The sequence below is a fragment of the Anomaloglossus baeobatrachus genome, chromosome 6 (genome assembly GCF_048569485.1).
Source record: "Anomaloglossus baeobatrachus isolate aAnoBae1 chromosome 6, aAnoBae1.hap1, whole genome shotgun sequence".
Lineage (NCBI taxonomy): Eukaryota > Metazoa > Chordata > Amphibia > Anura > Aromobatidae > Anomaloglossus > Anomaloglossus baeobatrachus.
Window position 1 is genome coordinate 566,362,934 of NC_134358.1, and position 144,179 is coordinate 566,507,112.

Here is a 144,179-nt window from a genome sequence, read left to right on the forward strand (position 1 = left end):
AGCCTGGAGGGCACAGGAGAATCTGGAGGAAGGCAGAGGAGCCTGGAGGGCACAGGGGAATCTGGAGGAAGGCAGAGGAGCCTGGAGGGCACAGGGGAATCTGGAGGAAGGCAGAGGAGCCTGGAGGGCACAGGGGAATCTGGAGGAAGGCGGAACAGCCTGCAGGGCACAGGGGAATCTGGAAGAAGGCAGAGGAGCCTGGCGGGCACAGGGGAATCTGCCTAGAGGGCACAGGTAATCTGGAGGAAGGCGGAGAAGCCTGGAGGGCACAGGGAATCTGGAGGAAGGCGGAGAAGCCTGGAGGACACAGGGGAATCTGGAGGAAGGCGGAGGAACCTGGAGGGCACAGGGGAATCTGAAGGAAGGCGGAGGAGCCTGGAGGGCACAAGGGAATCTGGAATTCATCCTAACATAAGGAAACTTGCAGGATTTTCTGCTTATTTCATAAATTGAATTTATTGTAAAGCATAAAATAAAAATGTAAATGAGATAAATGTAACAGAACACAGATCACAATTAGAAAACACTTTCAGCTTCCTCCAAGTTATTGGTGTTAATCTGCACCTGGTGCTAAATTCCTTCATTATGTGACAAACCCTATGTAATTGGCAGCCTAACTTTCCAGTTTGCACTGACTTTGCCGTACCAAAGTGACTGAAACCCTCCGGCAGCAGGTTGTTAGGATCAACCCTTTGGCCTTCATCCAATCAGCCATAGCAAGAGAAGTTGGTCGTTTCAAGTCTGTGATTTCTAGAATATTGCGTCTTTACAACATCACAAACTCTTTCTAGTCCCCCCCCAAGAAGGCCGGTCGCCCTCGAGAGACAAATGCAAGAGAGGACAGGATAATGCGGAGAATCTCCATGTTTAATCCTTTCACCACTGCAGCTGGAATTGCCGCCAGTTCAGCACTGAACAGGGTAAGGATCTGTCTCGTCATACAGTGTCACAACATAAAAGAGCATTTTGACTGAAAGCCCACTCTGCAGTGACCAAACCTCTCTTTAGCAGAAAGAATCAGAGGGCTAGACTCCCCTTTGGTGAGGAGCATATTGTATAGACAATGGAGAAGTGTCCACAGGTGATTTTAGTGATTAAAGCAAGTGTAATTTATTTGGGTCTGATGGGAAACATTATGTTCATCGACAAACTGGGGAAAGACTGAACCCAAAGTGTGTTAAGAAGTCAGTGAATGGTGTACCCCTTACCTTGTTCTAGTGGCATGGTGCACCCCTTACCTTGTTCTAGTGGCATGGTGCACCCCTTACCCTGCTCTAGTGGCACGGTGCACCCCTTACCCTGTTCTAGTGGCATGGTGCGCCCCTTACCTTGTTCTAGTGGCATGGTGCACCCCTTACCTTGTTCTAGTGGCATGGTGCGCCCCTTACCTTGTTCTAGTGGCATGGTGCACCCCTTACCTTGTTCTAGTGGCATGGTGCTCCCCTTACCTTGTTCTAGTGGCACGGTGCACCCCTTACCTTGTTCTAGTGGCATGGTGCACCCCTTACCCTGCTCTAGTGGCACGGTGCACCCCTTACCCTGTTCTAGTGGCATGGTGCGCCCCTTACCTTGTTCTAGTGGCATGGTGCACCCCTTACCTTGTTCTAGTGGCATGGTGCGCCCCTTACCTTGTTCTAGTGGCATGGTGCGCCCCTTACCTTGTTCTAGTGGCATGGTGCACCCCTTACCTTGTTCTAGTGGCACGGTGCTCCCCTTACCTTGTTCTAGTGGCACGGTGCACCCCTTACCTTGTTTTAATGGCACGATGCGCCCCTTACCCTGTTGTAGTGGCATGATACACCCCTTACCCTATTCTAGTGGCATGGTGCGCCCCTTACCCTGGTCTAGTGCCATGGTGCGCCCCTTACCCTGCTCTAGTGGCATGGTGCGCCCCTTACCCTATTCTAGTGGCATGGTGCGCCCCTTACCCTGCTCTAGTGGCATGGTGCGCCCCTTACCGTGTTCTAGTGGCATGGTGCGCCCCTTGTCCTGCTCTAGTGGCACGGTGCGCCCCTTACCCTGTTCTAGTGGCATGGTGCGCCCCTTACCCTGTTCTAGTGGCATGGTGCGCCCCTTACCCTGCTCTAGTGGCATGATGCGCCCCTTACCCTGTTCTAGTGGTATGAAAACGGAGCATGGTCATCAATGTAGATTATATTATTTAAGAAAAAAGCAAGTGTCCCCCAAGCCTCAGAGAGAAGCTGGCCGTACTCACAGCTGAGGGTTTGCTGCACTTGCAGCTATTCCACACAATCCTCTCTGGCAGCTGAACAGCCGGGATTCCAGACTGGTATATCAGGACCGTAAAGAGAACTGTGCCGCTGACACAAATGTGACGAACCCTCAGCAGTGACAGCTACTTGTGTAGAATAGTCTCTGACTATGAACAAGGATGTTTCCATTCATTGACAGCAAACCGATCTTCATACAGGATACGAAAAAAATGTCTTACAAAGTTTCAGAACTTATTATTATTATTAATAATAATAATAATAATAATATCTTCATATGATGACTCCCATCATCCTCTGTTGTGCGGAAGGCAATGGTGCATGCTGGGGGTTCTGGTAGTGGTTTCCCAGGACTAGTGCTGGGCCCCGCGTGGCCCGGCGGCCGCTCAGCGTATTGTAGTAGCCTCATTGTGGTCCTGCCGTGCAGATGGATCTGTTTCCTTCTCTGTTGGACGCTGGCCATAGTCAGCTGCTGTTTCTTATCAATGTCTCTCTGAGACCGGGGGCGGCCGCCACAGCTGTGAGATCCGCCGGATCCTCGTGCACGGGACAATGCACATTTATATTCTTATTTTCTGATCACCGCCATAGATGCAGGACATGCGGGCCACATTCACCGGAGCAGCACAGAGGATGTCAGCATTGTTCGGTCCAGTAATGATGGTGGCAACCGCCGGAAGGATAATGGTGATGTGACTGCAGATATCAGCGCTGGATACAGGCAGAGACATCTGTTATCTGGAACCCGCCACCGCTCACTGCCTGGAAATTCAACAGCGTGAAGAAGATAAGTGGTGCCAGATACACTCGGTTCTGCTTATCTCCAGAGAAAGAAAGCTCAGATCTATAGGACCCTAAAGAGGATCCATAGACACATGTACTACTGCGTATGACTTATACAATATGACGTAATTCTCACAGTCTATAGTCACCACTAGAGGGAGCTCACTACATACAGATATATACAGCCACCACTAGGGGGAGCTCACTACATACAGATATATACAGCCACCACTAGGGGGAGCTCACTACATACAGATTTATACAGCCACCACTAGAGAGAGCTCACTACATACAGATATATACAGTCACCTTTAGAGGGAGCTCACTACATACAGATTTATACAGCCACCACTAGAGGGAGCTCACTACATACAGATTTATACAGCCACCACTAGAGGGAGCTCACTACATACAGATTTATACAGCCACCACTAGAGGGAGCTCACTACATACAGATTTATACAGCCACCACTAGGGGGAGCTCAGTGCATACAGATTTATACAGCCACCACTAGGGGGAGCTCACTACATACAGATATATGCTGACACCACTAGGGGGAGCTCACTACATACAGATTTATACAGCCACCACTAGAGAGAGCTCACTACATATAGATATATACAGTCACCTTTAGAGGGAGCTCACTACATACAGATTTATACAGCCACCACTAGAGGGAGCTCACTACATACAGATTTATACAGCCACGACTAGAGGGAGCTCACTACATACAGATTTATACAGTCACCACTAGAGGGAGCTCACTACATACAGATTTATACAGCCACCACTAGGGGGAGCTCAGTGCATACAGATTTATACAGCCACCACTAGGGGGAGCTCACTACATACAGATATATGCTGACACCACTAGGGGGAGCTCACTACATACAGATTTATACAGCCACCACTAGAGGGAGCTCACTACATACAGATTTATACAGCCACGACTAGAGGGAGCTCACTACATACAGATTTATACAGTCACCACTAGAGGGAGCTCACTACATACAGATTTATACAGCCACCACTAGGGGGAGCTCAGTGCATACAGATTTATACAGCCACCACTAGGGGGAGCTCACTACATACAGATATATGCTGACACCACTAGGGGGAGCTCACTACATACAGATTTATACAGCCACCACTAGAGAGAGCTCACTACATACAGATATATACAGTCACCTTTAGAGGGAGCTCACTACATACAGATTTATACAGCCACCACTAGAGGGAGCTCACTACATACAGATTTATACAGCCACGACTAGAGGGAGCTCACTACATACAGATTTATACAGTCACCACTAGAGGGAGCTCTCTACATACAGATTTATACAGTCACCACTATGAGGAACATACAAGCATAAGCTAATATGAAACTAAGATACCCAGGTTATACCGGCTTTATATATATAATTATATACAGGAGATGCCCAGGTTATACCGGCTGCACATATATAATTATATACAGGAGATGCCCAGGTTATAGCGGCTGTATATATATAATTATATACAGGAGATGTCCAGGTTATACCAGCTGTACATATATAATTATATACAGGAGATGCCCAGGTTATACCGGCTGCACATATATAATTATATACAGGAGATGCCCAGGTTATAGCGGCTGCAGATATATAATTATATACAGGAGATGCCCAGGTTATAGCGGCTGTACATATATAATTATATACAGGAGCTGCCCAGGTTTTACCGGCTGTACATATATCATTTATATACAGGAGATGCTCAGGTTATAGCGGCTGTACATATATAATTATATACAGGAGATGCCCGGGTTATAGCGGCTGTACATATATAATTATATACAGGAGATGCCCAGGTTATAGCGGCTGTCGATATATAATTATATACAGGAGATGCCCAGGTTATACCGGCTGCACATATATAATTATATAGAGGAGATGCCCAGGTTATAGCGGCTGTAGATATATAATTATATACAGGAGATGTCCAGGTTATACCAGCTGTACATATATAATTATATACAGGAGATGCCCAGGTTATACCGGCTGTACATATATAATTATATACAGGAGATATCTAGGTAATACCAGCTGTACATATATAATTACATACAGGAGATGCCCAGGTTATACCGGCTGTACATATATAATTATATACAGGAGATGCCCAGGTTATACCGGCTGTACATATATAATTATATACAGGAGATATCCAGGTTATACCAGCTGTACATATATAATTATATACAGGAGATGCCCAGGTTATACCGGCTGTACATATATAATTATATACAGGAGATGCCCAGGTTATACCGGCTACACATATATAATTATATACAGGAGATGCCCAGGTTATAGCGGCTGCAGATATATAATTATATACAGGAGATGCCCAGGTTATAGCGGCTGTACATATATAATTATATACAGGAGATGCCCAGGTTTTACCGGCTGTACATATATCATTTATATACAGGAGATGCTCAGGTTATAGCGGCTGTACATATATAATTATATACAGGAGATGCCCAGGTTATACCAGCTGTACATATATAATTATATACAGGAGATACCCAGGTTATACCAGCTGTACATATATAAGTATATACAGGAGATGCCCAGGTTATACCGGCTGTACATATATAATTATATACAGGAGATGCCCAGGTTATAGCAGCTGTACATATATATTTATACTAGCTGTACTACCCGGCTTCGCCCGGGTTAAAAACTGTTGTTAACAAAATAGAATGTATTAACATTCCCGGGATAGAATGTATAAATAGAATGTATTAACGCCCGGGATAGTAACTGTCTCTCTGTTTCTCTCCCATTCTCTGTCTGTCTCCCCCTGTATATATCTCTCTGTCTCTCTCTCTATCTCTTTGTCTGTCTGTCTTTCCCTGTCTGTCTCTGTCTCTTTCTCCGTCTGTCTCAATCTCTTTCCCTGTCTGTCTATCTCTTTCCCTGTCTGTCTATCTCTGTCACTTTCCCTGTCTGTCTCTTTCCCTGTCTGTCTCTTTCCCTCTCTTTCCCTGTCTGTCTCTTTCCCTCTCTTTCACTGTCTGTCTCTTTCCCTGTCTCTCTCTTTCCCTTTCTTTCCCTGTCTGTCTCTTTCCCTGTCAGTCTGTCTCTTTGTGTCTGTCTCTTACCCTGTCTATGTCTGTTTCTTACCCTGTCTGTGTTTGCCTCTTTCCCTGTCTGTGTCTGTCTCTTTCCCTGGCTGCATTGTGACACGCCAACATTCCATATAATGCATTCTTCTGAAGTTCTGGCTGCACTGTGGCTCCCAGCTCCATTCGCTTTAATGAAGGCAGGTTTTTTGGTGAATAACTGTAAAGCGCGGGGTTAAAATTTCCCCTCAAAACATAGCCTATGACGCTCTCGGGGTCCAGAAGTGTGAGTGTGCAAAATTTTGTGGCTGTAGCTGCGACGGTGCAGATGCCAATCCCGGACACACACACACACACACACACACACTCAGCTTTATATATTAGACTAGCTGTACTACCCGGGTTAATAACTGCTGTTAGCAAAAGAGAATGTATTAACAAAAATGTATTCTACACACAAAAAAACCACAAAACAAATAGATAGAAATGTAATTATAATGTCTGTCTCCCCCTCTGTATATATCTCTGTCTCTCTCTCTATCCCTTTGTCTGTCTGTCTCTTTCCCTGACTGTCTCTATCTCTTTCTCCGTCTGTCTATCTCTCTGTCACTTTCCTTGTCTGTCTCTTTCCCTGTCTGTCTCTTTCCTTCTCTTTCCCTGTCTGTCTCTTTCCCTCTGTCTCTTTCCCTGTGTCTGTCTCTTTGTCTTTGTCTGTGTCTGTCTCTTTACCTGTCTGTGTCTAACTCTTAATCTGTCTCTTAACCTGTCTCTCTCTTTCCCTTTCTTTCCCTGTCTGTCTCTTTCCCTGTCAGTCTGTCTCTTTGTGTCTGTCTCTTACCCTGTCTATGTCTGTTTCTTATCCTGTCTGTGTTTGCCTCTTTCCCTGTCTGTGTCTGTCTCTTTCCCTGGCTCCATTGTGACATGCCAACATTCCATTTAAGGGCGTGGCCGTGCATTCTTCTGAAGTTCTGGCTGCACTGTGGCTCCCAGCTCCATTCGCTTTAATGAAGGCAGGTTTTTTGGTGAATAACTGTAAAGCGCGGGGTTAAAATTTCCCCTCAAAACATAGCCTATGACGCTCTCGGGGTCCAGAAGTGTGAGTGTGCAAAATTTTGTGGCTGTAGCTGCGACAGTGCAGATGCCAATCCCGGATATACATGCATACATGCACACATTCAGCTTTATATATTAGATATACAGGAGATGTCCAGGTTATACCGGCTGTACATATAATAATCACATATTGGTGGGATGTATTACATTGATAGATGTGTATTAAGTTACTATTTTGCAGGCTCCATTATTGTGCTACTCCCCAGGATACACAGTAACAGTATCTGGCAGCCACATATTATCTTACCTGCTGTGCTGTGTAATTACTAGAGCTGAGTGTTCTCAGTTTCTGCTTATGTTCCCAATTATAATCCCTCCCCCACCATTGTGCCTGTGACCGAATCATCCACTAATGAAAACACTATTACTTTACACTTCATATTGGATGAAATATAGAAAACAAGTTATGTACACAGTGACTGCACCAGCAGAATAGTGAGTGCAGCTCTGGAGTATAATACAGGAGGTAACTGAGGATCAGTAATGTAATGTATGTACACAGTGACTGCACCAGCAGAATAGTGAGTACAGCTCTGGAGGATAATACAGGATGTAACTCAGGATCAGTAATGTAATGTATGTAGACAGTGACTGCACCAGCAGAATAGTGAGTGCAGCTCTGAAGTATAATGCAGGAGGTCACTCAGGATCAGTAATGTATGTACACAGTGACTGCACCAGCAGAATAGTGAGTGCAGCTCTGGAGTATAATACTCCGGATCAGTTCTGAAAATAAAAGCATAAAAGCAATGGGGGAAAAAAAAACGCACTAAAAACTCCCTATGTTAACATAGCCTAATTAATGTAATGCACAGTGATGTATAAAGTCTTCACACCCCTGTTTAAGTGCCAAGATTTTACTCATTTGAAAAAAATTCCACCAAGAAGAAGAAACATTTCAGAACTTTCTCCACCTTTAATGTCGCCCATAATTTGCACAGATCAATAGAAAAATAAACTGAAATCTTCTCGGGTGGAAGAAGAGAAATAAGGAACTGAAAAGGACGTGATTGTATAGAATAAGATTTCCCTGAGATAATGATCCCCGGCCCTGATTCTATTTATTATCTTCCTATTCATGTGATACTCGTCCTCCCCTCCCCCTCCTCCTTCCTTTTGTGGATGAAATGATCATTTTTTGTTATTTTTTTCTGCACTATGTCATGCTTGTTTATATATTTTTCTTCTCCTTTTGTGTTTTGTGAACAGTAAAATTCTATGTATTAAATCATTTTTTGGTTATTTATTTTCTTCATGATCTTGATGAGTTATTTATAGGATTATATCTGTTTTTGGAACTTTATCAAGTACCGTATGTCACTCTTTGTTCAATTTAATATGGATTTTTTATTATCCAGTTTTGGTTAATCATGATAGTATTGTGGGAATAGCCCTGTAAGTGCTGTGAGTCCATAGATACATAAGCGAGAGAGGGGAGGGGTGCAGGCGGCGTCCTGTGAACACGCAGGACAGGTTTCGTTACATTGTAATATCTCAGGTATTTCAGGAATTGTATTCATTTCCGGAACAGACGGGTGACAGTTTTCATTCCATGTGCATCTTATAAAGTTTGTGTTTTCAGAGCTGAGCACCGTCCTATGGAATGAATGGGAACAATAATAATATATAGACCTGGTCAATGACTATTTTCATACCCTATTACACGGTGCAAAGTAGAATCTGGTCACAATCCTGCACCCCTTGTTGCCCCCCTTGCTGCACCCCTTGCTGCACCTCTTGCAGCAACCCTTGCAGCACCCCTTGCTGCACCCATTACTGCACCACTTGCTGCACCCATTGCTGCACCCCTTAATGCATCCATTACTGCACCCGTTGATGCACCCATTACTGCACCCCTTGCTGCACCTCTTGCTGCATCCCTTACTGCACCTATTGCTGCATCTATTGCTGCACCCCTTGTTGCCCCTCTTGCTGCACCCCTTGCTGCATCCCTTGCTGCACCCCTTGCTGCATTCCTTTTCTGCCCCCCTTGTTGCCCCCCTTGTTGCCCCCCTTGCTGCACCCCTTGCTGCACCCATTACTGCACCCCTTGCTGCACCCATTACTGCACCCCTTGCTGCACCCATTACTGCACCCCTTGCTGCACCCATTACTGCACCCTTTGCTGCACCCCTACTGCATTCATTACTGCACTCGTTGATGCGCCCCTTAATATCTCTGGTATAGAGGATGTGTTGTCCTCAGTAGGGACCCCCCTCTCCTCTATTGCTCTTACTTCTCTCCTATTTGGGATCCATCCCTGGATCTCAGTTTAGTCCCCCCTGTATATTACAGGCCCTCGTCATTGTTGGGAGTTGCACGCTGTTCACATTTGGCACGTTAGGCTGTTTCATCATCGATTCTGCCACATCAGCGGCTGCATCACCAGACAAAGCTGGAGACAAAACATGATTCATTCCACTGATCTATACACAGGAGCCGCCTGCTCCTAGGATGGGTGTGCGCCGTGATGTCACTTCCTGCACATATGGTGACATCTGACTACATCTACATCTGTGGCTCTACAGCTGGTGAAGAACTATAACTCCCAGCATGCGTTGACATCAGTAGGGGTGAAACAAAAATCAAAAACCCAGAAATGCTCATCACTGTACAATATTTACATCAATAAAGTGCATGCATATATACAGTGCTCCAGCTAGAGAGCATGCCTATATACAGTGCTCCAGCTAGAAAGTATGTATATGTACAGTGCCCCAGCTAGAGAGCATGCCTATATACAGTGCTCCAGCTAGAGAGCATGCCTATATACAGTGCTCCAGCTAGAAAGTATGTATATGTACAGTGTCCCAGCTAGAGAGCATGCCTATATACAGTGCTCCAGCTAGAAAGTATGTATATGTACAGTGCCCCAGCTAGAGAGCATGCCTATATACAGTGCTCCAGCTAGAAAGTATGTATATGTACAGTGCCCCAGCTAGAGAGCATGCATATATACAGTGCCCCAGCTAGAAAGTATGTATATATACAGTGCTCCAGCTAGAGAGCATGCCTATATACAGTGCCCCAGCTAGAGAGCATGCATATATACAGTGCTCCAGCTAGCGAGCATGCATACAGTACCCCAGCTAAAGAGCATGCCTATATACAATGCCCAAGCTAGAGAGCATGCCCATATACAGTAGAATTCCCCATATACTGTGCCATGATTTATAGTTCTTTCCAGATAGATACAAAATGCCCTCTACATTCAGTGCCACAGTTTGTGAGTTGACAAATAATGATAAATGCAGAGGAGGTCCAATATAATGAGTTCCTGCCCACAATACTCATAATGACAGAATTTTCTATATCCAGTTTTGCAGCCAGAGTTTCCATATTTAAAATGGCGCGGATACAAAATCCCATCATCCTACAGTATTTTGGGAATGTCACAGAAGCAAAAGACGCAGAATATAAGGTCATAGGAAATATGATTCTTTCTAAATACAGGTATTTATTGACATTTTTTTTCTGGTAATATTGAATTGGGTTCACGAAAATTGGTTATAACAACATATGAAATAATTTGTTAGTGGGACCACCATGGGCACGGCAGCAACCCCACTACATGCAGCTTTATTTTTTAGGAAACCTGAATGAACATGGCTGAAATCACAAAGATAAATTGTAGCTGCTTAGTGATTTGTCTATGAAGTAAATAGAAAGTATGGAGAACCTACAGTAACCCTAGAGAAGGGAAGCGTATATTATACTGATTATAAGTCACATTAAGCTTCCAGAAACTCCGAAGAGGCTTCTACTTTTGCCTTATGGTTTACTTCAAGAAATATCATTTGTCCTTGTGTGTGGCTCTCACACCAGGGTGCTGGAACGTCCGTCTGTGCAACATATCGAGGGAAAATAAGGTAAATGTAGAGGAAGGCCCTGGTGATAGGGAGAGGGTAGAGGGGTCACCACCTCTCATCTGTGACTGATCTCTGAGCTCCCTACTGTCACTACATGGGTCCTTCCCCCGTGTGCCGTCACACGCCTAAGCCCTCACTGATATTGAACTTAAGCGGGCTTTACACGCTACGATATCGTTAATGAATTATCATCGGGGTCATGGTGTTTGTGACGCACATCCGGCGTCATTAACGATATCGCAGTGTGTGACACTTATGAGCGACCTTAAACGCAAAAGCGGTCAAAATCGTTTGCCGCGGAGAGGTCGTCCTGAAACAAAAAATCGTTTTCTGCTTATTAGCGATGTTGTTCCTCGTTCCTGCGGCAGCACACATCGCTATATGTGACACCGCAGGAGCGACGGACATCTCCTTACCTGCCTCCACCGGCAATGCGGAAGGAAGGAGGTGGGCGGGATGTTACGTCCTACTCATCTCCACCCCTCCGCTTCTATTGGATGCCTGCCATGTGACGTCGCTGTGACGCCGCACGAACCGCCCCCTTAGAAAGGAGGCGGTTCGCCGGCCAGAGCGATGTCGCAGGGCAGGTAAGTGCGTGTGACGGGGTTAAGCGAGGTTGTGCGGCACGGGTAGCGATTTGCCCGTGTCGCACAACCGACGGGGGCGGGTACGATCGCTTGCGATCTCGCTAGCAAGATCGCAGTGTGTAAAGCCCGCTTTACACCGACTAGTGAGTAGCTCAGCGAGACACTAATCTCACTAATAGAATAAAACAACACCAGGAAAGTAAGACAAACAGGGTGGGGAAACTCACATATAATAACACTCATAGGTTTCTTCAGCAGGAACTTCACAGCTGCAACTGAAATGACACCTCAGCTACTCCAGAGATAGGCTCCTAAAAAGTGGTCAGTATAGAGATTCTATCACCGGCATGGAGTAAAACCAGGATTAGGTAAATATAGCAGGAGGGCGTGATGACAACATTTTGCAGCTGTAATTAAGGCCAAATAGGAAAGAGTCCTTAACCTATTCAGCGTCAAATAAAAGTAAATCCTCTCCAACACAAAATGCAGTCTACTTGCTCCATTGATCACATGTTGTGAGGAGGCCTATCACATCTGCTCCCTTCCTATTTATTCTGGTTGAAACCTTCCACCCATGCCAGCTATAGTTTATCCTATATTGGTTTGTGAGATGTAATGTCCAAGACTTACTGGTGAAAGTTGTGCTTTTTGTTGTGGCAGTTGTGGAGTTTAACCATGTTGTTTTGTAGCTTCCTTCTTGCTTTTATTTTTCCTCCTGAATCTCTTATTGTCTTTATCTTTGTGTGCACACTGTGTGGCAGAGTTTTAGTTTTCCCTTTTCTGTCTTTATCTGTGGTTTTCATCACACTCCTGTTCTGTCCTTCCTGAGAGGGGAATCACATCAGGACTGGTCAGGAGTAGGGCGAGGAAGGAGAATCAAGCATTTCTACATTAAGGAGTATCCCTGAGATTAGGGATAGCATAGTTCCCCCTAGCTTGAGAGACAGCTAAGTTGCAGGAAGTGTTGTAGATGGAGGATCTCACAGCTTCTTTGAGAAGGACCCACGAAAATGATCTCAAAACCTGGCATTACCGTGTACCCTCAATTATTCCTTCTCTGGATATTTTAAGGATCATATTTTGACACTGTTTATTCATTAGCTTAAAGGAGCACTCCTACAAAAAAATGTTTCCACTAATGTAATGTGGTGCAATGGTGACATTGTGACAAGAACTTCCAGCTCACACATAAACCACTATGTGATCCGGCAAGTCGGATTTGCAATCGCGATTGAAAGGAGAACCGGAGCGGCTTGGAAACTGGAGAAGGTGTCAATCAGCTACGAGATTATTGCACCTACATTACATACATACACTGATGAGCAAAAGGGTAACAATGTTTTGCACTTTTGACCTTCAGGCTCCATATCTCGCCATCCACTACAGTGTTGAGTGTGACACGACCTTCATTTTATAGACAATCATATTGTCTCATACATAAACGATTGTCTATAAAATAAAGGTCGTCTCACGCTCAAAGCTGCGGTGGATGGTGAGATATGGAGCCTTAAAGTCAAAAGATCAAAACATTGTTGTCCTTTTCCTCGACAGTGTATTTACACTGCTTTAGGGAATAAAAAAAAAAAATATGGGAGTGCTTCTTTAAACAAAACCAATGTTTTTCTTCTTTTTATATTGTATCCTTTCTAAAATTTCACATAAAGAATTAAAAAAAATGTATGGCCTCTTTTTCTTTCTATGATGTGTTTGCCTCTGGTATACCAATTTTATCGCTAGTGTGTAACCTTCCATAATGCACTTCTACCTAGCCATAGGACATCAATTTCCCTGTAATTTTATATTAACAGAGGAATTGAGTCAATAATACTTCATTTTTGCAACATATGAAACATGTTCCTAGGGAACCGTCATGGACACGGCAGCAGCTCCAGAAGCAGTAAAACATCACCAGTACAGTGCATTAGATTGCAATGAACAGAATTGTTTTAAGGAACTGGAATAAGTGATTAGCATTTCTAATTGTGCAGTAACTCCAGAGCAGGGAAGTTTATATTGTCCAGATCACAAGCCAAACATGATTCCCGGCCACATACGGCAGCTGCAGAATCTCATTTCATCCTCCCTCTGGTGAGTAACTTACCACAATATTTTGCAATGTGGTAATTTGAATCTTTATAAATGCAGCTTTGAATGTGACTAGAGAAAATATTTGTAGTAGGATCCCTCCAACAAAAGTTAAGCAAAGCATTTTGGTACATGTTTACTATAATATTAACGGAGCAGGGGTGTATCACTATATAACTAATGGTAGGTACGAAAGGACTCATAGGACCCAGTCCATCGGTCAATGTCAGTAACTTGTAGCTACTGTATGGGAGAATCACCTGTTACTTGCTGGCTTCCATGGTTCTTTTTTTGATATTTCATCCAGTTGCAATGTCATTGTTGCGGTATGATGCAAATGTAACATCGCGCTAATCAAAAGAAGAATCATGGATGTCTTCACATAACTGGTGATTCTCAGAACTCCCATTCATTGGCCACTGATTACTGATGTTGCCAATTCAACCATAACCGTAATAACTATTTAAATTTGGAGTCTAGGAAAGCTGGGTGATGACCCTTGTGGCGGCTATAATTATAGAAGTATTGACTGGGACTCAGCTTTCCCAGAAGTAGATATAATTAAAGAACAGCTAAAAAGAACTTGACAGCTGTTGAAGAAGTCCACTCAATGTATTGGATTTTGGGATGTCATGGTGGAAAATTATTATACACAATATCTTTTACTGGAAGTTAACAGGACCGAGGAAACAGAACAGTATTGATGGCGGCATTCCTCACCAGCAGTGAAGACTGGGTACAATACTTAGGCGAGGCTAAGACATTAGTTTGAGAGCAAAGCAGCTGTCGCACAACATCACTGTCCCCAAAGGTCACTTGTAAGCAGGAATGTAGCACAGAGTAGGAGACATATGCGGGATTCCACATAATCCATCCCGGGAGTTCAGGCTTTAGCTATGCTGCGGCAGGGGAATTTCCACAACCGGATATCAGCCAGGACACCACTTCATTAGACACCAACTCCTGGGCAATGGCCTACTTCAGATGAGTCTTGTTAACAATTTGGACTTGATTTTCTGTCAATTAATAAGTACTTTACTAGGGAATTACCAGGAACATGAATGCTTAAGCTGTATAGGGCATTGTATTGAGAAAGATAGCATTACTTTTAGGGAACCGCCATGGACTCGACAGGTACCCCAAAGAAGGAAAGCTTCAGTTTTATAGTATATTGAAAGGCTGTGAATTGTGTTTTATGGCAGAAACCTTGGAACAGTAGAACATTAGCTGCATAGTGTATTAGGATACAATGAACAGTGTTTATAAGAAACATTCATGGCCAAATGAAATCTTCAACCGCATAGTGCATTAGAATGCAGTGTATAGCGTTTATAGGAAAATAAAAGAAATATGCTCACCAATACAAGTTCAATATATGGGCTGAGCAGTCTTTGAAATCCGCAGACGACCGATTTCAGATTCTGCAGGTGAATATGAAAATAGAAAACGCTGCTGGATTTATATAAAAAAAAATTATGAATCCTTTATTTAATCTTCATTAACATTCTATATGCATGTCAGGGAAAAGCGGCAACAAATAAAGTGTTTCGACCATTAAACGGTCTTAGTGATATCACATTGATATGTCTAAGATCATATAACAGGTGAAATAAGTAATTTGTTGCTGCTTTTCCCTGACATGCATATGGAATTTTAATGAAGGATAAAGGATTCATATTTTTTTCTTTATAAATTCAACACCACTTTTTCTGTTTTCTAAAAAAGTGTATGAACATTACCATAACCCCAGAGCAGAAACACTAACTGTATAATACATTAGGATGCAGTAGACATGGTTTCTATAGACTTTTAATAATATGGCAGGTACCCCAGAGCAGGAAAGAGTATTAATATTCAACAAATGGCATTTCTAGGGAACCGCTATGGACTCTGCAGCAACCCCAAAGAAGGAAAGCCTCAGCTGCATTGTGCATTGGGATACAGTAATTAGCATTTCTAGAAAATGCTATGGACTACATAGAGACTTGATTACAAAATATATAGTATTTTTACCAAACCCAATGAACTCTTTAGTAACCCCAGAACAGAAAAGTTTTTGCTGGATAAAACATTAGAATGCAGTAGATATGGTTTATATGCACTTTTATTAACATGACAGGTACCCCAGAGCAGGAAAGCCTCAGCGGCACTGTATATTAATTTTCAACAAATAGCATTTCTAGGGAACCGCTATGGACTCTACAGTAACCCCGAGAAAGGAAGCTGCATATTGCATCGGGATATAGTCTTTTGATTGTTTGCGTGGAATTGTCAAAAGTCATGTGCTCAGTTCTGCAGTTAGTAGGCTAAACTTCACTGACTTTAAGAAAGCCTCAGCAATACACTAAATATAACTATGTCCCATCTTCACAGCCATGAGTAATCTAATAGAAAAAAGTTATCTGTTCACTGATTCCACGTGATCACAGCAAAGTGAGGATTGTTGGGTAATGACCCACCACGATAAGCATGAAAGGTTAATATAAGGTAACTTTTATGGGTACTGCCATGGTGGGACAGTTGTTGTAGGCTGTTGACAAAGGAAGGTAGGTCAGTCTTATTCTAAGACCATGAGGCACAATGAGAGCATAGAGGTATAATTGTAGTGCCACGTGGAGGGGTTATTAGACGAATGTGATACTGCTAGTTGGGCTGTATGAGGCAGGTTATTGAACACCATGTGGCACTGTTGTTTAGGCAGTATTATTGTAAGACCACCTGGTAATGTTATTTGGGCTATGTAGGGCAGTTTTATGGGAAGACCTTGTGGTAGTATAATTTGTGCATTGTATCACAGGACAATGTGGTAATGATACTTAGGTTGTGTAGGGCAGTATTTTTGTATGACCATGTGGCAGTGCTATTTGAACTGTGTGTGATATTATTTTTTTTAGACAATTTGGTAGTTATAGTTGGGCCATTATGTGTATATGTATGTATGTATGGTATTTGTGTTATGTAGGACAGTGTTATTCAGAAACTATGTAGCACTGTTATTTGTACAGTGTTATTAAAGGATCACATGGTAGTGTTATGTGGGCTGTATAGGGCAGTGCTATTGGAAGACAATTTGTTAATGTTATTCAGAATGTGTAGGGCAGTATTATTGGAGAACCATGTGGTAGTAGTATTTGGGCTATATAGGGCAGTATTATATGAAGACCATGTGGTAGTAGTAATTGGGCTATGTAGGGCAGTATTATATGAGGACCGTGTGGTAGTGTTATTTGTTCTGTCTAGGGCGGTATTATATGAGGACCATGTGGTAGTGTTATTTGAGCTATCTAGGGCGGTATTATATGAGGGCTATGTCGTAGTAGTTTTGTGCTATATAGGGCGGTATTATATGAGAACCATGTGGTAGTGGTATTTAGGCCATGTAGGGCAGTATTATATGAGGACATGTGGTAGTGGTATTTGGGCCATCTAGGGCAGTATTATATGAGGACCATGTGGTAGTATTATTTGGCTATTGTAAGGCCATGTGTTGGTTGGTGGACTTTCTGCAGGCACCTGTCCGCACCTCCCTCCGTCTCACGTTGTGGCAGCACACTCCTCGCACACACAGGTCCTCCTCCTCCTGCTGCTGCTGCTGTCAGATTGTATTTTGGGCTTCAGACCTCATCAGGCAGTGACTGTGCAGACAGATCCTCCTTCCAGAAGTGTCTAGTGAATCACGACCATAGATCCAGCGTCTGTCTGCAGGCGCTAATGAGTGTCAGAGCCCGGCCAGTCTGTGCACGCTCCGCAAATACCGGAGCCTGCCCCAATTCCTGTGTGTACTGGGGTCTACCAGACTGGGGGGGTCCAGGACGGTCAGGAGGCGCTGAGGCCCCTACACTGAGGCACCATTGATAAATCTCCCTGCTGGGATCCTTGATTTGGGGGAGCTGCTGCACCTCAGTCCCTGCTGGGATCCTTGAGTTGGGGGAACTGCTGCACCCCAGTCCCTGCGTGGATCATTGATTTGGGGGAGCTGCTGCACCCCAGTCCCTGCTGGGATCCTTGATTTGGGGGAGCTGCTGCACCCCCAATCCCTGTTGGGATCCTTTATTTGGAGGAGTTGCTGCACCCCTGTCCCTGCTGGGATCCTTGATTTGGGGGAGTTGCTGCACCCCAGTCCCTATTGGGATCCTTTATTTGGGGGAGCTGCTGCACCCCAGTCCCTGTTGGGATCCTTGATTTGGGGGAGCTGCTGCACCCCAGTCCCTGTTGGGATCCTTGATTTGAGGGAGCTGCTGCACCCCAGTCCCTGTTGGGATCCTTTATTTGTAGGAGTTGCTGCACCCCAGTCCCTGTTGGGATCCTTTATTTGGGGGAGCTGCTGCACCCCAGTCCCTGCTGGGATCCTTGATTTGGGGGAGCTGCTGCACCCCAGTCCCTGCTGGGATCCTTGATTTGGGGGAGCTGCTGCACCCCAGTCCCTGTTGGGATCCTTTATTTGGGGGAGCTGCTGCACCCCAGTCCCTGTTGGGATACTTGATTTGGAGGAGTTGCTGCACCCCAGTCCCTGCTGGGATCCTTTATTTTTTATTTGGGGGAGCTGCTGCACCCCCAGTCCCTGCTGGGATCCTTGATTTGGGGGAGCAGCTGCACCCCCAGTCCCTGCTGGGATCCTTGATTTGGGGGAGCTGCTGCACCACAGTCCCTGCTGGGATCCTTTATTTTTTATTTGGGGGAGCTGCTGCACCCCAGTCCCTGCTGGGATCCTTGATTTGGGGGAGCTGCTGCACCCCAGTCCCTGCTGGGATCATTGATTTGGGGGAGCTGCTGCACCCCAGTCCCTGCTGGGATCCTTGATTTGGGGGAGCTGCTGCACCCCAGTCCCTGCTGGGATCCTTGATTTGGGGGAGCTGCTGCACCCCGGTCATTGTGGTCTCAGGCTTAGTAGATACAACCATGATAATGACAATAATGAGTGTTACTTTGAGCTCGTTCTAATGGATCACACTCCAGTAATACACATGATGGCTGATTGATCGTCCGGTTCCGCTGCCGATCACCAGGAGCCATCGATCGGAGGACGTGAACTTTGTATGAACTACGAAAAGTTGTGCAGCACTGAGTAACACTCCACCTGACCCAAAGCTGCTCTCCCTGTATATTCTCCCACATTTCCACTCTATATTATATGTTCTAACTCTATGACCCTCATTCATGTATGACCTCGCTGCTGACAATCCTGTAGCCACAAGTGGCTGCCGACAATCAGAAGTGGCCACTTGTCTGCAGCCAGATCCTGGATATAGAGGCGGCAGCGCCATCTAGTGGCAGACTACAGAACTGTCGCCAAAGCAAAAGAGACTTCTCCATACCGGTGATATATGGACATATCCTCAGCACAGATCGGGGCCGGCTCCTGATTTATGAGGGTCTTTTATCCCAGCGGGACCCTCTTCACCTTCACTTTTTCCTTCTCACGTTCCTAGGCTATGACTGCCTTATTTTTACGTTGTGCCTGAGCCCTATGTTACTGTGACGCCCCTGGACTAGTCAGGGTGTCACAGGGAACTGCACTCTCCTTTCTCTTATGGTGCAGAACTCACCCCCCATGGTTCTGGGATCCTAACCTTTGGTATTGCTCCATCAGCATTCAAATCCTAACTACACCACACCCTGTCAGGCACACCAGTGGGTGGTCTAGCTGGAGAAGGGCCCACCGCCTAGGTGTCAGGCAGACTGGTGGGAGGGCGATAGTGAGTCGTGTAGTAGCCCTCAGAGAGTGAGGAGCTGGGAGTTGTAGATCCATTGGAGACTTTGGTTAGGTCACAGACGGTGGTCTGGAACCGGAGGAGTCGAAGACCCGGTCGCAGGGTATTGGAGAAGGGTGTCCAGACTTAGTTTTAGAGAACGGTCGGCACCGGAAAATCCAGTAACCGGACCGGTACCGAGCACGGCGGGGTACTGGACCCTAGATCAGGGAGTAGCTTCACACAGGCTGATAATTAACCTGTGGAGGATAGTCTCTTTATGAACTTTCCCCAAGAGCTCAGAGATCGAAGGCACCAACACAACGAGGGGGATAGGGCTTTCCAGCTTATGCGGCCAACTGAAATCCCAAGTGTCAGCCATCGAGAGCACAGCTCCTCTAACTAACTGTAGGGAGCGAGACCCCGGAAGCTCCAGGCTGAGGGGTCACTCAGAAACGTCTAAACATAGTGCATGGAGGCAGGTCCAGAACCATCAGCAATACCAACGGGAGCAGATTCCCGGACGAGCTCCCCCGAGTGGCAGCGGCACCCAGAGACTTGGTTTACTCCTGTGTCAGAGTCTGCTTAATGGTCGCACCAACATCCACACGGCCTGAGTGAGTACACTGCTCCATCCCTGCACCACGCTCCCCTACACCTCCACCATCCTGAGTCGCGGGGTCTCCCCTACCCATGGAGGGAACGTCATATGGCTGCCCCCGCTCCATCTCCCCCGGGTACTTCCATCAGCAGCGGCGGTACTCCCCTTACCGCAAACCACAGGTGGCGTCATGAACACTAAACCCCTGTAAATAGTCCCCCTTTTATTTTCGAGTGGCTGTAAGCCCCCGAGTCCGGAGACCCTCGAGCCACAGCAACCCCGGATCCGAGCAGTCAGACTGCTGCAGGGGCGGTGCATTAGTCTACACTCAGACATGAGACATTGGTAAAAATGTTCATTTTTTATAATTTATTTACAGTTTGGGAAAGATGAGTGATAGGAACTTATATTTTATTTATTCTCCATTTTTCCAAATACTGTAAACCTCCTATGAAGAAGACGCGGTGTGCAGAGACCGGTGACGGCACTTGAGGAGGCGGCGCTGACCTCTGCACTCAGGGTACCCTGACACTGCTCTGACAGAGCGCTCTGCGCTGTGCCTGGCTCGTTACTGCTGATATGAGATGACAAAAGAGAGTGCACTGTCATTGTGCACAGAGTACAGGGACGGAGGAGGGGCAGAGCAGGGACAGAGCAGCGACAGAGCAGGGACAGAGCAGGGACAGAGCAGCGACAGAGCAGGGACAGAGCAGGGACAGAGCAGGGACAGAGCAGGGACAGAGCAGGGACACAGCAAGGACGGAGCAGGGACGGAGCAGGGACAGAGCAGGGACAGAGCAGGGACAGAGCAGCGACAGAGCAGGGACAGTATAGGGACACAGCAAAGACAGAGCAAGGACATATTATGGATAAAGGAGGGACAGATTAGGAACGGAGCAAGGACAGAGCAGGGACAGAGCAAGGACAGAGCAGGGACAGTATAGGGACACAGCAAAGACAGAGCAAGGACATATTAGGGATAGAGCAGGGACAGCTTAGGGACAGAGCAAGGACAGAATAAGAACACAGCAAAGGCAGAGCAAGGACAGATTAGGGACAGAGCAGGGACAAAGCCGGGCAGAGCAGGGACGGAGCAGCCCCTGAAATGAAGGCCACTGATGACGCTTTGTTTCAGAGAGGGGGCAGGAGCTATGTAAGAATGGTGGACTGCTGTGGTCGCGTTCCTAACCCTGAAGACACCAATCGCGTCATTGTGTTGTCATGTACTGTCATGTAAATAACATCTTGCATCTTTTGTAAATTTTGCGTAATGTGAATTGTGATGTAGAGTCTAATAATGTCTTCCGGTGTCATGTATAATGTAAGGTAAAGTAATGTATAGTATTATATGTGATAATGTATGGCACAGCTTGTGTAGGAAGTAACCAGGCTATAAAATAAGCAATAGTTAAGTGTTGGGACTAGCCCACAATGGGAGGGGTCAGTTGAGAGGGTGAGAGACAGTTCATTCTAGAAGAGTCAGTTGAGTTGAGGATGGGTGAAGATCTAGTGAGTGAAAGTAACGAATGGATGGTCTGTAGGTTGTGAGGTCCCATACGGGGGAGGGGGCTTGTGACAGCAAAGGAAAGAATCACAGAATGTTGGAATTGGAAGGGATCTCCAGGGTCATCGTGTCTGAACTTGCTCCAGTTTTTCTGTCTTTTTTTTTAAGATGAGCTGCCCAGAACTGGATCCAGTATTCCAGATGAGGTCTAACCACAAAGAAGTAGAGGGGGTAATTACTTCACATGATCTGGACTCCATGCTTCGCTTCACACATCCCAGAATTGTGTTTGCCTTTTTTGCTGCTGCATCACCCTGCTAACTCCTGTGCAGTCTGTGATCTATTATTATAACCAAGTCTTTTCACAAGTTCTGTTGCTTAGTTCTATTCTTCCCATTCTATTCTTCTTCCATTCTTGCCCAAATGTAGTATTTTGCATTTCTCTCTCTTAAATACTATTCTATTATGCGCTGCCCATTGTTCCAGCTTATCTAGATCCTTCTGAATAGAAAGGAGACTGGAGACGAGATAATATGAACCCTGAGAGGTGTTCACTGATACATGGAGTGAAAACAAAGGAGAGACCAATCCTTAAAATGGCACCAAACATTAGGAGCCAGAGGACAGGACTCTAGTGGCCAGACTCCATAACGGTCAAGGTCCTACTGGTGCAGGACTTTAGTGGCCAGGCCCCTTAACCACCAAGATAATGGGTTATCTTTATTGGTGTGTGATTGTAGTGTCGACTACCCAAGCAGCTTTCCCCCCAAGTGTCCAGGTGTGCAAGGCTATATTCTGGTCATACTAGGGACCCTTATAGAGACTGGACATGGAACCGCTGAAAGAGAAGGGGTCACCGTTGCAAACTGTACTGTAGCATTGGGCTGGGACTCAACAGTAAAGACTTCAACCAACCGATTGGGAACTGAGACGGTGTCTGAACATGCCTTGTACAATTGAAACTTCCTGGAAGATATGTGTCCACTATCTGATGTGGAAAGTTGTTGCTGATAACGGACCATTCAGTAAAGTACTGTTGCTTGTAAAGGACTGTTGTCGTCCGGTCCTGTCCAACCAACATCAGCGGCAGTATGCTGCCGGCACGGGTTCACATCCTACACAACCCATGTCCACACACCCAGCCAGCCCATATAGTGTACTGGGGCATCTGGAGTCAATACAGTATTCACAACTTCCCTCCGTCACACTCTACAGCTGCACAGTGATCACAGTCTCTGCCTTCTTATGACGCTTAGTTTGTGTCTCCCAGGATGCACTGAGGTTCTCAAATAAAGCGTCATCAAAAAGGAGGTAGGGATAAAAAAAAAAAATTGTGTAGCAGTTAGATTGTATAGTGAGTGAAAGAGGGGGGATTTTTTTATGCATGTATATTAGAAAATAGTTTAGATTATGGTGCTAAATAGATATGAATGTAGATTAAAAATAACTTTGCCTTTGGACCATCCCTTTAAGCACTAAAGCATGCCCAACCCTAACAGCGTGAAATATACTCACTGTCAGGATTCAGCTCTGCTTGCTGTTTGCAGCAGTCATCACATGGTCACTCATGTGTGATTTTTATACTTATGCTCACATGACATCTAGCTTTTCTTCCTGCTGCTGCCAGTAAAGCAGGAGTGTAGTTTTCCACTGAATATTGAGCGAATTAGAAAGAGCTGCTCATCGACACGTGACTAAGTGTGCAAATCACATATGAGTGATCGGTCACATGATGACTACTCAAACTGCTTGAGTAAGGATGTGGGGGTGCAAAACTTAATTATTGCCCTTGGTTCCCTGACCTTATCCCTTCCTGTAATAATACCCCCTTCATGATTCCATCCTGTTATAATGTTCCATGTCCTGACCTTTCCTGTAATACTATCATTCTTACTGCCCCCTTCCGGTAATAATATGTCCCTTCCTGGCCCTTTCCTGTAATAATTTCCCTCTTCCTCTCCTGATCTTATATTGGAATAATGAGAGATATGTATATATTATTTTATAAATATTTTTGTTGTTTCATTCATAACTTTAATGGCTCCGGTCAGCAAGTTTTTTCCATTGAGCGAGGGAATACTAAAGTATTAACTTACTAGGCTTGCTTGATCCCCGCTTCTAAATTTGAAACTTGACATTTCTACTCCTGAGCTTGCTTTTCTTAATACTAGCAGTCTGAACATCGGCATAATCTTTAAATTTTTGAAGTTTTGAATAAGAATACGTTCTTTGCCTATATTCTCTGAATTTCAATTCTGGTACTGCAAATCCACGAACTTGTTGTGTTCATCATTACATACGCTTCAAAGGTTTTGAAAATGCCTAAGAATCGATATGCTGCTTGTACGGGACACCGGCAGGCTGCTCTCTGCAGATTGCTTTCTTTGCATAACTTGTTATATGACTCTATGTTGGTTTTTTTTTGTAATCCTGATAACTTCCAATAAAAATAGATTGAACATAATTTCCCTCTTCCTGACTCCTTCCTGTAACAATGTCCCACATCCTGACCCCTTCCTACAATAATATATAGTGTGTTCAGTTTATCCTCCTTCTTGAGTTCTTAGTGTGATACCGTAATATTATCCCCCGTCCTGACCCCTTTCTGTAATAGCATCCCCTGTCCTGACCCCTTCCTATAATATTATCCCCCTTCCTGAAATATTGACCCACATTCTGACCCCATCCTGTAATACCATCTCCCATCCTGCCCCTTACTGTAATATCTCCCATCCTGAACCGTTTCTGTAATAATATCCCCCATCCTGACCCCTTGCAATAAAAACATCCCCTGTCCTGATCCCTTCTGGTAATAGCATCCTGCATGTTGACCACTTCCTGTAATAATATCCCACATCCTGACCCCTTCCTGTAATAATATCCCACATCCTGACCCCTTCCTGTAATAATATCCCACATCCTGACCCCTCCTGTAATAATATCCCACATCCTGACCCCTTCCTGTAATAATATCACTCTACCTAACTCCTTCCTGTAATAATGCCCCACGTCCTGATCCCTTCCTGTAATAAGATCTCCCCTCCTGACCCCTTCCTGTAATAATATCCCACATCCTGACCCCTTCCTGTAATAATATCCCACATCCTGACCCCTTCCTGATATAATATCCCACATCCTGACCCCTTCCTGTAATAATATCCCATGTCCTGACCCCTTGCTATAATAATATCACTCTACCTAACTCCTTCCTGTAATAATGCCCCACGTCCTGATGCCTTCTTGTAATAAGATCTCCCCTCCTGACCCCTTCCTGTAATAATATCCCCCTTTCGTACCCCTTCTTGTAAAACTATCCTCCATTCTGACCACTTCCAATAAAAACATTCCCTATCCCGACCCCTTCCTGTAATAGCATCCTCCGTCTTCACCCCTTCCTGTAACAATATGCCACGTCCTGACTCCTGAACCCCTTCCTGTAATAATATCAGTCTTCCAATAATAATATCCCCATCCTGACCCCTTCCATAAAAACATCCCCTACCCTGATCCCTTTCAGTAATGGTGCACTCCATCTTGACCCCTTCCTGTAATAATATCCCATGTCCTAACCTCTTCCTATAATAATATCCCCCTGCCTGTAATAATATTCCGTGTCCTGACCCCTTCCTGTAATAATATCCAAAGTCCTGACCTCTTCCTATAAAAATAATCCCTTCCTGTAATAATAACCCACGTCCTGACCCCTCCTTGTAATAGTATCACACATCCTGACGTCTTCTTATAATAAAATCCCCCTTCCTGTAATAATATCCCATGTCTTGCCCCTTTCCTGTAATAACCCCACCCTTCCTGACCCCTTCCAATTAAAACATCCCCTGTCCTGATCCCTTCCTGTAATAATATCCCCTCTATCATGACCCCTACACATAAAAAAAAGTCTTCTTACCTCTCTCCACTTCCACAATGAGCAGCGTCCTCTCTTCCATAGTTGGCACAGGGAGGTGGAACGGTACATAGCAGTGATCAACGTGATCAAAGGGGCCCAATCATTGCCTTAGCAACCCGAGGTCATCAATATGACTTCAGAATCAGCCATCTATAACAAGCCTGTTAGAGCATGCCAGCAGCATAGTCTAAGAGGCTTCTGTCACTGACCGGTATAATGCATTGCAATATATTGTACCAGTATTCAGAGTAATAAAAGTTAATTTCCCATGTAGGGACTAAGTAAGAAAAAGTTAAAAAAATAAATCTTAGAAATAATAAAAAATAAACCCCAGAAGCTAAGGAACAAAAAAATAAAAAAAAATAGCACCAATAAAGATTTGTTTTTTGAACCAGTCATCTGCGCCAAGCCTGTTAGACCATGCCAGCAGTATAGTCAAAGAGGCTTCTGTAACTGACAATGCATTGCAGTATATTGTACCAGCACTCGGAGTAATGAAAGTTACTTTCCCATATAGGGACTAAACAATAAAAAAAAAAATATGTGGTCCAAAATGGTGCCAATAAAAGCTCCAACTCATCTTGTAAAATAATAAACCCTCACATGACTTGGTTGGCACAAAAAAAAAAAATCTATATCCTTCAAAATTCGATGATGAAAAAAAAAAGGATTTTAGTGTGAAAGTTGCCAAACCTTAAAAAAAACCTCACTGTAATCGTACTGACGGGAGGAATAAAGCCGCCTAATCACTTATACCGCAAGATGAATGGGGGGAAAAATAAAGACTATTATTTAACTGCTGTTGATTTGTTCATTCTGCTCCCAAATATCACAGTACGGAGCGGCTCACGTTTATCCTGTGCTCTACACTGAGCGCTTACACTGGGGATTATGTGTAAATCTCTGAAAAATGTGATCCAGACAAAATTCCCAAAGGAAAATTCACTATAATGAAGCAGAGGGGGTCACTTTGAGCTCACATCTGGTGTGGGTCGGCGGTGGTCATATTTTTAGACATGAACAAAAGTGCAGTCATCAACAGTTTTGTTCACCTTTGAAAAGACAGACACTGCTAAACAGAGGCTAAACAGAGTCTGGAGTAACTCTGCTGTCTCATTATAGTGAATGGATCCATCAGGGGTTAACATCTGAATCATGTATTTCAGATATGTAGATGGAAACAGTGATGTAAGTTCTCAGCATAGAGCACAGGATAAATGTGACCTGATCCAAAATGTTCTGTACACAAATTGCCATCAATAGCATTCAACTCAGACCACCAACAGAACACAAGTCCCCACTCAGCCCCGTCATCTGTTTATTAGAAAGCTAGGCGGCTTCCACGTTACTGGCAGCACAAAGGCTCTGGAAAAACACCCCCCACCCAAAAATAAATGCAGCAAAATCTACGCTCTTAACTCCAAACACCTCTCCCTATTGGGCCCCACAATGTGTCTAAACCACAGTTAATGAGGTAGGTGAAGAAAGAAAGTCCAGCCAAAAGGCAGAGAATGCCAAAAGTGCCGAAACGTGTAGTCTATGACTGCTAAACTACGATGCCGATTTACTGTGCCTTGGAATTTTTTACGAAAGGACTAAAAGTAATTTTTTTATGGAAATCTCTGCCCTTTCTTCCTTCACCTACCTCACTTTCTCTGTGTGGTGACCTCCCACCCTTGTCCAGGCGAAACACCACAGATGGGAGGCTACACACTCCAAGGGCACCACAAATGGTAAGCCGGCTATTTTTCTAGGTTGGAAACCACAGTTCACATCCACATATTTGCAAGTATTCTAGTGAGAAAAGGCAGTTTAATTTATGGGGTGTGCATCTCCAGAAGCACAAGCTGCGCACAATGTACGGGCACTGCAATGTACTGTGCACTACAAGGGTTTATTTGCAATATTTAATTCTGCAACATCCACTACGTTTGACACCATGGGTGTGTGGCACCCCTGAGGCTTCAGTCGCCACAGAGTATTGCACCCAACATTGGGTGTAATGCTAAACCCGGTTCCTGAGGTGGTAAGTCCCGGTTTCACCACATTACACATTCAATACACATCAGGTTGCCCTGTCCCCGCTGGGGACTGGGTTAGGGTCGGGTAATCAAGGGGCCGCAAACAGAGGAAGCATTTACAGGATGCCCTCAACAGGGGCCCCAGTCCCACGCTTAGGACCTGGAAGGGGGGAGGTGCAGCCAGCAGGGGGAGTCAGGAGTCACACAACAGTTAACAAAACTAGTGAGCCAGCCACACTCAGGCAGGCAGTTTAGAGAGTTCTCCAGCAGGAAAGCAGCGGAGCAGTCGCATCTACAGGTGCTCCGGTGGGAAGGAGACGTTCACCATGGTTGCCGCGGGGAGAGGGATCTCTGCTCCCCATGGAACCAACGCCACACAGGGCGGCAGGACCCTACGGAAGATCATACTTCACGTTTGTTTTCCAGAATCTGCCTGAACGGGGATTGTTTCAAGCCTCCCTGACCACACAGCACCCAACAGCACAGTGCCATATAGGATCCGGGGCCTCGCATCAAGCCGGACCCCACATCGGAACCACGGCACCTGCATATAGGGACAAGACTACATCTCGTGAAACCCAGGGTCCCCTCCTAGCTTCAAGCCAGGGGATCCACAGACAGGCGTTACAAGGAGGGAACCCCCCGAATACCAAACCGGGCTGACCTCTAAAGGGATTCGGGTTCAACGGAGCCCATCACATCAAGTGACCGGTATTACCTGAGTGAGCGGCACCGTACAAAAGTGAGTAAAACAACCTGGAACTGCAGCTATAGACTCTGACTATTACCGGTACGGACCCTCTCCGCCGCCATTACTACTCCCCTCATCATCCTCCCCTGGGCCCGCTGTACCACTCATAGCTGCTACCATCTACCCCGGAGGACAGCGACAGCCCATTCCCTGGCCGCATACCACAGGTGGCGTCACAACAAACACCTCACCACTACCCCCCCATCATCTATCCCCTGCCATTTTCTGTACGCCTCGGGGCAACGGAGACGAGCTAGGCCACCCGTGACCACGACAGTCCGGCAATGAGTATGGTAAATTTGCCTGCCCCGTGGGGTTACAGGTCTTTAACAGATATTAAATGGTCACTATATCCGTAGGATTCATTCTTAGAAGGGCTTAATTTATAAAATCCCTGCTGGTGTGGCATGTCAGGGGCTCTTCCAATGTGACATGCTGTCCACTTACTATTCTAGCCAATTTTGTGCTACAAAATCCTAACAACGCTCCTTCCCTACCAAGCCCTGCCATGCGCCCAAACAGTAGTTTTCCACCACATATGGGATATTGGCAAACTCAGGAGAAATTGCAGAACAAAATTGTATGGTCCAAATTTTCTTTTTCTGTTCTCCTTTTGAAATAGAAAAATTTAACGCGAAAACATTTCTGGATTTGTTTTAACCTTCATGGTTATAAGCAGGTTATAAAATTCTGTGAAGCACCCGAGGGTTCAAGGTGCTCAAAACACATCCTTGAGGAGGTCTTGTTTGCAAAATAGGGTCACTTGTGGGGGAGCTCCACTGTTTAGGCACATCAGGGGCTCTCCAAACACAACATGGCATCCGCTAACAATTCCAAACAAAATGGCAATCCAAAATTCAAACATCACTCCTTCCCTTCTGAGCCCTGCCGTGTGCCCAAACAGTAATTTTCCACGACATATGGGGTATCGTATCTGCGTACTCAGGAGAAATTGCACAACGAATTGTATGGTGCATTTTCTCTTATTATACTTGTGAAAATGCTAAATTTAGGGCTAAAATAACATTGTGGGAAAAGTTATTTATTTACTTTTCTCCATCCACATTGCTTTAATTCTTGTGACACCTGAAGGGTGAATAAACTTTTTTGATGTGGTTTTGGGCAGTTTGAGGGGGTGCAGCTTTCAATACTGTCACTTTTGGATATTTGTCAGCTAAGATCCCCGACCCTCCAAAGGATAGAATCTTTTATCTTTCAAATGGAGGATAGGACATAAAGCATGGGGGAGAGGACGTCTTCCCGCCCTGTTTCAAAATAAGATGGAGGATTTCAACTCCGACTTTGAGGGATTCCCACCAGGTACAGGTTATTTCTGGAAGATCAATTTTCTAAGTCATTAACTTTATTAATTGGTAGGGATGAGTGAGCACTCATGCTCAGTGCTCCTAACTAGAGACAAGTGAACCTGCAGATATTCAGATGGGAGGGTCCAGTCAGACGTGAACATCTGCCCGAACTCTGAACCCCATTTAAGTCTATGGAGACCTTAACATGGTGCCGTAAAATAGTAGCAGAAAAGGCTAGGTGCATTACAGCAGGACAGTTACCAAAATTGCAGAAATATAGTGCAGACATTTCAGCACCATATTTGCATCTCCTTGCAGAAATCGGCACCAACAGTTTGTGTTTTTTACCAATAGATGCAGATTTGATGTTGGAATTTATAAACCATATTCCTGCACCAAATCAGCGTCTCCTGGCAAACATTATCACTATCGCATCAAAATTGCATTGTGTTTAGTCAGAAGATGTTGATTTGGTGCATAAATTTCAGCACCAAATCCACATTACTTAGAAAAAAGGAAAAAAAAAAAAACAACCCTGCAGTTTCTCTTGGTAGATGCAAGTATGATTTAAATACGTTCATCTGAGGTGAGGTCAGCAGGTTCAGTTCATCTAAGGTGAGGTCAGCAGGTTCAATCCGTTCATCTGAGGTGAGGTCACCAGGTTCAATCCGTTCATCTAAGGTGAGTTTGTCTGTGCTCACAGGTGAGGTACTGTGCGATACTCAGTGATGTCACCGCAGATACTCAGTGATGTCACCGCAGATACTCAGTGATGTCACCGCTCACAACTGCAACAGTCTGCCTGAGCTGCAGCGGGTGGTAATGTTCAGTAATGTACCCTCGTGCTGTGACTTCAGAATGTAGCAGAGCAGTGATAGTCGTGGGTTGTGTGGATTATGTCAAACCTGGGTGTTTATTGGAGAAAGTCTTTTTTTTTTTGGGGGTATTTTATTTTAAACAAAGGATTACTGCATTTGTGTTATTTTCACTTACAGGCCCTACCCATTACTAACCTAGGGCTTAGTGGCAGCTGTGAGCCATTATTATCCCCTTATATTACCTCAATTGTCACCATACCATGGCAAGTGGGATGAGCTGGGTAAAGTGCTGGGATTGTCACATATAATGGATGTGACAATTCTAGGCAGCTGTAGGCTGCTATTTTAGGCTGAGGGGGCCCAATAAATAACCAGAGATTGTGTTAACTTGAATCCATAAAAGAAACCAAGTGAGGCAGAGTTGAAACTGGCCCCAATCTTTAAAGAGACAGACACCTACTGCTATTGGGGAGGAGGCCTCACCACAGCGGGTGGGTGAGGTCAGACATAGTATAATGCACCTGGTAAATAGAAGGCAAAGATCAACAATTATGGAAAAAAGAGAATTTTGTTTACTTACCGTAAATTTTTTCTTATAGTTCCGACATGGGAGACCCAAACCATGGGTGTATAGCTACTGCCTCCGGAGGACACACAAAGTACTACACTAAAAGTGTAGCTCCTCCCTCCGAGCATATACACTCCCCGGATGACAATCCAACCCAGTTTAGTGCCAAAGCTGAAGGAGGACATCCACCCATAAGTAGAGATAGAGTAAAACCCGGAATAACCGGAACTTCTGTCTACAACAACAGCCGGTGAAAACACACGGAACAAGAAAACTGCCAACAGGCAACAGGGAGGGTGCTGGGTCTCCCATGTCGGAACTATAAGAAAAAGAATTTACGGTAAGTAAACAAAATTCTCTTTTTCTTTATCGTTCCTTATGGGAGACCCAAACCATGGGACGTCTCAAAGCAGTCCATGGGTGGGAAATAAATAGAAACCGAGAAGTAGGCAAAACCTAACTTCACAAATGGGCGACAGCCGTCCGAAGGATGCGTCTGCCCAAGCTCGCATCTGCCGAAGCATGAGCATGCACTTGGTAGTGCTTCGAAAGAGAGTGCAGACCAGACCAAGTGGCAGCCTGACAGACCTGCTGAGCCGTAGCCTAAGAGGCACCGACGGCTCTGGTCGAGTGCGCCTTAATCCCCGGCGGGGGAGGCATCTGAGAACATTGGTAGGCATCGGATATGGCCAACCTATTCAATGAGCTGGGGTCGGTTTAGAAGCCGAGAGACCCTTGCGCTGACGTGTGGTCAGCACACAAGAGAGGTGCACCGCCTAAGAAACAGCGGTGCGTGACACATAGATCCGGAGCGTCCGCACCAAATCTAAAGCATGCAACGCTTTCTCTAAGCGATGCATAGGGGCCGAACAAAGGGAAGACAATGAAATGTCCTGGTTAAGGTGGAAAGGAGACACCACCTTAGGGAGAAGGCCCGGAGTTGGACGGAGAACCACCTTGTCTTGGTGACTCCGAAGAGAGCACAGCCAAATAAGAGACTCTCCTGAGAGAAATTATGGCCACCAGAAAGACCACTTTCTGTGAAAGACTAAACAACGAAACCTCCCCAAGAGGCTCAAAGGGGGGTTTCTGTAAGGCCATGAGAACCAGAGTAAGGTCTCAGGGATCCAGAGACCGCCGGTAAGGCGGAATGATGTGAGATGCGCCCTGCATGAAGGTGCGCACCTGGGCCAGTTGGGCGATATGCCGCTGGACCAATGCTGACAGAGCCGAGACCTGTCCCTTGAGAGAATTGAGGGACAGTCCTGGCTGCAGGTCGGACTGTAGAAGGACAGGATGGTCGGCAAGGAAAAAACGGCCAAGGAGCATGGCCGGAAGAACGACACCAGGACAGGAAAATTCTCCAAGTCCTGAGGTAAATCCTGGCCGAGGAAGACTTCTGAGCCTGAGTCATAATGAAGATGACCTCGGAAGGAATGCCTGAAACGTAAGGATTCAGGGCTCAAGAGCCACGCCGTCAATCTGAGAGCCGCAGAATTGTTGTGGAAAACGGACCCTCTGAGAGAACGTCTGGCCGGTCCGGGAGATGCCACAGCACCTCTACGAACAGACGGAGCAGGTCTGGGAACCAAGCTCGCCTGGGCCTGGGGCGATGAGTACGACCCGACGGCCCTCCATTTTGATCTTGCGCAGGACTCTGGGCAAGAGAGCTAGAGGGGGGAAACACGTAGGCCAGACGGAACTGGGACCAATCTGGAACCAGCGCGTCTGCTGCCAAGGCCTGAGGATCGTGGGAGCGAGCCACGTAAACCGGGACCTTGATGTTGTGCCGGGATGCCATTAGATCCACTTCCGGAGTGCCCTGCCTGCTAAATTGACCGGAACACTGCCGGATGCAGGGCTCACCCGCCGCTGTCCACGGATTCGCCTGGGATGTGGACTGCGGATATGGTGGACTTTGAGTCCTCCGTCCACTGAAGGGTATGTTGAACTTCCAGCATTGCTAGGCGGCTGCGAGTCCAAGGACTACAGCCCTGATTTCTAGCACATTGATCGAGAGGGCTGATTCGGACGGAATCAGAGTGCCCTGTGCTCGGTGGTGGAGAAACTGCTCCCCAGCCGGATAGACTGGCATCCGTGGTGAGAATCACCCAGGACGGGGCCAGAAAGGAGCGTCCCTGGTACAGAGAGAGGGGCCGAAGCCACCACTTAAAGAGAGCTCCTGGTCTGTGGCGACAGAGCCACCAGCCCGTGCAAGGAAGAAGTCCCTTGCTCCAACAGCGGAAAATGTCCAGCTGCAGGGGACGCAGATGGAACTGGCAAGGGGAACCGCTTCGATTGACGCCACCATCTGACCCAGCATCTGCATGAGGTGCCTGATGGAATGACGGCGGAGCCTCAGCAGAGAGCGAACCGCCAGATGGAGACTGCTGTTTGATTAAGGGCAGCTTCACAAGTGCCAGCAGAGTCTCGAATTGCATCCCCAGGTACGTAAGTTCCTGGGTCGGGGTCAGAGTGGACAGAGCGAGCGAGACACTCCGCTGAGAGCGAGCGAGACACTCCGCTGAGAGCGAGCGAGACACTCCGCTGAGAGCGAGCGAGACACTCCGCTGAGAGCGAGCGAGACACTCCGCTGAGAGCGAGCGAGACACTCCGCTGAGAGCGAGCGAGACACTCCGCTGAGAGCGAGCGAGACACTCCGCTGAGAGCGAGCGAGACACTCCGCTGAGAGCGAGCGAGACACTCCGCTGAGAGCGAGCGAGACACTCCGCTGAGAGCGAGCGAGACACTCCGCTGAGAGCGAGCGAGACACTCCGCTGAGAGCGAGCGAGACACTCCGCTGAGAGCGAGCGAGACACTCCGCTGAGAGCGAGCGAGACACTCCGCTGAGAGCGAGCGAGACACTCCGCTGAGAGCGAGCGAGACACTCCGCTGAGAGCGAGCGAGACACTCCGCTGAGAGCGAGCGAGACACTCCGCTGAGAGCGAGCGAGACACTCCGCTGAGAGCGAGCGAGACACTCCGCTGAGAGCGAGCGAGACACTCCGCTGAGAGCGAGCGAGACACTCCGCTGAGAGCGAGCGAGACACTCCGCTGAGAGCGAGCGAGACACTCCGCTGAGAGCGAGCGAGACACTCCGCTGAGAGCGAGCGAGACACTCCGCTGAGAGCGAGCGAGACACTCCGCTGAGAGCGAGCGAGACACTCCGCTGAGAGCGAGCGAGACACTCCGCTGAGAGCGAGCGAGACACTCCGCTGAGAGCGAGCGAGACACTCCGCTGAGAGCGAGCGAGACACTCCGCTGAGAGCGAGCGAGACACTCCGCTGAGAGCGAGCGAGACACTCCGCTGAGAGCGAGCGAGACACTCCGCTGAGAGCGAGCGAGACACTCCGCTGAGAGCGAGCGAGACACTCCGCTGAGAGCGAGCGAGACACTCCGCTGAGAGCGAGCGAGACACTCCGCTGAGAGCGAGCGAGACACTCCGCTGAGAGCGAGCGAGACACTCCGCTGAGAGCGAGCGAGACACTCCGCTGAGAGCGAGCGAGACACTCCGCTGAGAGCGAGCGAGACACTCCGCTGAGAGCGAGCGAGACACTCCGCTGAGAGCGAGCGAGACACTCCGCTGAGAGCGAGCGAGACACTCCGCTGAGAGCGAGCGAGACACTCCGCTGAGAGCGAGCGAGACACTCCGCTGAGAGCGAGCGAGACACTCCGCTGAGAGCGAGCGAGACACTCCGCTGAGAGCGAGCGAGACACTCCGCTGAGAGCGAGCGAGACACTCCGCTGAGAGCGAGCGAGACACTCCGCTGAGAGCGAGCGAGACACTCCGCTGAGAGCGAGCGAGACACTCCGCTGAGAGCGAGCGAGACACTCCGCTGAGAGCGAGCGAGACACTCCGCTGAGAGCGAGCGAGACACTCCGCTGAGAGCGAGCGAGACACTCCGCTGAGAGCGAGCGAGACACTCCGCTGAGAGCGAGCGAGACACTCCGCTGAGAGCGAGCGAGACACTCCGCTGAGAGCGAGCGAGACACTCCGCTGAGAGCGAGCGAGACACTCCGCTGAGAGCGAGCGAGACACTCCGCTGAGAGCGAGCGAGACACTCCGCTGAGAGCGAGCGAGACACTCCGCTGAGAGCGAGCGAGACACTCCGCTGAGAGCGAGCGAGACACTCCGCTGAGAGCGAGCGAGACACTCCGCTGAGAGCGAGCGAGACACTCCGCTGAGAGCGAGCGAGACACTCCGCTGAGAGCGAGCGAGACACTCCGCTGAGAGTGAGCGAGACACTCCGCTGAGAGTGAGCGAGACACTCCGCTGAGAGTGAGCGAGACACTCCGCTGAGAGTGAGCGAGACACTCCGCTGAGAGTGAGCGCTGACAGTCTGCACTGGATGAAGCCCTGACTAGAAGGGCGTCCAGGTAAGGAATCACTACCAACCCCTGGAGGAGCAGAACCGCAACTGGTGAATACACGAGGGGCCGTGGCTAACCCAAGGGGAGAGCCACGATTGGAAATGTTCCTCTCTGATTACAAAACGTAGCCAACGCTGGTGGAAAAATCAAAAGGGGATGCATGTGTGTGTGTGACCTCCTGAACACAAAGCATGAAACTGGGTTGGATTGTCATCCAGGGAGTGTATATGCTCGGAGGGAGGAGCTACACTTTTAGTGTAGTACTTTGTGTGTCCTCCGGAGGCAGTAGCTATACACCCATGGTTTGGGTCTCCCATAAGGAACGATAAAAAAAAAGTCTAATTATACCATCCCCAGATATTATATAGAGACACGAACAAAGGGAAGAGGTTTTATGTAATTTATTTTCCTGTAAGAAAAAGAATATATATGCAGAGATACAAGATTGCATATTCCCTACAGGACACTGCAGACCTTGACCAGTCACAGGAATATTGCTGCACGGCCGACATGGAGATGAGCGCCGTGACAGGTGTCACATACAGAAGACGTACGCAGTTCAGCGGAACCTTTGATAGACCCCCTGGTAAAAAGGCATCTTTAAAAATTTACACTAAGTAACTGGAAAGCGACTTGATTGGCTACAAGAGGTGGGGGGGGGGCTTTAGTATCATTACCAACACCCAGCTAGTGGCAGTTACCAGGCCTCGCAACAGGACAAATGCAAGCACTGGCAAAGAGCCATGGACGAATGTACACTCCAGTTAAGAGGGGTTGCTCCGGATTAGAGAGAAAAAAAAAAAAAAACAAAACAAAAACACACAACCATGGGTGCTTCTTCCAAGAGGGATTAAAAAAAAAACAAAAACTAAGAACCGTGCTGCTCCTGTCCACAGGTTCCACCATTTAAGTGAATAGCGTTGAAGGCAAGGTCTGCACAGATTGCACCAACATTTATCAGATTGTTCAGACCGAGCGCCTGCACTCTGCGTGATCATTCTGTGCAGACACTCGCCACTCACTTTAAGATGCAAAACTGCACACAACTCAGTCTATGAACAGGTTACCCCTTTCTGGAAGAGCCGCCATGGTTTTTTTCCCTGGACTAAACTCTTTATAGAGAATCTTGCCATTTTCTGCAATGTGATAACCCTTAAAAATAAAGTTAAACCTCATTTAAAAGCTTAAAACTATTGAATGGGTGCACACAAGGGTCACCATGTGTAGTTTTACTTATCCTGTACTGCTCCAGAGTTACATCTTGTATTATACTCCAGAGCTGCACTCACTATTCTGCTGGTGCAGTCACAGTGTACATACATTACATTACTGATCCTGAGTTACATCCTGTATTATACTCCAGAGCTGCACTCATTACGCTACTGGTGCAGTCACTCTACAAGTGACGTTTTTGTACCCGCTTGTCATCATCAAGTATGCTTTTTAGGTGAATCAATAAGACCTGTGTTAGGTGGTTCTAGTACTACAGTCAGAATAGTGAGTGCAGCTCTAGAGTATAACACAGGATAAGTAATGTATGTTGTAATGTCTGCTGGTGTAGTAGTGACTGCACCAGCAGAATAGTGAGTGCAGCTCTGGAGTATAATACAGGATGTAACTCAGGATCAGTAATTTATGTACACAGTGACTGCACCAGCAGAATAGTGAGTGCAGCTCTGGGCTATAGCACAGTAACTCAGGATCAGTAATGTATGCACAGTAACTGCACCAGCAGAATAGCGAGTGCAGCTCTGGAGTAGAATATACAATGTAACCCAGGATCAGTAATGTATTACACAGAATAGTGAGCGCAGCTCTGGAGTAGAATATACGATGTAACCCAGGATCAGTAATGTATTACACAGAATAGTGAGCGCAGCTCTGGAAGATGTAACTCCGGATCAGTACAGGATGACTAAGCACAGCAGTACTGTGTATGTAGATTATATATAAAGTGAAAGAGACCCAAAAGATAAGTGCCGAAAGTAAAAAGAAAAGCTGCCAATTAAGAAACCCATACTTGGAGATAGTTGCCTCCTTCTGGGTCACACACTGATTAAACATCCCATTGCTAGATAAAAGCAGGACTTCAGCTTCATACCCCCCCTCCACCCTAATAAAATGGGCACAGGTGAAAAGCTAAATCTTGCCTATACTGTGAATCTTTGATTCAATAAGAACTCTCAAACTGAGAAAGGGTTAAAAGAAAGTGGTATTAAAACATGTACAGGATAAAACAAGCAAGACCGCCGTGTGTTCCTTTGGGGGTCTCCACACTGTTCACTGCTAGAATAAAAACAGTGGATCCCCGAAGATCCTGCTGTGGGTCACATGATTGGCAGGATTCATGGGACCAAAAGTCACCAGGAAAGGAGTCAGCGACAGGCTCATTAGCAAAAGGCGCAGACCGATAAGCCCAGAGATAAAGGGTTTACATGAGGCTGCACCAGGAAGTCCCAAGTAAACGCCCATTTCCAGCTCTGTGCGTTCCAGGCACACAGTCTGCTCCACCTGCTGGGGTCCATTCAAGTCTAGCACGTTTCTGAAGGATCCCATCAGATGGTGCATTCAGAGCTTCTTCAGACGGCTGTACAGCTCCCGCTTACTCTTCTCTCCGGCCCACGTCCGGCTCTTCAGGCGACAGCTCCGCAGATCTTCTTTAAAGTCTTCGTGGTGCATGGGACGGTAATATTCCGGATCACAGAAAGACTGGGGAGGAAAGAAACAGCAGCGTCAGGACAGAGCACACTAGCACAATAGGCCAGGAGAGCCGAATATGATGGCGACTATATAGGGGAGGGCTGGAAGCTCTAGAGCAGGCAATCCCCGCCGGGCAGGGTCTGCTGACAACTTCCTCAACTGCATTTACAGGAGATCCGAAGATTTTAGAGAAGTCCCTATAGACAAAGCAGACGTCTGCCTTCAATGGACCAGGGAACTGCAGTGCATGTTGACTAGATGGATTTTTCAAAGGCGTTTGATACGGGCTGCCAAAAAGGTAAGTACATAAGAGATTAATGGGACTAGGGGAAAATGTAACTGGGTTAAGAACTGGCTCGGTGATCGGAAACAAAAGGGTAATTATTAATGGAACACAGTGACTGGGTCAGTTAACAGTGGGGTGCCAACAGGGGTCAGTATTGGGCCCTCTTAATATTAATGAATGTTCTTGTGAGGGGGCATACAAAATTCAATATGTGTAGATTATACTAAACTCTGCAGGGTAATCATTACAGAGGAGGATAATTTAATATTACAGAAGGATTTAGATAAGCTGGAGGCTTGGGCTGAGAAATGGCAATTGACATTTAATGTCGATAAATGTAAGGTTGTGCACATGGGCAGAGGAAATAAAATGTATAATTGGATACTAAATAGTAAAACACTGGGTAAAATTGTCACTGAAAAAGGCTTGGGTGGATGGGAAATTCCACTTTACTGACCAATAGCTGCTGCCAAGGGTAATAAAATAATGGGAGGCATTAAAAGAGGGAGAGATGCTCATGAGAATAGTTCTCTTTAGTGGAGACTATGGCCACAGTTTTGTAATTGTTCTCTCTCTCTCTCCTGTGATGAGAGATTTTTATCCGGGGAGCTTGTCTGATTGCACTATGTGAAGTCTGGAAGGAATCTTTTCCCCCAGTATTACGCTTTACTGTCTGCCCCTTTTTTTGCCTTCCTCTGGATCAACATGTTAGGTTACGGGTTGAAATCTATAGACTTATTCTACCTTTAAGGCTATGTGCCCACAGCAGGACATTATACCCACAGATTTTGCTGCAGAAAACCAGATTTATCTGGATTTTCTAGATTAATCCACAGGTTTTAGCAAGTACAGACACTCCCCATGTTATCCTATGGGACATGGGGGTGCTGTGTCCATGCTGCTGTATGTGCAGCTGTGGAATATGCCACAGATATCCCGCAGCCACACATAACTGCATGTCAATTATTCATGTGGAAGTATCTGCGGAATTCCTGACCCTTTTTTAGAGATGGAGGCCGGGACTTCCGCAGGTAAGTCGCACGAATGTCCGCAGGTATACCCCAGATATATTTTGCTGGAATCCCACAGCAATGTATAGCTGCGGATTCCGGGGAGCATCTGTGGGAAACATGCGGAGGTACCTGCGGATATAGCTGCGGGTACAGAGTCCCGTTGGCACATAGCCCAACACTATGAAAATCTAAAATATTCACAATGTCCATGGTACAAGTTCACTAGTTCCGTTTTCCACTTTTGGTGCAGGATTTTCAGATGAGAGTGACGTTACCTTGCACTTCTGGAAGAAATCCTTGTAGCCTCCTTGGAGGATGTACAGCTCGGGGTAGTGCAGTCGGGGGTACTCGTTCAGGTCTCGATCCTTCTCTCGCACAAACTTGCACCTATGAAAAGAAGGGAATTTTGTTACTTACCGTAAATTCCTTTTCTTCTAGCTCCAATTGGGAGACCCAGACAATTGGGTGTATAGCTACTGCCTCCGGAGGCCACACAAAGCATTACACTTAAAAGTGTAAGGCCCCTCCCCTTCTGCCTATACACCCCCCGTGGGATCACGGTTCCTCAGTTTTAGTGCCAAAGCAAGAAGGAGGAAAGCCAATAACTGGTTTAAGAACAAATTCAATCTGAAGGAACATCGGAGAACCGAAACCATTCAACATGAACAACATGTGTACCCGAAAAAACAAAAATCCCTAAGCAAACAGGGCGGGTGCTGGGTCTCCCAATTGGAGCTAGAAGAAAAGGAATTTACGGTAAGTAAACAAAATTCCCTTCTTCTTTGGCGCTCCATTGGGAGACCCAGACAATTGGGACGTCCAAAAGCAGTCCCTGGGTGGGTATAATAACCCCTCGTGATAGGACCGTAAAAACAGCCCTACCCTACAGGTGGGCAGTCGCCGCCTGAAGGACTTGTCTACCTAGGCTGGCGTCCGCCGAAGCGTAGGTATGCACTTGATAGTGTTTGGTAAAAGTGTGCAGACTCGACCATGTAGCCGCCTGGCACACCTGCTGAGCCGTAGCCTGGTGTCGTAATGCCCAGGACGCACCCACGGCTCTGGTAGAATGGGCCTTCAGCCCTGAGGGAACCGGAAGCCCAGCAGAACGGTAGGCTTCAAGAATTGGTTCCTTGATCCACCGAGCCAGGGTGGATTTGGAAGCTTGCGACCCTTTGCGCTGACCAGCGACAAGGACAAAGAGTGCATCCGAGCGGCGCAGGGGCGCCGTGCGGGAAATGTAGATCCTGAGCGCTCTCACGAGATCCAACAAATGCAAATCCTTTTCACATTGATGAACTGGATGAGGGCACAAGGAAGGCAAGGAGATATCCTGATTAAGATGAAACGGGGATACCACCTTAGGGAGAAACTCCGGAATAGGGCGCAAAACCACCTTGTCCTGGTGAATCACCAGGAAGGGAGATTTGCATGACAGCGCTGCTAGCTCGGACACTCGTCGAAGAGACGTGACCGCTACTAGAAAGGCCACTTTCTGTGAAAGGCGAGAAAGGGAAACATCCCTCATAGGCTCGAAAGGCGGCTTCTGGAGAGCAATTAGAACCCTGTTCAGATCCCAGGGCTCTAACGGCCGCTTGTAAGGAGGGACGATATGACAGACCCCTTGCAGGAACGTGCGTACCTGAGGAAGTCGTGCTAGGCGCTTCTGAAAAAATACAGATAGCGCTGAGACTTGCCCCTTGATGGAGCTGAGCGACAAACCTTTTTCCAACCCGGATTGCAGGAAGGAAAGAAAAGTAGGCAATCTAAATGGCCAGGGAGAGACTCCCTGAGCAGAGCACCAAGACAAGAATATTTTCCACGTCCTGTGGTATATCTTGGCGGAGGTAGGTTTTCTGGCCTGTCTCATGGTGGCAATGACCTCTTGAGACAATCCTGAACCCGCTAGGATCCAGGACTCAATGGCCACACAGTCAGGTTCAGGGCCGCAGAATTCTGATGGAAAAACGGCCCTTGAGACAGCAAGTCTGGTCGGTCTGGTAGTGCCCACGGTTGGCCTACCGCGAGGTGCCACAGATCCGGGTACCACGACCTCCTTGGCCAGTCTGGAGCGACGAGGATGGCGCGGCGTCAGTCGGACCTGATCTTGCGCAGCACTCTGGGCAACAGAGCCAGAGGTGGAAACACATAAGGAAGCTGGAACTGCGACCAATCTTGAACTAAGGCGTCTGCCGCCAGAGCTCGGCGATCGTGAGACCGTGCCATGAAAACTGGGACCTTGTTGTTGTGCCGAGACGCCATTAGGTCGACGTCCGGCATCCCCCAGCGGCGACAGATCTCCTGAAACACGTCCGGGTGAAGAGACCATTCCCCTGCGTCCATACCCTGGCGACTGAGGAAGTCTGCTTCCCAGTTGTCCACGCCTGGGATGTGAACTGCGGATATGGTGGAAGCCGTGTCTTCCACCCACGTCAGAATCCGCTGGACTTCCTGGAAGGCTTGCCGACTGAGAGTTCCTCCTTGGTGGTTGATGTATGCCACCGCTGTGGAGTTGTCCGACTGAATACGGATCTGCTTGCCTTCCAGCCACTGCTGGAAGGCTTGAAGGGCAAGATACACTGCTCTGATCTCCAGAACGTTGATCTGAAGAGTGGACTCTTGCTGAGTCCACGTACCTTGAGCCCTGTGGTGGAGAAAGACTGCTCCCCACCCTGACAGACTCGCATCTGTCGTCACTACCGCCCAAGATGGGGGTAGGAAGGATTTCCCTTTCGACAATGAGGTGGGAAGCAGCCACCATCGAAGAGATTCCTTGGCCGCCTGAGAAAGGGAGACGTTCCTGTCAAGGACTTCGACCTCCCGTCCCATTGGCGGAGAATGTCCCATTGTAGTGGACGCAGATGAAACTGCGCGAAAGGGACTGCCTCTATTGCTGCCACCATCTTCCCTAGGAAGTGCATGAGGCGTCTCAAGGGGTGCGACTGGCCCTGAAGGAGAGATTGCACCCCTGTCTGTAGTGAACGCTGTTTGTCCAGCGGAAGCTTCACTATCGCTGAGAGAGTATGAAACTCCATGCCAAGATATGTTATCGACTGGGTCGGGGTTAGATTTGACTTTGAAAAGTTGATGATCCACCCGAAACCCTGGAGGGTCTCCAGCGCCACGTTCAGGCTGTGTTGGCATGCCTCTTGAGAAGGCGCCTTGACCAGCAGATCGTCTAAGTAAGGGATCACGGAGTGTCCCTGAGAGTGTAGGACTGCAACTACAGCTGCCATGACTTTGGTGAAGACCCGTGGGGCTGTCGCCAGACCAAAGGGCAGGGCTACGAACTGAAGGTGTTCGTCTCCTATAACGAAGCGTAGAAAACGCTGATGTTCTGGTGCAATCGGTACGTGGAGATAAGCAGCCTTGATGTCTATTGATGCTAGGAAATCTCCTTGAGACATTGCGGCGATGACGGATCGGAGGGATTCCATCCGGAACCGTCTGGTTCTCACGTGGTTGTTGAGAAGTTTTAGGTCCAGAACGGGACGGAAGGATCCGTCCTTTTTTGGTACCACAAACAAATTGGAGTAAAAACCGTGACCTTGCTCTTGAAGAGGAACAGGGATCACCACTCCTTCCGCCTTTAGAGAGCACACCGCCTGCAGGAGAGCATCGGCTCGGTCGGGAGGCGGAGACGTTCTGAAGAATCGAGTTGGAGGACGAGAACTGAACTCTATCCTGTACCCGTGAGACAGAATGTCTCGCACCCAACGGTCTTGGACCTGTGGCAGCCAAATGTCGCCAAAGCGGGAGAGCCTGCCACCGACTGAGGATGTGGAGGGAGGAGGCCGGAAGTCATGAGGAAGCCGCCTTGGTAGCGGGTCTTCCGGCTGTCTTTTTTGGGCGTGACTGAGCCCGCCAAGAATCTGAACTCCTCTGATCCTTTTGAGTCCTTTTGGACGAGGAGAATTGGGACCTGCCCGAGCCTCGAAAGGACCGAAACCCCGACTGTCCCCTCCTCTGTTGGGGTTTGTTTTGTCTGGGCTGAGGTAAGGATGAATCCTTACCCTTGGACTGTTTAATGATTTCATCCAAGCGCTCACCAAACAGCCGGTCACCAGAAAATGGCAAACTGGTTAAACATTTTTTGGAAGCAGAATCTGCTTTCCATTCCCTTAACCACAAGGCTCTGCGTAAAACCATGGAGTTGGCAGATGCCACTGCCGTACGGCTCGTAGAGTCCAGGACAGCATTAATCGCGTAAGACGCAAATGCAGACATTTGAGAGGTTAAGGATGCCACCTGCGGAACAGATGTACGTGTGACCGTGTCAATCTGTGCAAGACCAGCTGAAATAGCTTGGAGTGCCCATACGGCTGCGAATGCAGGAGCAAACGACGCGCCGATAGCTTCATAGATGGATTTCAACCAGAGCTCCATCTGTCTGTCAGTGGCATCTTTAAGTGCAGCCCCATCCTCCACTGCAACTATGGATCTAGCCGCAAGTCTGGAGATAGGGGGATCCACCTTGGGACACTGGGTCCAGCTCTTGACCACGTCAGGAGGAAAGGGTAACGTGTATCCTTAAGCCGTTTGGAGAAACGCTTATCTGGATAAGCGTGGTGTTTCTGGACTGACTCTCTAAAGTCAGAATGGTCCAGAAAAGTACTTAATTAACGCTTGGGATACCTGAAATGGAATTTCTCCTGCTGTGAAGCTGACTCCTCCACTTGAGGAGCTGGGGGAGAAATATCCAACATTTTATTGATGGACGCGATAAGATCATTCACTATGGCGTCACCATCAGGAGTATCCAGATTGAGAGCGGTCTCAGGATCAGAATCCTGATCAGCTACCTCCGGCTCATCACCCAGAGAATCCTCCTGCTGAGACCCTGACCAGTGAGATGAAGTTGAGGGTCCCTCATAGCGAGCTCGCTTAGGCTGTCTGGGACTGTCGTCCGTGTCAGAGCCATCACCCTGGGATGCGTGGGACACCCCCGGAGCCCAGAGCTGTTCCAACTGAGGGGGGCCAGGGAGCAATGAATCAACAGTGCCCATGGTCTGAGTTACTGGTATAGACTGCAAAGTCTCTAGAATCTGAGACATAGTCACAGATAATCTATCCGCAAAAATTGCAAACTCTGTCCCCGTCACCTGGACAGTATTCACAGGTGGATCTCTCTGGGACACCTCCAGCAGAGGCCCCGGCCGAGCAGGGGGCACAGGGACCGAACACTGCACACAATGGGGGTCAGTGGAACCTGCCAGAAGAACAGCCTCACAAGCGGTGCAAGCAGCATAAAAAGCCTGTGCCTTGGCACCCCTGTTTTTTGCGGACGACATGCTGTATTCTCCACAGAGCAATCCAGGAGGGTATATAGCCAAGAATCACCAGCGACCGTTTAGTGCAATGTATAGCATGCAAGCATAAAGAAGGGAATTTTGTTACTTACCGTAAATTCCTTTTCTTCTAGCTCCTATTGGGAGACCCAGACGATTGGGTGTATAGCTACTGCCTCCGGAGGCCACACAAAGCATTACACTAAAAAGTGTAAGGCCCCTCCCCTTCTGGCTATACACCCCCAGTGGGATCACTGGCTCACCAGTTTTAGTGCAAAAGCAAGAAGGAGGAAAGCCAAGAACTGGTTTAAACAAATTCACTCCGAAGTAACGTCGGAGAACTGAAAACCGTTCAACATGAACAACATGTGTACCCGAAAAACAACCAAAAATCCCGAAGGACAACAGGGCGGGTGCTGGGTCTCCCAATAGGAGCTAGAAGAAAAGGAATTTACGGTAAGTAACAAAATTCCCTTCTTCTTCGGCGCTCCATTGGGAGACCCAGACGATTGGGACGTCCAAAAGCTGTCCCTGGGTGGGTAAACAATACCTCATGTAAGAGCTGCGAAGACAGCCCTCCCCTACGGGGAGGCAACTGCCGCCTGCAGGACTTTTCTACCTAGGCTGGCGTCCGCCGAAGCATAGGTATGCACCTGATAATGCTTGGTGAAAGTGTGCAGACTCGACCAGGTAGCTGCCTGGCACACCTGTTGAGCCGTAGCCTGGTGTCGTAATGCCCAGGACGCACCCACGGCTCTGGTAGAATGGGCCTTCAGCCCTGATGGAACCGGAAGCCCAGCAGAACGGTAGGCTTCAAGAATTGGTTCCTTGATCCATCGAGCCAGGGTGGCCTTAGAAGCCTGCGACCCTTTGCGCTTACCAGCGACAAGGACAAAGAGTGCATCCGAACGGCGCAGGGGCGCCGTGCGGGAAATGTAGATTCTGAGTGCTCTCACCAGATCTAACAAATGTAAATCCTTCTCATACCGATGAACTGCATGAGGACAAAAAGAAGGCAAAGAGATATCCTGATTAAGATGAAAAGAGGATACCACCTTCGGGAGAAACTCCTGAATGGGGCGCAGCACTACCTTGTCCTGGTGGAAAACCAGGAAGGGAGCCTTGGATGACAGCGCTGCTAGCTCAGACACTCTCCGAAGAGATGTGATCGCTACCAGAAAAGCCACTTTCTGTGATAGTCTAGAAAGTGAAACCTCCCTCAGAGGCTCGAAGGGCGGCTTCTGGAGGGCAACTAGTACCCTGTTCAGATCCCATGGATCTAACGGCCGCTTGTACGGGGGTACGATATGACAAACCCCCTGCAGGAACGTGCGCACCTTAGGAAGTCGTGCTAGACGCTTCTGAAAAAAGACGGATAGCGCCGAGACTTGCCCTTTAAGGGAACCGAGCGACAAACCTTTTTCTAACCCAGATTGCAGGAAAGAAAGAAAGGTAGGCAAAGCAAATGGCCAGGGAGACACTCCCTGAGCAGAGCACCAGGATAAGAATATCTTCCACGTTCTGTGGTAGATCTTAGCGGACGTGGGCTTCCTAGCCTGTCTCATGGTGGCAACGACCCCTTGGGATAATCCTGAAGACGCTAGGATCCAGGACTCAATGGCCACACAGTCAGGTTCAGGGCCGCAGAATTCCGATGGAAAAACGGCCCTTGGGACAGTAAGTCTGGTCGGTCTGGTAGTGCCCACGGTTGGCCGACCGTGAGATGCCACAGATCCGGATACCACGCCCTCCTTGGCCAGTCTGGGGCGACGAGTATGACGCGGCTGCAGTCGGATCTGATCTTGCGTAGCACTCTGGGCAAGAGTGCCAGAGGTGGAAACACATAAGGGAGCCGGAACTGCGACCAATCTTGCACTAAGGCGTCTGCCGCCAGAGCTCTGTGATCGCGAGACCGTGCCATGAAGGTTGGGACCTTGTTGTTGTGCCGGGACGCCATTAGGTCGACGTCCGGCCTTCCCCAGCGGCGACAGATTTCCTGAAACACGTCCGGGTGAAGGGACCATTCCCCTGCGTCCATGCCCTGGCGACTGAGGAAGTCTGCTTCCCAGTTTTCTACGCCGGGGATGTGAACTGCGGATATGGTGGAGGCCGTGGCTTCCACCCACATCAGAATCCGCCGGACTTCCTGGAAGGCTTGCCGACTGCGTGTCCCCCCTTGGTGGTTGATGTATGCCACCGCTGTGGAGTTGTCCGACTGAATTCGGATCTGCCTCCCTTCCAGCCACTGCTGGAAGGCTAGTAGGGCAAGATACACTGCCCTGATCTCCAGAACATTGATCTGAAGGGTGGACTCCTGCTGAGTCCACGTACCCTGAGCCCTGTGGTGGAGAAAAACTGCTCCCCACCCTGACAGGCTCGCGTCTGTCGTGACCACCGCCCAGGACGGTGGTAGGAAGGATCTTCCCTGTGATAATGAGTTGGGAAGAAGCCACCACTGCAGAGAGTCTTTGGCCGTCTGGGAAAGGGAGACTTTCCTGTCTAGGGATGTTGACTTCCCGTCCCATTGGCGGAGAATGTCCCATTGAAGTGGGCGCAGATGAAACTGCGCAAACGGAACCGCCTCCATTGCCGCCACCATCTTCCCGAGGAAGTGCATGAGGCGTCTTAAGAAGTGCGACTGACCTTGAAGGAGAGTCTGCACCCCAGTCTGTAGTGACCGCTGCTTGTCCAGCGGAAGCTTCACTATCGCTGAGAGAGTATGAAACTCCATGCCAAGATACGTTAGTGATTGTGTCGGTGACAGATTTGACTTTGAGAAGTTGATGATCCACCCGAACGTCTGGAGAGTCTCCAGCGCAACATTCAGGCTGAGTTGGCATGCCTCTTGAGAGGGTGCCTTGACAAGTAGATCGTCCAAGTAAGGGATCACCGAGTGTCCCTGAGAATGCAAGACTGCTACCACTGCCACCATGACCTTGGTGAACACCCGTGGGGCTGTCGCCAGACCAAATGGCAGAGCTACGAACTGAAGATGGTCGTCTCCTATCACGAAGCGCAGAAAGCGTTGGTGCTCTGTAGCAATCGGCACGTGGAGATAAGCATCTTTGATGTCTATTGATGCTAGGAAATCTCCTTGAGACATTGAGGCAATGACTGAGCGGAGGGATTCCATCCGGAACCGCCTGGCGTTCACATGCTTGTTGAGCAGCTTTAGGTCCAGAACAGGACGGAATGAGCCGTCCTTTTTTGGCACCACAAAGAGATTGGAGTAAAAACCTTGTCCTTGTTCCCGAAGAGGAACAGGGACCACCACTCCGTCCGCTCTTAGAGAATTCACCGCCTGCAGAAGGGCATCTGCTCGGTCGGGATGTGGGGAAGTTCTGAAGAACCGAGGCGGAGGACGAGAACTGAACTCTATCCTGTACCCGTGAGACAAAATGTCTGTTACCCACCGGTCTTTGACCTGTGGCAGCCAAATGTCGCAAAAGCGGAAGAGCCTGCCACCGACCGAGGATGCGGAGGGAGGAGGCCGAAAGTCATGAGGCCGCCGCCTTGGAAGCGGTACCTCCGGCTGCTTTCTTGGGGCGTGAGTGAGCCCGCCAGGAATCAGAGCTCCTTTGCTCTTTCTGAGTCCCTTTGGACGAGGAGAATTGGGGCTTGCCCGAGCCTCGAAAGGACCGAAACTTCGACTGCCACTTCCTCTGTTGAGGTTTGTTTGATCTGGGCTGGGGTAAGGAAGAGTCCTTCCCTTTGGACTGTTTAATGATTTCCGCCAATTGCTCACCAAACAGTCTGTCTCCAGATAATGGCAAGCTGGTTAAACTTTTAGAAGCAGAATCTGCTTTCCATTCTTTTAACCACAAGACCCTGCGCAAAACTACAGAGTTGGCGGATGCCATTGAGGTACGGCTCGTAGAGTCCAGTACCGCATTGATAGCGTAGGTCGCAAACGCAGTCATTTGCGTAGTTAAGGACGCTACTTGCGGCACTGCCGGACGTATGAGAGAGTCCACCTGTGCCAGACCAGCTGAAATAGCTTGGAGTGCCCACACGGCCGCGAATGCTGGAGCAAACGACGCGCCGATAGCTTCATAGACAGATTTCAACCAAAGGTCCATTTGTCTGTCATTGGCATCTTTAAGTGAAGCCCCATCCTCCACTGCAACTATGGATCTAGCTGCAAGCCTGGATATTGGAGGGTCCACTTTTGGACACTGGGTCCAGCGTTTGACCACGTCAGGGGGAAAGGGATAACGTGCATCCTTAAGACGTTTGGAAAACCGCTTGTCCGGATAAGCATGGTGTTTCTGGATTGATTCTCTGAAGTCAGAGTGGTCCAGAAAAGTACTCAGTTTACGCTTGGGATACAGGAAATGGAATTTCTCCTGCTGGGCAGCTGCCTCCTCTGCTGAAGGGGCTGGGGGAGAAATATCCAACAGCCTATTGATGGCCGCTATAAGGTCATTTACCATGGCGTCACCATCTGGCGTATCCAGATTGAGTGCGGCGTCAGGACAAGACTCCTGATCACCCACCTCTGTCTCACCATGCAGAGACAATTCTCGCTGAGACCCTGACCCGCGTGATGACGTGGAGGGTCTTTCCCAGCGAGCTCGCTTAGGGTGACTGGGACCGTCATCCGAGTCAGAGTCTTCAGCCTGTGATGCCTGGGACCCCCTTGAAGTACGAATTAGTTCCAACTGAGGGGGACCGGGGAGCATAGACACAGCAGTGTCCATGGTCTGCGCAACTGGCCTGGACTGCAAGGTCTCCAGGATTTTTGTCATAGTCACAGACATTTTATCAGCAAAGACTGCAAATTCTGTCCCCGTCACCGGGGCAGGGTTCACAGGCGACTCTGCCTGGGCTACTACCATCATAGGCTCTGGCTGACGAAGTGCCACTGGGACTGAACATTGCACACAATGGGAGTCGTTGGAGCCTGCCGGTAGATCAGCCCCACATGTTGTACAAGCAGTGTATACAGCCCGTGCCTTGGCACCCTTGCGTTTTGTGGATGACATGTTGTTGTCTCCTCAGAGCAATACAGGGTATACAGCCAAGAAGCGACCGTCCAGTGCAGTGTATATATATATATATCTGGTACAGGAAAAAGTACACCAATACAACACTGTGGCACAAGTGGGGCCAGCACTAATGTGCTGCTTACCGCCCGCTAAACGCGGGTGTGTGGTCGCCAGAAATCCCTAGTCTGAGTCTCCCAGAGCCTGTGTCCTTCCTCCAGCCAGACTGCATGCAGGAATGGCTGCCGGCGTCCTGTGGAGGGGGGGGGCGGGCCCTGGGCGTATACAGACAAAGAGCAGGAAGCCTGCGTCCCACTGTACCTAGTGAGAGGGCTGGAGCATGTAAATAAGGCTCCAGCCCTCGGCGCTGACGATTGTACAGCGTCTCTCTCTTACCCTGATTGACAGGGTGGGGGCGGGAACGAAGCGGAGCTAGGCCGCAAAAGCCGGGGACTAGAGTTAGAAACGCCGCCGCCGTAAAAGCGCGGTCGGCGCGTCCCCGGCGCACTACAAGTCTCAGCTGCGCCGCCGCTCCAGGGGCGGTCGGCGCGGCAGTCCCCCAACACAACAAAATCCCCCAGTAATCTGTAGGGACTATAACCCTAGCGCGCAGCGCTTCAGTCCCCGGCGCACTAGCACACCCAGCAAGCCTGGAGTGTGCGTGCCTGCCATACGGGGACACAGAGTACCTTAATGTTGCAGGGCCTTGTCCCTGAACGGTACCTCGCTCGTCATCCAGCAGGTTCTATGGGTCTGTGGATGGAGCCCGGCCTCAGGGCTTGGTGGCCGGTAAGATCCCACTTCCTCAGAGCCCCTCAGGGGGATGGGGAAGGAAAACAGCATGTGGGCTCCAGCCTCCGTACCAGCAATAGGTACCTCAACCTTACAAACCGCAAGTGGGGTGAGAAGGGAGCATGCTGGGGGCCCTATATGGGCCCTCTTTTCTTCCATCCGATATAGTCAGCAGCTACTGCTGACTAAACAGTGGAGCTATGCGTGGATGTCTGACCTCCTTCGCACAAAGCAGAAAACTGGTGAGCCAGTGATCCCACTGGGGGTGTATAGCCAGAAGGGGAGGGGCCTTACACTTTTTAGTGTAATGCTTTGTGTGGCCTCCGGAGGCAGTAGCTATACACCCAATCGTCTGGGTCTCCCAATGGAGCGCAGAAGAAAATACAATTGAACACTTCGTCACTAGTGGGGTCAGCACCGGAGGTGCCGCTTACCGCCCGCTAAAAGCGGGTTGTAGTCGCCAGAATCCCGTGCCTGGGTCTCCCAGAACTTGTCTCCCCTTTCCAGCTCAGCCTGCACATCAGGAATGGCTGCCGGCGTTCTGTGAAGAGGGGCGGACCGTGGGCGTGCCTCAGACAAAGTGCGGGAAACTGGCTTCCCACTGTGCTCAATGTGAGGGCTGGAGTATGTAAAGCAGATTCCAGCCCTCAGCGCTGACGTTCTGCATAGCGTCCCGCCCTTCCCCTGACTGGCAGGCCTGGGGGCGGGAACGAAACGGAACTAGGCCGCAAAAGCCGGGGACTCTAGTAAAAAGCGCGGCCGACAAATATGCACTGCCAGCGCGGAAGTCCCCGGCGCACCACAAGTCCCAGCCGCTTCGCAGTAAAAACTGCCAGCAGGGGCCGGCGCGGCAGTTCCCCACACACAAACTCCCTTAGCAAGCTGTGAAAGTGTGGCACAAGCGCAGCAGCGCTATTGTCCCCGGCGCACTAACACACCCAGCAATGCTGCAGTGTGTGCGCGGTCTGTGCGGGGACACAGAGTACCTTGGTGTAGCAGGGCCCTGTCCCTGACGATACTCCGCTCCATATCCAGCAGATTCCCCAGGGGCTGTGGACGGAGCACGGTCTCTGTGCCTGGAGACCGGTAAATCCCACTTCACCCAGAGCCCGAAGGGGGATGGGGAAGGATGCAGCATGTGGGCTCCAGCCTCTGTACCCGCAATGGGTACCTCAACCTTAACAAACACCGCCGACACAAAGTGGGGTGAGAAGGGAGCATGCTGGGGGCCCTAGTATGGGCCCTCTTTTCTTCCATCCGACATAGTCAGCAGCTGCTGCTGACTAAACAGTGGAGCTATGCGTGGATGTCTGACCTCCTTCGCACAAAGCTTGAAAACTGAGGAACCGTGATCCCACGGGGGGTGTATAGGCAGAAGGGGAGGGGCTTTACACTTTTAAGTGTAATGCTTTGTGTGGCCTCCGGAGGCAGTAGCTATACACCCAATTGTCTGGGTCTCCCAATGGAGCGCCAAAGAAAGGCAAGATGTTCAGATTAACTAAATTTTATTTCCAGTCCTGGAGAAACACTGCAGAGCCGACGCAACGCACAGGACTGTCCACATCTGGAATCATCACTACCACACGTAGATGACCCCCAATCTAGACATTGCTCCAAACACAGAAAGCAACCCCTCCCCAGCAGAAGGCAACCCCTGAATGTACACTGGCGTTCACATTCACTGACAGCAAGCAGATCCTGAAAATACTCAGGAATTGGAAAAGCCGTCATTAATTATTCCCATGAAACAGTCTCCCCCCCCCATAAAGCCACAACTCACATTCTGGGTCCCCGCTCGGAGGAGAACTCGCAGTGGAAGATGATGATCACTCGCTTGGATCCTTGGGGCAGGATGGGGTTCCTTAGGAGAAAGTCATCCACTTCTTGTTCCATGTACAGATTGATGGCTCCCTGTGAAGAAATATTTTTTAGCCCAGAGATGCCTGTCATTTGGCAAAAAAAAGGAGACTATGCAGCACAATGAAGAGGCCAAAGCCTCCCTGTGGAGGCAGCGTGACAGATGGGAAAGGGATGGGGGACTCTGATCTAAGGAATTAAAGACCCAAACACTCCACAGCAGAAGAATGGCTGGAAAACTCACCCGTATGTGTCCCCCGTCATACTCGTACGGGTATCTGCAGTCTATGATTACACACCGCTCGATGAAAGACTCGTACCGCCCGCCCAGGATCATCGCCATCTGCAAGAGAGGAAACGTCAGTACAGGAGACAACCCAACTCACAGGTACGCACCGCCAAACCCTGCACTCACCATCTCCGGAGTGATGTACTTCAGCTCCTGATGTCTGCCGCTCACCGTTGGGAATAAAAAGGCCTAAAGTGAAAATTATAAATAAAAAAAATGCTCAATTCCTGTTTCACAAAATTCACACGTACATTAGCAGCCATTTAAGAAATTGGCTATCCTTGGTAGTGAAGCATCTAATGAGCGTGTGCAAGTCATTGTACAGGAGGAGGCGCACTGTGATACTTATTGCAAATGGTGGATGCTATGTTCTTTACTGTATATAGATGTGTTATCAGTCATTGCACAGGAGAAGGTGAGCTGTGATAACACATGATTCACAGTAGGTGGCATCTACCGTATATAGAGGCATCTCTGCACAGGAGGTGGAGGTGAGCTGTGACATTACCTAGTGGATCCTGTGTTCTATATTTGCAATACATTACATTGTATCCCTGCCTTTGATAAATTACTGCGTGCTACATGACAGGATAGGGAGACTGTGCAAAGCGTTAACATAATAATTTGCTTTAAGCAATTTCCTTATTTATTCCTTTTACGAAACTGGCCGAACCTGTGGCTTTTATTACTCAAGCAACTTGCTGTGCAGTTACTGAATAAAAATGGGGTTTTGCAACAATGGCCAGATTTAAAGGATGAACTGTCCTTTAGGAGACTTGAAGCTGCGATCATCTAATCTCTTGTGCCATACACAGCAGTGCTGATGCACTGCTGTGTATAGCACAAAGGACAATCTTTTAAGAAAGCCGGCCCTGTGCACATTGTTCCTTTACCTTTGAGAAGTCTCCAATAAGATCCCTTTGGTCATCGTCTAATATACTTTCGATAGTTTCTTTAGAGAAGGACTTGGAGCGCATCAGACACGAACCCTGCAAGACAGAGGAGGTCGGTCACCACGGTTACCAGAAGACAGCGGGCCCACGTACCCCCATCTTTCGGGCGCTCACCTTTTCAACCTCACTATCTTCCGTCACCTCAAACATGCTGCGCCGCCTCTTGATTTTCTCCGGCATATCTCCGTGAAATATCTCCGGCCTCTTTGTAGCAAGTCTACCAGAGGGACAAGACGCAGAGTCGTGACACTGGAGGAGACAAGAGCAAAAATTTATATTCATTCACTTACAGCGCTTTACACAGGAGCAACACTGTCCCCATCGGGGCTCATAATCTAAGGTCTATCAGCATGTCTTTGGAGTGTGGGAGGAAACCCCCGCAAACACGGGGAGACCGTACAAACTCTTTGCAGATGTCGTCCTTTGTGAAATGTGAATAGAAGCCGTACATAGAAAAGTATTTACCAGTTTGGGGCGATTCAAGACCAAGGGAGCGGTCCAGAGACTAGCAACACCACAAGGGATCTCCGCATCGTTCTAGGAGAAAAGACAAACTATGGGTAAGAAGCAGCTGCAGATCCATGCGAGAGCTCACAAGTTCCATCCTTCCAGGAGGCTTCTCGCACCAATAGCCAACACGAGTCACTCTGTACTTCCAGCCACCATGTACACACACGCTCATACAACTGCCTGCATATACGCCATTCTTTAGGGATATTTGGCTTTCAGGATGACCCTATAACGCCCTCTAACTTAATGTGACCTTCCCTATTCTTCTGGATGCACATGTCCAACTGTTCAATGTCTCAGGACTTTTTGCACAACTTCCTGTTCTCTAACAAGGAGCCTAATGACAATTCCCACCAGGTGTTTGATCCATGAATTGCTCAACAAATTTTGGGGTTCAAATATAATTGGTATTAAACCATTGTCCTCATGCTGTTCACATTTCGACATCATGAGACCAAGACAACACCTAACAATTGATCAGCGGCACCGCACATTGCAAGGATCAAGCAGGAAAGTCTCAGACAGAAGTAGCCACTGGGTTTAGAGCATCACAGAGTGTCACCAGCAGGTTGTACAGAGACACACAGACTGGAAGTCACAAGAAGGCAGAGAAGTGGACATCCTTTGGCCACATCCCACACTTATGAACAATGCCCTTCGGAGCCGGATGATGAATGCCCCAACTCCAGGCACGTTTAAAAAGGAGGTCAGAGACACTAAGGGGCACTTTGTACACTACGACATCGCAAGCCGATGGTAGAGATATCGAGCGCGATAGTCCCCCCCCATCGCAGCAGCGATATCTTGTGATAGCTGCCGTAGTGAACATTATCGCTACGGAAGCTTCACATACCTGCCCTGCGACGCCGCTCTGGCCGGCGAACCGCCTCCTTCCTAAGGGGGCGGGTCATGCAGCGTCCCAGCAACGTCACACGGCAGGCGGCCAATAGAAGCGGAGGGGGCGGAGATTAGCGGGACGTAAACATCCCGCCCACCTCAGTCCTTCCACATAGCCGGCGTGAGCCGCAGGTAAGGAGATGTTACTCGCTCCTGCGGCTTCATACAAAGCGATGTGTGCTGCCGCAAGAACGAGGAACATCGTACCGTCGCTGCAGCGAAATTATGAAAAAGTTGGACACTACACCAATAATACCATTAAGACACTTTTGCACTCGTTAAATCGTATCAAAAAGGATTTACACACTAAGATATCGACACCGGATGTGCGTCACTTTCGATTTGACCCCACCGACATCGCACCTGCGATGTCGTAGTGTGCAAAGTACTTTTAGGTGTCACAGCAGACCATTTGCATCAGTGTGGTATGCATGCTAGATGACCTGCAAGGGTGCCTGACTGCACTAACAGGCACAGGCATCATCCACGCTGGACAAAAGACCAGTGGCCTCAGTGCTGGGTCACAGATGGACGTTGATTCAGACTAAGCAGAAATGATGGAGAGAGTGCTACACATCAGCCACTGCTGTCACCAGACGAGCCTTTGGTGGTGGAGTTAGTATGGGCTGGTGTGTCTAGTCAGTACAGAACGGCCCTGCAGACTGGTAGTGACAGCCCCGACTACTGGAATGACATTAATCCAGTCATTGTGCCTCTGCATGAACACCACCAGCCTAATATCTTCATGGAGGACAATGCTCTGGATTGAGGTTGCATCATTATGGGAACCTCAAACGGAGCAGCTGCACTTTCTCCAGACCTGAATCTAAGAAAACCTATGGGCTCAGCTGAGTTGCAGTGTAGAGACCGTAACCCTGTAGCCCAGAACCTCGACCTGAGGTCCACCCTTCAAGAACGGGTTGCCGGCCTCCGCAGACAACGCCACTGGTGACCAGTAGGAGGCGTTGTCCGCTGGAATTGATGCTCAAGGCCACATGACAAGTTATTGAGACTTTTTCTGGGGAAAAGGTGGGCACTTATGGCTTTTGTTTTAAATTGTTTGACGTGTGGAAACCACGATTACGGCTCCTACCTAAATGCCCCACTTTCATGAAAAAATATCACTGTGGCGTGCAATTTGTATCCAAGTTTCACCTGAAAGCCAAATATCCTGAACTCTTGATTAGTGTATGTGCAGCTCACCTCCTGATCATCTCCATCCAACATGTCCAGGAAGCCATCGTCACTGCTCTCCGTCGTGGTTGATGTACAGGACGATTTCCTCCTCAAGGCCAGATCACGCCTTCTGGATTCAGATTCCTTCCCAGGAGACGAAAACTGAGGAGAGAAATAAAGTTGTCAGAGGTTTAGGAAAAGCCAACAAGCGCTGAACTTAATGAACCAACTACCGCCACAGCGTATAGAGGTGGCGCCATATGCTGCGGAGTGCTCATCTGCATGGTGGACAGGCGTGAAGCTGCCATTTACATGCGTCGTAGCCTGTAAATTGCAGCACATGCAGCAATTTTCTACCATATGTGCAAAAAGAAATAGCACAGAGCTTACAGCAAATTCACCTATGTGAACTTAGTATACAACCCCCCCCCCCCAGTGTGATTACGAGGAAGCGTTGCCGGCAGCGTACCATACATCCTGGAGCAGATTTCTGCCTTTGCACAAGCACTTCTTTGCCTTCTCTCTGGCACCGCGGTCGTGTGAAGCTTTGGAAACTTGGCCTGGCTGGGATTTTGAACTGAAAGGGTTCCTGGAAGAGAAAAAAAACAAAAAAAAAAAAACAACAAAACTTAAGTGACCATGTAATGGCTTCTGCAATAACAAAAACCCCCAAGGGTGCAGCATCTGACCCAGTATGGAGCTGTACTGTCATATCATACCTCCTAAAACTTGGAGTATTACAAAATTATAGAGGACTAAAGTACATAGGATTATCAATTCATTCTGTCAGTGAATGAAGTTATATCCACAAAGCTGAGGGATTGCACCAGCACATTGGTAAGAAATGAAATCCTGGAGTACAGGACAGACGGCATTAGGTAACCAGGGCTAAACTGAAGACATTCACTGACCACAAGCAGAGATCTTAACAATGGAGAGGAACTGCGGCCGGTGGCTTCTACTGTATTGTACCTTGCTACTTACATTTTCTTTGTTTTCATCACCAAAATGAAAAACTTCAGAATCCAGAGAGTCGGACAGATTCCTCTTAAAGGCTGGGCTGGAACCAATAAATTTTTGCTGGAGAATGAAAGGAACAAAAAACAGATCAACAAGCGGCAGATAGTGCCCGACCTCACCCCAGGAATGTGCAGTCACAGACATCAATGACTGCTCGGATGTAAACACTCCACATCATTTCATTATAGAAGAGCTGTTTGTTTCTTGCATTACAAAGGAGAGCAGGCTTTACACATGGAAAATCAGGGGCATCTGCAAAAAGCATTTAGTGATATGCAAGAGAGACTTGTTACACAAAAAAAAAAAAAAAATGAATGTTAAAACCAGTTACTTACCGGCAGGGATCGTCTCCTCCCCAGAGGTAAATTTGCACTGAAAGGAATAAAAAGAATACATATAACAATACAGTATGTTTATAGTAAAATAAGGCCCCTCAGGCCAGAGTCACACATTTGTGTTTTGCTGTTGAGTGTGCAGAACATTGATGTGTGAATCTGGCCCAAGGCTATGTGCACCGGACGGAGGTGCTGCAGAGACGTCAGCGCTTACAAGCTAGTGAGCGGCGACTGAAGATGCTCCGACATCTGTGAACAATTTTTTAGCACAAAAAAAAAAAAAAATAAAGTGTAAAAAAAACAAAAACTTACTTTGTAACTTGGCCAGATTCGATGAGAGCTTTTTGGAAGCTGAAACCAGAGAAAACTAGAATTAGTCACAATTGATGTAAATAAAGAGTCGATTTACACCTCGCAACCACCAGTCAGCAACATGCAAACTGCTCTGCCAACATTTGCACAGAACGACTGCACGTCAGTCATAGGTGGGCAAGTGCACACGGGACAGTGGTCCTCAGCTGGTCACACAGGACAACCACACGTCACATGTGCACAGAATGATCAGTCATAGGTGGGCAAGTGCACACAGGACAGTGGCCCTAAGCAGTACACGCTGGTCACACAGGACGACCACACGTCACATGTGCACAGAATGATCAGTCATAGGTGTCGCAGTGCAGTCGCTGTCCGGCTCTCTGAATGGCTGCAGCAATGCACAGGCCCCCCATTTATGCTGCCTGCAGTTAGGACGGCATGAAAACGGGATGGGTTCCTCTTAATACAAGAAACGTTTGAAGGTTCAGCCATATGTATAGGGTGGATATCACAAAAGGAGTTAACGGGGGAACAGTCAGTGTGTGCACAGATAGGCACCACTGCTGGAAGCACTTACGTCTCATCTAGGTCCTTAAAGTTTTTTGCATTGGGAGATTCAAGACCAAGACCTGAAAGAAAATAAAGAATCATATATGTAGATGGCAGGTAAAGTCCACGCAGCTCAGCAGGGACCCCCATAGGGCCTGATAACAGCCATACTGGCCACCAGATAGAAGTCATTTACAGCCTGAAGGTTTGTTTTTTACAACGCAGAGATACACTGACTGCAGATACGATAAAAGTCTCATTCTGCTGAAACATTACACCCTTATCTAAGGTCAGAGCTGCAGAGTCTCCTAGCTGTGGTCATGGCGGCAGAGCAAGAAGTGACTGATAAGCTTTGGGGTCCATATAGCTGCACGTCTGCCATGTAATACACTGTACGCCTGCAGCTGTGTCCGAGCCCCTGGCAGGAGGCTTACAAGACAAACCCTTAGATATAAAATAAGGTACTAATTCATACCGGCATCCACAGATTCACAGGAGTCTGTTCTTTGAAGAGAAAAGCGGTCGAAGAGCTTCCTTTTTGGGGTCTCACATTGACTGAAAGGAAAAAATAAAATAAAATATATATATTACATTGCATGAGTAATTACAGTTATAAAGTCACAAAAACCCCAACAACACAGGACCAGCAGAATAGTGAGTGCAGCTCTGGAGTATAATACAGAAGGTAACTCAGGATCTATTATACAGGGACATCTGCCCAGACCCACTGGCACACTGGAGATGCAGATACAGTTGAAAGCAACGATGAAAGATCCGGTGACGCTCCCTCTTGAATCATTCCCTTGCTGGGTCTGACTTTTTTTACAATTTGCCTAAAGCAATAAGAACCCCTAAACTAAAGACTACCTATTAAAATATAACCTTTATTAATCATTTATAAATTCCATACGCACTGAACTTTGGATTGTAGAAGCCATTATACTGCATGGAGAGCTGTGTGGGGCCATTATACTGCATGGAGGGCTGTATTGGGGGCATTATACTGTATGTAGGCCCATTATACTACATTGAGGGCTGTGTGGGGGCCATTATACTGCATGGAGGGATTGTAGGAGAAATACTGCATGGAGGCCCATTATGCTGCATGGAGGGCTGTGTGGGGCCATTATACTGCATGGAGAGATTGTAGAGGCCATTATATTGTATGTAGGCCCATTATACTGCATGGAGGGATTGTAGAGGTCATTATACTGCATGGAGGTCCATTATACTGCATGGAGGGCTGTGTGGGGCCATTATACTGTATGTAGGCCCATTATACTGCATGGAGGGATTGTAGAGGTCATTATACTGCATGGAGGTCCATTATACTGCATGGAGAGCTGTGTGGGGCCATTATACTGCATGGAGGGCTGTATTGGGGCCATTATACTGTATGTAGGCCCATTATACTACATTGAGGGCTGTGTGGGGGCCATTATACTGCATGGAGGGATTGTAGGAGAAATACTGCATGGAGGCCCATTATGCTGCATGGAGGTCTGTGTGGGGCCATTATACTGCATGGAGAGATTGTAGAGGCCATTATATTGTATGTAGGCCCATTATACTGCATGGAGGGATTGTAGAGGTCATTATACTGCATGGAGGTCCATTATACTGCATGGAGGGCTGTGTGGGGCCATTATACTGTATGTAGGCCCATTATACTGCATGGAGGGATTGTAGGGGCCATTATACTGTATGTAGGCCCATTATACTGCATGGAGGGATTGTAGGGGCCATTATACTGTATGTAGGCCCATTATACTGCATGGAGGGATTGTAGAGGTCATTATACTGCATGGAGGTCCATTATACTGCATGGAGAGCTGTGTGGGGGGCCATTATACTGTATGTAGGCCCATTATACTGCATGGAGGGATTGTAGGAGAAATTATACTGCATGGAGGCCCATTATGCTGCATGGAGGTCTGTGTGGGGCCATTATACTGCATGGGGCCCATTATACTGTATGGAGGGATTGTAGGGGCCATTATACTGTATGTAGGCCCATTATACTGCATGGGGGATTGTAGGGGCCATTATACTGTATGTAGGCCCATTATACTGCATGGAGGCCCATTATGCTGTATGGAGGGCTGTGTGAGGCCCATTATACTGCATGGAGGGATTGTAGGAGAAATTATACTGCATGGAGGCCCATTATACTGCATGGAGGGCTGTGTGGGGGACATACTGCATGGGGGGCTGTGTGGGGCCATTATACTGTATGGAGGGATTGTAGGGGCCATTATACTGTATGTAGGCCCATTATACTGCATGGGGGATTGTAGGGGCCATTATACTGTATGTAGGCCCATTATACTGCATGGAGGCCCATTATACTGCATGGAGGCCCATTATGCTGTATAAAGGGCTGTGTGAGGCCCATTATGCTGTATGGAGGGCTGTGTGAGGCCCATTATACTGCATGGGGGGCTGTTCTGGGGTCATCATTCTGTGTGTGGGGGAGGGGATCATACAGGGTTTGGAGCCCTTTAGATGCCGTCGTACTTTATGGCCGCAGTGTGAGGGGAATGTAGGGGCTTCAATAGGGGTAACATTGTTTTGTTACAGCTGTAAAGTGGAGCTCTGTGCCCCATACCTGCCCCCTCCCCCCATGGTCTCTATGGACCCCCCTGCCCAGACTGTGTTGCACGTTACCTCCCGAGTCCCGCCAGCCGGTCCATGTTGAGCGCCAGGTTGGAGACCGGAGACGTCGCGGTGTCCGCCTCGCAGGAGAACAGGGCCTTCACCACCGGTAACCCGGACAGGCGGCTGCCCTCCCTGACGTGAGCTGGGGCCGAGCGGTACATGTCCATCCTTCCACAGAGACCTCTGCGCGCGGGCGCAATAACTGGAAAACAAAGTATCCGCAGATCAGAGACTCCGCACCTTTCTCCATAGACATAAAGCAGAGCAGCGATAAATCTTCTGCATCACATCCAAGCGGTCGGTCAGAACGGACTATTAAATATTTAGTATCACTATATTAAAACCGCCCATCTCATCATGCGGCCGGTCACCCCGGAAAATAAAGCGAGGACGGGCCCGTGACACGCGGTACCTTTTTGGCGCTAAGTGTAACCTGCGTGGTCTCAGATGCGTGCAGGACTCCGCGGACACCGTCACGGCCGGACGTAAGATGACTCTACCGGGCTCGGCCCGCAGCTCCCCTCTTAACCCTCGTCGACCACCATTTCCACCGCCCCAGCCCGCCTTGGATTTGGCGCCATTAACACGTAACCAATCAGAGCTCAGAACGAAAAAAGTCTCCGACCAATCAAATTCTTACGTGAAAAAAACATCCCTGTATCCAGGGTCTAATCGATGGCGCCACATATTCTAATCATTGATTGGCCAATTACGGGGAAAAACTTGAGTGGCAGTTCTGGGAACCAATAAAAGAGTACACAGTCTGTCACGTGATCTATGAGTGACATAATTTTTATCCAATAATGAATAGCGTAACAACGAGAACCTGACAGGGGAGAAGTCCAATCACCGCACACGCCGCTGTGTGACTGCGCGCGTACACGGAGGTAATGCGAAGCTCGTTCGGCCAATAACGTCGCAGATGTTAGGATGATTGACAGGAAGGCGGGAAGTCAGGGAAACAGCCGTGAGATAAGCCAAGGAGAGCTGCGCGTCTGTCAACCCCCAGGTAATGATTGACAAGCAGCCAGGAAGCCGGACAACCAATCAGATTTCTGCTCTCATTTATCAACCCGTGATGTGAAAATGAAAGCAGCCACCTGATTGGTTAAGAAAAGGAACACTGATTTCCTTTGTCCCGGTGGTCACTCACTCCCCGCTCATGGCCGCCCCCTTGTGGCTTCAGCAATTAATGCCACGTTCTACCATATGGAAAATATAAGCTAAGGCTGTAAATGATGTAACGTAACCATGGAGACGTCACTCTCCCGTTCACAGTTTTGCTAATGAATCTTTCTTTTCTATGTTTTGCAGAATAACGCAGCGAATTCCGCTGACAGGAGGAGTAGAGGTGCGTAATGGTGAGAATGGCGCTCCTGGACCCCTAGGAAGGCAGCGGGGGCGAGTCCCGGGGCCCCCAGACACCGGAGGGACCGCACAGCACGGATATCCGCCCGGTCGCAGCAGTTTAACACCTTAGATGCCGCAGTTAATAGTCACTGCAGCTTTTAAGGGGTTAGAAAAGCTGGAGGACGGGGGATTTGTCCCTTGAAAAGCGCGGTGACCCCCGAATACCATTCTGTAGGATGCCGATGGTGTTGTCATGGCAGCGGGGCGCGGCCGAGGACCCCGGTGTCCGCCATGTTTGTATGAGATCGGTCATTTTACAATACATGCAACATTACAATGCGGCGGCGTCTTCTACAAGTGAAAAACATGTAAACGTTCCCATCGACTATTTTTTGGAACGAAAATAAAGGTACTCGGCCTCTCCGCCGGCGTCACTGTCCACAGCCACAGTATGGCAGGATACGTGTGCCGTACGGTGAGCGCCAAAACGAAAAAATAACCAAAACAGTAGAAACGTTTATTCTCCTGCAGACGCCAATGGGTATAAATAAAAACCGCAGCTCACCCTGCAAAAAAAAATGTCGTGATTTCATGGGGGTCAGTTTTTGCCATTCAGGACCCCAAGTCGGCAGAAGTATTGGGGTCTCCTCTCGACCTGTGATCATTCAAAGATTCCAGTTTTACCACTTTATTTTTTGCTTTTAGCCCCTTTGTGGCCTCTGATCAGAATATGAATGAGATTATTTTACATAGGAGGGGTCCGACATTCAATTGGAAATACCTGGGCCCTGGTGTCTTGTGGGGGCCGGGGAGGGGGAGGGGGCTGCCAGTGGCAATAGTACAAGGATTTATGTACAAATCTCATTAAAGGTAACCGGCTCCCTGCTGATCCCATCAGATGCAGGAATTCTCCAAACAGCACAAACATTCGCTCCCTGGTGTTAACTGTTCACAGGCCGACAACCAGCAAGGCCGCCATTACTCTCCTGCAGTCATGGGGTTACTGGGCAGTTGTGGGGTCTGATCACAGCTGGGGGTCTGAAGCTGTAGCATCAGCCACAATTATAAATCTCTGCTTGCTGTCAGTGAATAGGAGCTGTAATCCTGCACAGACCTAACACTTCTCTGTGCTAAGGGTTCGTTACAGTTCCATCCTTCCTAAGGGTATGTGCGCACGTTGCTTTTTACCTGCTTTTTACCTGCTTTTTTGCTGCTTTTTCTTCTGCGCTGTTTAATGCCAAAATGGATGTGTTCTTCTATTCAAGCAAAGTCTATGGGAATTTGGGTTTCTTGTTCACACTATGTTGTTCAAAATGCTGCCTTTTTGAGGCAGAACTTTGGTCAAAAACTCAGCTTTTCAAAGAAGCAACATGTCAATTGTTTTTGCCATTTGGGTTTTGCACTGCAAAGCTGAGTTTTTGACCAAAGTTCTGCCTCAAAAAGGCAGCATTTTGAACAACATAGTGTGAACAAGAAACCCAAATTCCCATAGACTTTGCTTGAATAGAAGAACACATCCATTTTGGCATTAAACAGCGCAGAAGAAAAAGCAGCAAAAAAGCAGGTAAAAAGCAGGTAAAAAGCAACGTGCGCACATACCCTAAACCTGTGGGATCCGAGCAAATCATTAGCATAAACCTCTCCTGTGCTGAGGGTTTGTTACAGTGTAGAGGATTTTGTAGACTGGATGCAATTGTAGCAAAGCTTCAGCTGATGAGCAAAAAGTTTGTGATAAATCTGAGTCCAAATAAAACCCCAAATATTTAAAGCTAAAAACTTTGTCTGTGTCGTCCGCAGGTGTCCCGAGGACGGATCCGGCAGACGGGCAGGTACGATCCACGCCTCTTATCTCTGTAGGTTTCTACTAATTTTCCGTTATCCATGAATTAACAGCAGAGACGCACGGAGCTGCGGGACCGACCCATCGCTCGACGCCGCGTCACCGACTGCTACAAAAAAGAGGGTGGATAGTCAGAAAATTGGGAAAAATTGTGCAGTCCTATTAATTACACATATAGGCAGATAAATAAGCAACGAATACAATGGTGTCAGGCGGAGGAGACGCGGCGGGGACGGAAAGATAAAAAAAAGGGCAGAATGTGCAGGGGGCTGCTCCACTGCCGGCTTTTCCCTCCATTGTTTCTGTCTTTTTATCCCTCTCCGAATCATTAATTGAGTCACACAATTTTCTACTAATTCACATTTAGACGGTCGGACGTCATAGGTGGCAGGAGACTTTATTAAGTATTGCGGCCAATATATACCATTCATTCAATGGCCAAAACCCATTCATGTGGCGTCATTTTCTGCAGATCTGTGCATTGCGCATGACCCCAGCAGTAAGCACAAAGGTGACCACACAGCACATGCCAGATATACCACCCTGCACATGGCAGATATACCACCCTGCACACTGCAGATATACCACCCTGCACACTGCAGATATACCACCTTGCACACTGCAGATATACCACCCTTGCACACTGCAGATATATCATCCTGTACATGCACCTCCCTGTACACTGCAGATATACCACCTTGCACACGGCCCATGCACCTCCCTACACTGCATCCGCTCCATGCTCTACAAGGGGCCGGGCCCTTCCTCCGCTTTCCTCCTTACCAAACATGTAAGAAAATAAAGGCCATGTTCCCATCACACCAAACATATCAGGTCGTCTATCTGCAGTGTTCAGGTGCACTCCGCTCACGTCAGTGGGTTTGTTGGTTTTGGGCTTTTTTGTGGGTTGAAAAAAAATGGAGATTTTATTATTTAACTTACAGATCAAACTCCCTCATACAACTTAATGGGTCAGTAAAAACAAAACAAAAAAAAAATACAGCAAGCTGAAGGTTAAAACGTGATAAATTGGATCCAGCGCAGCGGTGAAAATAGGTCCCTTTTTTTTCGTCAATACAAACAGATCCGTAGTCTGCAGATTTTTAATGGTTTCCATGAAGGTCCGGCCTCTGAGCACGAGCCGTGTCTGACAGCCAGAGGCTGAAGCCGGAAGCGCTGCCCCTGAACAGACATGGAGCGAATAATACTGCTGCAAGGAAACCATCAACAATCTGCTGTTTACGGATCTCAGCCCCCTACTAGATGATGGTCTCCAGGTATCAGCCACTAGCCTGCTTGTTGGTGGTCTCCAGGTATCAGCCGCTAGCCTGCTTGTTGGTGGTCTCCAGGTATCAGCCGCTAGCCTGCGTGTTGGTGGTCTCCAGGTATCAGCCGCTAGCCTGCTTGTTGGTGGTCTCCAGGTATCAGCCGCTAGCCTGCTTGTTGGTGGTCTCCAGGTATCAGCCGCTAGCCTGCTTGTTGGTGGTCTCCAGGTATCAGCCGCTAGCCTGCTTGTTGGTGGTCTCCAGGTATCAGCCGCTAGCCTGCTTGTTGGTGGTCTCCAGGTATCAGCCGCTAGCCTGCTTGTTGGTGGTCTCCAGGTATCAGCCGCTAGCCTGCTTGTTGGTGGTCTCCAGGTATCAGCCGCTAGCCTGCTTGTTGGTGGTCTCCAGGTATCAGCCACTAGCCTACTAGATGATGGTCTCCAGGTATCAGCCGCTAGCCTGCTTGTTGGTGGTCTCCAGGTATCAGCCGCTAGCCTGCTTGTTGGTGGTCTCCAGGTATCAGCCGCTAGCCTGCTTGTTGGTGGTCTCCAGGTATCAGCCACTAGCCTACTAGATGATGGTCTCCAGGTATCAGCCACTAGCCTACTAGATGATGGTCTCCAGGTATCAGCCACTAGCCTACTAGATGATGGTCTCCAGGTATCAGCACTGCGCTTGTGGTATTTGGGCCTAAAAGAAAACCAAAGCTAATGGATGAAAGGAGCGCAAAGCGCAGACGATGCAGCAGATGTGAACTGTGGTCACTGGACACGACTTATCGTGAAAAAAAAGATGAAGACCACAGAGGAGTCACTGGGAGGCGCGAGGGCGAGCCAGAGGAGCAGGGCCCGAATAAAGTGGTCATGCATTGTACATGGCAATGGGTACGGGGAGCATGTGCCATCACTGGCAGGGAGTAAACCCACGCCAAGCTCAACTATCCCAAAAAACAGAGTCCCCCTCACACTGACTGGAGCCGTGCCATCAAAGGCTTCTCGCAGGACGTAGCAATTATTAGAGACCCAAATAACGTTCCTCATAGAGAAAGGAAGGGCTTTGCGTGGTCTGGTTTTTGTGGTGGGGGATAAAAAAAATTCTAATCATGGGGGAATCGGCAGCGCGTCCCGACCACTGGCGCTGCGATCACAAGTCACCGCAACGGCACCTCCTGTAGCTGGAGAGGCTTTATATAAAGCCATGAGCTGCCGGTATCCACGCCTCACACAGACCCATCCTGCTGTCTGCGAATATATGTAATATACACACATATCCTCCCGCTCAGGCCGCTGTGACTGATGATGACCCCTCCAACCTCTCGTTAAGGGGCAGCTGACAGCAGCGGCTGCCGGTAATTGAGGCTGATTATATAAGAGACTCCCTCCACTGCTCTGTAACCCGAGGTAGTCGGCAGATCCTGTGCACCATGGCGAGAACTCTGCCGAAGCAGGTGAGGCGGACACTGCCGATGTGTGTACATCACGGAAAAAAGGGGGTCTCATCTGCCCCCATTAATATCAGCCGAAGCAGGTGAGGTGGACACTGCCGATGTGTGTACATCACAGAAAAAAGGGGGTCTCATCTGCCCCCATTAATATCAGCCGAAGCAGGGGAGGCGCACACTGCCGATGTGTGTACATCACAGAAAAAAGGGGGTCTCATCTGCCCCCATTAATATCAGGTGAGGCGGACACTGCCGATGTGTGTACATCACAGAAAAAGGGGGTCTCGTCCTCCCCCATTAATATCAGCCGAAGCAGGTGAGGCGGACACTTCCGATGTCTGTATGTCACAGGGAAAAAAAAGGGGTTTCATCTGCCCCCATTAATCGAAGCCGGTGCAGGTGAGGCGGACACTTCTGATGTCTGTAGGTCACACAAAAAAGGGGTCTCGTCCTCCCCCATTTATACAAACCAGTGCAGGTAAGGCGGACACTTCCGATGTATGTACATTACTGGGAAAAAAGGGGTCTCATCTGCCCCCAATTAATATAAGCCGAAGCAGGTAAGGTGGACACTTCCGATGTCTGTATGTCACGGGGGCAAAAAGGGGGTCTCATCTGCCCCATTAATACAAACCAGTGCAGGTAAGGCGGACACTTCTGATATCTGTACGTCATGGGAAAAAAAGGGGTCTCATCTGCCCCCATTAATACAAACCAGACACTTCCGATGTCTGTAGGTCACGGGGGAAAAAAAGGGGTCTCATCCGCACCCATTATTCGAAGCCGGTGCAGGTAAGGCGGACACTTCCTATGTCCATACGTCACAAAACAAAAGGGGTCTCATCTGCCCCCATTAATACAAACCAGTGCAAGTGAGGCGGACACTTCTGATGTCTGTATGTCACGGGGAAAAAAAGGGGGTCTCATTTGCCTTCATTAATAGAAGTCGGTGCAGGTAAGGCGGACAGTTCCGATGTCCATATGTCACGGACATCGGAAGTAACCCAATGTAGTCGGCAGATCCTGTGCGCGACTGTGAGAACGCTTCCGGAGCAGGTGAGGCGGACACTTCCGATGTCTGTACATCACGAAATTAGGGGGTCTCGTCCTCCACCATTAATACAATCTGAACACCTCCGATGTCCGTGCATCACAAAAAAAAGGTGTCTTGTGTGATCAATCTAGAGGCTATTGATTATTTATTCGGGCGGGGTGGATTCTGAGTTATAAAGGGGTCCCCCTCCCCCAATATCACGAGCCGGTGGGACACGTGGCCCCCTCTTGCACAGGACGACTCGTCCCGACTGTTCACACTTGTCTCATCGATCCTCGCTGCCGCCGGCTGGAGACGATCGGCGCAGGACTCGGCGCAGGCACCACTGTTCCTCCATTGATGCAATTTATAGCGGATGTGCACGGAACCCTGCGCTGTTTTCAGACAATACCATCATGTCTTGTATTGTTCTGCACTTTTGGGGTATTTATAAAAAAAAAACATTTTTCCGCACCGTTCAGGCGGTAATAAATCGACTACTACTAGGTGTAAATATAAAATCTATGGGATAGCGGGAAAAAAACCCAAAATATTGAAACTGCTGATATTGGGGATACGGGGTGATGTTGCTCTTCTAATCAGCGCCCCCTGCAGGACGTAATCCAGGTGCCTAAGATGGGAGGGGGACATCCTGGCTGTTTGCTTTTCTTCCATCCCATTCTACCGCCATATAGATGAGTGTGTGGATGAAAAGATCGGTTACATTGCAGACCGGCCGCCCTCACTTCTATGTGCACAGAATGATCCGTAATCCATGGTTCTGCCCCCATAGACTATTGTTGTTCTCGGCAGCACATACTGGTTACAATGTGCTGCCGAGAATGTAAGCTTAAGAGTCATTTCACCCGACGAGCGAGGTTTTTCCTCATCTCACCGTGAGATCACCGTTCTTTCGGGAATCGAGTATTTTAGGAGCACTCCTTCCCAATTAATGGGCAGTGTTAATGGACAATTTTCACCAAATTTCACAAGAAGTGCACGTTATCGGCGGAGGAGCTGAGCCAAAACAGGCTCCAAATTAGGACTAAATCTGTTCCTGAAGACAAGACCCGCTCATCAGATGTGACGATACACCCAATATCAACGGGTGCGGCCGACAGTCTGATGTGTATGGGGCCCCGGACAACTGATCATCACGGGAGATAGCCAACTGACATAGCCAACTGCCAATCACTTTGTACAGCTGGAGATGAGAAATGGCAGAAATGTCTGGTGAGGACTGTCTCATAACACACTGGAGCGTTCAGCCGATCAAGCATCACTGTGTACGGGAAAACAACCGAGATGGGTGCCAGCGAGGACAACCATTAAATGTGTATGGTGGCTGAAGATGATGATGTTTTGTAGTACGTTTAATATAAAAAAAGCTATAAAACTATAGCAATATTCACCAAACTCAAATATGTAACTATTGACTGCTTCATACATAGGGGCAGTATTATAGCAGTTATATTCTTGTACATAGGGGCAGTATTATAGTAGTTATATTCTTGTACATAGGGGCAGTATTATAGTAGATATATTCTTGTACATAGGGGCAGTATTATAGCAGTTATATTCTTGTACATAGGGGCAGTATTATAGCAGTTATATTCTTGTACATAGGAGGCAGTATTATAGTAGTTATATTCTTTTACATAGGGAGCAGTATTATAGTAGATATATTCTTGTACATAGGAGCAGTATTATAGTAGTTATATTCTTTTACATAGGAGCAGTATTATAGTAGTTATATTCTTGCACATAGGAGCAGTATTATAGTAGTTATATTCTTGTACATAGGGCAGTATTATAGTAGTTATATTCTTGTACATAGGAGCAGTATTATAGTAGTTATATTCTTTTACATAGGAGCAGTATTATAGTAGTTATATTCTTGCACATAGGAGCAGTATTATAGTAGTTATATTCTTGTACATAGGGCAGTATTATAGTAGTTATATTCTTGTACATAGGAGCAGTATTATAGTAGTTATATTCTTTTACATAGGAGCAGTATTATAGTAGTTATATTCTTGTACATAGGGGCAGTATTATAGTAGTTATATTCTTTTACATAGGAGCAGTATTATAGTAGTTATATTCTTGCACATAGGAGCAGTATTATAGTAGTTATATTCTTGTACATAGGGGGCAGTATTATAGTAGTTATATTCTTTTACATAGGAGCAGTATTATAGTAGTTATATTCTTGTACATAGTGGGCAGTATTATAGTAGTTATATTCTTGTACATAGGGGGCAGTATTATAGTAGTTATATTCTTGTACATAGTTGCAGTATTATAGTAGTTATATTCTTGTATATAGGGGGCAGTATTATAGTAGTTATATTCTTGTACATAGGGGCAGTATTATAGTAGTTATATTCTAGTATATAGCGGCAGTATTATAGTAGTTATATTGTTATACATAGGGGGCAGTATTATAGTAGTTATATTCTTGTATATAGGAGCAGTATTATAGTAGTTATATTCTTGTACATAGAGGCAGTATTATAGTAGTTATATTCTTATACATAGGGAGCAGTATTATAGTAGTTATATTCTTGCATATAGGAGCAGTATTATAGTAGTTATATTCTTGTACATAGGAGCAGTATTATAGCAGTTATATTCTTGTATATAGGGGGCAGTATTATAGTAGTTATATTCTTGTACATAGGGGGCAGTATTATAGTAGTTATATTCTTGTACATAGGGGGCAGTATTATAGTAGTTATATTCTTGTACATAGGGGCAGTATTATAGTAGTTATATTCCTGTATATAGGAGCAGTATTATAGTAGTTATATTCTTGTACATAGGGGCAGTATTATAGTAGTTATATTCTTGTACATAGGGGCAGTATTATAGTAGTTATATTCTTGTATATAGGAGCAGTATTATAGTAGTTATATTCTTGTACATAGGGGCAGTATTATAGTAGTTATATTCTTGTACATAGGGGGCGGTATTATAGTAGTTATATTCTTGTACATACAGGCGGTATTATAGTAGTTATATTCTTGTACATAGGGGCAGTATTATAGTAGTTATATTCTTGTATATAGGAGCAGTATTATAGTAGTTATATTCTTGTACATAGGAGCAGAGGAGCCTGCACTCAGGAGCTCACGCTTGGGATTTCAGTGGGCTGCTTTGCTTGGAAATCCCTATCCCCCTCGTAGCGCTAGTGCCCCCGATCTCTGAGCTTCGTGGGAACAGTCCATATAGGCCCTGTCCTCCGCACGTTAATTGCCGGGTTGCTTGAAGCTTCTCCCCGACCTAGGGTCCATGTACCCCGACGTGCCTTCGGTCCCAGCCCGACTATTGAACTGCGGCTGCTGGCTATGCTCCAAGATTGGCCAGGCACCCAGTCCCAGTGTCCCGCGACCGGGTCTCAGACTCCCCCGGGTCCAGACCACCGTCTGCGACCTAATGTGCTTCTCCCCTGGAAGCTCCAACTACCAGCTTCCTCCGAGCTCCTCACAGCTCGAGGGCTACCACTGAACTTCCTCTCACTTTGCTCCCCTGGAGCCGACTGACTTGTCACCTCCCACCTCCCTGCCTGACCCCTAGGTGGGCGGCCCTATTCCAGCTTAGCAGCCCACTGGTGTGTCTGACAAGGTGTGGTGCGAGGAGTGACTAGGATTTGTAGATGCTGGTGGAGGCAGTACTGCAAGATGGGAACCCAGAACCATGGGGGGTTGAGCCCTGCACGGGGAGAGAAAGATTGTGCAGAACCCTATGATGACCTGACTAGTCCAGGGGCGTCACAATGACATGAGTCTTTAGCAGCACATAAAGCATGGTAGCACAGAGATAATACAATAATAATGGCAGGCAGAGAGAGACCTGACCCTATGTGTTTCGCTGTGGCAGCTTCATCAGGGGAAGACTGAAAAGATTCAACTTTTCTCAAGGTTTACCGGCGGCCTCTGAGTTGCTTCTGATGGCTGCAGATAACATCCGCACCTCTCGAGGATCGGAGATCACCAACGTCATATCATCCGCGTAGGCAACAACATTCAGAGACAGGAAATGGGGGACAGACACCCCCGAAAGTCACACTCCTGCAGGTCTATTTCAAAACTATACAGGTGTGGACTCGGTGGGCAGCTGCCCTAACTCTAGTAGTGTCACCCTGCGAACCATTGATTAGAGGACAGCCAAATCGTCCCAGAATACCGGACTTGGACAAAGTGGCCCACAGATAGTCATGATCAACTCTATCGAAGGCTTTAGCCTGGTCCAGACTCACAACATATCTCCCACACCGCAGAGCTTAACATCTCAAACATCTACCGCATCGAGATGACTGCTCCAGAGATGTTCCGCCCTTTTACTGTGCCAAACTGAGAGCCTGCCAACAGTGCCGGGGACAAACGGACTAACCTAGAAAACAGGATCTTTGCCAGAATCTTCCTGACAACATTCAAGAGGGCAATTGGTCTCCAGTTCTTGATGTCGCTCGGCTCTTTACCCTTACGTGGCGCCCCTGAGGCTTCAGTCGCCACAGGGTACTGCAGCTCATTTAATGTGCAGTATTCATCTCGGGTAAGGAGGGGGTTAATCGCCGGTGTTTTCACATTCCACCTTACACACAGCTTAGGAGCCTCCTCACTGGGGATCTGGACTAGGGTAGGCTTGGGGGGTGGCCATCATGAGGCATGGGACTTTCCCGGTCATTAGGACATCCACCTGGGGGGCGAGCACCACTTAGGGTAGAAGTAGGAGCAACCTTTACACAATCTGCAGTTAAGTCAAGCCGGGACTACAGTTCTGGCGACACGACACCACCCTCCTCCTCTTCTTTCACGGGGCCTGAGGCTTGGAGCGGGACGCTCAGCCCGGGTTCCTCACTCTGGAGGGGCATCTCTTGGAAAGGACACTTTCAAATACCAGTGGCTACCTCTAACTTAACCGGGATTGGCTGGAGCCCAGCATGGCGGTGACCGGTACCTCCCGGGCAATCTAAAGACAGTGAGTAAACACCTGGAACCGCAGCGGCTGACTCCGTCTCTGATTGCCGTCACTCCACGCTTCGGCGCTAACGGCCACTACGACTCCGCTCATCATCCTCTCCGGGGCCCACTCCACCTGTGGGGAGCAGTACCATATTTGCTGCTACAAACCATCCGCCCCGGTGGACAGCGCCAACAACGGCGGATAATCCCTGGCCACGTAGCGCAGGTGGCGTCACGACAATCATCCTCCTCACCCTCCTCCACTACTACTACCCTCATCCTCACCGTCCTAACCACCCATCCCCTTCCGTGGACACCTTGGGGTCACGAAACCGGACAGGCCACCCATGACCCTTCACTGGCCTGGCAACAAGTAACCCCTCAGGCCCCGTAGGGTGCTCCACTTAGCAGAAGTAATTAGGACTTTCTCATGGATGGAGGCATCAGGTGATTTTCTAGACAATTTCTATACACATCCACGAGGATTGGAGCCAGGAGATCTCAACATTTCTTATGTTTTACCATCTGGACCTGGTGACTTCTTCAGATGTAACCTATCAATAGCCGCCTTAACTTCCTCCACCGTTAATTCTGCTATGAAAGGAGATAAGTCCAGGTCATTAGTGTCAGGCACTGGAGGTGCCTTCAAGAATTGAGCCATCTTGTCTTTATCCAAAACTTTCCTCTGAAACAAGTCAGTATAGTAAGATCTCACCACCCCCAGGATACCCTCCCGTGAATCCTGCAATACACCCTGGGAGTCAGCGAGACCTGTGGCCGATTTATTGGCCACCCGCTCCTGGCAATTCTCAAAGGGATCAGGGGCCTTAAGGACCCATAATCTCGTTCAAGAATCAGGGAGGTGTACCTACTGTTCTGATACTGCCGTATCTCAGATTTCAGCCGGTTGCTCTCTTCTTTGACATCCCCGCCCGCCGAATATGGTGACTCCAATTCTTTACGCAGTCTTAGGTACTGGCTGTACTTACTCTTTTATTAATTGACAGTCTCTTAAAGAGGGATCTGATATCTTCCTTGACGTCCTCCCACCAGTCGGCCATGTTGTCATAAAAGTCAACTCTTTCTAGATGATCTTGATAAAGGAAGTGGACACAATTCTGACCATAGACATCATCCAGGAGGCCAGAATTAAGCCTCCATAACCCTCTACCGAGGTCAGGACGGTTTGTGACCCCCAGGCAGAAACACAATGCGAGGTGGTCTTATAAGGGGCGACCTTCTCACTGATGGCACTGTCAGAGTATTAATCAAAACCACTAAATACTAGGAACAATTCCCATATCAGTATTCTATATTAATGACATGACAACAGGCCACATGAAAACCTCAGTCTGCAAAATAAATGCCCAGTGGCTAGATAATGCATATATTGAGGACAGCCAGAGTACGTGGAATGTAAGGGAGAGAAGGCAATTTACCTTGTGACAGGCTGGTATGGAGTGACCGGTCCGTGTCCTCACACCCCGACGTGTGTTTTGCCCAAAGCGTCCTCAGGGGGCCTGTCTACGGTGAGGGACACTGTGGTTTAAATAAAGGCTGGTGAGTGGTGACCAATAAGGAGTAGAGAGTGAGGAGATGCAGCTGTGTGGCGCATACGATCATACCGCGCCATCAGTGTAAACAGACTTTTGGGTCACGCGATCCTGCATCACATGACGCTAACCAACCACATGACGTGAGGCCGAGCAGCACGTGATGCATATTTGGACGTGCAGCGGAAGTCAAGATGGTGCTGACCAACGCATGCGCATTAGCGGACCTGGAAAGTGGTGGCCTTATAGCTTAAGGGAAAGTAAGCCAAGTGTGCACACTGAAGGGCCGGAGGATAAGTGGCCATGTTACTTAAGGGAATCTTCCCCATAGTTTAACGGAAAGCCATAATTTAAATAATGAGACATATACTGTATATATACAGTGCCTTGCGAAAGTATTCGGCCCCCTTGAATTTTTCAACCTTTTCCCACATTTCAGGCTTCAAACATAAAAATAAAATATTAATGTTCTGGTGAAGAATCAACAACAAGTGGCACAATTGTAAAGGTGAATGATATTTATTGCTTATTTTAAACTTTTATAAAAAATAAATAACTGAAAATTGGGGCGTGCAATATTATTCATCCCCTGTAAGTGCATCCTTTGCAGCGCCCCCTTTTGCTGCGATTACAGCACAAGTCTCTTGGGGTATGTGTCTATCAGTTTTGCACATGGAGAGGCTGAAATTCTCGTCCATTCTTCCTTTGTAAACAGCTGGAGCTGAGTGAGGTTGGATGGAGGCATTTGTGAACAGCAGTTTTCAGCTCTTTCCACAGATTCCCGATTGGGTTCAGGTCCGGACTGTGACTTGGCCATTCTAACACCTGGATACGTTTATTTGTGAACCATTCCATTGTAGATTTTGCTTTATGTTTGGGATCATTGTCTTGTTGGAAGACAAATCTCCATCCCAGTCTCAGGTCTTTTGCAGACTACAACAGGTTTTCTCCAAGAATGGTCCTGGATTTGGCTCCATCCATCTTCCCTGTCCCTGCTGAAGAAAAGCAGGCCCAAACCATGATGCTGCCACCACCATGTTTGACAGTGGGGATGGTGTGTTCAGGGTGATGAGCTGTGTTGCTTTTACGTCAAACATATCGTTTGGCATTGTGCCCAAAAAGTTCAATTTTGGTTTCATCTGAGCAGAGCACCTTCTTCCACATGTTTGGTGTCTCCAGGTGGCTTGTGGCAAACTTTAAACAACACTTTTTATGGATATCTTTGAGAAATGGCTTCTTCTTGCCACTCTTCCATAAAGGTCAGATTTGTGCAGTGTACGACTGATTGTTGTGCTATGGACAGACTCTCCCACCTCAGCTGTAGATCTCTACAGATCATCCAGAGGGATCATGGGCCTCTTGGCTGCATCTCTGATCAGTCTTCTCCTTGTTTGAGATGACAGTTTGGATGGACAGCCGGGTCTTGGTAGATTTGCAGGGGTATGATTCTCCTTCCATTTCTATATGATCGCTTGCATAGTGCTTCTCGGGATGTTTCAAGTTGTGGAGATCTTTTTGTAACCAAATCCGGCTTTAAACGTCTCCACAACAGTATCACGGACCTGCCTGTTGTGTTCCTTGGTCTTCATGATGCTCTCTGCGCTTTAAACAGAAAACTGAGACTATCACAGAGCAGGGGCATTTATACGGAGACTTGATTACACACAGGGGCTTATATTTATCATCATCAGTCATTTAGGACAACATTGGATCATTCAGAGATCCTCAGTCAACTTCTGGAGTGAGTTTGCTGCACTGAAAGTAAAGGGGATGAATAATATTGCACACCCCAATTTTTAGATTATTTTTTACAAAAATTTCAAATAAGCAATAAATTTCGTTCCACTTCACAATTGTGACCCACTTGTTGTTGATTCTTCACCAGAACATTAAAAATTTTTATCTTTATGTTTGAAGCCTGAAATGTGGGAAAAGTTTGAAAAATTCAAGTGGGTCGAATACTTTTGCAAGGCACTGTATATATAAGCTAACTGTTTATTCAATATTAGGTAGGTATAGTCTAAATGGGCTACCTGGTTACTGAAAAGAAGAAAACGTATACAATACAAGGACCGTATTTTTTGTTTTATAAGACGCACTGGATTATAAGACGCCCCCTCAAATTTAGAGGAAAAAAAGTTAAAAAAAAAAATGGGGTCCGTCTTCTAATCCGGTAGTGTCTTATCAGTGCGGACTTCAAAGAAATGGTGCTCGGAATCGGCGTGTGCGCAGATTGTGTTATTGGCTCAATAACAAGCTCCACCTCCGGGCGCCATTTTTCTTAAGTCCACTGATGGGAGATAAATGAGCCAGGGGTGGCGCGTGTGCAGATGAGATCTTGAGCCGAGAGCTGCATTTGCGCATGTGTCAACACCGGGCGCCATTATTTTCATCTTCAGGATGGCCCCTGCCAGTACCTCACAGTACAGAGCAGTGCCTCCTGCCCGCAGAGCAGTGCAGTCCGCCCGCAGCACAGAGCAGCGCCGTCCGTCCGCAGCACAGAGCAGCGTCGCCCACCCGCAGCACGGAGCAGCGTCGCCCAACTCTCAGAGCAGCGCTGCCCAGCCCCAGCAGTACAGAGCAGCGCCGCAGAGCAGCGCCGCCCACCCGCAGCACGGAGCAGCGCCGCCCGCCCACCTCTCAGAGCAGCGCCGCACAGCCCCAACAGCACAGCACCCGCAGCATCACCCCTGCCTCCTGTCACCATTCTCCACCACCACCTGGAAAGCTACATTCGGATTAAAAGACGCACCCCTCATTTTCCTCCTAAATTTTTGGGAGAAGTGCGTCGTTTAATCCGAAAAATATGGTATGTTAGTATATGGTTTGCATATAAACAAAAATATGTGAACATGAAATAAAAAGTGTGTAGAGGATCATTTTAGTCAGTGAAGTAAGGTGTGAATGAAGAGGTGTATGTACATGTGCTCACAAAAAAAACATGTAAGGTGGCAATGCATTAGCAGTATACACCTATATATGCATGTGTATACACCCACATATAGGGAATTGGTGGTAGTGATAAATACAACCAGGTTGCTATAAATACTTAATACCCCGTGTGCAGAATTATTAGGCAAATGAGTATTTTGATCCCATGATACTTGTTATACATGTCGTCCTACTCCAAGCTGTATAGGCTGAGAGCAAACTACCAATGAAGTAAATCCGGTGATGTGCCTCTCTGTAATGAGGAGGGTGCGGTGTAATGACATCAACACCCTATATAAAGGGGGCTTCATTATTAGGCAACTTCCTTTCCTTTGACAAAATGGGTCAGAAGAGAGATGTGACGGGCTCTGAAAAGTCCATATTGTGAGATGTCTTGCAGAGGGACGCAGCGTCTTGAAATTGCCAAACTTTTGAAGCGTGATCACCGAACAATCGAGCGTTTCATGGCAAATAGCCAACAGGGTCGCAAGAAGCGTGCTGGGCAAAAAAGGCGCAAAATAACTGCCCATGAATTGAGGAAAATCAAGCGTGAAGCTGCCAAGATGCCATTTGCCACCAGTTTGTCCATATTTCAGAGCTGCAACGTTACTGGAGTATCAAAAAGCACAAGGTGTGCCATACTCAGGGACAGGCCAAGGTAAGGAAGGCTGAAAACCACCACCTCTGAACAAGAAACATAAGGCTATGTGCGCACTGGGAAATGGAATTTTCTTGAGAAAATTCCGCATGCTCTCAAAGATTACCGCACCCACGGTAAAAAACCGCGGCAAACCGCACCCGAAAACCGCATGCGGTTTGCCGCGGTTTGCTGCGGTTTCACCGCGGTATTGTTCGTGGTATTGCCGCGGTTTTGTCGCGGTTTTGCCACGTGCGGGTTGGGATGTGCTTTATTGCATTCAATGCAATAAAGCACATTGAAGAAAAAAAAAAAAAAGTAATTTAATTCTGAGATAGTAGATAGAGGGATAGAGGGATAGATAGATAGAGGGATAGATAGATAGAGGGATAGATAGATAGATAGATAGATAGATAGAGGGATAGATAGATAGAGGGATAGATAGATAGAGGGATAGATAGATAGAGGGATAGATAGAGGGATAGATAGATAGAGGGATAGATAGATAGAGGGATAGATAGATAGAGGGATAGATAGAGGGATAGATAGATGGATAGATAGAGGGATAGATAGAGGGATAGATAGATAGAGGGATAGATAGATAGAGGGATAGATAGATAGATAGAGGGATAGATAGAGGGATAGATAGATAGAGGGATAGATAGATAGAGGGATAGATAGATAGAGGGATAGATAGAGGGATAGATAGATAGAGGGATAGATAGATAGAGGGATAGATAGATAGAGGGATAGATAGAGGGATAGATAGATAGAGGGATAGATAGATGGATAGATAGAGGGATAGATAGATAGAGGGATAGATAGAGGGATAGATAGAGGGATAGATAGATAGAGGGATAGATAGAGGGATAGATAGAGGGATGGATAGATAGAGGGATAGATAGAGGGATAGATAGATAGAGGGATAGATAGATAGAGGGATAGATAGATAGAGGGATAGATAGATAGATGGATAGATAGATGGATAGATAGAGGGATAGATAGAGGGATAGATAGAGGGATAGATAGATAGAGGGATAGATAGATAGATAGAGGGATAGATAGAGGGATAGATAGAGGGATAGATAGTTAGATAGATAGATAGATAGAGGACAGATCGCTGCATTTCCCACGGTCGGCAGTGAGTTCACATTACCGGCCGTGGGAAATGACCGGTAATTACCTCTGCTGTCTGCTGCATTCATTCAGCGCTGTGTCTGTGACAGTCGCGGCTGGATGTAAGCAGCGCAGGACGTCGGAGCTGTGGATTACGCCGGAGCTTTGGTGCGGGAGGGGTTAATAAAATGGTGAACGAGGCTTGTTTGTTTTATTTAAAATAAAGTATTTTTCAGTGTGTGTGTTTTATTCACTTTACTTTCGGGTTGATCATTTCAGCTGTCACATAGACGCTGCCATGATCAAGCCTGGAGTTAATGGCGGTGATCCACCACCATTAACCCCTTGTATTACCTTGCTGCCACTGCTACACGGCAGCAAGAAGAGCCGGGGACACGCCGGTGCTGCCGCATAATGCATGCGACAGTCCCGGGGCAGCTGCGGCTGATATTCTCCTCTGCGGGAGGGGGAGTGAGGCGGGGGACATTAACCATGCCCCTCTCCCTCCCCAGCCTGAGAATACCCGGCCGCCGCTGTGTGCTTACCTCGGCTGGACAGTAAATATGCAGCGGAGCCCACGTTCTTTTTTTTTCTATATTTCCATTTTCTTTCTTTATGTGTGTTGTGTGTTCTATGTCTGTGTCTGTGTTCTATGTCTGTGATGTGTGTGTGTGTGTGTGATCTGTGTGTGTTTACTCTCTGCTCCGCTTCCTCTTCCTGTAATGACATCACTTCCCTGCAAAACTGCAGACAGGCGATGTACATTACCGGAGGTAAACCGCGAAATACCGCAGGGAATAACGCAGGAAAACGCAGTGAACCGCACAGAATTTGCTTCCTGCGTTATTCCCTGCGAGATTTCACGATTAACATTGGAGTGAATGGAGTGAAATCCCGCAGTGACGTGCGGAAAAGAATTGACATGCAATTGTTTTTGCTGCGGGAATCCCGCAGCAAAACATGCAGCTGTCAAATTCCGCCCAGTGCGCACAGGATTTTTTTTGCCCATAGGTTTTGCTGGTGATTCACTGCAGAGATGTTATGAACATTTTCTGCAGCGAAACATGCAGCAAAACCGCAAAAAATCCGCGGCAAAATCCGGTAAGTGCGCACATAGCCTTAGATAAAACCTCAAGACTGGGCCAAGAAATAGCTTAAGACTGATTTTTCACAGGTTTTATGGACTGATGAAATGAGAGTGGCTCTTGATGGGCAGATGGATGGGCCAGAGGCTGAATCAGTAAAGGGCAGAGAGCTCCACTCCGATCAGACGCCAGCAAGGTGGAGGTGGGTACTGGTATGGGCTGGGGTCATCAAAGATCAACTTGTGGGACCTTTTCGGGTTGAGGATGGAGTGAAGCTCAACTCCCAGACCTACTGCCAGTTTCTGGAAGACAACTTCTTCAAACAGTGGCACAGGGAGAAGTCGATATCCTTCAAGAAAACCATGATTTTCATGCAGGACAATGCTCCATCACATGCATCCAACTACTCCACAGCGTGGCTGGCCAGTAAAGGTCTAAAAGATGAAAAAATAATGACATGGGCCCCCTTGTTCCCCTGATCTGAACCCCATAGAGAACCTGTGGTCCCTCATAAAATGTGAGCTCTACAGGGAGGGAAAACAGTCCACCTCTGGGAGCAGTGTCTGGAGGCTGTGGTGGCTGGAGGCTGTGGTGGCTGGAGGCTGTGGTGTCTGGAGGCTGTGGTGTCTGGAGGCTGTGGTGGCTGCTGCACGCAATGTGGAGCGTAAACAGATCAAGCAATGACAGAATCTATGGATGGTCGGCTGCTGAGGGTCATCAGAAAGAAAGGGGGCGATATTGGGCACTCATTTTTTGGGTTTTGTTTTTGCATGTCAGAAATGTTTATTTTAAATTTTGTGCAGTTATATTGGTTTACCTGGTGACAATAAACAAGTGAGATGGGAATAGATTTGGTTTTTATTAAGTTGCCTAATAATTCTGCACAGTAAGGCTATGTGCGCACGTTGCGTATTTGTATGCAGTTTCGCTGCGATCTCCACCGCAGCGTAACTGCATGCGTCCTGAGCATAATCTATGGAGATTGTGCAGGGGCCGTGCGCACGTGGCATATTAGAGCGCAGCGCTTCGGCTGCTGCCCGAAGCGCGCGTTCTAAGAAGTGACATGTCACTTCTTTCCTGCGCTCTGCCTGCAGCCCCCGCTCTGTCTATGGGAGGGGCTGCACTCAGAGCGCATGGAATCGGCTTTTTTTTTTTTTCACTACGGACTCTTTCTGCAGCGATTTGAAGCGCACGTGTGCTGTTCAAATCGCCGCAGAAATTTCTGCAGGGCTAGTACGCAACGTGCGCACATAGCCTAATAGTTACCTGCACAAACAGAATCCTCCTAAGATACCAAATCTAAAAACCCCTCCAACTGCCAAAAATATTAAGCTTTGATATTTATGAGTCCTTTGGGCTGATTGAGAACATAGTTGTTGATCAATAATAAAAAAAAATCCTCTAAAATACAACTTGCCTAATAATTCTGCACACAGTGTAATGTGCATGGCTGATAAACTACACACACAACCAGCAAAAGTCATGTGTATATCAGTGATAAAGAGATGGCTGCTGAGAGGGGAACGCTGGGGAAAGAGGGTAAATGTCCAAACACCCATTATATTCCTAAATGAAAATCGCTCAGTAATTATAAAAAGGCAGAAAATCTCATTTTCATTTAAACCAAAAGGCGCAAAAGTGGCTAAATGATTGATCCATCCGCTCTCCACTTGCATTAGGGACTTAACGAAATTTCCTCCCCTAGGGCCCAGTGATACCAATGATTGTGGAAATCTTTTTATTTCACTACATTTGCACATTCTTGCAGAGGAGAGGGGGAAAGAAAGCGACTAATTAGTTCTCATTTGTCATACAATCTGTACTGGTGGGGTCCTGTAGTAACGATGAACCAACAGGTCACCCAAGTATATAGATCTTCTCACTACTATGCTGCATGGATTAGCCGGGAGTATTTTGCATAACACTCCAATGTTTGTTGACAATATTCCTGAAATCATGCCATTTGTTGTGATAATCAAATGTCCTTGTTCTAACAATGTATCCATTGTTCCTTTAGAGGAATTTGCATACAATAGAGACTTCCTCCGGTCTGCTTGGCTCTGTTGTATCCCTTCTTGATGGTTCTATGGCTACAGCCTCTGTCAATAAATGGTTGTGCTAAATCTTCTGCATGTGAATGGAAGCTAAGGTCTTCAGAGCAGCTTCTTCTATCTCTAGGAATTGACCTGTTCGAATTCCTCTGATGATATTTACAGGGTGCGTGAATGTGGCATGGAGGTCTGAGTAGGTGGCCGGGGGCTTGTATGAGTTGGTGGCCGGGGGCTTGTATGAGTTGGTGGCCGGGGGCTTGTATGAGTTGGTGGCCGGGGGCTTGTATGAGTTGGTGGCCGGGGGCTTGTATGAGTTGGTGGCCGGTGGCTTCCTAAATATTTGAGTGGATAAAGACCCATGAGGCAGAGTTTGAATATTTGAATCCAAGAAATTTCTTTCACGACCGAATTGATGAGTCAATTTGATCTTAAGATTATTCTGGTTCAATCTAGACATAAGTTCATGGAGCTCGGTGATGCTCCCTTCCCATAAAAACCATACATCATCGATGTACCATATTTTTCGGATTTATAAGACGCAGTTTACCTCCCAAAAATGTACGAGGAAAATGAGGGGTGCGTCTTGGGGGTGGTGGAGAGGGGTGACAGGAGGCAGGGGCAATGCTGTGCACTGTGCTGTGGGTGCTGCTCTCTGCGGCGCTGCTCTGTGTGACGGGCAGCGCCCGTTGTCCCAGCACAAAGCAGCTCCAGCTACCGCAGCACAGAGCAGCTCCAGCTACCGCAGCACAGAGCAGGGCCCGTTGCCCCAGCACAGAGCAGCGCCCGTTGCCCCAGCACAGAGCAGCGCCCGTTGCCCCAGCACAGAGCAGCGCCCGTTGCCCCAGCACAGAGCAGCGCCCGTTGCCCCAGCACAGAGCAGCGCCCGTTGCCCCAGCACAAAGCAGCGCCCGTTGCCCCAGCACAAAGCAGCGCCCGTTGCCCCAGCACAGAGCAGCGCCCATTGCCCCAGCACAGAGCAGCTCCAGCTACCGCAGCACAGAGCAGCTCCAGCTACCGCAGCACAGAGCAGCTCCCGTTGCCCCAGCACAGAGCAGCGCCCGTTGCCCCAGCACAGAGCAGCGCCCGTTGCCCCAGCACAGAGCAGGGCCCGTTGCCCCAGCACAGAGCAGGGCCCGTTGCCCCAGCACAGAGCAGGGCCCGTTGCCCCAGCACAGAGCAGGGCCCGTTGCCCCAGCACAGAGCAGGGCCCGTTGCCCCAGCACAGAGCAGGGCCCGTTGCCCCAGCACAGAGCAGGGCCCATTGCCCCAGCACAGAGCAGGGCCCATTGCCCCAGCACAGAGCAGCGCCCCTTGCCCCAGCACAGAGCAGCGCCCATTGCCCCAGCACAAAGCAGCGCCCATTGCCCCAGCACAAAGCAGCACCCATTGCCCCAGCACAAAGCAGCACCCATTGCCCCAGCACAAAGCAGCACCCATTGCCCCAGCACAAAGCAGCACCCGTTGCCCCAGCACAGAGCAGGGCCCGTTGCCCCAGCACAGAGCAGGGCCCGTTGCCCCAGCACAGAGCAGGGCCCGTTGCCCCAGCACAGAGCAGGGCCCGTTGCCCCAGCACAGAGCAGGGCCCGTTGCCCCAGCACAGAGCAGGGCCCATTGCCCCAGCACAGAGCAGCGCCCATTGCCCCAGCACAGAGCAGCGCCCATTGCCCCAGCACAAAGCAGCACCCATTGCCCCAGCACAGAGCAGCGCCCATTGCCCCAGCACAAAGCAGCACCCATTGCCCCAGCACAAAGCAGCACCCATTGCCCCAGCACAAAGCAGCACCCATTGCCCCAGCACAAAGCAGCACCCATTGCCCCAGCACAAAGCAGCACCCATTGCCCCAGCACAAAGCAGCGCCCGTTGCCCCAGCACAGAGCAGGGCCCGTTGCCCCAGCACAGAGCAGGGCCCGTTGCCCCAGCACAGAGCAGGGCCCGTTGCCCCAGCACAGAGCAGGGCCCGTTGCCCCAGCACAGAGCAGGGCCCATTGCCCCAGCACAGAGCAGGGCCCATTGCCCCAGCACAGAGCAGCGCCCCTTGCCCCAGCACAGAGCAGCGCCCATTGCCCCAGCACAGAGCAGCGCCCATTGCCCCAGCACAGAGCAGCGCCCATTGCCCCAGCACAGAGCAGCGCCCGTTGCCCCAGCACAGAGCAGCGCCCATTGCCCCAGCACAAAGCAGCACCCATTGCCCCAGCACAAAGCAGCACCCATTGCCCCAGCACAGAGCAGCGCCCATTGCCCCAGCACAAAGCAGCGCCCATTGCCCCAGCACAAAGCAGCACCCATTGCCCCAGCACAAAGCAGCACCCATTGCCCCAGCACAAAGCAGCACCCATTGCCCCAGCACAGAGCAGCGCCCATTGCCCCAGCACAAAGCAGCACCCATTGCCCCAGCACAAAGCAGCACCCATTGCCCCAGCACAAAGCAGCACCCATTGCCCCAGCACAAAGCAGCACCCATTGCCCCAGCACAAAGCAGCACCCGTTGCCCCAGCACAGAGCAGGGCCCGTTGCCCCAGCACAGAGCAGGGCCCGTTGCCCCAGCACAGAGCAGGGCCCGTTGCCCCAGCACAGAGCAGGGCCCATTGCCCCAGCACAGAGCAGGGCCCCTTGCCCCAGCACAGAGCAGCGCCCCTTGCCCCAGCACAGAGCAGCGCCCCTTGCCCCAGCACAGAGCAGCGCCCATTGCCCCAGCACAGAGCAGCGCCCATTGCCCCAGCACAGAGCAGCGCCCGTTGCCCCAGCACAGAGCAGCACCCATTGCCCCAGCACAAAGCAGCACCCATTGCCCCAGCACAAAGCAGCACCCATTGCCCCAGCACAGAGCAGCGCCCATTGCCCCAGCACAAAGCAGCGCCCATTGCCCCAGCACAAAGCAGCACCCATTGCCCCAGCACAAAGCAGCACCCATTGCCCCAGCACAGAGCAGCGCCCATTGCCCCAGCACAGAGCAGCGCCCATTGCCCCAGCACAGAGCAGCTCCAGCTACCGCAGCACAGAGCAGCGCCCATTGCCCCAGCACAGAGCAGCTCCAGCTACCGCAGCACAGAGCAGCGCCCGTTGCCCCAGCACAGAGCAGCGCCCAGTGCCATAGCACAGCCCTGCAGCCTGCAGTGAGCATCTGGGGCCCCCTCTGCACCAGCCGCAGCATTGCCATACTCCAGCACAACCCTGCCTCCTGTGACCCCGCTCTACCTCCACCGCTTCCTCCCTCCAGTAAGACACCACCGGACTATGAAACAGACCCCATACTTTACTTTTTTTATCTCTAAATTTGGGGTGCGTCTTATAATCCGGTGCATCTTATAAAATGAAAAAGATGGTATCTCATCCAGTTTAAAATTTTATGTACACCAAAGATTTGCCATTCCACATCCCCCAAAAACAGATTAGCATAAGAGGGCGCGCAGCATGCCCCCATGGCTGTACCCTGTGTTTGAAAATATACTTTACCCTGAAATAAAAAATTATGTGTCAAAATAAATTCTAAAAGGGTAAGTATCAAGTCAGCCATGGGTTATTCCATATTGCTGGAGTTCAAATACCATGCAATAGCTTTTCTTCCTTCAGCATGTCTATATCGATATATATCGATATCAGCGGTAACCATCATCATACCATCTTCTAAGTGAATTCCATCCAACCATTTTAAAGCCGCAGTGGTGTCGTGGCTATACGAGGGGAGCTCCGAAACCAGCGGATTAAAGTAATGGGCAATCACTTGGCACATGATCTCATTCATCACCATCACCTGAGATGATCGGCCTCCCCCGTGGATCCTGTGGGTCTTTATGAATCTTTGGAGTTAGGTACAGGGTTCTGAGTTTTGGATGAAGATTCTGTACCATGTCGACAAATTTCTTGGGTATAATGTTTGTCAAAAGCAGATTCCAAAATCCTGATCAAATTTTGGGGTAATTTCCTATAGCATCGGACATCACTAAGAAGATTATTGGCCTATTTCTCATGCAAGACATTGTGCCATATAACTAGATTGCCACCCGCGCCCGCAGGTTTAAAAACAACATCCCGCCAGGATTGTAAATGTTTTAAACCCACCCATTCCTTTCTGTTGAGGTTGGACATAGGACATGATTGTTTAGGTAAAATTTCTATATCCTCTGATACCAGTTTGGTGAAAAATTCAACCGCAGGACAGATACTGTGAAGGTAGCCTGGGCTATAGGTTGTTTGTTCAAAAGCAATAAGATTATCTGTGTATGTATATACTCAAAATATAGATGTAGTTGCATTATCTATGCGTCGATATGGCAATCGCCATAATATGATTCTAAGCTGTATGTTCAAGAAAGGGTTAACCAAGGACAAGTGAACAGCTGTATAAACAATGAACAGTGAAGTCCTTTTTGGTGGAGAGTCTTATCAGTGATTTCACACAAAGCAGGAATGTGCTAACTAGATAATCAGGCCAGAATAATGAGAGAATTTTATAATTATGATTTTCTCACAGCTAAAATAAGGGATGTTATATGTGGGAGGATCACTCCCTCTTCTTGCTTCAAGGTCAAAGTCGAATGTTGTAATGGTATAATCATGAGTCTTTTTAATACACGAGTCCAGTCGCCTATACTGGCTCAAACAGTGAACAGTCTCGGAGTGATCATTGAGTTATTTATTATATCTGCGCAGATAGCTAATTTGGACCCGTCCTTTGGATTTGCCCTGAACAAAGACTCCATTAGCAGTCTTACCTAAATTTCTCCCTTGACAATAATGAGACTCGGAATTTTTTTGGATGGGTTAACCAAGTGAATTAGACAATTGCCAACCTTGTGTGTTGCATTTTTATCTTCAAGTGATTGGAGTATGGCCGAGGCTTCCTGCTCCTCTCTAGTGTTAAATATGTCACAAAAATCTGTCTTCTAATGTAGTTTCTTAAAGGGAACCAATCGCCTGGATTTTAGTGTTCACAATGGACTCACCTAACCCAGTGACGTCAGTGCCGCGCGACCAGGTCACGGGTTGCGATATGGCGTGGCAATGGCGCCACGAGGTCAGGTGGATGGACTTAGTTGACCCTGTGACATCACTGCTTCTGCAGGCGCACACAGTACTATGTGCAACCCTGTGGTGACCCCGGCTGACCTTCTGAGGTCTTCTCAGGTCATTGCAGGGAAGCACACACAGCAGTGTGTGTACGGTTGATGGCAATATCAATGGAGTACGTTATGCTCTCCATTGTATGTGCCAGTGAGTGTGGGATCGACGTGGGCCCCCCACCTTTGGATTACGGCGGACCTGGATTAGGGATTTGACAGGATATTAAATTGGAAAATAGGGCGGCTTTTGTGTTTAATTTCTCATTTTATGTCTTTTCAGGTTTGACTTTGGTGAACGTCGGGGGACATCAAAATGGATTACGGCAGACCTTTTGTATTTTAATAAAGTTTTTAATAAATTGATCAACAAGGGATGGAGTTGAGTTTTTTTTTCTTGTAATAAAAATGTTTTTATTACTTTCAAATAATGGAATTTGTAATAGTGCTGTCTGCTAGACGCCCACCCATTACTAATACCAGGGCTTGATGCCAGCTGGCAATTCACAGCTGGCATCAACCCCATTTATTAACCCGTTTGCCACCACACCAGGGCAATGAGATGAGCTGGGTCTAGTGCCAGAATTGGCGCATCTATAGGATGCACCACCTCTGGGGCGGCTGCAGGCTGCAATTGTTAGGTTAGAAAGGGCCAAATAACCATAGCCCTTGCCACCCTAATAATATCATAATTATAGTAGTTATATTCTTGTACATAGGGTGCAGTATTATAGTAGTTATATTCTTGTACATAGGAGCAGTATTATAGTAGTTATATTCTTGTACATAGGGTGCAGTATTATAGTAGTTATATTCTTGTACATAGGAGCAGTATTATAGTAGTTATATTCTTGTACATAGGAGCAGTATTATAGTGGTTATAATCTTGTACATAGGGGCAGTATTTTAGTAGTTATATTCTTGTAGATAGGGGCAGTATTATAGTAGATATATTCTTGTATATAGTGGCATTATTATAGTAGTTATATTCTTTTACATAGGGGCAGTATTATAGTAGTTATATTCTTTTACATAAGGGCAGTATTATAGTAGTTATTTTCTTTTACATAGGGGCAGTATTATAGTAGTTATTTTCTTTTACATAGGGGCAGTATTATAGTAGTTATATTCTTGTACATAGGGGGCAGTATTATAGTTATATTCTTGTATATAGGGGGCAGTATTATAGTAGTTATATTCTTGTACATAGGGGGCAGTATTATAGTAGTTATATTCTTGTTCATAGGGGGCAGTATTATAGTAGTTATATTCTTGTACATAGGAGCAGTATTATAGTAGTTATATTCTTGTACATAGGGGGCAGTATTATAGTAGTTATATTCTTTTACATAGGGGCAGTATTATAGTAGTTATATTCTTTTACATAGGGGCAGTATTATAGTAGTTATTTTCTTTTACATAGGGGCAGTATTATAGTAGTTATTTTCTTTTACATAGGGGCAGTATTATAGTAGTTATATTCTTGTACATAGGGGGCAGTATTATAGTAGTTATATTCCTGTACATAGGGGGCAGTATTATAGTTATATTCTTGTATATAGGGGGCAGTATTATAGTAGTGATATTCTTGTACATAGAGGGCAGTATTATAGTAGTTATATTCTTGTACATAGAGGGCAGTATTATAGTAGTTATATTCTTGTACATAGGGGCAGTATTATAGTAGTTATATTCTTGTACATAGGGGGCAGTATTATAGTAGTTATATTCTTGTACATAGGGGCAGTATTATAGTAGTTATATTCTTGTACATAGGAGCAGTATTATAGTAGTTATATTCTTGTACATAGGGGCAGTATTATAGTAGTTATATTCTTGTACATAGGGGGCAGTATTATAGTAGTTATATTCTTGTACATAGGGGCAGTATTATAGTAGTTATATTCTTGTACATAGGGGGCAGTATTATAGTAGTTATATTCTTGTACATAGGGGCAGTATTATAGTAGTTATATTCTTGTACATAGGAGCAGTATTATAGTAGTTATATTCTTGTACATAGGGGCAGTATTATAGTAGTTATATTCTTGTACATAGGGGGCAGTATTATAGTAGTTATATTCTTGTACATAGAGGGCAGTATTATAGTAGTTATATTCTTGTACATAGGGGCAGTATTATAGTAGTTATATTCTTGTACATAGGGGGCAGTATTATAGTAGTTATATTCTTGTACATAGGGGCAGTATTATAGTAGTTATATTCTTGTACATAGGAGCAGTATTATAGTAGTTATATTCTTGTACATAGGGGCAGTATTATAGTAGTTATATTCTTGTACATAGGGGCAGTATTATAGTAGTTATATTCTTGTATATAGGGGCAGTATTATAGTAGTTATATTCTTGTACATAGGGGGCAGTATTATAGTAGTTATATTCCTGTACATAGGGGGCAGTATTATAGTTATATTCTTGTATATAGGGGGCAGTATTATAGTAGTGATATTCTTGTACATAGAGGGCAGTATTATAGTAGTTATATTCTTGTACATAGAGGGCAGTATTATAGTAGTTATATTCTTGTACATAGGGGCAGTATTATAGTAGTTATATTCTTGTACATAGGGGGCAGTATTATAGTAGTTATATTCTTGTACATAGGGGCAGTATTATAGTAGTTATATTCTTGTACATAGGAGCAGTATTATAGTAGTTATATTCTTGTACATAGGGGCAGTATTATAGTAGTTATATTCTTGTACATAGGGGGCAGTATTATAGTAGTTATATTCTTGTACATAGGGGCAGTATTATAGTAGTTATATTCTTGTACATAGGGGGCAGTATTATAGTAGTTATATTCTTGTACATAGGGGCAGTATTATAGTAGTTATATTCTTGTACATAGGAGCAGTATTATAGTAGTTATATTCTTGTACATAGGGGCAGTATTATAGTAGTTATATTCTTGTACATAGGGGGCAGTATTATAGTAGTTATATTCTTGTACATAGAGGGCAGTATTATAGTAGTTATATTCTTGTACATAGGGGCAGTATTATAGTAGTTATATTCTTGTACATAGGGGGCAGTATTATAGTAGTTATATTCTTGTACATAGGGGCAGTATTATAGTAGTTATATTCTTGTACATAGGAGCAGTATTATAGTAGTTATATTCTTGTACATAGGGGCAGTATTATAGTAGTTATATTCTTGTACATAGGGGCAGTATTATAGTAGTTATATTCTTGTATATAGGGGCAGTATTATAGTAGTTATATTCTTGTACATAGGGAGCAGTATTATAGTAGTTATATTCTTGTACATAGGAGCAGTATTATAGTAGTTATATTCTTGTACATAGGGGCAGTATTATAGTAGTTATATTCTTGTACATAGGAGCAGTATTATAGTAGTTATATTCTTGTACATAGGGGACAGTATTATAGTAGTTATATTCTTGTACATAGGGAGCAGTATTATAGTAGTTATATTCTTGTACATAGGGGCAGTATTATAGTAGTTATATTCTTGTACATAGGGGGCAGTATTATAGTAGTTATATTCTTGTGCATAGGAGCAGTATTATAGTAGTTATATTCTTGTACATAGGGGCAGTATTATAGTAGTTATATTCTTGTACATAGGGAGCAGTATTATAGTAGTTATATTCTTGTACATAGGAGCAGTATTATAGTAGTTATATTCTTGTACATAGGGGCAGTATTATAGTAGTTATATTCTTGTACATAGGAGCAGTATTATAGTAGTTATATTCTTGTACATAGGGGACAGTATTATAGTAGTTATATTCTTGTACATAGGGAGCAGTATTATAGTAGTTATATTCTTGTACATAGGGGCAGTATTATAGTAGTTATATTCTTGTACATAGGGGGCAGTATTATAGTAGTTATATTCTTGTACATAGGGGCAGTATTATAGTAGTTGTATTCTTGTACATAGGGGCAGTCTATATTTTCTGTATATATACCAATGAGCTTATTAATGGCCCCTAATATATTTCAAAATATTGCCTCCTCGGGGTTCTCCGTGCCGTGTTGTGTATATTCTGCACTTCTTCCTCATTCTGATTGGGTCGGATACCGTAGGTCGGTTTCTGTCTCACGTTGCCTCTCCTCTGTCTCTGAAGATGCATCTGACGTTTGATGACGTGGCCGTGTATTTCTCAGAAGAAGAATGGAGGAATCTGAGCCAAGGTCAGCGGGATCTGTACAAAGACGTTATGAAGGAGAACTACACCAATCTGCTGTCCTTGGGTAAGGAGGATACCGCAAACACGAGCCAGGACACTGTGTATGGGGGAGGGGAGCGCGATCACCAGAACCGGGGAAATGATTTGTTCTGGATGTAATTACACCCAAAGTAGGTTTCTACAAGCGTCACATTTCTGTGTATTTCAGGGGTCGAGATGAGCCCCCCCGACGTCTTCTATCAGATTGAGTTGTGGGAAAACCCGGGCGCCTTTAACGTCAAGAAATCTGCAGGATCCCGGACCTCATCACGTTCAGGTACAACGTGATCTGTCCCGGAAAGTTTCCATACCGTGCGCCAAGGATGAGGGCCGCGAAGGACAAGTACCCCCAGAATAAACCACCCCCAGTAATCTCCAGTCTGTACACATTATCCTCCTCTGTCACTTTGGGAAAACTTTTTTACTCGTTTTTTATTTTTTAATTTTTTTTTTTTTTTTAGACGGGAAAAGGAGATTCAAACTTTTATGTTTTGGTTTCTTACATTTTTATAAACTTTTTCTTACTACTTTTCACTTCACAACCTGTTTTTATTTCTTAGAATTCGAGAAGCCGAAGAAAAGATCAAAACAGAAGATCATAAGACTGAAGAGGAAGGTGGATTCCTGGGCCGTGCAGTCCGCCACCGACTACACGCTATCCCGTAAGTTATCGGTGAATAGCGGAGCAGCGGTATCTGATATTATAGGAGTGAATATTGTCCATGAGGTTGATATATCGCAGAGTCGAGGGGATTGCCGTATTTTTCAGATTATAAGACCCGCTTTTCCTCCCAAAAATTGGGGAGGAAAGTGACAGGTGCGTCTTTAAGGGGGCTTTACACGCTACGATATCCTTAATGTTTTATCGTCGGGGTCACGTTGTTAGTGACGCACATCCGGCGTCATTAACGATATCGCAGCGTGTGACACTTACCAGCGACCTTAAGCGACCTCAAAAATGGTGAAAATCGTTCACCATGGGTCGTTCCAAAACCAAAAATCGGTAATGGTTGATTATCGATGTTGTTCGTCGTTCCTGCGGCAGCATACATCGCTGTGTGTGTCACCGCAGGGGCGAGGAACGTCTCCTTACCTGCCGACGGCCGCAATGCGGAAGGAGGTGGGCGGGATGTTACGTCCCGCTCATCTCCGCCCCTCCGTTTTGATTGGCCGGCTGCTTAGTGACGTCGCGGTGACGTCGCTGTGATGCCGAACGTCTCTCCCCCTTGAGGGATTGTTCGGCAGTCACAGCGACGACGACGACCAGGTAAGTATGTGTGACGCTGCCGTAGCGATAATGTTCGCTGCAGCAGCGATCACACGAAATCGCATGCATGACGGGGGCACAGCTGCCTCAGCACAGCCACCCCTGCACCAGCACAGCCGCCCCAGCACCAGCACAGCCGCCCCAGCACCAGCACAGCTGCCACCGCCGACAGTTTCTGCCTCCTGTGACCCCGCTCCACCACCGCTGCCACCCCCCTCCGGTAAGACACCACCGGATTATAAAACTGACCCCATTTTTTTCTTCTTTCTAAATTTGGGGTGCATCTTATAAACCAAAAAAATACGGTAAATAAAGGGGGGAAAAAAATTAAAAAAATATTTTAAAAAATGTAAAAATATTTGAATTGTCCTCTTTCTCTCTGTAAAAAAATAATGAAATAAAAAATAATTATTTGGATCCATCACATCCAGAAATGTTTGATCCATCAAAATATAAAACTAATACAACCCGGTACGAGAAAAGGTAGAACTGGGAGAGGTGGTGGGGGTAGACGTCAACGAGGTCGGGGACAATTCAGGGGCAGGAGGCAACATAATCCTAGCAGTAACAGGGGATTATATCATGAATTCAATGAAGGTAATTCTCAGTCTAATCTGGATTTGGATGCCATTCCTGGTAGTTCAAGTGGCTTTTTTTTAGGAACAGGACCCCCCGGTGCCGAGACCTCCTCCCAGGGCCAAAAAAAGGAAACAAAGTGATGATGTTTTGACTGTGAGTGCTGACGATATGCAAAAGAACCATAATAGACCCTGAAGTGTCGCTCCTCAGAAGAGGCCGGTCCTTTGTTCCGAGAACAAGTTTTATTGAATTTGAATGGATAAAAGTCTTATCTCTCTTTTTATTTGTAAATTAAAATGGGTCAAATTTATGGAAACAACAGAAACAAATGCAGAGAGTTGGGATTAACCCCTTCACCCCCCGGCGATTTTCAGTTCCTCGTTTTTGTTTTTTTGCTCTCCTTCTTCCGAGAGCCGCAACTTTTTTATTTTTCCATCAATGTGGCCATATGAGGTCTCGTTTTTTGCGGGACAAGTTATACTTTCTTTTTCGCTCCTAATTGGGAGACCCAGACAATTGGGTGTATAGCTACTGCCTCCGGAGGCCGCACAAAGTACTACACTTAAAAGTGTAAGGCCCCTCCCCTTCTGGCTATACACCCTCCCGTGGGAGCACGGGTCCCTCAGTTTTTTGCTTTGTGCGAAGGAGGTCAGACACGCACGCATAGCTCCACTGTTTAGTCAGCAGCAGCTGCTGACTATGTCGGATGGAAGAAAAGAGGGCCCATACAGGGTCCCCAGCATGCTCCCTTCTCACCCCACTTTCTGTCGGCGGTGTTTGTTAAGGTTGAGGTACCCATTGCGGGTACGGAGGCTGGAGCCCACATGCTGATTCCTTCTCCATCCCCATTAGGGCTCTGGCTGAAGTGGGATTTTACCGGTCTCCAGGCACTGAGACCGTGCTCCATCCGCAGCCCCTGGAGAAGCCGCTGGATATGGAGCTGAGTATCGTCAGGGACAGGGCCCTGCTCCGTCAAGGTACTCTGTGTCCCCGTGCATACGCGCGCACACCGCAGCATTGCTGGGTGTGTTAGTGCGCCGGGGACATCAGCGCTGCTGCGCTTGTGCCATTTCCTCACTACAGCTCAGCTGAGTGGGTAGACTAGGGCGAACGGTCGCGCCAGGCCGCTGGGGTCAGTCGCACTGCGACACTGCTGTGACTTGTGGTGCGCCGGGGACTTCCGCGCTGGCCGTGCATATATCACGGCCGCGCTTATTACTACAGTCCCCGGCTTTTGCGGCCTAGTTTGTCTCGTTCCCGCCTCCGCACCTGCCAGTCAGGAGGAGGGCGGGACGCTGTATAGAGCATCAGCGCTGAGGGCTGGAGTCTTTTTTACATACTCCAGCCCTCACACTAGGCACAGGGGGACACAGTTTCCCGCACCTTTGTTTGGGCACGCCCACGGTCCGCCCCTCTTCACAGAACGCCGGCAGCCATTCCTGCCTGCACGCTGAGCTGCAGAGGGGAGACGGGGAGACCCAGACACGGGATTCTACGGCCTCATACCCGCTGGTCAGCGGGCGGTAAGCAGCCCTCAAGGGCTCACCCCCACTTGTGCCGTTTGTGTACTTGATATTTTGTGTTTGCAAATACTTTGCACTGTGCGGTCGCTGGTGTTTTCTCGGCTATATACCCTCCTAGATTACAAGGAGGCAACAGCATGTCGTCCGCAAAACGCAAGGGTGCCAAGGCACAGACGTTATATGCTGCCTGTACCGCATGTGGGGCTGTTCTACCGGCAGGCTCCGCTAACCCCCATTGTGTGCAGTGCTCGGCCCCTGTGACACTGGCACAGCCGGGGCCTCTGCTAGACGTGACCCAGGGGGTACCACCTGTGAATGCTGTCCAGGTGACAGGAACAGAGTTTGCAGCTTTTGCTGACAGATTGTCTATGACTATGTCTAAAATTCTTGAAACATTACAGTCTAGACCAGTTACTCAGACCATGGACACTGTTGAATCATTGCTCCCTGGTCCCCCTCAGCTGGAACACTTCCGTGCTCCAGGGGTGTCACACGCACCCCAGGGTGACGACTCTGACTCGGACGACAGTCCCAGACAACCTAAACGGTCTCGCTATGAGGGGCCCTCAACTTCGTCTCACTGGTCAGGATCCCAGCGGGATGAATCTATGTGTGATGAGGCGGATGTATCTGATCAGGATTCTGATCCTGGGACCGCTCTCAATCTAGATACACCGGATGGTGACGCCATAGTGAATGATCTTATAGCGTCCATCAATAAGATGTTAGATATTTCTCCGCCAGCTCCTTCTGCGGAGGAGTCAGCTTCACAGCATGAGAAATTCCATTTCAGATATCCCAAGCGTAAATTAAGCTCTTTTCTGGACCACGCTGACTTTAGAGACGCAATCCAGAAACACCACGCTTATCCTGATAAGCGGTTTTCCAAAAGGCTTAAAGATACACGCTATCCTTTCCCCCCTGACGTTGTCAAGGGCTGGACCCAGTGTCCCAAGGTGGATCCTCCAATCTCCAGGCTTGCGGCTAGATCCTTAGTTGCAGTAGAAGATGGAGCGGCACTTAAAGATGCCACTGATAGACAGATGGAGCTCTGGTTGAAATCCATCTATGAAGCTATTGGAGCGTCGTTGGCGCCAGCATTCGCAGCCGTATGGGCACTCCAAGCTATTTCAGCTGGGCTTACACAAGTCGACTCAGTCACACGTACATCTGCTCCGCAGGTGGCACCATTGACCTCTCAGATGTCTGCATTCGCGTCTTACGCGATTAATGCTGTCCTAGACTCTACGAGCCGTACGGCGGTGGTGTCAGCCAACTCCGTGGTTTTACGCAGAGCCCTGTGGTTGAGAGAATGGAAGGCAGATTCTGCTTCCAAGAAGTGCTTAACCAGTTTGCCTTTTTCTCGTGACCGACTGTTTGGTGAGCGTTTGGATGAAATCATTAAACACTCCAAGGGTAAGGATTCATCCTTACCTCAACACAGACAAAACAAACCCCAACAAAGGAGGGGTCAGTCTAGTTTTCGGTCCTTTCGAGGCTCAGGTAGGTCCCAATTCTCCTCGTCCAAGAGGACTCAAAAGGATCAGAGAGGCTCAGATTCTTGGCGGACTCAATCACGCCCAAAAAAGCCAGCAGGAAGAACCGTTACCAAGACGGCTTCCTCATGACTCTCAGTCTCCTCTTTCCGCATCCTCGGTCGGTGGCAGGCTCTCCCGCTTTGGCGACATTTGGCTGTCACAGGTCAAAGACCGTTGGGTGAGGGACATTCTGTCTCACGGGTACAGGATAGAGTTCAGCTCTCGTCCTCCAACTCGTTTCTTCAGAACTTCTCCACCGCCCGACCGGGCCGATGCTCTGCTGCAGGCGGTGGCCGCTCTAAAGGCGGAAGGCGTGGTGACTTCTGTTCCTCTTCAAGAACAAGGTCACGGTTTTTACTCCAATTTGTTTGTGGTACCAAAAAAGGACGGATCGTTTCGTCCCGTCCTGGATCTAAAGTTGCTCAACAAACACGTAAAAACCAGGAGATTCCGGATGGAATCTCTCCGCTCCGTCATCGCCTCAATGTCTCAAGGAGATTTCCTAGCATCAATAGACATCAAAGATGCTTATCTCCACGTGCCGATTGCGCCAGAGCATCAGCGTTTTCTACGCTTCGTTATAGGAAGCGAACACCTGCAGTTCGTAGCGCTACCTTTCGGGCTGGCAACAGCCCCTCGGGTCTTCACCAAGGTCATGGCAGCAGTAGTAGCAGTCCTGCACTCGCAGGGTCACTCTGTGATCCCGTATCTGGACGATCTACTGATAAAGGCACCCTCTCAAGAGGCATGCCAACACAGCCTGAACGTGGCACTGAAGACTCTCCAGAGGTTCGGGTGGATTATCAACTTTTCAAAGTCAAATCTAACCCCGACCCAATCACTAACATATCTTGGCATGGAGTTTCATACTCTCTCAGCGATAGTGAAACTTCAACTGGACAAGCAGTGCTCGCTGCAGACAGGGGTGCAATCTCTCCTTCAGAGCCAGTCGCACTCCTTGAGGCGCCTCATGCATTTCCTAGGGAAAATGGTGGCAGCAATGGAAGCAGTCCCTTTCGCGCAGTTTCATCTGCGCCCCCTACAATGGGACATTCTCCGCCAATGGGACGGGAAATCGACGTCCCTCGACAGAGACGTCTCCCTCTCTCAGACAGCCAAGGACTCTCTCCGGTGGTGGCTTCTTCCCACCTCATTGTCAACAGGAAGGTCGTTTCTACCCCCATCCTGGGCGGTGGTCACGACAGATGCGAGCCTATCAGGGTGGGGAGCAGTGTTTCTTCACCACAGGGCTCAGGGTACGTGGACTCAGAAAGAGTCCACCCTTCAGATCAATGTTCTGGAAATCAGAGCAGTCTATCTTGCCCTGCGAGCCTTCCAACAGTGGCTGGAAGGCAAGCAGATCCGGATTCAGTCGGACAATTCCACAGCGGTGGCGTACATCAACCACCAAGGGGGAACACGCAGTCGGCAAGCCTTCCAGGAAGTCCGGCGGATTCTAACGTGGGTGGAGAACACAGCATCCACCATATCCGCAGTTCACATCCCAGGCGTGGAAAACTGGGAAGCAGACTTTCTCAGTCGCCAGGGCATGGACGCAGGGGAATGGTCCCTCCACCCGGACGTGTTTCAGGAGATCTGTCGCCGCTGGGGGACGCCGGACGTCGACCTGATGGCGTCACGGCACAACAACAAAGCTCCGGTTTTCATGGCACGGTCTCACGATCACCGAGCTCTGGCGGCAGACGCCCTAGTTCAAGATTGGTCGCAGTTCCGGCTACCTTATGTTTTCCCACCTCTGGCATTGTTGCCCAGAGTGCTCCGCAAAATCAGGTCCGACTGCCGCCGCGCCATTCTCGTCGCTCCAGACTGGCCAAGGAGGTCGTGGTACCCAGATCTGTGGCATCTCACGGTAGGCCAACCGTGGGCGCTACCAGACCGTCCAGACTTGCTGTCTCAAGGGCCGTTTTTCCATTTGAATTCTGCGGCCCTGAACCTGACTGGGTGGCCATTGAGTCCTGGATCCTAGGGACCTCAGGTTTATCTCATGAAGTTGTTGCCACCATGAGACAGGCTAGGAAACCATCCTCCGCCAAAATCTACCACAGGACGTGGAAGATATTCCTATCGTGGTGCTCTGCTCAGGGAGTTTCTCCCTGGCCATTTGCATTGCCTATTTTTCTTTCCTTCCTGCAGTCTGGGTTGGAAAAAGGTTTGTCGCTTAGCTCTCTTAAAGGTCAAGTCTCCGCGCTATCCGTATTTTTTCAGAAACGCCTAGCGCGACTTCCTAAAGTACGCACGTTCATGCAAGGGGTTTGTCATATTGTCCCCCCTTACAAGCGGCCATTGGAACCCTGGGATCTGAACAAGGTTCTAATTGCTCTCCAGAAGCCGCCTTTCGAGCCTATGAAAGAGATTTCCTTTTCTCGGCTTTCTCAGAAAGTGGCTTTTCTAGTGGCGGTCACGTCTCTTCGGAGAGTGTCAGAGCTGGCGGCGTTATCTTGCAAATCTCCCTTCCTGGTGTTTCACCAAGACAAGGTAGTTCTGCGTCCAATTCCAGAGTTTCTTCCCAAGGTGGTATCTTCCTTTCATCAATCAGGATATCACTTTACCATCTTTGTGTCCGCATCCAGTTCACCAATTTGAAAAGGGTTTACATCTGTTGGACCTGGTGAGAGCACTCAGGATCTACATTTCCCGCACGGCGCCTCTGCGCCGTTCGGATGCACTCTTTATCCTGGTCGCTGGTCAGCATAAAGGGTCGCAAGCTTCCAAATCCACCCTTGCGCGGTGGATCAAGGAACCAATTCTTCACGCCTACCGTTCTGCTGGGCTTCCGATTCCTTCTGGACTGAAGGCCCATTCTACCAGAGCCGTAGGTGCGTCCTGGGCATTACGGCATCAGGCTACGGCTCAGCAGGTGTGCCAGGCGGCTACCTGGTCGAGTCTGCACACTTTTACCAAGCATTATCAGGTGCATACCTACGCTTCGGCAGATGCCAGCCTAGGTAGACAAGTCCTTCAGGCGGCGGTGGCCCACCTGTAAGAAAGGGCTGCCTGACAGCCCTATCACGAGGTATTCTTTTACCCACCCAGGGACTGCTTTTGGACGTCCCAATTGTCTGGGTCTCCCAATTAGGAGCGAAAAAGAAGAAGGGAATTTTGTTTACTTACCGTAAATTCCTTTTCTTCTAGCTCCAATTGGGAGACCCAGCACCCGCCCTGTTTTTCTTAGGGTATTGGTTTTTCGGGTGCACATGTTGTTCATGTTGATAAGTTCTGTTCTCCGATATTGTCTATCGGATTGAATTTGTTTTTGAAACAGTTATTGGCTTTCCTCCTTCTTGCTTTTGCACTAAAACTGAGGGACCCGTGCTCCCACGGGAGGGTGTATAGCCAGAAGGGGAGGGGCCTTACACTTTTAAGTGTAGTACTTTGTGTGGCCTCCGGAGGCAGAAGCTATACACCCAATTGTCTGGGTCTCCCAATTGGAGCTAGAAGAAAATGAATTTACGGTAAGTAAACAAAATTCCCTTCTTTCAAGGACACCATAAGTTTTACCATATATTGTACTGGAAAACAGCAAAAAAATTCCAAGTGCGGAAAAATTGGAAAAAAAAGTGCGATTGCAAAATTGTTTTTGGGGTATTTTATTCACCATGTTCATTATATGTTAAAACGGACATATTGATACAAATTGGGAAAAAAACAAAACCTGACATATTGATATGAAGATCAAGTCAGTACGAGTTCATAGACACTAAACATGTATAGGTTTACTTTTATCTATTTGGTAAAAAAAAAAAAAAATTCAGACTTTTGTCCCAAAAAAGTGGCGCACACTTTTTTGCGACATATTCCACCACTCATAGCGTTCTCATTTTTCGTGATCTATGACTCATTCAAAGCTTATTTTTTGCGTCTCGAGCTGACGTTTTTAATGGCACCATTTTTGCGCAGAGGCTACGTTTTGATCGCCAGTTATTGTATTTTGTGCAATATTTGCACAACCAAAAAATGTCATTTTGGCGTTTGGAATTTTTTTTGCCTCTACGCCATTTACCAATCAGATGAATTGATTTTATATTTTGATAGATCGGGCGTTTCTGAACGCATGTATATTAATATGTGTATATTTTATTTTTTAATACTCTAATTTTCAAAGGGGCAAAAGGGGGATGATTTGAACTTTTGAAGGTTTTTTTTATTTTATTATTTATTTTATTTTATTTTTATTTTAATTTAGGGAGATCTGAACTTACTGCCCTTCTGGCTCTGGAACCGGACGACAACATTGTCATAAAACCCTCTGACAAGGGCGGCAATGTTTTCGTCCTGGACAGATCCATGTACAATGAGATCAATTAATGTTATAGAGTCCTGGAGAGGGATCCAACCACCTTGTTCCAGGGAGAACTAAATGCCTATTGATGAGGGCTAAGGATTATGGCCTTATTAATAATAAGGAACTTGTGTTTACCGAATTTTTCATTTTATAAGACGCACCCCAAATTTAGAGAAAAAAAAAATATTGGGTCTGTCTTATAATCCAGTGGTGTCTTACCGGAGGCGTGGGCGGCAGCGGTGGTGGAGCGGAGTCACAGTAGGCAGGAGCGGTGCTGGAGTAGGGCGATGCTGCCGGCGGTATAGCGGGTGTCCCAGATGCTCGCTGCTGGCGGCGGCGCTGTGAGGCAGAAGGAACATGCAAGAACAGTCGGCGGGGTGGGCTTCAGACAAATGGCGCCGGGAGTCGGCATGTGCGCAGATTGCGCTATCAGCTCAATGACAAGCAGAGATCTCATCTGCACATGCGCCACCTCCGGGCACCATTTTCCTTAAGTCCTCTGCCGGGAGATCAGCAGGCCGGAGGAGTCGTGTGCACAGATGAGATCTCGGCTTGTCATTGAACCGAGAGCTCAATCTGCGCCCGCGCCGAATCCGGGCGCCATTGCTGTGAAACCTGCACCCCCAACACGGCATCTGGGACACCTGCCGCACCGCCCTGCTCCACACAGCCAGCACAGCCCCCGCAGCCAGCAGAACCAACAGGGCATCTGGGACGCCTGCCGCACCGCCCTGCTCCACACAGCCAGCACAGCCCCCGCAGCCAGCAGAACCAACAGGGCATCTGGGACGCCTGCCGCACCGCCCTGCTCCACACAGCCAGCACAGCCCCCACAGCCAGCAGAACCAACAGGGCATCTGGGACGCCCGCCACACTGCCCTGCTCCATGCAGCCAGCACAGCCCCCGCAGCCAGCAGAACCAACAGGGCATCTGGGACGCCCGCCGCACCGCCCTGCTCCATGCAGCCAGCAGAGCCCCCGCAGCCAGCAGAACCAACAGGGCATCTGGGACGCCCGCCGCACCGCCCTGCTCCACACAGCCAGCACAGCCCCCGCAGCCAGCAGAACCAACAGGGCATCTGGGACGCCCACCGCACCGCCCTGCTCCATGCAGCCAGCAGAGCCCCCGCAGCCAGCAGAACCAACAGGGCATCTGGGACGCCCGCCGCACCGCCCTGCTCCACACAGCCAGCATAGCCCCCGCAGCCAGCAGAACCAACAGGGCATCTGGGACGCCTGCCGCACCTCCCTGCTCCACACAGCCAGCACAGCCCCCGCAGCCAGCAGAACCAACAGGGCATCTGGGACGCCCACCGCACCGCCCTGCTCCACACATCCAGCACAGCCCCCACAGCCAGCAGAACCAACAGGGCATCTGGGACGCCTGCCGCACCGCCCTGCTCCACACAGCCAGCACAGCCCCCGCAGCCAGCAGAACCAACAGGGCATCTGGGACGCCCGCCGCACCGCCCTGCTCCATGCAGCCAGCACAGCCCCCACAGCCAGCAGAACCAACAGGGCATCTGGGACGCCTGCCGCACCGCCCTGCTCCACACAGCCAGCACAGCCCCCGCAGCCAGCAGAACCAACAGGGCATCTGGGATGCCCACCGCACCGCCCTGCTCCATGCAGCCAGCAGAGCCCCCACAGCCAGCAGAACCAACAGGGCATCTGGGGACGCCCGCCGCACCGCCCTGCTCCATGCAGCCAGCAGAGCCCCCGCAGCCAGCAGAACCAACAGGGCATCTAGGACACCTGCCGCACCGCCCTGCTCCACACATCCAGCACAGCCCCCGCAGCCAGCAGAACCAACAGGGCATCTGGAACGCCCACCGCACCGCCCTGCTCCATGCAGCCAGCAGAGCCCCCGCAGCTAGCAGAACCAACAGGGCATCTGGGACGCCCACCGCACCGCCCTGCTCCACACATCCAGCACAGCCCCCGCAGCCAGCAGAACCAACAGGGCATCTGGAACGCCCACCGCACCGCCCTGCTCCATGCAGCCAGCAGAGCCCCCGCAGCTAGCAGAACCAACAGGGCATCTGGGACGCCTGCCGCACCGCCCTGCTCCACACAGCCATAACAGCCCCCGCAGCTAGCAGATCCAACAGGGCATCTGGGACGCCCGCTGCACCGCCCTGCTCCACACATCCAGCACAGGCCCCACAGCCAGCAGAACCAACAGGGCATCTGGGACGCCCGCTGCACCGCCCTGCTCCATGCAGCCAGCAGAGCCCCCGCAGCTAGCAGAATCAACAGGGCATCTGGGAATCTGGGACGCCCGCCGCACCGCCCTGCTCCATGCAGCCAGCACAGCCCCCGCAGCTAGCAGAACCAACAGAGCATCTGAGACGCCCGCCGCACCGCCCTGCTCCACACAGCCAGCATAGCCCCCGCAGCCAGCAGAACCAACAGGGCATCTGAGACGCCCGCCGCACCGCCCTGCTCCATGCAGCCAGCACAGCCCCCGCAGTCAGCAGAACCAACAGGGCATCTGAGACGCCCGCCGCACCGCCCTGCTCCACACAGCCAGCACAGCCCCCGCAGCCAGCAGAACCAACAGGGCATCTGGGACGCCCGCTGCACCGCCCTGCTCCACACAGCCAGCACAGCTCCCGCAGCCAGCAGAACCAACAGGGCATCTGGGACGCCCGCCGCACCGTCCTGCTCCATGCAGCCAGCAGAGCCTCCGCAGCTAGCAGAACCAACAGAGCATCTGGGACGCCCGCCGCACCGCCCTGCTCCATGCAGCCAGCACAGCCCCGCAGCTAGCAGAACCAACAGGGCATCTGGGACGCCCGCCACACCGCCCTGCTCCACACATCCAGCACAGCCCCCGCAGCCAGCAGAACCAATAGGGCATCTGGGACGCCAGCCGCACCGCCCTGCTCCACACAGCCAGCACAGCCCCGCAGCTAGCAGAACCAACAGGGCATCTGGGACGCCCGCCGCACCGCCCTGCTCCACACAGCCAGCACAGCCCCCACAGCCAGCAGAACCAACAGGGCATCTGGGACGCCCGCCGCACCGCCCTGCTCCATGCAGCCATAACAGCCCCCACAGCCAGCAGAACCAACAGGGCATCTGGGACGCCTGCCGCACCGCCCTGCTCCACACAGCCATAACAGCCCCCGCAGCTAGCAGATCCAACAGGGCATCTGGGACGCCCGCTGCACCGCCCTGCTCCATGCAGCCAGCAGAGCCCCCGCAGCTAGCAGAATCAACAGGGCATCTGGGAATCTGGGACGCCCGCCGCACCGCCCTGCTCCATGCAGCCAGCACAGCCCCCACAGCCAGCAGAACCAACAGGGCATCTGGGACGCCCGCTGCACCGCCCTGCTCCATGCAGCCAGCAGAGCCCCCGCAGCTAGCAGAATCAACAGGGCATCTGGGAATCTGGGACGCCCGCCGCACCGCCCTGCTCCATGCAGCCAGCACAGCCCCCGCAGCTAGCAGAACCAACAGAGCATCTGAGACGCCCGCCGCACCGCCCTGCTCCACACAGCCAGCATAGCCCCCGCAGCCAGCAGAACCAACAGGGCATCTGAGACGCCCGCCGCACCGCCCTGCTCCATGCAGCCAGCACAGCCCCCGCAGTCAGCAGAACCAACAGGGCATCTGAGACGCCCGCCGCACCGCCCTGCTCCACACAGCCAGCACAGCCCCCGCAGCCAGCAGAACCAACAGGGCATCTGGGACGCCCGCTGCACCGCCCTGCTCCACACAGCCAGCACAGCTCCCGCAGCCAGCAGAACCAACAGGGCATCTGGGACGCCCGCCGCACCGTCCTGCTCCATGCAGCCAGCAGAGCCCCCGCAGCTAGCAGAACCAACAGAGCATCTGGGACGCCCGCCGCACCGCCCTGCTCCATGCAGCCAGCACAGCCCCGCAGCTAGCAGAACCAACAGGGCATCTGGGACGCCCGCCACACCGCCCTGCTCCACACATCCAGCACAGCCCCCGCAGCCAGCAGAACCAACAGGGCATCTGGGACGCCAGCCGCACCGCCCTGCTCCACACAGCCAGCACAGCCCCGCAGCTAGCAGAACCAACAGGGCATCTGGGACGCCCGCCGCACCGCCCTGCTCCACACAGCCAGCACAGCCCCCACAGCCCAGCAGAACCAACAGGGCATCTGGGACGCCCGCCGCACCGCCCTGCTCCATGCAGCCATAACAGCCCCCACAGCCAGCAGAACCAACAGGGCATCTGGGACGCCTGCCGCACCGCCCTGCTCCACACAGCCATAACAGCCCCCGCAGCTAGCAGATCCAACAGGGCATCTGGGACGCCCGCTGCACCGCCCTGCTCCATGCAGCCAGCAGAGCCCCCGCAGCTAGCAGAATCAACAGGGCATCTGGGAATCTGGGACGCCCGCCGCACCGCCCTGCTCCATGCAGCCAGCACAGCCCCCACAGCCAGCAGAACCAACAGGGCATCTGGGACGCCCGCTGCACCGCCCTGCTCCATGCAGCCAGCAGAGCCCCCGCAGCTAGCAGAATCAACAGGGCATCTGGGAATCTGGGACGCCCGCCGCACCGCCCTGCTCCATGCAGCCAGCACAGCCCCCGCAGTCAGCAGAACCAACAGGGCATCTGAGACGCCCGCCGCACCGCCCTGCTCCACACAGCCAGCACAGCCCCCGCAGCCAGCAGAACCAACAGGGCATCTGGGACGCCCGCTGCACCGCCCTGCTCCACACAGCCAGCACAGCTCCCGCAGCCAGCAGAACCAACAGGGCATCTGGGACGCCCGCCGCACCGTCCTGCTCCATGCAGCCAGCAGAACCCCCGCAGCTAGCAGAACCAACAGAGCATCTGGGACGCCCGCCGCACCGCCCTGCTCCATGCAGCTAGCACAGCCCCGCAGCTAGCAGAACCAACAGGGCATCTGGGACGCCCGCCACACCGCCCTGCTCCACACATCCAGCACAGCCCCCGCAGCCAGCAGAACCAACAGGGCATCTGGGACGCCAGCCGCACCGCCCTGCTCCACACAGCCAGCACAGCCCCGCAGCTAGCAGAACCAACAGGGCATCTGGGACGCCCGCCGCACCGCCCTGCTCCACACAGCCAGCAGAGCCCTCGCAGCCAGCAGAACCAACAGGGCATCTGGGACGCCCGCCGCAGCGCCTGCAGCATCGCCCTACTCCAACACCGCCCCTGCCTCCTGTGACCGCGCTCCACCACCGCTGCCGCCCCCTTCTGGTAAGACAGCACCAAAGTATAACACAGACCCCATTTTTTTCTCTCTAAATTTGGGGTGCATTTTATAATCTGGTGCATTTTATAAAACAAAAAACACAGTTGTTTTCTGGCTGAATTAGAGGCTAAAATACAGCTTAGGCTATGAGCACACAGTGCGTTTTTGCACGTTTTTCAGGTCCGTTTTTGGCCTCAAAACTGCATGACTTTGCTTCCCCAGCAAAGTCTATGAGTTTTCATTTTTGCTGTCCGCACACAACTTTTTTTTTAAGCTGCGTTTTTGAGCTTAAAAAAAAAAATGGACATGTCAATTCTTTCCTGCGTTTTTCTGCGTTTTCCCCCCATGCAATGCATTGGAAAAACGCAGAAATCAAAAACGCAGCCAAAAACGCGGTAAAAACGCATGCGTTTTTTTTTACCGTTTTTTTTGCTGCAGGTGCGTTTTTGTGCGTTTTTAGCGGCCAAAAACGCAGCGTCAAAAAAACGCAGCGTGTGCACATAGCCTTATTATTGTGTGGTGGCCTCTAGGATGCTGTAAGAGGGGCCTCACTCATTAGGTATTGGTGCCTCATCAGGAAGTTTTAGTGTAAATTGTCCGCCTATATGTTTTTAAGGGTGTATTTGTCTCATAAGATCGGCTGCTTTCAGGGCTTTACAACTAGCGATGATCGAATACCCCAAATATTCGGCTTCGCGAATATCCGACGAATAGGTTGCTGCTATGCGAATATTCGATGCGCAATGTAAGTCTATGGGAAGCCCGAATAGTTGTTATTCGGGTTTCCCATAGGCTTACATTGCGCATCGAATATTTGCGAATAGTCAAATAGCAGCGACCTATTCGGCAAATAGTCGCGAAGCTGAATATTTGAGGTATTCGATCATCCCTAGTTACAACCCATACATACAGTAAATGGGAGAAAGAGGGAATTAAAATCGTAACTCTATAGTTGCACATCTCATTAAAAAATAAAACGCAGTCAAAGTTTTGGGTTTTTTTCTCTTACAAAGTTGTAATTTTTTTACAACACTGAAATAGAAAAAAATAAAATACACGATTGATATCACAGTAATCGCACAGACCTGGAGAATATTGCTATGTGACTAGTGAAAAGCTCAGGGCTAGTTTTTATTTACCATCTGAGACCATATACTTGAAACGTGTTTTTTTTTCTTTTGGCACCATCGGAGTTAATGCCAGTTTTGCCTGGCCTGCTACAATCTCATTACTCTGACCAAGGTATTTACCCTGATGACCACTTCCAGCTTACATACAGTCATATGAAAAAGTTTGGGCACCCCTATTAATGTTACCCTTTTTTCTTTATAACAATTTGGGTTTTTGCTATTTCAGTTTCATCTATCTAATAACTGATGGACTGAGTAATATTTCTGGATTGAAATGAGGTTTATTGTACTAACAGAAAATGTGCAATCCGCATTTAAACAAAATTTGACCGGTGCAAAAGTATGGGCACCTCAACATAAAAGTGACATTAATATTTTGTAGATCCTCCTTTTGCAGAAATCACAGCCTCTAGTGGCTTCCTGTAGCTGTTAATGAGTTCCTGGATCCTGGAGGAAGGTAGATTTGACCATTCCCGTTTACAAAACAATTCCAGTTCAGTTAAGTTTGATGGTCGCCGAGCATGGACAGCCGCTTCAAATCATCCCACAGATGTTCAATGATATTCAGGTCTGGGGACTGGGATGGCCATTCCAGAACATTGTAATTGTTCCTCTGCATGAATGCCTGAGTAGATTTGGAGCGGTGTTTTGGATCATTGTCTTGCTGAAATATCCGTCCCCTGCGTAACTTCAACTTCGTCACTGATTCTTGCACATTATTGTCAAGAATCTGCTGATACTGAGTTGAATCCATGCGACCCTCAACTTTAACAAGATTCCCGGTGGCGGCATTGGCCACACAGCCCCAAAGCATGATGGAACCTCCACCAAATTTTACTGTGCGTAGCAAGTGCTTTTCTTGGAATGCCGTGTTTTTTTGCCTCCATGCATAACGCCTTTTTGTATGACCAAACAACTCAATCTTTGTTTCATCAGTCCACAGGACCTTCTTCCAAAATGTAACTGGCTTGTCCAAATGTGCTTTTGCATACCTCAGGCGACTCTGTTTGTGGCGTGCTTGCAGAAACGGCTTCTTTCACATCACTCTCCCATACAGCTTCTCCTTATGCAACGTGCGCTGTATTGTTGACCGATGCACAGTGACACCATCTGCAGCAAGATGATGCTGCAGGTCTTTGGAGGTGGTCTGTGGATTGTCCTTGACTGTTCTCACCATTCTTCTTCTCTGCCTTTCTGATATTTTTCTTGGCCTGCCATTTCTGGGCTTAACAAGAACTGTACCTGTGTTCTTCCATTTCCTTACTATGTTCCTCACAGTGGAAACTGACAGGTTAAATCTCTGAGACAACTTTTTGTACCTTCCCCTGAACAACTATGTTGAATAATCTTTGTTTTCAGATCATTTGAGAGTTGTTTTGAGGAGCCCATGATGCCACTCTTCATAGGAGATTCAAATAGGAGAACAACTTGCAAGTGGCCACCTTAAATACCTTTTCTCATGATTGGATACACCTGCCTATGAAGGTCAAAGCTCAAAGAGGTTACAAAACCAATTTAGTGCTTTAGTAAGTCAGTAAAAAGTAGTTAGGAGTGTTCAAATCAAAAAATTGATAAGGGTACCCATACTTATGCACCTGTCAAATTTAGTTTAAATGCGGATTGCACATTTTCTGTTAGTACAATAAACCTCATTTCAATCCAGAAATATTACTCAGTCCATCAGTTATTAGATATATGAAACTGAAATAGCAAAAACCCAAATTGTTATAAAGAAAAAAGGTTAACATTAATAGGGGGCCCAAACTTTTTCATATGAACGTATGTACCCTCTGCTTCCAGCAGGGGGTGCCGGTTATTGAGATCATTGTGGTGGGGTTTTGGGATCTCCGTCCCGGTAAGTACCTTTGGGTGGTGGGTGTGGAGGGGACATTATCATCAGGGCAAGGACAGGAGATAGGGAGAGGCTGGGGGCTCAGACGTCGCCACCTTCAAGTGTAATTCTGGGTTGAGGGTAAGCCTAGGGCACCCCCTTAGCTTGAGGCTAAGCGTCAGAGATCCCCCCCATCCAGTCACCCTCTCTACCGGTCATGCTCGGCGTGACCGTTATTCCAGTTGGCATATACATTGAGCAGTCTGTCATCCCAAGCAGACCCTTAGATGTCCACCAAATTTTATGGAAATACTGAAGTTGGGAAGATAAGTAGTTCCCCCATATAGTAGTTCCCCCACCCATTTTTTGGGTAGTTGCAGTTTTTCCAGTTTTTTTTTCTTGGGGGCCATTTTTTTTTCCACAGCAGGTTTCTAAAGATGTTGTGCATTTTCTTAAACCATCATTTAGGAATCCAGACAGGTGAGTTACGCACGACGTACGCACACAATGCTCGGCACTAAGCGCATCCTAACGAGGTTTACTCTACCCAAACACTCACTTTATTCCTCCTTTTTATGACCCGTGGACTTCAATTTAAAGGAATATACTCCTGTGATTTATTAGTAATGTAAATCCCCAGATACTTAAACTTGTGAACCCCTGGGATATTGGACAGACCCTCCCCAATCACAGAGCTCCTGGAATCCAAAGCTAGAAGCGCGGGTTTAGACCAGTTTATTGTCGGGCACTCGGTGAACTCTATTATTATGCTGAAGTATCATAATCCTACAGGGGATGATCGTGTCATTTTTTAATAGTGTCCTTCACATTTTCTTTTTAGAAAGTGGCTCCTCCGTTGAAATCCAAACCCAGAAGACACCGGTCGGTGATTTTGACTTTCCCGCACAGAAACAAAAATTAAAGGACCAGCAGCCGCAATGTCTGACGTGCAAGGGCGTCCACAAATGCTACTGCAGCTCCTCGAAAGGCAAAAAAAAGTTTGTCTGCCTTGACTGCGGCAAAGGTTACAACCAAGAGGGTCATCTCCTCGCCCACCAGAAGAGCCACTTCCACAGGCAGCCACATCAGTGCTCCTTGTGCGTGAAGAGCTTCAAGAAGCCAAGCCAACTCAAGAGGCACCAGAGGATCCACCAAGTCATCGAGTACAAGTGTCACAAGTGCCAGCTTACGTTCCAGAGCGGAGGAGACCTAAAGAAACACAAGGCGACACACCGGACACCGAAACCATGTGTAAAGTGTGGCGAGAAATTCATGAGTTCCCAGAAACTGAAGAACCACGTGAAGGAAGCCCACTCACCGCTCTTGGAATGTCACCTGTGTCACCAGCGCTTCCGTTACAAGACCGCGCTGGTGAACCACCAGCGAGAGCACTTAGGAAATGAGGTCTACAAGTGTCATAAGTGCACAAAGGTCTACACCAGACTGCCCTACCTTCTCAAACATGCCAAAGTTCATTCCGAGCACCAAGACGATGACTATGACCTCCAACCCATGAGTCTATCGATGGAACTTGAAGCAGATGAGAGCCGCTCACCAACCCACACCCAAGATGGAACACCATGGCCTACCTATGATGATGGGACCACCAGCAGGTCTGTTGAAGAAGTGCCCCACCACATCATCCCAACAGATCCCATCTTGGCTGTGGATCCTGCAAGTGATCAAGAGAGAAAGATTAAGAAGAAAAAGAAAAAAAAGTGTCATGTTTCGGAAGAGTTTCTGCATGGTCTTAATATAGAGCGGCTCTTCAGGTGCAAAACCTGCAAAAAATGTTTCCGCCACCATTGTACCTTAATGAGGCATCTCCTGTCCCACAGCTTTGTGTTCAGCTGTCACGACTGTGGGCAAACGTTTGGAAAACTGCTAAAACTGTTTCTGCACCGGTATAAACATGAGAGGAGGAGACCTTACAAGTGCAACATCTGCGGGCGAGCCTTCAGCTCCGCGTCCCTGCAGCAGCTGCACCAGCACACACACGATTCTACTATTCCCGGACCCTGTGGGGCAAAGCCCTCCGCGCTCCAAGGCGAGAAGGTCTCTCCAAACACGAGGCCGATAACATCATTATCCAGTCGACCTCTGAATCAGAAATCCCATTGGACCCATGGAGACAAGGATCCATCTGTTGCAGGATCACGAGACGTCGCCAATATTAGCATCTGTGCGGCTTCTCCAAATAACATGGTAGAAAAGAGACAGGTTCAGGAAATGGCGTCCTGCAAGGACTACGTGAAACGCGTCTGTTACCGGCCCTGTGACTCTGGGTCCACGATGTGAAGCGCGACACAGTATATTTATTAACAAAAGAGAAAATATAAGAAAATATAATAAATATTTACAGCACAATGTCCGTCATTCTGTGGCCACCGGGCTGTGGCTATGGCGTCTGTCCATTCACTACACAGTACAGTCATCTGATGCATGGGAAATGTACAGTGACTGCACCAGCAGAATAGTGAGTGCAGCTCTGGAGTATAATAGTATAATACAGGAGGTAACTCAGGATCAGTAATGTAATGTATGTACACAGTGACTGCACCAGCAGAATAGTGAGTGCAGCTCTGGAGTATAATACAGGAGGTAACTCCGGATCAGTAATGTATGTACACAGTGACTGCCCCAGCAGAATAGTGAGTGCAGCTCTGGAGTATAATACAGGATGTAACTCAGGATCAGTAATGTAATGTATGTACACAGTGACTGCCCCAGCAGAATAGTGAGTGCAGCTCTGGAGTATAATACAGGATGTAACATTGGATCAACAGAGAAATAAACAAATTTGTGGTCACAGATTAATTTTTCACACAACACCACCACCACTGCACTATACTGTGATACATATAGTCATGACTGAAAGTGTTGGCACCCTTGAAATTGTTCCAGAAAATTATTTCTCCCAGAAAATTATTCCAATTACTCATGTTTATTTCCTTTGTTGTTTTGGAACAGCACAAAAAATGTGAGAGAGAAAAAAGGAAATTTAACATAACTTCACAAAAAAAAACCCCAAAAAACAAAATTAGGCTGGACATAATTGTTGGCACCTTTCAAAAATTGTGTGTAAACAACTTTGTTTCCAGCATGAGATGCTTGTTCAGACTCACCTGTGGCAAGTAACAGGAGTGGGCAATATGAAAATCACACCTGAAACCAGATAAAAAGGGAAGAAATTGACTGAACCGTTTGCTTTGTGTGTCTGTGTGCGCCGCACTTACTATGTCCGCACGTTGCTTTTTACCTGCTTTTTTGCTGCTTTTTCAACTGCAGCGTTTAATGCCAAAATGGTTGTGTTCTACTTTTCAAGCAAAGTCTATGGGAATTTGGGTTTCTTGTCCGCACTATGCAGTTCAAACTGCTGCCTTTTTGTTGCAGAACTTTGGTCAAAAACTCAGCTTTGCAGTGCAAAACCCAAATGGCAAAAACAACTGACATGTGAATTGTTCTTGCCATTTGGGTTTTGCACAGCAAAGCTGAGTTTTTGACCAAAGTTCTGCAACAAAAAGGCTGCAGTTTGAACTGCATAGTGCGGACAAGAAACCCAAATTCCCATAGACTTTGCTTGAAAAGCAGAACACAACCATTTTGGCATTAAACGCTGCAGTTGAAAAAGCAGCAAAAAAGCAGGTAAAAAGCAACGTGCGGACATAGCCTAAGCATGGAGAACACAAAGAGGAGAATACAACTGTCTGAGGACTGGAGAACCAAAATTGTTGAAAAATATCAACAATATCAAGGTTACAAGTCTATCTCCAGAGATCTTGATGTTCCTTTGTCCACGGTGCACAACATAATCAAGAAGTTAACAACCCATGGCACTGTAGATAGTATCCCCGGATGTGGACGGCAGAGAAAAACTGATGAAAGATTGTAACGCGAGATAGTCTGGATGGTGGAAAACTGCCCCAATCACGTTCCACAGAAATTCATTCAAGCTGCAACTCAGGGGGCAGGCTGAGGAATAGCGAGGGGAGAGGTGGATTAAGCGGGCCGCAGAGTTTAGGATGGATTGGAGGGGTGCAAGAGTGTTGGAAGGGAGGCCAGAGAGCAGGAGGTTACAGTAGTCGAGGCGGGAGATGATGAGGGCATGCACTAATGTTTTTGCTGATTCTTGGTTAAGGAAAGCTCGGATCCGGGAGATATTTTTGAGCTGTAGTCTGCAGGAGGTGAAGAGGGCTTGGATGTGCGGCTTGAAGGATAGAGCAGAGAGAGTCGAGGGTTAAGGGGGCTTTACACGCTGCGATTTCGTTACCGATATCGCTAGCGTGCGTACCCGCCCCCATCGTTTGTGCGACACGGGCAAATCGATACCCGTCGCGCAGAACATCGCTGACACCCGTCACACGGACTTACCTGTCCTGCAACGTCGCTCTGGCCGGCGATCTGCCTCCTTTCTAAGGGGGTGGGTCGTGCGGCGTCACAGCGACGTCACACGACAGGCGTCCAATAGAAGTGGAGGGGCAGAGATGAGCGGGACGTAAACATCCCGCCCACCTCCTTCCTTCCGCATTGCCGGTGGAGGCAGGTAAGGAGATGTTCCTCGCTCCTGCGGTGTCACACATAGCGATGTGTGCTGCCGCAGCAACGAGGAACAACATCGTTAATTAGAAGAGAACGATTTTCTGTTTTAGGACGACCTCTCCGCGGCAAACGATTTTGGCCGCTTTTGCGATCGTTTTAGGTCGCACAAAAGCGTCACACGCTGCGATATCGTTAATGACGCCGTATGCGCGTCACTAACGACGTGACCCCGACGATAAAACATTAACGATATCGTAGCGTGTAAAGCCCGCTTTACTCCAAGGCAACGAGCTTGTGAGACTGGGGAGAGAGAGCAACCATCAGGTTTGATGAATAGGCTTGTTGGAGGAGATGAGTGAGGAGGAGGAAAGACAATTCTGTTTTGTCCATGTTCAGTTTTAGGAATCGCGCAGAGAAGAAGGATGAAATAGCAGAGAGACATTGTGGGATTTTAGTTAGTAAAGAGGTAATGTCAGGTCCAGAGAGGTAGATCTGGGTGTCATCAGCATCGAGAGGATACTGGAAGCCGTGGACTCTATGAGCTGTCCCAGGCCGAAGGTGTAGATGGAGAACAGCAGGGGTCCAAGAACTGAACCTTGGGGGACACCAACGGATAGAGGGTGGGATGAGGAGGTGGTATGAGAAAGGGAGACGCTGAAAATTCGGTCGGTTAGGTATGAGGAGATCCAAGATAGGGCCAAGTCTGTGGTGCCCAGAGATGAGAGAATCTGTAATAGGAGGGAGTGGTCTACTGTGTCAAAGGCAGAGGACAGGTCCAGGAGGAGGAGGACAGAGTAGTGTAGAGGGCAGAGGACAGGTCCAGGAGGAGGAGGACATAGTGTAGGGGGCAGAGGACAGGTCCAGGAGGAAGAGGACAGAGTAGTGTAGAGGGCAGAGGACAGGAGGAGGAGGACAGAGTAGTGTAGAGGGCAGAGAACAGGTCCAGGAGGAGGAGGACAGAGTAGAGTAGAGGGCAGAGGACAGGTCCAGGAGGAGGAGCATATGTCTCTTCATATTAAGAGAAACCTTGAGGAGCAAAAGTACCGAAATCAGAGAATTTTGTTTATTTCATACATTGTGAGTTACTGCCGGAAGCTCCCGCACTTACAATAAACATATATCATAAAACCACAAGAAGTGAAGAGGTAACAGATGCTACAATACGTTCTCTGCATTATTGCAGCCGATGGCTGTTGTTTCGGTTACACCAGAAAAGAAATACCGTGAGCAATAATTAAAAATAAAACCTATATCATCCATTTCTACAATATACAGAATATATTATTGGCTCCAATATTCTTACTTTAATATAGTTTCATAATTCCCTGATGGATACAGACCTCTAAGTCTCCTGCACGGAGTAACAGAATACAACTCTGCCACCACTAGGGGGAGCTCTGCAGGTAATGAGGCTCAGTATGCACAAGGCTCCTGGGCTCCCTCTAGTGGTGGCTGCAGATTTGCAGAATTTTCCTGCAGGGAATTTGGAAATCTGTATATGAAAAATTGGAGTTTCCTCCACCCCAATAAAGATATTTTAGCAAATAAACCAAAAAGTTAATCTACATAAACTGTAACTGACATTTAAAATCAAACTCCCAATAGTTGTGATTGTTGGGGGTCGGATGCTGAAATCCCCATCAACTGCTAAACTGAAAAAGTAGAAGATGGACTCATAGGAACCAATTCATCAAATAGTTTACTCCAGAAGTGTACGTACGCCTCTTAAGGAGTTTGACGCATCTTACTTGTGTAGGCCCTGGGACAAGACTGGTGTTGTTATGGGGGCACCATTTATGGCAGCTCTTATTAGAGCTTCCATGGACAATCTTAGCTCTAGCTACTACCATCAACCAGATCCCAAGTGTTACACTGGTCATAATCCTGGACCAAGAAGAGAGGGGTATACCGACATGGGATCACCACAACAGAATATATAAGGGATAAATATTTTATTTTATTGCAGGCAGAAACAACAAGAAAACCACATTTCTCCGCACTTGGAGTATGGACACACAATAACACGGTTAAAAACACTTAAAAAGCCAAAGGCATGGACACCGTACACGCCAGGAACCAAATATACATAATAAATATAATGAATATACAGTACAAATAAAGCGGAGGGACTCTACAATATATTGCACAGGGCCCGGTCCCAGAGCTGATCCATCTATTATGGTAAACAGGCAAAGACTGTGTGATATAATACCCAGGTATGTATAAAATACAACATATGGAAAACCGCCGTACAGATACAGTCAGATTTAATAACACCTAATGTGTAGAGTATATGAACAGATGGATAAATCATAGGTTGTGCAGTGCGTTACCCCAGTGTGCATTAAACACAGGAGACGGTAGATCATTACAATAGAGGACCTAATAATGCACCATGTGCAGTATAAACCGTAATAAGGAATGATTACTTATAGGATATATGCAGGACACTGCGGGTACATATAGAAGTCTGAGTGGATCTGCACAATATATTAACCCAACACAAGTGTATCAACGGAAGGCAGCACAGTAAATATCGGTATTAGGCCAGTACCCCTAGTATATAAGAGGGATGCCTACCATGCCTATCACCCCTATAATAGGACCAAGGGCCACTAGGGCCATACAGAACAGGCCAAGGCAGCGATTAGGCTAGGGATAGCACGGGAGCGGAGCCGTACTTACTACCCCAGAAAAAATAGATGGCAGCCATGCAGGTGGAGTAGATAAGAAGAGTGACCAACAAGGTTCCTGGTGTGGAACCCCACGCGTATCGCCATGTGTGCAGTGGCTTCCTCAGGGGAACCTGCACATGGTGCATTATTAGGTCTTCTATTGTAATGATCTACCGTCTCCTGTGTTTAATGCACACTGGGGTAACGCACTGCACAACCTATGATTTATCCATCTGTTCATATACTCTACACATTAGGTGTTATTAAATCTGACTGTATCTGTACGGCGGTTTTCCATATGTTGTATTTTATACATACCTGGGTATTATATCACACAGTCTTTGCCTGTTTACCATAATAGATGGATCAGCTCTGGGACCGGGCCCTGTGCAATATATTGTAGAGTACCTCCGCTTTATTTGTACTGTATATTCATTATATTTATTATGTATATTTGGTTCCTGGCGTGTACGGTGTCCATGCCTTTGGCTTTTTAAGTGTTTTTAACCGTGTTATTGTGTGTCCATACTCCAAGTGTGGAGAAATGTGGTTTTCTTGTTGTTTCTGCCTGCAATAAAATAAAATATTTATCCCTTATATATTCTGTTGTGGTGATCCCATGTCGGTATACCCTTCTCTTCTTGGTCCTTTATTATCATTTGTTTTGTATACCAGGAGATTCCACCGGGTGGTGCCCTTCCCTTCTGCTTGTTGGTCTCCTCAACTGGTCATAATCCTTTAACAACAGTACAGGGATCTGGACTTACACAGGGGTCCTGAAATGGGGCTTTGGAGTAGCTGCTGGCCGGTGAAGCAAAATGGCATGAGGTAGTCAGAAAACCGCGTCACCATCAGAAGATCACTAAGAGGAACATAATCGCAAGGCTGAAGGATAGTCTAAATATTGGCTGAGTATTAGACTAAGTAAAAGCTGAAAACACAGGGCTGAACCAGGGCAAAATAAACAATAACTGTCAGTGCAAAGCAGGATTTCAGGGGCTTCTACGAGTACCCTGCAGCCCCACTCAGCATGGAGCAGAGACAACAGAAAGGTGCAATGAAAGTGCAGCGCTGTCCGGAGAAAGTTAAGGGATATTTTGGGGGGATAACCATGTACAGGATTGTTCTCATCTTATCTTCTGGAGTGCACTGCTTCTTGGCTCCCTGCCTGCCAACTGGCCCCGACTGTTTGCTTTTTACGCATCAAGCAGAGGTACCATCTGCAGCCTCACAGAAGCACCCAGGACACTGCATCCTGCCAGATCCAGCCTAGTAGCAGGGCTTATAATTACTAAAGAGCTTGTAAGCGCTGCGCTCCTTAACTCGGATATCGGCCAACACTCAGACCGCAGAGGTGGCCAGTAACCAAGGCTGATAACGGCTGCTTCTAAATTACATCTATTGATAGGAGTTTGGGCATCAGGACCCCCACAAATCAACACTTTTGACAAATTTTGAAAAAAGAACATTATTAAGGGGATTGTCCAGGACAATTTTATTTAACTATGTGAAAAAAAGCTAAACAGGCATGTAGCGGCTAACAGAGGCAACGGCCGCGGCTGAGTGGTCACTGATTGCTCCTGCCGGCGTTTCAGCTGTTGACACAGCAGCTCTTCCTCTTCCGGGCTGCTCTGTTGATGACGTGACTGCCATGATCATTGCTGATTGACAGCTGTCTCCCCACTACCTAATTGCGGGGAGCTGGCTATCAATCAGGATGACGCAGGCACATTCCACTGACAGAGCAGCGTCTTATCTTCTACTTTGCTCTATTGATAAAATGTATGTGCCTGCATCACCCTGGTTGAGTGTTAGCTCCCCGCAATTAGGCAGCAGGGAGATGGCTGTCAATCAGGAGGACGCAGGCAAGAACGTTCTAAAGACAGAGCAGCGCCTTCTCTTCCATTTTGCTCTGTCAATAGAACGTGCCTGCCTGCGTCATCCTGATTGACAGCCAGCTCCCCGCAATTAGACAGCAGGGAGCTGGCTGTCAAACAACAGAGCAGAGTGGAAGAGAAGGTGCTGCTCCAGCAATGGTATGTGCCTGACTGCCTCGTTCTGATTGACAACCAGCTCCCTGCAATAAGGCAGCAGGGAGCCGGCTGTCAAACAACAGAGCAGAGAGGAAGAGAAGGAGCTGCTCTGTCAATGGAACGTGCCTGTCTGAATGATCCTTATTGACAGCCAGCTCCCCGCCATTTAGGCAGCAGGGGGCCGGCTGTCAATCAGCACAATTTCAGCAGTCATGTCCTATCAACAGAGCAGAGAGGAAGAGAATGTGTTGCTCTGTCATTGGAACGTGCCGGCCTGCGCCGTCCAGATTGACAGCCAGCTCCCCACAATAAGGCAGCAGGGAGACAGCTGTGAATCAGCATGATCTCAGCAGTCATGTCCCATCAACAGAGCAGAGTGGAAGAGAAGGAGCTGCTCTGTTGATGTAATGTCTGCAGAAGCCGCTGAATCGCCGGCAGGAGCGGTCTGTGTTGTTAGGCGCATAATAAAATAAACAGTTACGGATTAATCCTTTATGAGTCACATTAAGATTCTTCTTTTCCTGCCCTACGAGCCGCTATATTTTCATAGTAGTGTAGGAGATTTCCTTCTTTTACTTCATCTGAATCTCTCTATTAAAGTGAACCTATTACAAGATTCCTTCTGCCTGAACCAAAGAGGAGTCCGTGCTCAAGGTGAAGAGCCCGGTAGAAGATAGTCTCCAGCTAGAAAGACAGGGCTATCCTTATTTGTATGTAAGGAATGCGAGAACAGAATTCATATTGTCCTTTATCATCTTATGTCAGAGTGATCAAGTAACATTGATGGGTGGGAACTCAATTTAAGGGCCTGCACATCCATTAATAAAGGAAAAGTCCTAAGTAAACCATAAAAGTGTGCTCATAAAACAAATCTTATCAATTTGGGGTTCAAAAGGCATAGGATAAATGCACTTACCTCAGAGTAAAACCTGTTAATGCGGTAGCTGCGGAGTCGACTCTTGTGCCTTCACCCAAAATATTTTTTTTCACTCTGCTTGTGCAACACACTTCTACTATCAGGTTCCCTTTTTATAAATGCAAAAATGTTTATACCAGCACGTATTGCTGATGCTTATTTTATACAATGCTGAGATTCTATCATTAACGTTAAAAATTAAGCTACAGGAGTGTCCTACACCATCGCCGACGCTGAACACACCCTCCGGTTTCCCTCCTAATCTCGCTATTCACTTTCCGTGGCACTAAACCAGTGGCCGCCCTTCCTCTAACTGGGCAGACATCCTAAGAAGTCATCAAAAAAGTGTAACCCCCCCCCCCTCCACCCCGAAATGTAAAAACCTAAGGGAAATAGTCAGCACAAAGTGACTCTGCAAACCAAGCACAATAGCTCAGTGCACAATGCGTTGATCACAGTGGTCAGCGCACCTTCCCAAAGACATTCACATCTGTCCCCATCCCCCTGTTCCTTGATTGACAGTTCTGGATTCACAGAAATGAGGGAGGAAATAGTTGAAAATAAGCCCTAGAATGAATTTTCGGCGTAAGGCTTAAATATAAGCCCTACCCCCGAAAATAAGCCCCAGTACGGTCCAATAATGAAGTGTCCATACAGCTAAAAAAGTTAAAAGAATACTGCAGGATCCTTCAGTGTAGAAAGCAGACACCCCCAAAAGAAGACAGAAGACCCCGCAGTAAGGGTATGTGCGCACGTTGCGTACTAGCCCAGCACCGTAAAAGGTGCGCTTCAGAGCGCAGCTGAAAAGCTCCGTTCTGAAGCGCATGGTGCCGGCGAGAACGTGCGCTCTGCCTGCAGCTCCTGCCATAGACAGAGCAGGAGCTGCCGGCAAAGCGCACGGAAGAAGTGACATGTCACTTCTTTTTGCGCAGCGCTTCGGCAGTAGCCGAAGCGCTGCGCTCTGAGACGCCACGTGCGCACGGCCCCTGCACAATCTCCATAGACTGTGCAGGGGACGCAGGACGCATGCAGTTACGCTGCGCTGCAAAGCACAGCGTAACTGCATGAATTTACGCAACGTGCGCACATAGCCTAATACTCACCAGATGCCAAGCGGGACAGCCTGCATTGGAACGCATTACGGACCTGCGGTGGAACGCATTAAGGACCTGCAGTGGAACACATTACGGACCTGCAGTGGAACGTATTAAGGACCTGCAGTGGAACGCATTAAGGACCTGCAGTGGAACGCATTAAGGACCTGCAGTGGAACACATTACGGACCTGCAGTGGAACGCATTTCGGACCTGCGGTGGAACGCATTAAGGACCTGCAGTGGAACACATTACGGACCTGCAGTGGAACGCATTAAGGACCTGCAGTGGAACACATTACGGACCTGCAGTGGAACGCATTTCGGACCTGCGGTGGAACGCATTAAGGAACTGCGGTGGAACGCATTAAGGAACTGCGGTGGAACGCATTAAGGACCTGCAGTGGAACGCATTAAGGACCTGCAGTGGAACGCATTAAGGACCTGCAGTGGAACGCATTAAGGACCTGTAGTGGAACGCATTAAGGACCTGTAGTGGAACGCATTAAGGACCTGCAGTGGAACGCATTAAGGACCTGCAGTGGAACACATTACGGACCTGCAGTGGAACGCATTACGGACCTGCGGTGGAACGCATTAAGAACCTGCAGTGGAACGCATTAAGAACCTGCAGTGGAACGCATTAAGGACCTGCAGTGGAACGCATTAAGGACCTGCAGTGGAACGCATTAAGGACCTGCAGTGGAACACATTACGGACCTGCGGTGGAACGCATTACGGACCTGCGGTGGAACGCATTAAGGACCTGCAGTGGAACGCATTAAGGACCTGCAGTGGAACGCATTAAGGACCTGCAGTGGAACGCAATAAGGACCTGCAGTGGAACGCAATAAGGACCTGTGGTGGAACACATTACGGACCTGCAGTGGAACGCATTAAGGGACCTGTGGTAGAACGCATACCCACACACATCAGATCGTACACACACACATCCGGTGATACAAATTGCTTCCGACCGGCAGAGGTACCTGTGACGCAGTGCAGTGGAGCGCGAGGATCGGCGATGGAAACACATTGAAGATTGATGCGTTCCACCACAGGTCCTCTATGCGTTCCACCACAGGTCTTCACACTCCACTGCACTGCGTCCCAGATTCCTCTACCGGCTGGAAGCAATCAATATCACCGGATGTGGTGTGTGTTCAATCTGATTTGTGTAGGATTTTATGTGCGTGCGCGATCTGATGTATGTGTCAGCCAGAAGCCGGGGAATACCGCATGGCACACACCTGCTGGGAGCACCAACCAAAGATCGCAGGAGAACCTGGGAGAGAAGCATAAGCCCGGGGTCTGGTATGATCTGCATTTTTGGGGGGTTAAACCTTCCCCCAACCATGTTTCCCTGAGAATAAGCCCTACCCCAAAAATAAACCCTAGACTATTTTTTGGGGCAAAAAACTAAAAGTAAGAGGGACTTATTTTCGGGGAAGCAGTGCAAGACCGAGGGCACAGAGCGCTTGTGCTGGGTCTGAACAGTTACGCAGCACTTACAGCCTCCATTTTTAGTGGTGGTTAGATCAGATATTTGGAGCAGCTTACGTCAATATTGGGAGGGAATAAAAATACTGCTGTCCCATCTTCATACACCTACAGACTTAGACATTAGCATGGCTACAATCCCGTTGCTGAAGTGAGCAACTCCAGACAATCCAGAAGTGTTGAATATGTGAAGACATGTGGCTAGGACCCCCGTGAATCCAAAGCTCAAATGTGCCTTACTAAGTGTTGGGAGCGCTTTCACCTTAATTGATAGTGGAACGGTCAGAAATAGTCATATAGGCAATGGATAGAACGGGGCATCAGCCGGTCACACTGCTCCATTACAGCGGGGAACCTCAGAACTCACGCTTTGGAGGTTACCTTTTATCAAATATGTACTTATCTAATGTCTATAGGGCAATGTCACAAGTGACAAGGAAGTATGGCACATGACACGACACTACAACACAAGGGGACACTTAACGGTGGTCACTAGTGGTAGTGAGGAAGATTGGACATCTCCACTTACCTGCCGCTGTACCCTACACTCCAAGCCAGTCCCTATACAGGTTCCACACCTGTCGCCAAACAGGATACCTGAGACCCAGTAATAACCCTGGCTAGTGAGTTGGCAAGTGAGGGATGCTAGTCCCACTGCTGCACAAAAAAAAACACCAGGAGAAGGAAAGATGGAAAATACAACAGACAGCTGCAGTCAGAACCAGGACTGCAGCCTTCACAGCAACTTACAGCTCCTTACACCTCCTGTACTCACAGCAAAAAAGGGCAACCAGTCCAGTTAGCCCAGGCCAACACAACTAATGCACAAACAGGATGCAGACAAGCCTCTCAACATGATGGGCACTTCACAGGTGCAAGGTAAATTGCACACTAGTGGCGCGCATAGGGCACTGTTCACACTATAGATAAAAACTCCCCCAAAAATGTATTATAAAATGTACTCACAGCAAAAAAGGGCAACCAGTCCAGTTAGCCCAGGCCAACACAACCTTACTATTAGATTAGGCGGGTTACTCGGGGGAGTTTTTAGCTCCTCTTCTTGTTGCTATTTTTGATATTTATCAGTGTAGGGACCCGCAAGCGTGAGGATCCGTCATGAGGATTGTGGGCTTACGTACATTGGCCAATTTACAAACTAATACCTCACATATATTTTATATGTATTTTTTGCACTTTGATTATGCGGGGTGCAGCCGGGCCTCTTAATACGGCCGTGCATAGTGGAATTTCTGTCCCTTACGTGCTGCAGTGAGTAGTGTCCGAGTAACCCGCCTAATCTAATAGTAAGGGCGTGGTAATAGGTTGCTGGCTGGACACCATGCGCATACAAGTGTGAACAGTGTGCCCTATGCGCGCCACTAGTGTGCAACTTACCTTGCACCTGTGAAGTGTCCATCATGTTGAGAGGCTTGTCTGCATCCTGTTTGTGCATTAGATGTGTTGGCCTGGGCTAACTGGACTGGTTGCTCTTTTTTGCTGTGAGTACATTTTATAATACATTTTTGGGGGAGTTTTTTTTATCTCCTCTTCTTGTTGTTATTTTTGATCCTTACACCTCCTGGCCAACCATTCAAATGAGTAAGAATAACCAGCACCCTCTACTGGGAGCAGAGTGTGTGTATAATAAAAAAAAATATATATATATATATATATATATATATATATATATATATATATATATAATCTGCTTGCTGACAAGGAATACTGGCATTAACCCTCTCCTCCCCAAAGGAAAGGGAATACATTTAGTCTGCAGTCTCAAGGCGAAGAGATTCTGTCCCAGAGCCTGTCACTAATGTCTACAACAGAGACACAACCGCAACAGGTAGTCCTGACATATTGGTGGCAGCAGGGAATTGACCCGATTGATACTTTAGTCCTTACAGAAAAGCCGTGAGGTGTTCGTCCTAGTCCACCCTCCCTATACAGAACTCGGGCAAGTGCGGGTGCAAAAACTATGGCCAACTTCACACACGGATACGATTGTGAATTACAAATCTCAGCATGCTATTAAAGGCCATGACAACACAGCATAGCAGAAATGTAATATACAGATAGACAAAGATGACCACCCCGATAACGAATTCTCAGAATTACGTGGTGGGATAACCTTGTGCTTTCGGAGAAAAAAAAAACAAAAAAAAAAAATACATCTCATGGCCATTCACTAGTCTAGCACGAGACCTATGCCCACCAAAAACTCCCAGTAGGACGCAGGTCACACTACGACAATGCAATCTCCATATGTATGGACACTCTGCCATCGAGCCCTTGTTTCCATTACAATTTGCAGTATTTATTTTTTGCCATTTCCACTTTCCTCCTAGTTCAGGGATTGTTAACCTTTTATGCTTGGCATGGCAAATTACGTAAAAAAAAAAAAACCAGCATAACTCGGGTGGTGTCACTTCTCGAAAAATCCATAATTTTGTGATATTTGTAGCTTTAATAAAATGTTAATCGGAAAATGACTGCTGGAGGGGAGAAGAGAACTTAACTCCTCTCCCCCAATAGTCATGATGATGTGCCCATCCTAGTCCCCCCCCATCCTGTAGTAAAGTGCCCATCTTTGCCCCATCTTCTCCCCATCCTGTAGTAAAGTGCCCATCCTAGTCCCCCCCCCATCCTATAGTAATGAGCCCATCCTAGTCCCCCCCCTCATCCTATAGTAATGAGCCCATCCTAGTCCCCCCCCTCATCCTATAGTAATGAGCCCATCCTAGTCCCCACCCCCATCCTATAGTAATGAGCCCATCCTAGTCCCCCCCCTCATCCTATAGTAATGAGCCCATCCTAGTCCCCCCCCTCATCCTATAGTAATGAGCCCATCCTAGTCCCCCCCTCATCCTATAGTAATGAGCCCATCCTAGTCCCCCCCTCATCCTATAGTAATGAGCCCATCCTAGTCCCCACCCCATCCTATAATAATGAGCCCATTCCTAGTCCCACCCCCATCCTATAGTAATGAGCCCATTCCTAGTCCCACCCCCATCCTATAGTAATGAGCCCATTTCTTGGCCCCCCCCCCATCCTGTAGTAATGAGCCCATTCCTAGTCCCCCCCCCCCATCCTGTAGTAATGAGCCCATCCTAGTCCCCCCCTCATCCTATAGTAATGAGCCCATCCTAGTCCCCCCCTCATCCTATAGTAATGAGCCCATCCTAGTCCCCCCCTCATCCTATAGTAATGAGCCCATCCTAGTCCCCCCCTCATCCTATAGTAATGAGCCCATCCTAGTCCCCCCCTCATCCTATAGTAATGAGCCCATCCTAGTCCCCCCCTCATCCTATAGTAATGAGCCCATCCTAGTCCCCCCCCATCCTATAGTAATGAGCCCATCCTAGTCCCCCCCCCCATCCTATAGTAATGAGCCCATCCTAGTCCCCCCCCCCATCCTATAGTAATGAGCCCATCCTAGTCCCCCCCCCCCATCCTATAGTAATGAGCCCATCCTAGTCCCCCCCCCCATCCTATAGTAATGAGCCCATCCTAGTCCCCCCTCATCCTATAATGAGCCCATTCCTAGTCCCACCCGCATCCTATAGTAATGAGCCCATTTCTTGGTCCCCCCCCCATCCTGTAGTAATGAGCCCATTCCTAGTTCCCCCCCCCATCCTGTAATGAGCAGATTCCTAGACCCCCCATCCTCTAGTAATGAGCCCATTCCTAGTCCCCCCCCCCATCCCCCATCCTGTAGTATTGAGCCCATCCTTGTCCTTGTCCCCCATTCCTGTAGCAACAAGCCCATCCTTGTCCCCCATCCTGCAGTAATGTGCCCAATACTGACATGTGCGTCATAGGTCAGTCATCACTGGTCTAGGTTATGAGTAGTGTTGAGCGAGTAGGTAGCGAGTATTGTCCGCTACTCGCATATTCATTACGAGTAGTGGGCGCAATGCAAGTCAATGGGAAACACTCGCTAAGCCGTACGTTTCACGCGAGTAGCGAATAGTATGGCTTTTGGGTTACTCGCTACTTAGCGAGTATTTCCCATTGACTTACATTGCGGTCGCTATTCGTAACGAATATGCAAGTAGCGGACAGTACTCACCAACAGCATAGAGACTACGAATAGCTAACTACTCGCTCAGCACTAGTCATGAGCTCTGTGATCCGGTCTCGCACGCCTCTCGGTCGCAGTACGCATTGAAGTCTGATTTTACCTCCATCTCCTAAATTAGAAAATGCTGAAGAATATAGGAAAAAAAAATAATAATATGACAAGAGACGATGTAGAAAAACAACAACTAAAGCAACTTTATTGAAGAGCCCATGACACACACCCAGCGTTGGGTTCAGATCACTGGAAATGCACAGAATTCAGATCAAGTGGAAACTATATAATAACAAGCTGAACAAACGATTCTCGTCGTGTCGTACGGACTGAAATGATATTTTTTATTTCCCCTTCCACCCCCGATTTACTATGTAGATAGATCCTCACTAACCGCTACTAGCATAAACCTCCAGTAAAGGAGAACCAAGGCGACAAGCTCTGCTGCAGAACGTAGTGATCACATTGATGCCGCTGAGCAAGATGGATGAAGATTAAAGGTTCGAAGAAAGGAGAAAATCAGCGATCAAGCTGCTCGGTCACCTCATGCGTCTCCATCTCACAAGCACGTGATAAATGTCCAGTCTTCTTTTTTTTTTCTCCCCACCCCCTAAATTTTGTACCCTTATATTGTGACTGGTTCCAAAAGTTCCTCCCCCCACCCCCCCAATCCCCAAAAATAAAGAGAAAATTTGAGTACTATTATCTACAACTGGAGGAGTCTTGTATGTTCGATGGTAGGCATGCAACTCTCTCCAAACACCCCCCCCCCCGGAGTCTCATACGTCCCTCCGGATGACGTCCTCTGCGATGAGCGTATATACGGATTAACTGTAGTAAAAGTTCGTTGCCATCCCACTTATCAAATACACGGTGGACAAGCAGATAACGTTGTCGATGGAGAAGGCATCGGACGGCTCACTGGAAGTGTCGGGGGTCAACTTGAAACTTAAAAACGCAGTGTAAAAGCAATTAATTAAAGGATTTTGGCTTTTCAGCATTCTGCATATTGTGCACCCGGATGTGCGCCAGCAACGTCTCCTCTTTGTTGAAGCTCCTCTCGCATTGGTTGCATGGGAAGGGCTTGTCAGGGGCGTGAGTGGCCTGGTGGGCTACCAGTTGGGTTTTCAGGAAGAAGCTCTCGCTGCATTGAGTGCACTTGAAGGGCTTAGTGTCTGTGTGCACTCCCTCGTGGGTGATGAGCAGAGACTTGTCGTTGAAGCTCTTCTCACAATGCCGGCACTGGTAGGGCTTGGGTTTCAGGTGGCACTCGCCGTGAGCTTCCAGGCTGCTACGGTTCGGGAACCATTTGTTGCAATGGTTGCACTTCTGAGGTTTTTCCCCGGTGTGGGTTCTCTTGTGGGCGACAAGAAGAGACTGGTCGTTGAACTTCTTTTCGCACTGGTCACAGTGGAAGGGTTTCCCTTCACGATGGATGTTGCTATGAGCCGCGAGCAGAGCCGGTTTGGAGAAGCTCTCGTCGCACAATGGACATGGATAGGCCAGTTTTCCAGTATGGATCCTTTGATGGGCTTCCAGAATGGACTTGTCTCGAAACCTCTTCTCGCAGTAGTTGCACTGATGCGGCTTGTCGTCCGGCAGCAGGAGGAGGGGGCTGCTGCTGCCACTTGAGTTAGAGTTTTCGGTCACGGTTCTGATGATTATAGTATTGGTCACTGGAATTTCAATACGATTGATCGGAGTAATTGGATGAATAGGCGTTATGGTATTCATAGTATTAATAGAATTTATAGGCTGCTGGTGGCCCTGGCGATGCATCATCAGGTCGGACTTGGAGAGGAATTTGGCGTTGCAAAGGTCGCACGCGTTGCTCTTCTCGGCCTTGTGAATCTTGCGGTGAGCTTCCAGAGAGGCACTGTGCTTGAAGCACTTCTCGCACTCGGAGCAGTAATACTGTCTACGTCTTCTCAGGTTCCTGCCGTGAGTAGGCGGAGAGTAGTCGCTATCTTCGTCGTCATCGTTAATGTTCTCGTCGTCCAATTCATCATCAAGGGGGACAAAGTCATCGTCCCTACGCGATCGCTTCACCGGCCTTCTCAGCTCTTCCTCCTCCTCTTCCGGGTCCGGCTCGATGTAGACATCAATTGTTTCCACATGAGTGGGACTGTCGTCGTCCATTTTTGGGGGGATTTCAGACTGGCGTCCTCTTCTATTGAGTCTGTTGAAATGAAGAGAAGGTGATAAATCGGGTCAAGTCAACAACTGCTCTGAAGATCCACCAAATAATCTCCGCTTCAGCAAATAAACAACAACAACATGTATAAACTGCAGGACACAGCAATTAACTTACCAGGAGAAGTGGAAAAAAAAATAATCAACAGGGATCACAGCTCCGAACTGGAGAGAACCTGCGGAAAGAAAGGTCTACATTAAGCAAAATAAACTATGAAACAAGCTCCAATTGTCTGCAAGAGTCAGTAATTAGACAATAATACCAAGAAGAATCATTTCAAACTGTTTCCACCTTTACAACCCAGGATGTACCTATACGTCCTAGGTCCTAAAATGTCCCTTTGAAGCAGGCTCATGTGGCGAGCCTGCATTATTTCCAGCACACGTCTGCTGATCTGATCAGAAAATAAGTTCAGCTAACAGGAGTGGGTGGATCTGAGATCCACCCACACCTGTGAACAAGTTACCATATTTTTTGGATTATAAGACGCACTTTTCCTCCCAAAAATGTGGAAATGAGGAAAATGAGGGGTGTGTCTTATAGTGCAAATGTAGCTTACTAAGAGGTGGAGAATGGGCACTGTGCTGGCTACGGTGGGGGCTGTGCGGAGCAGGGCAGTGCAGCCGGTGAGATGCTTTGTTGGCGGTGCAGGCTTCAAATAATGGCACCCGGAGTCGGCACGTGCACAGATGGAGCTCTCGGCTCAAGATCTCATCTGCGCATGCGACACCTCTGGCCCATTGATATCCCAGCAGCTGACTTAGGGCTCATTCACATGACCGTTCTGTCTGTCCTGGTCAGTTCCTATTTTTTTGCGGACCCACGGACAGGACCATCTTTCAATGTCTTGTGTAGGATCGGAAGGCACATTGAAGCACTTCCGTGTGCATCTGATCCTAAAAAAAAAAAAAAAAAAAAAAAAAAAAAAAAAAAGACACACTGGATGCCGTATGTCCGTTCCATCATTATGGAACATGTTCTATTCTGTTCCGAGATAACGGACTGTGACTCAATAAAAGTAAATGGGCCCGCAAAATCCCCGGAAGCCGCACGGAAGCACTTCCATGTGACCTCCGTCGGGTGCCCCTGCAGTCTGTGTCCCGCTGCGGCACCAGCCCCGTGGCTGCCCGCACTGCAGTGTGCCAGCAGCCGCGGGGATGATGAGCATTGCAGTCAGGAGGTTAGCAAAGTTAATTACCTGCGGTGATGAACTCCTGCACTCCTGACGTCAGCGCTCGTCACTGACAGCCGCGTTCTTACATCACCTCTCGCGGGCAGCCAGAGACTGACTAGCGGTGACGTCACGGGCTGCGAGAGGTGATCTGAGAACGCGGCGGGCATAGAAGTCAGTGACCAGCGCTGACATCAGGAGTGAAGCAGCTTCCATCACTGCAGGTAATGTACCTAGCTAACCTCCGGAAAACAGCACTGGTAATGCCCTGCAGTGACCTGGGCTGACCTCATGATGTTAGCTCAGGTCACTGCTCTGCTCTCCCAGCCAATGGGAAACGTTCTGTGCTTCACTGACTGGGACAGTGAGTATAGATCGTCGTGGGATCCCCTTATTGGATTACGCCAGACCCGGATTTGTTTTTTCTTTTCAATAAATTGGTGAAAGAGGGAATGTGTTGGGGAGTGTTTTTTCAAATAAAAATGTGTTTGTCGTCTATTTTTTATTTTATTACTGACTGGGGTTGGTGATGTCGGGTATCTGAAAGACGTCGAGACATCACTAACCCCAGGGCTTGATGCCAGGTGACATTACACATCTGGTATCAACCCCATATATTACCCAGTTTGCCACCGCACCAGGGCATTGGGATGAGCTTGGGAAAAAAAACACCAAGATTGGCGCATCTAATGGATGTGCCACTTCTGGGGCAGCTGCAGCCTGCAATTCTTAGGCTGGGGAGGGTCCAAGAACCGCAGACTTACCTAGTCTGACAATACCAGACCACAGCTGTCAGCTTTACCTTGGCTGGTGATGGAATTTGGAGGGGGGACCCCACATTTTTTTTTTTTATTTAATTTAAAACAGCGTGGGGTGCCTTCTGCTTTGGATTACCAGCCAAGGTGAAGCTGCCAGCTGTGGTCTGCAGCTGTCTGCTTTACCCAAGCTGGCTACAAAAAAAAATAGGGGGGACCCCACTTCGTTGTTTCTTTTTGGGTTTTTTTTAATTAATTTATTTTTTGGCTAAATACAAGGCTAGGCACCCTTTAGTGCCACATGAAAGGCACTAACGGGTGCAAGATTACAAAATGCTGGGGAGTGGAACATTATATATGTCTTCCTCATCTATTATCTATCTAGCCATCCCTTTATTCATTCATTCCTCTATTTATCTAGCTGCTTCCATATTTTGCGGTCCGCAAAAAACCTCCAAAAAACACGGAAGGCACACGGATGACACATGGCCCGTATACGGAACAGATGTCACACGGCTGCATCCGTGAAAAAACAGGACCGTTTTTGCGGACCACAAAAACGGGACGGTCGTGTGAATGTAGCCTTAAGGAAAATGGCGCCCAGAGATGGCCCGTGCATGGATGAGATCTCTGCTTGTCATTGAGCTGAGGGGGAGCAGCTGATGATGATGCTGAAGCATCGCTCTGAACAGAAGCGATCAGACTGTGTAGGTATAAATTCCCCCTAAGGGGATTAGTAAAATAAAAAAATAAAAAAAAACAAAAAAAAAAAACAAACACCTCTAAAAATATTTAAAAAAAAAAACCCCTAAAATAAAAAAGTTCAAGTCACCCCTTTTTTTACCCCATGGAAAGTAAAAACAAAACATATTTGGTACCACCGAGTTCAGAAATGCCCAATCTTTCAAAATAAAAAAAATCAATTAACCTAAAGGAGGCAGCAAGAAATGAATTAAAAAAAAAAAAAAAAACATTGAAAAAGTCAGAATTAAATGTTTTTGGGGTCACAGCAACATTGATTATATTAAAATATAAAATACAATAAAAGGCGATCAAAACGTTGCATCTACTCAAAAATGGTAAAATTAAAAACATCAGCCCAGGATGCAAAAAAAATAACCCGTACTCGAGCCCCAGATGCTGAAAAATGAGAACGCCATGTATGGGACTTGGACAATTGCAACAAGTGTGATTTTTTTTTTACATTTCTGATTTTTTTTTCACAACTTAGATAAAAGTAGAACTATACATGTTTGGTATCTATGAACTCGCACCGACCCGGGGAATCAAGATGCCAGGTCAGCTTTACCATATAGTGAACATGGTAAGTAACCCCCCACCCCCCCCCAAAAAAAAAACGGTGGTGGAATTAAACTTTTTTGCAATTTCACTGCACTTGGAATTTTGTTCCAGTTCCATAGTACAATATGTGGCAGAATGAATGGTGTCATTCAAAAGTGCAACATCCAGCAAAAAAAAAATTAAAAAAGCCCTCATATGGCTAAAATAATACAATTATGGCTCTTGGAAGGGGGGGGGGGTATCACCTGGGGTTGAAGGGAGTTCTCAGTAGTCCATTTTTTTTTTATCAATATCCTCAGGTCTCCGCTAAAAAAAAAAACAAAAAAAAAAACCTCAAAATCACAAAGAATGGCTTCACCAGCTCAGCCAAAGGAAAAATCTGTGGTGACCAGTAGAGGGCGCTGTACACAGGAGACACCACCACAACCTGACCAGTGTGGAGCTCCTGCACAAAGGAGCAGCGGAGATCTCCACAGACACATGTGATTGACCGCCACCCAAAGACCAACAAGTGTCACATATTAAAACAGGACTTCCCAAAAGTATTAGTGTAGGGTGTGCAGATTTATGCAACCACATCATAACTTCTTTATATATTTTTTTTCCACCAAAAGAGACTTCAGTTTGTTCCTTAATGAATTTATGTAGTTTATGGGCAACAACAAAAGGAGGAAAAAGTTCTGAAGTGGTGATTCTTGGCAGGATGCTGTACATAAAACCAAAACCTGGGATTATAACACGGGAGTATAATCTGTATATTACATTACTGATCCCGAGTTACCTCGTGTATTATATATACTCCAGAGCTGCACTCACTATTCTGCTGGTGCACTCACTGTGTGCATACATTACTGATCCTGAGTTACTTCCTGTATTATACTCCAGAGCTGCACTCACTATTCTGCTGGTGCAGTCACTGTGTACATGCATTACATTACTGATCCGGAGTTACCTCCTGTATTATACTCCAGAGCTGCACTCACTATTCTGCACTGTGTACATACATTACATTGTCTATCCTGTATTGTCCTCAGGAGCTGCACTCACTATTCTGCTGGTGCAGTCACTGTGTACATACATTACATTACTGATCCTGAGTTACCTCCTGTATTATACTCCAGAGCTGCACTCACTATTCTGCACTGTGTACATACATTACATTGTCTATCCTGTATTGTCCTCTGGAGCTGCACTCACTGCTCTGCAGTCACTGTGCACATATATTAATGATCCTGAGTAACCTCCTGTATAACACTCCAGAGCCGCACTCTATTCTGCACTGTGTACTTACATTACTGATCCTGAGTAACCTCCTGTATTATGCTCCAGAGCTGCACTCACTATTCTACACTGTGTACATTGTCTATCCTGTATTGTCCTCTGGAGCTGCACTCACTATTCTGCACTGTGTACATTACATTGTCTATCCTGTATTGTCCTCTGGAGCTGCACTCACTATTCTGCACTGTGTACATGCATTACATTGTCTATCCTGTATTGTCGTCCGGAGCTGCACTCACTGCTCTGCTGCTGCAGTCACTGTGCATGTACATTACTGATCGTGTATTAGCCTCCGGAGCTGCACTCGCTGTTCTGCTGGCGGATTCTACACATTACATAACCCGCGGTTTCGGTTCTGGGCCCGGATGGCCGCAGTGTGGGCCGTGCTGAGGCCGGTGCTCGCGGTGAGGCCGCGGCGTTCCCGCCTCCTGCAGCCGCCCCATCCCCCCGCTGCCGCCTTCCCGCTCTCATCCCTCCATGCTCCCGCTCCTCCTCCGCCGCCCCCGGCCTCCGTCTCCTCACCACGTTCCCGCCGCCGCCGCCTGTGTGGGCCTTGCTGGCCGCGTTTTCTGTGGGCGGACGCAGTGCCCGGCCTCGGAGCGCCCTGTACAGGGTGATATACCGCCCCGATACCCGGCTCTGCGGCTCTAGAACCGGAGAAACACGAGTAACGGGCGTCCGCCGACCCGTGCTGATCACCCACCCGGAGAGCCGCGTCCTCCGACCGCGCAGCGATGAAGATGAAGCGCCAAAGAGAACGGCGGCGAGAGAAAGAGAGCGGACGTGACGACAGCGCACGTCTCCAGCGCCGTGACGTCACCGCACGCCCCGCCCACCGCCTTTCTGTGTGAGGAGACTGAGGCAGCGGCCCCGGGCTGCACAGACAGGAAGGAAGCGGCGCGCGCCTCGTGATATGGTGTCGTGACAGAGCGCCGTGATAAAAGCGTGATATAATCACTGACACGGTGTGCCACAGCATCAAAACACAGCAGCCACCGAGTATATCCATATAATAATACAGGAGTCACCTGATATATCACAATAGTGTTATAATAATACAGGAGTCACCAGATATATCACAATAGTGTTATAATAATACAGGAGTCACCTGATATATCACAATAGTGTTATAATAATACAGGAGTCACCTGATATATCACAATAGTGTTATAATAATACAGGAGTCACCAGATATATCACAATAGTGTTATAATAATACAGGAGTCACCAGATATATCACAATAGTGTTATAATAATACAGGAGTCACCTGATATATCACAATAGTGTTATAATAATACAGGAGTCACCTGATATATCACAATAGTGTTATAATAATACAGGAGTCACCTGATATATCACAATAGTGTTATAATAATACAGGAGTCACCAGATATATCACAATAGTGTTATAATAATACAGGAGTCACCTGATATATCACAATAGTGTTATAATAATACAGGAGTCACCCGATATATCACAATAGTGTTATAATAATACAGGAGTCACCAGATATATCACAATAGTGTTATAATAATACAGGAGTCACCAGATATATCACAATAGTGTTATAATAATACAGGAGTCACCTGATATATCACAATAGTGTTATAATAATACAGGAGTCACCAGATATATCACAATAGTGTTATAATAATACAGGAGTCACCAGATATATCACAATAGTGTTATAATAATACAGGAGTCACCTGATATATCACAATAGTGTTATAATACAGGAGTCACCAGATATATCACAATAGTGTTATAATAATACAGGAGTCACCTGATATATCACAATAGTGTTATAATAATACAGGAGTCACCCGATATATCTCAATAGTGTTATAATTATACAGGAGTCACCAGATATATCACAATAGTGTTATAATAATACAGGAGTCACCTGATATATCACAATAGTGTTAGAATAATACAGGAGTCACCTGATATATCACAATAGTGTTATAATAATACAGGAGTCACCTGATATATCACAATAGTGTTATAATAATACAGGAGTTACCAGATATATCACAATAGTGTTATAATAATACAGGAGTCACCTGATATATCACAATAGTGTTATAATAATACAGGAGTCACCTGATATATCACAATAGTGTTATAATAATACAGGAGTCATCTGATATATCACAATAGTGTTATAATAATACAGGAGTCACCTGATATATCACAATAGTGTTATAATAATACAGGAGTCACCTGATATATCACAATAGTGTTATAATAATACAGGAGTCACCTGATATATCACAATAGTGTTATAATAATACAGGAGTCACCTGATATATCACAATAGTGTTATAATAATACAGGAGTCACCCGATATATCACAATAGTGTTATAATAATACAGGAGTCACCTGATATATCACAATAGTGTTATAATAATACAGGAGTCACCTGATATATCACAATAGTGTTATAATAATACAGGAGTCACCTGATATATCACAATAGTGTTATAATAATACAGGAGTCACCTGATATATCACAATAGTGTTATAATAATACAGGAGTCACCAGATATATCACAATAGTGTTATAATAATACAGGAGTCACCCGATATATCTCAATAGTGTTATAATTATACAGGAGTCACCAGATATATCACAATAGTGTTATAATAATACAGGAGTCACCTGATATATCACAATAGTGTTATAATAATACAGGAGTCACCTGATATATCACAATAGTGTTAGAATAATACAGGAGTCACCTGATATATCACAATAGTGTTATAATACAGGAGTCACCTGATATATCACAATAGTGTTATAATAATACATCCATCACCTGATATATCACAATAGTGTTATAATAATACAGGAGTCACCTGATATATCACAATAGTGTTATAATAATACAGGAGTTACCAGATATATCACAATAGTGTTATAATAATACAGGAGTCACCTGATATATCACAATAGTGTTATAATAATACAGGAGTCACCTGATATATCACAATAGTGTTATAATAATACAGGAGTCACCAGATATATCACAATAGTGTTATAATAATACAGGAGTCACCAGATATATCACAATAGTGTTATAATAATACAGGAGTCACCAGATATATCACAATAGTGTTATAATAATACAGGAGTCACCAGATATATCACAATAGTGTTATAATAATACAGGAGTCACCTGATATATCACAATAGTGTTATAATAATACAGGAGTCACCAGATATATCACAATAGTGTTATAATAATACAGGAGTCACCCGATATATCTCAATAGTGTTATAATTATACAGGAGTCACCAGATATATCACAATAGTGTTATAATAATACAGGAGTCACCTGATATATCACAATAGTGTTAGAATAATACAGGAGTCACCTGATATATCACAATAGTGTTATAATACAGGAGTCACCTGATATATCACAATAGTGTTATAATAATACATCCATCACCTGATATATCACAATAGTGTTATAATAATACAGGAGTCACCTGATATATCACAATAGTGTTATAATAATACAGGAGTTACCAGATATATCACAATAGTGTTATAATAATACAGGAGTCACCTGATATATCACAATAGTGTTATAATAATACAGGAGTCACCTGATATATCACAATAGTGTTATAATAATACAGGAGTCATCTGATATATCACAATAGTGTTATAATAATACAGGAGTCACCTGATATATCACAATAGTGTTATAATAATACAGGAGTCACCTGATATATCACAATAGTGTTATAATAATACAGGAGTCACCTGATATATCACAATAGTGTTATAATAATACAGGAGTCACCTGATATATCACAATAGTGTTATAATAATACAGGAGTCACCCGATATATCACAATAGTGTTATAATAATACAGGAGTCACCTGATATATCACAATAGTGTTATAATAATACAGGAGTCACCTGATATATCACAATAGTGTTATAATAATACAGGAGTCACCTGATATATCACAATAGTGTTATAATAATACAGGAGTCACCAGATATATCACAATAAGTGTTATAATAATACAGGAGTCACCTGATATATCACAATAGTGTTAGAATAATACAGGAGTCACCTGATGTATCACAATAGTGTTATAATACAGGAGTCACCTGATATATCACAATAGTGTTATAATAATACATCCATCACCTGATATATCACAATAGTGTTATAATAATACAGGAGTCACCTGATATATCACAATAGTGTTATAATAATACAGGAGTTACCAGATATATCACAATAGTGTTATAATAATACAGGAGTCACCTGATATATCACAATAGTGTTATAATAATACAGGAGTCACCTGATATATCACAATAGTGTTATAATAATACAGGAGTCATCTGATATATCACAATAGTGTTATAATAATACAGGAGTCACCTGATATATCACAATAGTGTTATAATAATACAGGAGTCACCTGATATATCACAATAGTGTTATAATAATACAGGAGTCACCTGATATATCACAATAGTGTTATAATAATACAGGAGTCACCTGATATATCACAATAGTGTTATAATAATACAGGAGTCACCCGATATATCACAATAGTGTTATAATAATACAGGAGTCACCTGATATATCACAATAGTGTTATAATAATACAGGAGTCACCTGATATATCACAATAGTGTTATAATAATACAGGAGTCACCAGATATATCACAATAAGTGTTATAATAATACAGGAGTCACCTGATATATCACAATAGTGTTATAATAATACAGGAGTCACCTGATATATCACAATAGTGTTATAATAATACAGGAGTCACCAGATATATCACAATAAGTGTTATAATAATACAGGAGTCACCTGATATATCACAATAGTGTTATAATAATACAGGAGTCACCTGATATATCACAATAGTGTTATAATAATACAGGAGTCACCTGATATATCACAATAGTGTTATAATAATACAGGAGTCACCCGATATATCACAATAGTGTTATAATAATACAGGAGTCACCTGATATATCACAATAGTGTTATAATAATACAGGAGTCACCTGATATATCACAATAGTGTTATAATACAGGAGTCACCTGATATATCACAATAGTGTTATAATAATACAGGAGTCACCTCATATATCACAATAGTGTTATAATAATAGTCAGAGAGTGGAACAGGCTACCATTGCCCTTGAGGTCCCTTCCAACTCTATAATTCTATGATTCTATGTCATAATAGTGTTATAATAATATGGCTGTCACCCGTTATATCATGATAGTGTGAAAATAATAAAGCAGCTGATGACCCCTGTCACTGTCATGGTTAGTGATGGGTGAACCCAACTGCACACCTAGTGTCAGTGCACGGGCCACAAACACGTTACTGTTCAGGTTCAGCCGCCCAGCTAAAAAAAACAACAAAAAAAGGAAGCAGAATTTTAGGAGTGTTGCCTTATTGCTCTGTGTATTCCTTGTCTACAATCTTAATCACAATGCAGAGGGTCTGATAATTGAATTAGCTCAGTTAGGGCTCACTCACACTTGCGCTATTTTGACGCAAACGGAATTCGTCACTAATGTAGTACAGTTCATTTATTTACAGTGGAAGCGCGTTACTATGGTGTGTGTGTGTGTCATGCAGTACTCGCTTGTGTCCACACGATGTCGCGCTTCCACTGTATATAAATGAACTGTACTACATTAGTGACGGATTCCGTTTGCGTCAAAATAGCGCAAGTGTGAAACTAGCCTTACCTGCTGTAGCCTGGATGTGTCCTCACCTGTTGATGAGCCCCTGCTGACATTTCCTGACTGTCCATTCATGACTCCTCTGCTCTCCAAATGCTGCAAATCACCCCCTGTGGTGCCTTGATCATTGAGGTGCCATTCCTAGGTTTGGGTGGGGGGAGTTGGGACCTGAAAACCATCCAACCTGTCTTCCTACCCCAAGATATGAGGAGGTGGCCTGAGGAGGACAAGGAGGATGGGACAGAAGCCCAGAGAGACTTGGAGAATCACTGATTACCTTGGAAAAGACTGCTGGAGGAGCCTATATGGAGAATAAAGGGGGCTGTACACGGTAGCGATATCGCTAGCAATTTGTAGCGATAGCGAGCGTGTAAGTACCCGCCCCCGTCGTGCATGCGATTGTTTGTGATCGCTGCCGTAGCGAACGTCGCTACGGCAGCGTCACACATACCTGGTCGGCGGCGTCGCTGTGACTGCCAAACATTCCCTCCTTCAAGGGGGAGGGACGTTCGGCATCACAGCGACGTCACCGCAATGTCACTAAGCGGCCGGCCAATCAAAGCGTAGGGGCGGAGATGAGCAGGACGTAACATCCCGCCCACCTCCTTTCTTCCGCATTGTGGCCGGCGGCAGGTAAGGAGACGTTCCTCACTCCTGCGGTGTCACACATAGCGATGTGTGCTGCCGCATGAGCGATGAACCACCTGGATAAACATCCCTTACCAATTTTTGAGTTTGGGACGACCTCTCCATGGTGAACGATTTTCACCATTTTTTAGGTTGTTTAAGGTCGCTGGTCAGTGTCACACGCTGCGATATTGTTAATGACGCCGGATGTGCGTCACTAACAACGTGACCCCGACGACAAAACATTAACGATATCGTAGCGTGTAAAGCCCCCTTTAAGTATCTGGAGACGCATTGCCATATCAATCTCTAAGCGGAGGATTGTGACTCTCATCTCCAGGGGCATTTATCTTGTTACTGGACTATATCCATGTTCCTGGACTATTTCACCCTCTGTGTGCTAGATTGTTTTGTTTTTCCTTTAGGTTTACATGTAATAAAGGTTCTTGGGATTGTCTATTGCGGACGGGGGACAGACCACTGCAGGGGGGCTGCTCGAGGCGCTCGGATCCGGGATCGTGGCTGTGGCTCGAGTGGTAGCCGGATCCGGGGCTCCTGCAGCCGTCCGCCCTCACAACTAAATACAAGGGGTTATTTACAGGGGAGAGTTTGTCAGTGACGCCACCCATGGGTTGCGGTGATGATTGGTAACACCGCCACTGTCTTGGTATGGGACGCTCGGGGCTGATGGAGCGGGGCAGCAGGATGGTATTCCCTCCACGGGTAGGGGAGGTGTTGTCCCGGGGCCCAGGTGTATGGGGAAGGATGTTGCGGAGCGTATTCTGCAGGGTTGGACCGGGCAGTATTGGTGTACTCACAGTTCTAGAGGAATTCACACAGAGTCCAGATGGTAAACCAAATTGCCAGTGAACGGTAACCTCCGGCGGGTGTATGCGGGTCCCACACCCTGGTACAGCAAACAGGGGTCCCTTCCTCCTGCACTTAGTGTTTGTGTCCTTAGTTTGACTACTCCGCTTGAAACAGGAAAGTCCACTCCCGGTGATTTTTGTGTGTAGGGAGCTGTGGCCCGTGAGAACTGACCAGTGGGATCTTAGTAGGCAATTGCGGAGCTCTATCCCCCTCGTTGGGCTTCCGTCTCGCTCTGTCTGGGCCTCCTGTGGGACAAGATCTGGAATCTTGTCCCCGACTGGTCAATTAGAAAGGTGCTTGAAGCTGTCCTTGCTCTAGGGTCCAGGTACCCCAACTGTGGACGGCCTCCGGACCGGATTCCCACTGTCCGCACCTTCGGGCTACAACCCTGCCCCTGTCCACTTAAGGTCTCCCGCGACTGGATCTCAGTCGCCTGTGGCCCTGTCTGCCGACTGCCACCTAGTCAGTAGTCCGGTAGTCCAGAGGCTCCAACCCCTGACTACCCTGTCACTTCACACTCCTCTCACTTCCTCACTCTCAGCTCAACTCTCTCTGACTCTAACTAATGTGTTCCCTCCCCTGACAACTCAGGACCCCTAGGTGGGCGTCACTTTCCACTTGGCCCCGCCCACTGGTGTGTCCCTATTGTCATGGGGGGTGACTAGGCTTTGCTGGCTGATGTTGTGTACCTGGGTGTGTGTTTGTGTTGGTAGGCCAAGGAGGGTGGAGTCCTGCACCTGGAAGATTTGTGCAGTCTCTGTGACAACCTGGTTTTGCCAGGGCGTTACATGTTCACCTGTCTCTCACGCTGTGGATTGTGTGATACTGGAGTAGGAACCCCGAAACAGCGATTAAAACAGGACAATTATACCTATCGAGTTTCCGCGCGGCTGTCACACTGTTGTCGAGTCCACTTCAATCTTATGAATATTCTCTGCTTCCCCCGCCCAACTCCTGTGACAGTATCTGTGATTTTTTGCAGTCAGACTGCGCCCCCACCCTCTGCTCCGGCATCCATGATTGGTTGCCCTCACACTAGCTATCTGTGTCCTTAAATTGGAGTGTAAAAATAAATAAATTATTGGAAACAAGGTTCTTCGTATTTTTATACCCAGTGCAGATAAAGCAGACAGATGGAGGCTACAGTCCCCAGCTATGTACTTTATCTTGATTGTGTATCAAATTATGCGGGACCTCACTTGGCTTTTTTTTAGTTATTTATAAAAATAATTTATTTGCAGTGGCAATCAGTGTAGTATAAGGGGTTAATGACAGCTGTGATTTGTCAAACAATCACAGCTGCCACACGCCCTGGATTAGTAATGGGTAGGGGTCTGAGATCCACTATTACTAATCATGCAAATAAAAAAATAAACAGAAAACGCAGAGAAAAATCCTGTATTTAAAAAAAAATAAAACCCCTCTTTCTCCAATTTATTAACCCTCAAAACACCCCTGAAGGTCCGACGTAATTCACACACACCATGATGATCCCAGCTCTGCTGCATCCTGAGGATGCAGTGTGCGGTCACGTTAGAAAACGTGACCTATCACTGAGGCTGGCGGCACACACTGACGGAGGTGCAACTGTGAGAGCGGTGATGTCAGTGAGGTCACCTGAGGTCACAGCTGGCGGTTGCCATGGTACCCAAGCTGTGACCTCAGGTGAACTCATCTGAGTTGAACTCCGTGAACGCACCTCAGGTGAACTCATTGAATTCAATGCCAAATTATTGGATTAGGCTATGTGCAAACATTGAGTATTTGGTACGTAACTAGTGTGACATTACACTTCAGCAATCTGAAGTGATCGATGATCGTCCGAAATTTTGAAAACTGGTAAAAATTGGGGTCATCTTGGAGAGGACATGTGAATTATCACTGAAGTGCAAACATTTGTGGATGGCCTCAACTTGTTTATTGGTCATAGCCATGGATAATACTGGAGTGTTATATAAAATATCAAAATTCCAAGATTGACACAGTTCTGGCTTCTTCACTAACCCCATGTGAAGATAAAAAAAAAAAAAGCAGTAAATTGTTCTGTGTAGATATACAAATTGTCTCTTCAGAGAGGAAGAAGACTTAACTCTAGCCCACCTATTGGAAGCAGCAAACCTAATAGTCAATATTGTATTGTATTGTACCATCACCCATTCCCTATAGACTGTGAGCCCTCGCGGGCATGGTCCTCTCTCCTCCTATACCAGTCTGTCTTGTACTGTTAATGATTGTTGTACGTATACCCTCTTTCACTTGTAAAGCGCCATGGAATAAATGGCGCTATAATAATAAATAATAATAATAATAATAATAATAACTCGGCCCCAAAACTTCATCATTTATACTATGTCTATAGGAGTCCAATTAGAAAAAGATGAAGTGGGGTTTTGGTCCAAAAATGTTTGGGCGTACAAATTTGTTTACACAAAAGACTGAAAAAGTCTAGTTCACTAATCCTCTAAGATTGCTGTTAATGTCTCTAGATTAAAAGGAGGGAGTATATCACAATCATACTTATGTGGTTGCCCTATTTTGCTGGTATTATATTCACTGAGGTCGGCAGTGACAAATTGGATTCCTAATTGGGCAATAAAATCAGGAATCCGTGGTGCAAAATCTTCGGGGGCTGAGGTCCATAGGGGGTGACTAGTGCTGGGATGAGGGTCACTAGTGCTGGGATGAGGGTCACTAGTGCTGGGATGGTGGTCACTTCCACTGGGCTCTGGCTCATTTGGTGTCCTGCGGTGTCTCCATGGTGGTTCTGCATGACTGGTGGAGGAAGCAGAGTTGGAGGAAAAAAGGAAGGTGGGATCAACACAAAGAGACACAACCTTGCATACAGAAAGTACCTCCTCTGTGATGGTGTGATATTATTGGTTGTGTATCAATTTGTGTATCTTCATATTTTAGGAGCATTGCTCTGTTCATTCTGTGTATTCCTTGTCTTGATCCCTTACCTTGATCATTACCCTGTCTTGATCCCTTACCATTTGCTTGCCTTTTGTTGAACCCCTGCTGACATTTCCTAACTGTCCATTCATTACTCCCCAGCGCTCCAAATACTCGAAATCACCCCCTACAGTGCCTCCATCTCTAGGTCTTGGGGTGGGGTGGGGGCTTGAAAATCATCCAACCTGTCTTTTTTTCCCTGGGGGAAGGGGTGGAGGGACTCTGCTTGAGAAGGAAAAGGGAGAAGGAGCAACATTCATCCTCTGTGTGGGAAGCAACAGCTACAGGCACCACCCCAGAGAGACTTTGAGAAACCCTGATTTATGCGGAAAAGTCTGCTGGAGGAGTGCAACTCATCTCCGGGACATTTATCCCATTCCTGGACTATTTTACCCACTGTGTGGTGGATTGTTTTATGGACCTTATGATTTGCATGGAACAAAGGTTCTTTGGATTGTTCACTCATCTCTTGCACTGTTGATTGTGTGATATTGGAGAAGAACCCCGTGACGCCATCTCTCCAAATCTCAGGCCACCCCTCAGATAAACACATACAGGGGGAGTGACCGAGGTGGGAGGTCCCATGTGAAGGGAGGAGTGGTTTCTTCAGGAGCTAGGAAATAGGGATGTAAATGCAGGAGAATCTAAGAACAGGATCCAAGGATTCCATATTTGTAAGAATTTATTGATTTCCACGGTCAGGTCTTCTATCTTATGAAGGCTAGCCATCTCCCCAAACCACTCCTCAAGGGTCGGTGACTGTTAAGTCCTCCAATATCTTGGTATAACAGTAAGGGCCGACGTCAGACAAAATTGATTCTTATTTTACTCTTTTTTTTTAAATATAAAAAACAAACAACCGGTTGCCGATCACAAGTTTCAGGACGCGAGCACGGATGTGCTAAAAAAAAAAAGGAAGGGAGGAGTAAACGGGCGGCAGCGAAACCCCTGTGACAACGAGCTCCTGTGTCGTGCTAGTAGAAACAGCAGACACCTTTCTGGCCGTATTATTGCCAGGACATACATATACGTCCTAAGTCGAGAGCCCTTTCCCAGCTAGGACGTATAGGTACGTCCAAGGTCATGAAATGGTTACATTGAAAAAAAAAAAAAATAAACATGTTTGGTATCTACATACTTGTACTGACCGGTAGAAACATATTGCAAAGTCAGTTTTATAAGATAATGAACATGGTAAATAAAAAAAAAAAACATGAAAAACAATTGTACTTTTTTTGCAATTTCACCGCACTTGGATTTTTCCCCCCTTTTCCAGTAAAGTGAATGGTTTCATTCAAAAGTACAACTCGTTCCGCAAAAAAACAAGCCCTCATACCACTCACTATATTGACGGAATAATAAAAAAGTTATGGAGGAAAAAAAAAAAAATCGACGGGTGGTGAAGTAGTTAAACCCTGTGCCTGTGTGCGTCCAAACACCTACCAGAGAGTGGAAACCCCTACAATTTGTTGATGAATTTAGGCAGAATTCCAAGGAGCACAGGTGATTACAATTTAGAAGATTGAATATCCTGGGTAAAATCAGCTACAGCATTGCAAACATGGTCTGAAAGCATGGATGAACTTGTTA

The 144,179-nt window shown here is 47.6% G+C and overlaps 3 protein-coding genes across 8 annotated transcripts; 1 reads left to right on the top strand and 2 right to left on the bottom strand.

Moving 5' to 3' along the window:
- Positions 1 to 35,698: 35,698 nt before the first annotated feature.
- CDC25A (cell division cycle 25A) lies at positions 35,699 to 61,498 on the bottom strand. The gene is made up of 17 exons (XM_075315787.1): positions 61,345 to 61,498; positions 60,942 to 61,134; positions 58,750 to 58,829; positions 58,303 to 58,354; positions 57,723 to 57,761; positions 57,411 to 57,447; positions 57,040 to 57,135; positions 56,525 to 56,644; positions 56,083 to 56,217; positions 53,938 to 54,009; positions 53,587 to 53,721; positions 53,413 to 53,508; positions 52,646 to 52,708; positions 52,475 to 52,573; positions 52,154 to 52,284; positions 39,587 to 39,698; positions 35,699 to 38,021 (listed from the first exon to the last, which is right to left on the bottom strand). Exons 2-17 carry the CDS (start codon positions 61,097 to 61,099, stop codon positions 37,881 to 37,883), a joined length of 1,566 nt encoding a protein of 521 aa, XP_075171902.1. The 5' UTR covers positions 61,100 to 61,134; positions 61,345 to 61,498; the 3' UTR covers positions 35,699 to 37,880.
- Positions 61,499 to 61,762: 264 nt separating this feature from the next.
- On the top strand, positions 61,763 to 111,213 carry LOC142243668 (uncharacterized). 6 transcript variants are annotated; one of them, XM_075315801.1, is made up of 8 exons: positions 61,833 to 61,941; positions 62,247 to 62,283; positions 64,080 to 64,111; positions 87,543 to 87,640; positions 91,379 to 91,505; positions 91,650 to 91,757; positions 92,041 to 92,142; positions 109,695 to 111,213. In XM_075315801.1, exons 5-8 carry the CDS (start codon positions 91,379 to 91,381, stop codon positions 111,149 to 111,151), a joined length of 1,794 nt encoding a protein of 597 aa, XP_075171916.1. In that variant the 5' UTR covers positions 61,833 to 61,941; positions 62,247 to 62,283; positions 64,080 to 64,111; positions 87,543 to 87,640; the 3' UTR covers positions 111,152 to 111,213. The 6 variants fall into 6 exon arrangements, with proteins under 6 accessions (XP_075171920.1, XP_075171917.1, XP_075171916.1 ...); XM_075315805.1 differs by lacking the exons at positions 61,833 to 61,941; positions 87,543 to 87,640 and adding an exon at positions 61,763 to 61,819 and having other exon boundaries at positions 62,247 to 62,293; XM_075315802.1 differs by lacking the exons at positions 61,833 to 61,941; positions 87,543 to 87,640 and adding an exon at positions 61,779 to 61,819.
- A 14,650-nt stretch (positions 111,214 to 125,863) lies between these two features.
- Positions 125,864 to 133,196, bottom strand: LOC142243670 (uncharacterized). Its single transcript, XM_075315806.1, has 3 exons — positions 133,091 to 133,196; positions 127,996 to 128,053; positions 125,864 to 127,863 (listed from the first exon to the last, which is right to left on the bottom strand). Exon 3 carries the CDS (start codon positions 127,821 to 127,823, stop codon positions 126,657 to 126,659), a length of 1,167 nt encoding a protein of 388 aa, XP_075171921.1. The 5' UTR covers positions 127,824 to 127,863; positions 127,996 to 128,053; positions 133,091 to 133,196; the 3' UTR covers positions 125,864 to 126,656.
- Positions 133,197 to 144,179: the final 10,983 nt, after the last annotated feature.

Bases quoted from the DNA above. Each gene is read 5' to 3' on its own strand.
- CDC25A (XM_075315787.1), bottom strand. From the start codon at position 61,099: ATGGACATGTACCGCTCGGCCCCAGCTCACGTCAGGGAGGGCAGCCGC. The intron at 57,762-58,302 runs GTAAGTGCTTCC...CTCTGGTTTCAG, and splicing joins TTTAAGGACCTAGATGAGAC to CTTCCAAAAAGCTCTCATCG. The intron at 52,285-52,474 runs GTGAGTTTTCCA...ATTTCTTCACAG, and splicing joins ATGACGGGGGACACATACGG to GGAGCCATCAATCTGTACAT.
- LOC142243668 (XM_075315805.1), top strand. From the start codon at position 91,379: ATGCATCTGACGTTTGATGACGTGGCCGTGTATTTCTCAGAAGAAGAA. The intron at 91,506-91,649 runs GTAAGGAGGATA...TGTGTATTTCAG, and splicing joins CACCAATCTGCTGTCCTTGG to GGGTCGAGATGAGCCCCCCC. The intron at 92,143-109,694 runs GTAAGTTATCGG...TTTTCTTTTTAG, and splicing joins CACCGACTACACGCTATCCC to AAAGTGGCTCCTCCGTTGAA.
- LOC142243670 (XM_075315806.1), bottom strand. From the start codon at position 127,823: ATGGACGACGACAGTCCCACTCATGTGGAAACAATTGATGTCTACATC.